The sequence below is a fragment of the Molothrus aeneus genome, chromosome 17 (assembly GCF_037042795.1).
Source record: "Molothrus aeneus isolate 106 chromosome 17, BPBGC_Maene_1.0, whole genome shotgun sequence".
NCBI lineage: Eukaryota > Metazoa > Chordata > Aves > Passeriformes > Icteridae > Molothrus > Molothrus aeneus.
The window spans coordinates 8,345,874-8,467,769 of NC_089662.1; the positions used below are offsets into that span (position 1 = coordinate 8,345,874).

The following is a 121,896-nucleotide window of genomic DNA, read 5'->3' on the forward strand; positions in this document are numbered from 1 at the left end:
ATTTACAGAAAGTGTGTGAGAAAGTTTGCTACAAGACTGTAAACATCCGAAGGCTTAGAAAATCTTAAAAAATCAGGGCGACAGAGCAACCTGGGTTAGTGGAAGGTATGGAAGGGGGGTGGAAGGGGGTGACCTTCCAGCCCAAGCCCTTCTGCGAACCTGTGATTTCACGATTCCATCCCGCAGAGTTCCACCTTCCCTGGTTCCGCCATCGGTGCCATTGTGATGCAGCGGCGGGCACCGAGCGCCGCGGTGCTGGCCCGTGTCACCGCCGTGTCACCGCTCCGCAGACGCCGCGGACACATCCGGCCGCACGGGCAGAGCAGAGCCGCTCTCCCCACGACGCCCAGTGTCACCGAGTCTGAGGCCTCCGAAGGTCCGGGGAACGGGCAGGGGGGGAAGCGGCTGGGAAGGAGATTAGCGGGATTCACTGCCATCGCTACCCACGGCTGGGGCGTGGGACGGGATGAGCTCTGAGGTTTTTCCAAGCCAAACGGTTCCGTGGGTTACGGAGGGGAGGGTACGGACGATTCCAGGGGGTGCCCTGGCTCGGCCGCGGCTCCCCAGGCCGAGGGGTCGCCGTGGCAACGGCCGCGACCTGCGGGGCCGGGCCGGGCCGGGCCAGGCCGCGGGGGGATCCGGCCGGGCCGCGCCGGGACCGGAGCGCCTGGACACAGATCCCGGGGGTGAATAGCAGCTGGATACAGCTCCCGGAGTGTGAATAGTACCTGGGCACTGCTCCCGGGGGTGCATAGCACCTGGACACAGCTCCTGGTGTGTGAACGGCACCTGGACACTGCTCCCGGTGTGTGAATAGTATCTGGACACTGCTCCCGGGCTCGGAACGGCACCTGGACGCTGCTCCCGGGCGTGAATAGCACCTGGACACTGTTCCCGAGGGTGAACAGCACCTGGACACTGCTCCCGGGGGTGAATAGTACCTGGACACTGCTCCCGGTGTCTGAACAGCAACAGGACACAGCTCCTGGAGTGTGAACAGCACCTGGACACAGCTCCCGGAATGTGACAAGGTGGGCCAGGGCCCGAGGGTGCAGCCCCTGGTGTCCCTGCAACCTCTCCAAAGCCCGGCCTGGGTGAACACAGAGCCCCTTCCCTGGGTGATGCAGCTCCTCCCGGCTGCAAACAGAACAGCAGGGAATACAGCCAGCCCTCCCTGGCAGGAGGAAAAAATAGGGATGTAAAAACACGGGGAAAAGCAAGGGAAAATAAGCACAATGACAGCTCGGTCTGTGGGCAAACACATTGCTCAGCAGAGCCAAATCCCTCAAAGAGTGGGGAATGTCACCTGGCACATGTGCTGGTCCTGCTGCTTCATACACGATGCCGGGAGCTGGCACGGCTTTGGTTTAGGTCGGGTTTTTTTTGTGGAAAGAAAAAAGTGAAAAGGAAATACAGATTGTTTTTCTTCAGTTGACAGCTCTCTTGGAAGATAAAGTTGCAAATGAATGACTTACTATAAACTGTGGTGCAGCTCAGGGCCAGACAGCTGAAAGGTTTACAAATGCTTGGAATTCCTATGAGGAAGTGTTATTAGCTGTGTTATGAATTTAGGGAAAATGAGGCCAAGAAAAATTGCTTTGTTAAGTACATTTCCCCATCTAGCTTCTACAGGTCATGTAAGAATTAAGAAATCCCAATTAGATCTTGGTTTCAGAATGCTATATTTATTTTGTTTTCAAATCAAGTATATTCAGCTTGTGAAAGCCACCTAAATATCCATCTGGGTTTTCATTACAGTATCACTGACAACAGGGACACAGGCATTTATTTAGCTAATTGCTGTTTGTGGTACATAAGCTGTGTGAGCCACAGGCACTTCAGCTAAAGCACAACACAGAAACACCTTCCACCTTGGCACAGATGGCACCATCAGCCTGGGCACATCTTTGCCAGTAAATGAAGTATAAAATCATCCCAGAATGGTTTGAGTTGGAAAGGACCTTGAAGCTCATTTCATTCCAATGCCCTGCCATGGGTTGGGACACCTTCCACTATCCCAGGTTGCTCCAAGCCCCATCCAACCTGGCCTTGAACAATTCCAGGGATGGGGCAGCCAGAGCTTCTCTGGGCAGTCTCTGCCAGAGCTTCACCACCCTCACAAGGGAGAATTTCTTCCCAGTATCCAATCTAATCCTGCCCTCTGTCAGTCTGAGGCCATTCCCCCTTGTCCTGTCAATCCAGACCCCTGTAAACAGCTAAGATTAAGCCAGCAGAAGTGGTGCTGCAAGAACCACTGCCTAAACACCCACACAGCAAACTGTTACCTGTTTAGAGGTGCTTTACATGTGTGTCATCCTCTTGCTGTACATTGCAGAAAATCCAAGTAGACCTCATGGTCTGAGATGATTCAAGCTAAATGCAAAGATAGGGAAAGCAGCACATCACAGAAAACACTGTCAGGTTACGACTGTCAATTCACTGGTGAAAGTAGAAGCACAAGGAAAATGCTGTCATTCCTCTTGGAAGCTGTCGTGAGGTGGCACTCGGTGTATTGTGTTGTTCTGCCTGCTGCATTCCAGCTCGTGTGGGGGCAGAGGGTTAATTTGAATCACCAATGTGATTATGTAGAACTGGCTGAGAAGATGGGCCTCAAACCTCAACAGCCTGGCAGATTACAAAGAGAGAAAAATAGACATCTCCAGAGAGGCAGAAGAATGGAAAGAAAGTGCTTACAGGAGTACAAAGGCAGCTAATTAGAATGAAACAAGATAATAAGATAGGGAGAAATTTTGGCAGAGTGTATCAGAGAATAGTTCCTGTCAGTGAATCTATTAAGTAGAGGTAGAACCTCTCAAGGGCGGGTAGAGGGAGACCAGTTGGAATACATATAAGTAGAGGATAGAAAACATTAGACACCAGACAAGTATAAAGGAAAATTCCTCTGAAACTACATCTAGTCTGACAGTTCTTTATAAGCTAAGCTTTAATTAAGAGAGAAGAGTCACAGCCATGATTGTACTCCCTCACAGCTGCTTTTCCTTTAGTTCTTAATGTTATTATTGTTGCTTTCCTACACAGCACCCAAGCTTTGGAAACATGGCTAAGGTTTTGCATGAGCCTGAAACCACTCCGGACAGTACCCCACCCAGAGAAGAACAGGATGACAATGCCAGCATGAAGCAGTACCTGAGAAACAAAAACCTTGTTCTGGATTTCCTGCGCTCTGACCTGAACCCCCACCACCTCCAGTACCACTGGAACAAAGTTCATCTTCTGAAGAAGTGTTACTTTTACTTGAAGTTTGAGCCCAGACACGTGTGCGTGAGAGACCAGAACAATATGATGATTTTTGCTGACATCTTGCAAATAGCAAACCCCTGCCAACTCCAGAAGATCAAGAAGGTGGGGAAAAAACAGACTGAAATCCAGCTGGCACTTTTAACAGAGCTGTTGGAACAGCTGGAACGAGGCCGGGAGGAGCTGAGCCGTTACGTACAGATCTGTGACGTAGATGATTTCCTCTCCCAGTGGGACTTGAATATAAAGAGAGTGCTCAAGCTCTCCATGTTTTTCAATAAGCTCATTTCCTTGGAAGAGCCAAGGAAGCTCCACGTCAAGCACAGTTTGGTGTCACAGATACACCTCGGAGGTGCTCTACACCCTCCCATTACTTTTTCTCTCTACACAAAGAAGCCGCCGATTTTTGATCGGATAGAGTCGTTTGCGTGCCAGACCTGGGCCCAGCTCAAGTGGTTCACTGAGAGTCAAGAGTCTCACCTGGAACGATGGCAGCTGGAGATCAAGCTGGTGACAGATGACAGTCAGACAGAACCAGGATACGGTCGGACCCAGGAAGTCATCTCCAACCCGTGTGTAATCAACCACCTGCTGCCTGGCAGGTTGTACGAGTTCAAAGTGAGGAGATCCGACACGCACACGCTCGTCTACTCACAGTGGCACGACTGCATTATATTGAAGACAAAAACTCACCCTGCTGAAGACACCAAGGAAGCCCCCAACCGCAGCCTTATGAGGCGGCTCACAAGACCGACTCCCTCAGTTTAATGGTTTAATGAAAAAGATGAATAAGAGTAATTAAAAAGAAATTGTTTAAACAGTTTGCTTTAAATCAAACTTGTTCTGTTTTCAACAGCAATTGTACAGGTGCCTTCCCAAAATCTCTCCAGGTTAGCAGTAGCCCATTTGAAATTTCTTGCCAAAAATAACATCTTTAAGCAGCATTTGGGATCAACAGTTTTGTCCCATTGCCAGAGGCAATGGTGGGAGCAGCCAGAACCAGAAAATCTTGCAGGGCACCTCTGAAGCAGAGCACAAGAGACAGAAGCATCTCTACCATCCAGTGCTTTCCATCCACTGAAGGATGATCAGTGTCAGCTTCTTCCAATGATGTTTTGGGTTTGTATTGTCCTTCTTCCAAAATACCTAAACTGAATTCTTAAACTCTTCAAATCACCCACCCAGACACATGTCCCTCACTGCTTTCTCTCACCCTCTACACCCTGTGCCATATAGGTACCTAAGCATGGTACCTCTATAGTGCATGAAAAGATCACTTTAATTTAAAAAAAGCCACCAACCAAAACCCAACAATAAATCCCCAAGCCTCCCAACAAACAGGGAAGGGTAATACATCAATATGTAAAAAATTATTCTCTGCCAAAAACCTGCAGTTAATGTTGATTTTCTTTTTTACCATTTGGTTCAGTCCAAACAGAGCTGTCCCCACACAGATTCTAGTCAAACCACCACATAAACAGATCTTTTAGTAATAAAATTTATTATTTAAATAAATTCAAATAATTTTTACAATTATGGCTTAAATATCAAAAAAGGAATGTTGAGATTCATTCTTATGAACAGTCAAAGCAGATAAAAATATTGGTATCCAAAAGGTCATTTGAGGTTTGCTGCGAGTCACAGACATACAAAAGATAAAAACCTGGCCCATTTCAAGTTCCTTAATTCAGACTTCATGACACTTGACATTTCATTTCTATTTTTAAAAACCCCACCGATTTATTGCAGTAAATTGATTGTCCTACACAGATCTGTCCAAATCCTCAAAAACAGTCCAGCCCCCCTGTTGCTGGGCTCACCACTGGCTGCCTGCACAGGTTCCCCTTGTTCAATTTGTGCTCAAGCTCTAGCTAGTGCTGAAGAAATTAAGTTAATGCTGTTGGATGAACTGACATTTGTGTCCTGCAGCCATGTGCTTTTGTCTTTGAGTGTGGAGAACACAAAGCCTGTGACTGGACAGATGCCCTGGGCACCACGCTGCCACGGTCTTCCTATTCGGATTACCAAAAGTTTGGTATTTTAAGAATATTGCTCGAACATAAAATTCTTCCTAAAGTAAATTCAAAACTCTGCATGCAAATGAAACCAGGCTAATTTGAACTTTTTTTCCTCTATTGATTTCTATGATTCACTCCATGAGCATAAGGACAAGAACATGATACTCAGCTACAGTCTATAAAAAGTTTAATTGCACTTTCTGCTATCCCTGACTATTGCATGACCAGCTCTCCAGGAACCTGCTGACAGCACCAGCAGCCCGAGGGCCCAGCCTGGCTGTACCTGCTGCTTGGGTGCATTTCCTAATCACCAGTTATAAAATACACCCTCAGAGGGAAAAAAATAACATGTATATTGTCCTGCAACACAGACCAAGCAAAATATTTCATTCTACCTCCACGGAGTAGAAATAAACACTTTTTTCCCTGCTAAGAACAAAGGGAGTTGCTTTATGAGGATTCTCTCTTGGCCAAACCCCCCCAAGAGCACTGACTAAGCCATAAATCTGGGGTGAGTCTCCTTGTTTGTGTTACATGTATGAAATAACCAGCACAAAACCCAGGGGAGAAACTCTTCACTTAAAGGAGATAATGAAAATGAGACCCACTGGTTCTAAAGGAACCAAGGTGGCATTGTTAAATGAAGCTGGCACCATGCTAAAGCAGTTATCCCAACAATTCCAGCATTTTTTGCAATTCTCCATAGCATCTTTGGAGCCAGATGATTTCATTTCAGTAGTCCACAGAATGATCCACAGACAATCTTATTTTGGAATTGCAATAATATTTGCTAATCAGGCTGGTGCAGAATCTTTTAAGATCCCACACAGGATGACTTCAAAGAGGAACAATTAATTTTACATCTTACCAACTTTTACCAAGCATCTTTAGAACCAGCAGGAGATACTTCCTATGGGTTTTTATCCTTCATGGAATTGCCAGCCATATGCCCACTATTTATGCTTCAGTAGGACAAGAGCAAGCCTGGGTGGTCTTTGGCATACAGCTCAAACCCCCCAAAGGCAGACTGCAGGAAGGTAGTTTAAACTAGGAAGAGAAAACAAAACCTCTCCTTAGGTTCTGGAGGCAAGTCTAACACAGAGTCATGAGAAGAAACACAGAGTTAAACAGAAACTTTTACAGACACAATGCTTTCCTATTGCCATTCCTCCACATGGGAAAGAGCCACGCTGGATTTCAGTTGCAAACAGGACAAAATTCCTCCTGCCATAACGCTGTGACATCACAGGGATTCACACCACAAGGAAAACTTGTGTGATTGCATCTCAGCTCCATCCCACATAAACACCCAAGGACAGCCAAGCATGTGGTTTGGGGAGAGCTGAGGCAGGCACTTCATACATTCAGAATTGAAATGAGATAAAAGACACCCTCCCTCAAAACTGTCATGCTTCCAAAAGCAGCTCCATGATTTTCAGAGGCACCATTCACCACAATACATCTCTACCAGCCACATGTCACTGGGTGAAAGCAGCCTCTCTGGTGAGCCACAGCTTCCAGCTCACAGCAGTTTGGCTACAGAAAATATAAAAATACATTATACACATACACTTCTTCACTGCTCTTAAAAACTCAGGCCATAAGGCTGTGAAACAAATTCACAGAGTTAAAAGTTAATAAATTAAAAGCAGCTTTCAAAAAAGTGGGGTAGGAAAGGGAGGGAGGATCAACAGGAGATTTCAAATAAAATTCTGAACAGTTTAAAATGGGCTGAAAAATCCCAAGGTTTCCTGGTAGGAGAGGTCCCCGCTTTTCGTTGCCTTTATGCTGGTGAGGACAACCTCCTTCCTACAAAGAACACATAAATCTATTTACAAAATCACCTTGGCCTTGCTACTGTGATATTTACACGCTCAGACAAAATCATTTTGGCTAGACAAAGAGTGGTGCATGCATCTCTCGTTGCTTTCCTCCTTCACTTTAAAAAAAAAAGTAAAAAGTGAAAAGTCTTAAAAATCTCCTGTCCTTGGATTTAAAATGAGAGGCAGTACTCAGAAGCTTTGGTCCTCCATGGCAAACAGCATCTTGCTGTGCTGCTCCACTGCGTGCAGTCATTCCCCCCCAATGAGCAGACCGAGCATTTGATCCCCAAAGTGCAACCCTGACAGCTGGAGTAAATATTTGGTCCCCCCAAACTGCAGCTGCAGTAGGATGAGGGCTCTGCTGAGCAGCTTGCTTACAAAAATAGTATCATCATCAGTAAAGTCACATGCCCATCATCTATTTCCAATGCCTTTTTGGTTTGCTATAATTGAAAGTTCCTGCCCAGGATTGCACTGATTAAAAACACCTCAAGATGCTGAAGCAGACGCTGAAGCTGAGTTGTCATGGGAAGCTCCCAGATCCCCCGCTGCATTTGGCTCCGTAGGTCACTGAATAATGGAAAGATTTCGTCCTTTCCAAGGCACACATAATGCAGTTCAGACAGAGAGGGCCCTTCCTCATCGGGAGAGGGCTGGGGTCCTCCTGACACGGATCTCCTGGGCTGTAGTGCAGCTGTTGTGGTGGTAGTAATGCTGGACCAGTCTCTTCCACAAAGGGTTGCACTCCAGGAGGTACCGGTTCCCTGTGGGCAGCAGGATGGGGACAGCAGGTGAGTGGCTAGAAGAGGCTTGGCTGATACCATTTTTGGCTATAACCTCTAGCTAAGAGGGCTGGGTCACTTGCAGGGGGATATCTGTGAAATCCCAGCTCCCTGTTCCATGCTGTCATATCTGTGAGCAGCTTCCCTACACATCACAGCCTACAGCTGCATGATTAGGAGCAAAATGAGCAGCCAGATTTTTGTTAGGACAGAGTTCTAGCATGAAATCAACAGAAACAACACAGTCCAAAACAAAGGGTGAGAAAAACTAACTATATTTGCTGTATTCAAGCTGGGAATGAACCCTGCTTTGCCTAGATTCCCCAGTTTCAAAATCCCAGACTAAAGAGCAGAAGAATAAAGCACGATCACTGGTTGTAATAGTTTGGATCACCATCCCTTTATCCAAGAATCCTATTCCCCTGAAGGCTTGTGCATGGTCCAAGGATACCAACCTATGATGCAGAGTCCTTCCTGAGCTCGTGTGATGCCAACATTGACCTGGTTTGGGTCAGTAACAAACCCCAGGTATTTCTTCTGCCAGCTCTTTGTGGGCTTCCTATCGATCTCAGACCGGGGGCAGGAGCGTACAGTTGACAGGATCACATATTTCCATTCACTTCCTAGAAAGTGGAAACAAACCAGATTTTCTTAGAAGGAAGCATCTGGCCATTTCTCTACCCCACAGGACACTCATTTCTCTACTGCTACCCTCTGGGTTTCTCCAGCTTTGGAGGCCTTTGGACTTCTGGTCATTGCTTTCCAAAGAGAACAAATGTCTTCTGGCAGTTCTCTAACACCCTTCTCAGATATAGAAGCACAGAATCACAGAATGGTTTTGTTTGGAAGGGACATTCTGTGTTCCAACTTCCCTGACATGGGCAGGGAACCTTTCACTAGAAATCTTCCACTAGAGATCCTTCACCTCCCTGCCTTCAGCAGCCTCACCCTGCCCAAGCACTCTGGAGGCTTTCAAAGGATTTACTATAATCACAAATCACCCAGAAATCTGGTCTTCCATGGCTGCAATGACCCTGGGGTAGCGTTTGCTCAAGGACTGTCTCTGTGAGCAGCTCCTCAGGAAGGCAGGAGGGGACAGGCCCAACCCTCCCGCTGCTGTCCCCTCACCTTGACTCTTTGTGATGGTGCAGACGGTCACCCCGCGGATGCCCTCCCTCTGCAGGCTCTTGTTGATCTCGGACACCTGGGCGCTGTAGGGGCTCAGGATGGCGATGCTGTCCGGCCGGATGGTGCCATCTAGTGTCAGCTGCTTGGCTATCCTCACCTGGAGACACCAGCGTCCTGCTCACCTGGGAGCGGGGCTGCAGGGAAGAGCCCCCCAGCGCCCCTCCCCGGGCCACCCATGGCACCTGCCTTGCAATCACCTTGCCCTACACCTGCCTCTGCCCAGGGGCGTCCTGGTGTGCTCCAGACCCGGGAGGCACCAGGCAGACACTGCTGATCTTTATCATCTTTATCATCCCTCCACAATTCCAGCACAACTCCCTCCCTTCTGCATCCCCAGCAATTCCCCAGGGCCCTGCTCACCGCCTGTGCCACTTCCTCCAGGTTAGCTTTGGAGTTCTCGTTTCCTTCCTCAGTGGAAATCATGAGGGAGTGCTCCTTCCCTTCCACGTGCCCGAAGATGATGGGGCAGCAGTTGTTGTCTCTGTGGTGGAGCACACTGGGTTTCCGAGTTAGCTGGGGACATGTTGTCAGCCGCTTTTCATAGAACTCCTGGGATGGGAACTCACAAATGCTCTTGTGCTGGCAGAGAAAAGGAGGGAAACTGAGGTGAACAAAACCCAATGAACTTCTCAGCCTGCAGCATCTTTCTGGGCAGGCTTCAAAACAGTGCCATTCTGCTGGAGCTGGCACTGGCATATTCCTACATATAATCCTATGTCTAGGAAGGGGAAGCACTAATGGAGACTATTTAATGCTTAAGGCAAGCCTGGATTTTCTGTGATGGAGAGAAGACAATCCACTGGAGGGCCTCACCATGCGGTACTGCGTGTCCAGCATCCAGGCCTGCTCCTGGTAGCGCTCAAAGAGAGACGTCTCCATGCCAAGGGTCTTGCAGACATCATTGTTAACCACCGGCCTCAGCTGTTTGTGATCCCCCAGCAAAACAACCTGGAAGGAAGAGCAGACACCTCAGCTGCGAGGTGGAGCCACTGCAAAGGCCATCAGCTCTTTGAAGGCTGTTTGCACACAGATATTTGGTGCTACTTATTTATGTTACATTTACAGCAACCTCAGCCAAAGACCACATTGGACGTGACATAAAGATGCTGTCCTGGATAATGTTTCCATCTGATGGGAGGAACAAAAAGAACCATAGAATTCTAGAGGCACAGAATAGTTTGGGTTGGAAGGAACCTTAAAGCTCATCTTGTTCCAACCCCATGCCATGGGCAGTGACCCCTTCCACTATCCCAGGTTGCCTCAAGTCCCATCCAACCTGTCCTTGAACATTTCCAAGGATGGGGCAGCCACAGCTTCTCTAGGCAAACTGTGTCAGAGACTCCCCACCCTCACAGGGAAGAATTTCTTCCCAATATCCAATCTAATTGTGTCCTCTATCAGTGTGAAGCCATTCCTCCTTGTCCAGTCACTCCATGCCCTTGTCCAAGGTCCCACTCCATTGCTCTTGGAGCTCCTTTAGGCACTGTAAGGGGCTCTAAGGTCTCTCTGGGCCCTTCTCTTCTCCAGGTTGAACAGCCCAAACTGTGTCGATGCTTCTTGTCATGTTAATACTTTGTACCTGGGCCAGAATATTTTTTTGGTGGCAGCGATACCCACCCCATAAAGAAGCACAAACCTTAAAATCCTAACAGGTCTTGTAAGAGCAGTGTGGTAAGGGATGGAAAGGGTTTGAGAGCCCTGAGCAGCTGTCCCAGAGACACGTCTTTGGCAGGGACATACCTTCTCAGCACGGCCGTGGCAGACCAAGGGGATGAGGGTCTCGGGCTCTGTGGACATGGCACACTCATCAATGATTATCTGCTTGACGTTGAGGTTCTCCAGGGCGCCAGCAGATGAGACAGAGCAGGTGCACAGGATGACATCGTGATGCGCCAGCTGATACGAACGACCTTGTGTCAACCAACCTTTGTACCTAGTGTTGATGCAGAAAACACCAGGTTATGCATAAGGGAAACACCTCCAGATTCCTCACGTGGGAACCAGGCAGAGGTTGTGCTTTCCCAAATTATTATGGCTTCACCTCCCTCCCCAGGATGAGCTGGTGTTCCCAGAAAAGGGCTTTGGATGGACATTGTAGGAAATTAACTTTGTCCTGAGCTCAACAGGGCAGGGGGTCCAGGTGAAGGATTCAAGGGTCACACGGGCAGAAGAGGAATTTTTGGTCCAGATGGACAACAGCACCAGTGCAAAAGTGATTCTGAGGCTCTGTGCTGTAGCTGAAACCTCAAGCTCATCGCTTTTTATCATTATTCTGAACACACAGTTTATTAATCTGTGCTTCAGAGGTGGCACACAGCCAAAGTCAGCCATCTCTCACCAGGGTCTCTTCCTACTCACTCCTTTGTTTCTTCTTCTGTGATCTCCTCTCCATTCCTCACCCGAGTGTCAAAGTGACAGATCCTTTGCCAGAAGGGGCTGGGCGCCCGCCGGATGCGATGGTGCAGGATTATTTCACTGAATAAAGAGTCAATATATAAATATTTTCCCTCAACACTGAGACCTGAGTAATTTCTTCTACAGTGAAGCAGACCACACCACCTGCTTACGTGGAGAAACCCCATTAGCTAAAAAACTCACAGCCAAACTTTCCCATCTTTGTAGACCAAATAATTCAACCTCGAGGACATAAAATTCAAGCACTTCCCTTTAGCAGCTGCAAGCAGGAATGAAGTCAGAGATGTTCAGGGCTGTTCCAAAAGGAGATGAAAACATCTAGAGACTTTTCAACTACCTAGATTTCCTGACTAGGTGCCACATTAGAGTGTACACACTCACTTAAAAAAATTAATTACAAATTAATTAGAAAGCAGGTTAATAGTGCTGCTCTGCAGTGGTGGAATGAAACTATTTGCTGTGGTTTGCTCAGCATTACTGATGCAGAAGCCACCTCTCCCCAGCACCCTAGGAGCCTGCAGGGCCATGCCATCCTACCTGAGCTCACGTTTTGGCTTTGCATCCCGTAGAGATTTACGGGAGATGTTCCGGTTGCTCCCCGGGTATGGGAATTCCATCGTCTCAATGGCCTCCCCATAAACCCTCAGTGGTTTCAGCTTCTTCATCTTCAGCAGCATCTCTGGAGAAGGAGGGCAGGTCTGCTCAGACAGCACCAGGCACTGGTGGTGCTCAGGCCTGTCTCTCCCTGTCCCTCTCTCATCATCCCATCTCCGGTCCTTGCCCTGCAGTGCAGGGTCTTCTGCAAGGACCAGCCCCACTTTGGGCCCCTCCACACCACGTTCTCCCTCCCACCAGTACTAGCCACTTCAGGGCCTTAAAAGATGATAGTTACCAGCAACAACATCAACAGACTTGTTGGATGGGCCACAGTACAAGATGCACTTTCTCTTCTTGTCCTTTTCCTCTTCCAAGTACGGTGTTTTGTCCTTCTCAACACTCTCCTCATTCAGTTTATGGAACCAGTAGACAATGTGAGTTCCAACAACGGTCTTCCCTGTGCCTAGAAAAAAAGGAATTTGCTGAGATCATTTTAACTACAACATTCATGCTCTGCACCTGCATCCAGCTGATCAGCCACGAAATAAAATCAAGAATGAAGGGGATTGCCTTGCACAGCTGTGGGTGATGCCAACCCATGCTCCCTTCTCCTGGCTCACCAAGGGTCCAATGGAAAGCAGCAGATCACCTCTCACCTGCCATTTACACCACAGCAGGTGTATTCTGTTGTCCCCTCTTACCTGGTGGGCCTTGGATGAGCATGAAGGATTTTTTTAGAGCATCCAGAACAGCCTGGTTCTGACTCTTGTTAAGTTTCCAGTTGCTGCCAGGGATATCAAAGGATTTTTGCTGCAGGATTTTGGATTTTGTCACTGTTAGAGCAAAGAGCCAAGAAAACAAATTTAAAGAAGGTTACTGAGGGCAGCACAGAAAGAGGGTGTAGCAGGTACCTAGTGATGGTGGTCCATTACAAGACCACCTAGAAATAATCCTTGTCCCATGCCAAGATGCTCTGCCCATGAACCACCTCTGTGAGTCCTGGGGATGACAATCTCAGCTGTGCCAGCCACCAGCAGGGCATCCCAAATTACATAGCAGCATCACCCCTATCACCCCTGCGGACAAGGGCCCACAGAAACTGCCAGGGCACCTCCCTGGCCAGAAGTAAATAGCCACAAGGTAACAAAGGTTAATATTTGCACTTACGTTTCTGAGGAGGTTCGTGGCCAAGGGCAATCCTTATAGCAAGGTCAGATGCATACTTGAGCCTCCAAATTGCTTTTTCTTTCCGTCTGACAGACAAGGAAAAATAGGAATGAATGGAATGTAGCATAAAATAGCAAAAGTTGTAATACAGCTTTGCTTAACTGCCTTACTTATTCTTTCTCTCTTCTTTGTTGTTGCATTAACTCCTTCCATAAAGAACTTAAACCACAAATAACATAAACTTATTCTGCTACTCTGCATCTGGGACCATTTCTCAACTGACTGAAAAGCTGAGCCCGCAAAGATGTTGAGAACAAGGAACACAACTCCTGTCCCAAGTCTGTTTTGTTATGGCCCACACCCTTTTATTGGATTAGCTTCCAATGTTTCCTAAAATTCACGATGCAAAAGGAAGCACATTCTGCCCTGAGAATGCTACAGCACTGTGGGTGCATAGCAGCCTGTGCTGTGTACAAGGAAGGGCAAACTAGACACCAGCTCTGATTTAAAAAGAGAAGAACTTTCTTTGCAGCAACAACAAAGGGGAATGATTTGGAAATCAGGGAACCCTTCCACTAAGCAAATCCCACTCCAGGGCTTCACTTGGCCTTTAAAACACATATTGCAGTAATATAAGAAGCAGATGCTCAGGGAAATTTCACCACCTTCCCCTATTTCCCCATTCTCAGGGACAGCCAGAAGAGCATGAGACACTCTGGAGAACAGACACGAGGGGTGCTGCCACCCCCCACAAAGACCCACAGCCCAACAGTATGGCCAGTCAGAGCAAGGATAAGAGCAGGTTTTTCAGGGGATCAGCCACAGCAGTGAGGAAAACCCATGGGGGTGCAGTAGAGGGGTCCTGTGGGAAGCCAGGTTAACCAGAGCACACTGCTGAGCCCACTTACATGTCCGGCAGCATCTTTGGAATGAGCTCCACCGTGAACCTTGCAGAATCCTGTGAAATCTCCACAGGGATGGTCTCCATAGACATATAGTGGATGTAAAAATTCACAGTCTGTTGACCAGTCCTGTCCAACTTCTCATCATCGTTGAACTCCTCCGTGACCCCGTGAGCCACCCAGGTGTAGGTATCGGGATCAACCACAAGTTTGTTCTCTGATTTGCCATTGTCAAGCAAAGACAGGTTCTGGAGGCCATGGCTGAGGCATTCCTCATCGCTCTGAGGGCTCTTGGGAAGCTTCAGTCCACCTAAACGAATGCACAGGTAACAGTGGAAGAAGTCCACTTCAATGGAGCAGTCCTCCAACCACTTCTTGTTCAGCACAAAGCTCCCTTGCAGCTGTCCTTTGTTCGTCCTTTGCTTTGCCCACTTTATTTTAATATCATGGAGGACAATTGAGTCATTCTCAGCCACGGCACACGACGCAGATTCCATGGCACTCATGGGCATCCACACCTTGTTGTACTCCGTCGTGTTCTTGTACTTATCCTTGGACTGCAGCGTGGCGTAGGCCGAGAAGCAGTCGATTGGCTTCTCCATGTGCTGCAGGCAGACCTCAAAGCCCGGTGTCACACACCACAGCTGCACGAAGGGCACCAGGAAGCCGCGGCTGACGTCGGTGGTGAGCTGGAACCACAACGCGTCGCCAGCACTCAGCTCCAGGGACAGCTCCATGTAGTGGGAGCAGGAGCTCTTCCTCACCCAGCCTATGTGCCGGTGGTAGAGGTCTTTGCTCTGCCGCAGGAGGGACGCGGCCCTGTCAAACTCCTCGTTCCTGATGGCCGTCAGCACCTCCTGCCACATCTGGGTGCGGAAGAGGGTGACACTCTTGTCACAGAGGGGTCCTTCCCGCAGGCTCTGCTCCTTTGTCTCTGCAGAGTACATCCTCCTCTTCCAGGTCAGCCTCATGCTGCTCCGCTGCTGGATGAACACAGGCTGCTCTATCAGCTGAAGGGACCTGTAGCTAATTCTCTGCGGATCTGGAAGACTCTCGTTGTTCAGGGGAAACAGGGCTTTAAAAAACCTGCTCATCTCTTCGATATCCACCACAAAGGCAATCTTCTGCAGGACTTGGTCCTTCAGCTGGCTGGCCATCTGCAGGGAGTGGGCTCTCTTCTCATACGTCATCGCTTGGCTATTCTTCCTGTTGAAGTCGTGACAGAGAAACTCAATGTCGTCCACGGAATAGATGAGGGGCTTCTTGCGGAGCACCGAGTGAAGGTGCCGCTGCACCACGACATCCACATACCGGCGGATGGGAGAGGAGGCCCAGGTGTAGGAGTCAACGTGCAGGGAGTAATGGCCTGCCTTCGACTGCACGGTGGAGTTGGAGCGACAGAAGTAGGAGCGGCTGAGCAGTCTCCTGAACTCCAGGACCACAGGGGCCAGCTTTGGGTGGATGTCATCAGTGACAACGAGGTCAAGCATCTTCTGGAAGTCACGGGCATTAGCAGCTGACTGCAGGTGCTCCCAGATGGGGCCCAGAAGACTGAACTCCACATTTTTAGGGGAGTCTTGAGCAGGAGGCATTTCTCCAAGGTGATGTAAGAGATGAATGGACAAAGGAATGATGTGGCTGTACTTGTTTTTCATGTGTGACAGCTGTGCAAGACTTGGCTCACACTGACACCGGAGAGGAGTGACATTTCTGGTCACCTCCTGGTTGGTGAGGAACTCAGCCACAAAACTATTGAACATGATCATTAACTCCTCTATCATCTGATGGGACCCCCTGTTACCTGGGGAACTTTCCTCATCCAGCCGGTCATAGAAACAGTCCTCCTGTAGCCGAGACTTCCGATGGATCCTGGAGAAGTGATAAGCCACAGCGATGCAGTCCTCCAGGGTATCAAAACGAAGGGCCTTTGCTGCTCCCCTGTAGCAATTCTTAATGCAGAGCTCTGCCTCTTCGTAGGACAGCTGCCTGTCCGAGCGGATCACGGAGATGGTGAAGATTCCCTTTAACATCTGATCAGTCTCCTTCTCTACGGTGACAAACAAGGAGATCACCCGTCGTTCTTTCTGCGGCAGGAGGCTGCAGACATCTTGGCTGATTTTGGGTGGGAACATGCACAGAGGCTCCTGCTTGGGAGCATAGAAGGTGACACCCCGCTTCTTTGCTTCCAGGTCCAAGGCACTGCCTTTGGGAATGATGCCAGCCACATCTGCAATGTGGATCCCAATCTCATAGTGACGCCCAAGATCCCTAACGCTGATGGCATCGTCCAAATCCCTGGCACCTTGGGGGTCAATTGTGAAGGTCATGTAATTCCGACAGTCCTTCCGAGCTTCCTTGGTGAGGTTTATGTTGCTGTTGGAGGTGTATTTGGCTGACTCTTTGGTGACAGCAGCTGGGTATTTGTTCTCCAAACCATACTCCAAGGCGAGGATCTTTAAGCCTTCTTCCAAAGTCAGTGCTGCCTGCAGTATCTCTGTTATTATCCCCAAAGGGTAGTAAAATCCTTCCCTCCAGGAGATGACCTGGACACAGAAGAACTGGCACCTCCTTGTCTCCTGGCTGATCTTCTCACAGCTGACCACTCTGTACTGCCCATTGACAAGCTTGCGGATGGGGATGACATTGGGTTTCTCCTTCAGCCCTGGGACGAATATTTTGGTGACAGTGGGATCGATGGGTATCATCACACGGGGATCAAACTCATCCATCATGCAGACGAAGGTCGGTTCTCTCTCAGCACGCTTCAGGATGCCCACCACCCTCCCCTGTGGGCGGTGGCTGCTGGCATCACCTGTGCTGTTCTGCAGGATTTCCACCAGCACCTCGTCCCCCGTGAAAGCTGTCCCACAGTTAACTCTGCCTTTGATCTGGATGTTCATGGCAGGGGAGTCATTGAGGGTGAAGGCAGAAGCTCTGTCAAAGCCCTCTTTGATCAGCTCACACCTCTTGTACATTTGGGGGTGCATATGCTGGTACTGCTGCATCATCTGAGAAGAGAAGCTGACATACTCCCGCTTGTCTTTCCACTGCTTTGAAGCCTCAGCCTTCACATTCAGCAGCCCTTCGTCAGACACTGTCACCAGCATGTTCTTGCTCTCATCTAAGAGCTCCTGGAGGATGGGATCATCAGCATTCATGCTCTCGTCCTCAGAGCTCGAGGAGTCTGCGTCGCTGTCCTCCTCATCCCCCTCCAGGCTCCTGCTCCAGCTCTCCTTGTCACACGCAGCCTGTTTGATCTGAGCCATTGTCAGGCTCTCCGGGAAGATGCTCCCCTTGTCAATGCACTGCTGGATGAACCGTTTCCACACCTTGCTGCACTGGCCGTGGGAGCACAAGGCCACGGCGTCCCCCACCACAGCCACCAGCGACTGAGCCCGGGTCATGATGGTGTTGAGCACTCTGGCCTCGTTGAAGAACTCGAGGTGGTGGGAGGCTGAGACGCGCAGGCTCTCGCTGGTGTGGACCGTGCTGATGATGATGACCCGAAACTCACGCCCTGCACCAGAGGGGACAAGGGAAAAGTCACTCATTGGATCCCAGCAGGGAAGACCTTGCCTAGCTGACACCTGTCTGTGTCACATGGACATGGACTGATGTAACCCTGCTTGGCTGAAACATGGGGGTCACCCCACGTGAGTAAAGCAGGGGGATCCTGAGATCCTCTGTGCATGAACCAGGATGGACATCACAGGCAGCACCACCCACACACCAGGGAGGGAAGCACAGCCTGGAGATGGGATAAAGGCAGAGCACTGCACCAGAGTAGCCCAGCATGCCCAGTGCCACCAGCAGCCCCTCCTTGCAAACAGAGGTAGAGTTTGCTGTGAATCTCAAATTCCCTGAGGAACTGAGGGTCTTGCAGGAAAAAGAGCAGTGATCATTTGCAAGGATCCCTCTCTCCCCTCAGGAAGAGCTCTGCTGATCACAAAACAAATAACAACCAACAAGAGGCATCCTAGTGATGTCAGAGCTGAGAAGAGGCTGCAAAGAAAGGGTGTGGAGATCACAAACACCCCCTGGGGTCAGTTATTCTCACCACGAGGAGTCCCAGCTGCACAATAAAAAATTAAAAAAAAAAAAAAAAAAAAGAAAACAAACACGGATGAGTCATAAATTAAGTCCTTGAGGATAAAACCAGCCTCTTGTCATCCAGAGCAGGAGACTCCTCCTCTAGTGAGCTGTTCTATGATTGGTACCCATCCTGGTTTCAATTCCCTTCTGTCACTAGCCTCCCTCACTGGTACTTAGGGCTTCACATGATTCACACATAGTCAAGTCTCTGGGATGGCACTTACAGGGTTTCTACCCTCCTACAAAGCAAAGTCCATATATTTGAAATGAGTAATCAGCTGGGCACAGATTTAATTCAGTGAGAAAGCTTATTCACGCAGGAAAAGACAAAATCAAAGCTCTGCCAACCAGAAGGATATGGAAATCAGCCAAAGGAGTTCCAGGCACTCCCTCCTAATTGGGGCTGTGGTGGTGGCAGAGGCACTGAGAGGGCAGGGGAGCTCTGCCTGGCAGCACCTCCCAGAGAGGTATTTTTCCACAACAATACCCAATATTTTGCATGTTAAAAAGAAGGAAAATGTAAAGATGTTGGAAACTCCTCTGCTAACGCCCCAGTGTCTCCTCCCCCTGCCTGTTACCCAGTGGCTGTAGTTGCTATGGACCCTCATGTCCACCAGCATGACTGCAAAAGCTGTGTATGACTCTCACACAGAAGACTTCAAAATGCAGCCAGGCATGAGGGACTATTGCACAAGACACAAACCTGGCAAATTTTCATAGTTTTCCACCACCACATCTTGTAGCTGCTTTTTCCTCAGCTCTTGTCTTGTTGCAGAAACCTGGTAAGAAAGAGGCACAACAGATCTCAGCTCAGAAACGCCACCCACCAAACACCAGAGTCCCTCATCCTGCCCAGCTGCAGGTTCCCCAAACTACTTGAAAGCAGCCACACATGTGGGCTGACTTCAGCCAGAGCTGCCACTGCCCTGGAATTAACCGGCCTAGAAGATGCTGATAGAAGTGTTTAACTAAGCCATCCCACCATCTCTGCTCCAACCACCCAGGACACTCTACCTAAATGGAGAGTGCTCAAAAAAACCCTGAAGGCACATGAGACCCCAGATTTCCTATTTTTACTAGCATAAATACAAATAAATAGATTAAAAGGGTCTTTCTTAGGGAGTCTTTAGTCAGCAGTGCAGACATAGCCCCCTCAGGTGGAATGCAGGATTCCTCTAGGTACCTGTGTCCCATGGGAGACCACACAGATCTTCTTCAGATCCCGGACATCCCACTCATCTGGCCACCTCTGATAGATCTCCTTCACTTTCTCAACCACTTGTATTATCTCAGAGATGTTTTGCCAAGAAATCATGGAGATATCCCTTTCAGCCACACCAGACACATGGCAGAACATGAGGGGATAAATTTCGGGGTGGGGTGGGATGTTCCCACTGGCTTGGATGGCATTGCCCTTGCCGACGTAGAAGTGCTTGGAGATGAACTCAATGATGCCGGCGGTGGAACGGTAATTCTCATTGAAGATGATCCTGCTCTTCTTGGCCACCTCATGCGTCTCCTTCTGGTAGAACTGAAAGAGCCGGTTCAAGAGGGTGTGATCAGCAGATTGCCCACCCCCAACACAGAACAGCTTCGGGGTTATCTGCATGTGGTCCCCAGCCAGGACAATGCGGGTCTCTAAAGTGGCGTAGGAGAGCGGAACCAAAGCTTCGCACTCCAGCATCTGCGCGGCCTCGTCGATCATGATGTGGGTGAAGTAGCCAGGGGGCACCTTCAGGTCCTTGGACAGCATGGAGGTGGTGATGATGATGCGGTGCTTGTCAATCTCGGCCTGCGTGGGGCGGCGGAAGGAGCGCTGGTCCGGCGAGAGGCAGCAGTACATCTGGGTGATGGGGTCCATGGTGCTGACGGGCCGGTCGGTGTACATGATCCGCAGGGGAACGGCCCAGGGGTGCCCCATGGTCACATAGCTGTGGAAATACTCCCGGATGTAAATATCAGCAGCGCTGGAGGGGAGCAAAAGGGAAAAGCATCAAGGAATCATCAGTGCTGTTCTTGAATTCTGCGACACAAAGTTCTCTCTCATCATTCTGCAACGCTCATGCAGTTTCTCTCCTGGCTCTGGTGACACCACACTTGTCACAGCAGACATTCACAACTGCACAAAGGAGCCGGTGCCTACGCAGCCACCAATTCCCAGCCTCTTTCAACAGCATGATTTAAAATAGGAGTTGGTATTTGAGACTACGACAACTCTTGACACTCTTATGGAAAAATGTGATGTGCCCCACAAAAGCTGTGGCCCTGATGCTGTGCAGGGGCTCAGCTCTCCTCTGACAGCAAAGCATCCCCATCCCCTGGTGAGACAAGACCTACAGGAGAAACTTCTGTGCAAGCAAATATCCTGGAACAGGCTAAGATTAGCAGTCACCATCTATTATGCATTAAAAACTGAAGCAGGCAGTAACAGCCTGCAGGATCAGATGTGGACACTCTTTTCAGTGTAACTGCTCTAATTTTAACAGTCTTGGCCTGGTTTCTCTGAGGGCAGATCCAATGGCATTCAGACCAGATCTGCATTTTCTCTTCCCCAAACTCTCCCTGGAAAAGTCAATAGATTGGCATGTATACAGAGCCAAACAGCCTTCAAGGGCAACTAGAGCACAACATTATCCCAGCATGGTCAGGCAGCAGCTTTCTACTTCTTGCAGTACACAGTAAAGGCTGGAGAGAACTCTCTCTCCAGCCACATTCCCATTTTATGATGAGGCAGGAATATGTGAAGTGCTCAAGGCCAGGATGGACAGGGCTTGGAGCAACCCAGTCTAGGGGAAGGGTTTGGAGCAGGACAAGTTGTAATGTCCTTTCTAACCCAAACCATTCAGGGATTCTATAAGTCTGCATTGGCTCTTCCACAGAGCCTTCCACCCATGCCAGGCTTCCTCCTAGCAGGAAGTAGAGCAGTTTAGGACAAATTCAACAAAAACTAATTTAATTTAAAAAGCAATTGAAGTGCACACTGAAAAAAGGGCAGCTCGACTCTGTCTCATACACCCGGACTCCCTTTCACCCCCTCAGTGAGCAATGCACCAGCTTGCCCACAGTTCTCACTGCCTCTTCCCTGCTAACCTGTTTGTGTGAGTGCAGATCAGCACACGTGTGTTGGGCTGCCTGAGGATCTCCAAGGTGGCCATGGCCAAGGTGAATGTCTTCCCTGTGCCGAAGGGCCCATAGATGAGCAGAGGTGGGACCTGCCGGCTGGTGGTTGGCTGGCCCGTGATGAAGGAGATGGCTTGTTTCTGCTTGCTGTTCCCTCTCTGTGGGGACCCAAGAGAGTAGGGGATGGAGCAACTGGCAACATCTGGCAGGACCAGCTTCTCATCCAACAGGCTGTCCACAGCTTTGTGCCAGTGCCGGAACAGCAGCTGGTCTATTTGGAACTGGATCTCCACCTTGTGGGAGGTGTCTGCCTTGAAGTTCAGCTCCGAGCAGCATCTGCTTGGTATCTGTAGCCAGATGGTCTTCTCCGTGGTGGCTTTATGTTCCACAAAAACTTCATAAACCCGATTGTCCACAGGCGGGTCAAGCGCCAGGAAGGCGGTGGGCACAGACCTGCTCAGCAGGTACCCCTCGTCCGTGTCTGGTGACAGGTTGTAAGGGGTAGGCACTTCAGCAAACAGCTCCCCAGAGAGAGCAAACTTCGCCCCCATGGAGAGGCTCTGCAGCATGGGGGTCAGCGAGATGAGCACACGCAGGTTGAGTCTGAAAGGAGGAAACACCCAAATGAAGAGCAGAGAAAGGATCTGGCAGTTGCTGGGCCCTCCTCCATGGAGAGGGGATTGCCACCTACACCCAGAGAGGGTCTGCCAGCCCCCCCAAGCACATACAGACAGAAACCATGCTCTAGCTAATCCACGGGCACAGGATGAGACCCAGCAAGCCATCCTTCTTGTTTCCAGTTTTCTGGGAAGGCACAACAAGACCCAACCCAGAATGAACAGAAGACCCCAGGAGCAGCATGGCCCCAAGGGTTAGCAACAGACTTGTGGTCCCCAGCGAAGAGGAACTCCAAAAGGGTTCACGCCTGGCACTTACTTGGCAATCAGAGCCTGCTCAGCTTCTTCCTCACGGAAGAGGAAACTGTGCATCCTCTCCCGATAGTTGAGCCGGGTGATGGGAACGACTTCCCTATTCTCACTTTGGTAATCCAGTGCCAGAGCAGGAGGTTTGTACTTTGCCAGCAGCACCACATCTTCTCCAGTCCTTGGCATGCTGGGAATGATGATGCGGTTGCCGCGATCCCAGCGCACAAAGTTGACAGGGCGGGCGCTCTCCCTGGTGCTGGGGACGTGCTGGGGGGCCTCCCGCCGGCCCACCCTGACCTTGAGCTTCTGCATGAGGACGGGGCGCTGGCCGAAGTCAAAGACCACCCACTGCTCGAAGATGCCCAGGATGCAGCTCTCCACGCTGACCTCCACCTGCGCGACGCGCGGCGAGGAGGACACGGTGGCCACGTGGTCCCCACAGAGGTACTGCAGGCCCCGGGAAAGCCCATTCCCCGAGAAGTAGAAGTTGATTCCAGGGTCCCGCTTCAGCAGGGCCACATGCTGCAGGTGCATCTGCCATTGAGGAGAAGACAGGGACACAGTGAGGGCAGCCCACGGGAAGAGCCCAGCAGCTGGTGAGGTGCTCCAGCAGCATTTCCTAGAAAAAGCTGCTAGAGGAACCAAACTCTGTGTCAGCCTCACCACAGCTTACTCCTCATGCAATCACACAACAATTACTCTAAGGTCTCAGAGAACCTCAGGTTTCAGTTTAATATCAACCAGTGTGTAGTAAATGGGAAATCTACTTTGGAGAAGACAGGCTCTTGCCTCCAATATCCACAAAATCATGGTCAGGAAAGCAGCTGAATGTTATTTGTGATGATACAGGGGAGGTGTTGAGAGCAGCCAGGTCTGCCCCAGGACCACTGCACAAGACAGGAGACACAGTGGCTGCATCCCCTGCACACAGCCCCTGTGCAGGCACCACCTGAGCAACTCCTGCGTACCCAGCACACGTTCTCATTAAAACATGCCCAAATCCCCATCCTTCTGCCCCTTGCAGAAATAATAATGAAACCCCCCCCAACCAAACAACACCCTGCAAAGGACTGAGCTAACCTTAGAGTGGACCTTGAACTGCCACTGGTATTTCTTCTTCCTGTCCTCCAGCTGCACATGCAGAGGCTGCTCACACACAACTTTGACACCCTCGATGTGCTCAGCCATCTGTGGGGAGTCATGAGAGGAGAAGGACTGAAGGCAGCATCCCAGGGACACAGCTCACAGCCCTCCACAGTGCCATCTTCATCCTTGCCTTTACGCTACATCCTCCCAAAAAGGATCAAGAGTACATCCTCATATTCCATCCTCACCCACTGCTGCTCCACGCAGCAGCCTTGGGAAGCAAGAGGACCCATGGCATAGCTCAGGTACCCCGAGCAGGCTCTCAGGTTGCTGGCTCCAAAGAGATGAAGGAAGGAGGATGCCACATCCCTTTTTGCATCCCCATTAGGAAGGTGAGCAGTGGGCTCCATTCCCAAGCTCTCACACCAAAGAATTCCTGCGATGTGTTGGACCAAAGCGCTCCCACCCTGTGCCCACCACTCACAATTAACACCTCGTTGGAGCACATCCGATACTCAGCAAGGAGCCGGTCCTGGTAGGACAAGAGCCCATCCTTCAGGGCTTGCTTCTTTTTCTTCACAGAAACCTTCACCCTCTGGATCCACTCCTGCAGCTCCTCTTTGGAATGAGCCTTGGTGCAGCTGTTCCCCATTTCACACACCTCCGCTCTGTCAGGAGAGAGGCGTTCCTGGTGGCATGGGGATCCTCAGGGAGCCGGCAGCTCCCTGCCGCCCCTGCCCTCTTCCCTGTTGGACGCCTTACCTGCTGCACAGTGAGAACTTGGTCAGCCCGAGTGGTGGTGCGCGGTGGACCCACTGCATGGAGCTGTCGGCCGAGAGCATCTGCACATGCTCGATGGAGGAGCAGTGGTTCTCAAAGCTCTCCTGCGAGCTGCAGGTCACCAGGCAGACGTGGCAGTAGAAGTACACGGGCTCAGGCGCTGCTGGCTTGCTGTTGGTGCTGCTGGTGCCCACGGCTGGCAGCAGGTCGGAGCGCTGCAATCCACGCTCCCTCTCGGCCTCCCACACGGCCATCTCCACGTCACTGTGGGCGTACTGGCAGCGCTGCGGGCCGTGCTTGCAGGGCTGGCCCCGGGACACGAACCGGCAGTAGGAGAGCGTCTCGATGAACTCGGGGCAGGGCCGGATGGCCGTGTACTGCTGCTTCTTCTGGCTGTCCAGCACCGCGTGCACCAGGAGCGGGTCCCAGGTGCGGTGGGACTCACAGAGCCACCCGCAGCCGCCCACCGTGATGCGCTGGGGGCGGCCAAAAAAGCATTGCTTGCAGATCTCCTGGAATTGCCCCCCGAACTCGCTGGTGATCTCGCTGGCAGCGCTGGCAGTGAGGTGGGGGGTGGCAGCGGGGTGGCCCCCCAGCTGTGCCTGCAGCACCGCCGCCTTCAGCCAGCGCCGCTCCAGCTGGTGCTCCCTCTCAAAGTTCCAGACCATGGCCTCCTCCGCGCTCCAGGCAAAGGTGCACTGGTTCTTGTGCCTGCTGCAGCCCAGCCCCATCACGTAGTACCTGCAGACAGCGTAGCGCGCCGGGTTGGGGAAGCCGGGCCGCCGGGACACCTTCCTCCATGCCTTGCTCCGGCGGCTGCGGCAGCGCGCCAGCAGGATCTCGTACATGCACTTGTGCTCCACCTCCTGAGGGTGGTAAGTGATCTCATTCTCCTTCACACTGCACTTGGAGCAGACCAGAAGCAGGTCCAGCTGCTGCTGGAGGCTGCCCAGTGGCACCTTTGGGCCGTTGGCTGTTGGCATCTTTGGCAGCAGCTTGAGCGGGGCGCAATTAATGGCAGGAAGATCTTAGAAGGTGATGCCGTGGGGAGGAGGTGTCATGGAGCGAGTGGCCTTGTCCTAGCTCACTGCATACCTGCTGGTCATTGGTGTGAGCTCATGAAGCCTGACAAAGGAACAAGGAACAAGTGACTTAGCAGGAAATATCAGACAGTCCCTGGCAGGTGCACACAGAGGCACTGGCACAGCCAGGAACCTCAACCAAGCAACCTTGGCCTCAGCACCCTCTCCCCCAGCTCTGTTCCCCCACCAGCCCAGGTCCCAGGGGAGTGTTTTGCTCAGGGATCAGGTTGCTGAGTGGTGCTGGTTCCTGGCAGGGCTCAGCCTGGTCCCCAATGTCCCTATAAACCACCAGCATTTTTACCATCCAAAGTGACAAAGCAGTAACTGCTCCAGAGGGCCCAGCACGGTCCCCACAGCAGCCACTGATCTCCCCAGACCAAGGAGACATGATCCAACTTCCTTCTCCTGCTGCCAACACCTGCCCCACCTTGGCTCCCTCCTGCCAACTTTCTCTTTCTTTATCCTGTTTTTCTTCCCCGAGCTGGCCAGGCAGCCCCGTGCCGAGCAGGAGGAACCCAGCTCCAGCCCCTCAGCCCATCCACCCCGTAGCACAAAAGATTAATTAGAATTAATTAATGAAGCAACCAGCCTCTTTGCTCCTGGGCTGCAGCACCCAAGGCCAGGAGATGGGCATGCTGGAACAGGGGCCGGCCGGCATCTCTCCAGCTGACAGCTCGGTAAACATCCGGCTGGGAGAGCTCGGCCCTAGCGGCGGGCAAGGCAACTCACGGCTCACTGCCCTTTCCAGCCACCAGCTCCGGTATTTGCCATCAGTCTCCTGGGTAACCAGGGGCCAGGAGCAGCCCTGGGAATGATGCTGCAGGGTTTGGTGGCTGGGCCACGTGGTCAGGGTGAAGGGAACATGCCAGGGCACATTTCTGGGCAGGGGGTGCTGCCAAGAAAAGCCACCGGCCTCGTGCTGAGCACCCAACTTGGGCTCCTGGCCAGCAGCCACCACAGACTGGCTCTCTGGCAATGTCAGGGAAGAGCAGGATTTACAGCTGAGGTCCAGTGGACAATGGAGCAGGAAGGCAAATCTTGCATTGCTTCTGCATTTTTAATTAAGTATCCTCTACTCTTTTCTGGGATAAACAGGGTGCTGGGCAAAGTGGGCAGGGAGTGCTGAGGCTGCTGGAGTTCCAGACAACAAATACAAAGCTGGAAGTGGTTGGAGCATCACCCACATTCCCAGCACACCCTTAGAGAGCTCCTCACGTCCCATCCCAGTGTCACAGCATCCACCTGCTGCTGAGCCATGAAGGAGCCATCTAATCCTACTTCTGTGTGTGCATCAGGTCAGACACGTGCTCGGTGGATAAACACCCGCTCAGTTTATCTCTCAAGGCCTGGCAGCAAGCCTGGCACTGGGCAGAGCTGCAGGTTTCCATTCTGGGAAGCTGTGGGATTCCGTGGCAGACTCCCACGCCAGCACTGGCTTGATTGGGGTCACTGGGCCACGCCACTGTGCCATGCCATGAGCTCTGCATCCAGAGCTGAATCACCCAGATTCAGCTCTCTGCCTTCGCTTCCAAACCTGTACTTGAAGCATTCAGTGCAGGCTGGCAGTGAAAGAAGAGCAGTGACCCCAAGCTGGCTGGGGCCAGCAGACAGCCAGGGTATTCCTGTCCTCCAGCTGAAACAAGGTCATGGTCATTGGAATAAAACTTTCTGTAGTCCAGGGGTCAGGAGCTCTTTGTTTGTTCTGGTTCTACTACAAAAAAAAAAAAAAAAAGAAAAAGAAAAATTGGAGACATAGCTGAGGCTCTGGTGCTGCCTGATTGCTGATTGATGCAGATAAAATGCTTTGCACTGAAACGAAATAATTTGGGAAAAATTGAAAATATGCACCTATGAAGAGAGGAGGGAGAGTGGAACAATCTGTCTCATGCCCAAGGGCATCAAGGGATGCGCCTCTGATTCCCAGCAAAGGCAGCACGGTGCTGGTGGGGTCTGCAGACCCCTTGGAGCTGCTCCGGGCTGGGAGCACCAGAAAAACCCCCAGACACCGGGAACCAGGCAGACTCTGGGGAGACACAGCCTGCTCCGAGGGCTGCAGTGCAGGAGGAAAAAAATCCTGCACCCTGTGGGGGCCAAAATCCCTCCCGTTTGAGCCTGGGGAGGCTGTTTGCTCCAAGGGAGCATTCCCACTCGGCTTTCCCCGGGAGATCAGGGGTGGGCTGGAGCTAAGCGGGACCCCAGGGCAGAGGCACGGCAGGTTCAGCTTGCCCCGGGAGCTCGGCGCAGGGCAGGGGGACACGGAGGGCGGCGTTGGCAGCGGGGCCGGGCTGTTCCCGAATCCGCGCCCGGGAACGCCCGGAGCGGGACACAGGTCACGCTCAGCCTTCCAGCTCCTCTGAGGCTGGCCAGGGCAGCCCGCTCCCAGTGGAACCGACTTCGGCGCTTTCGGGAACACTTCGGTATCCCTCCCTTTAGCAGTTCCACCTTCCTTCCTCCCCCTGGAAGTCTCCGCCTCTGGCCGAGCCCTCCTGGGAAAAGCACTCAGGGTTTGTGCGACATCCGTGCAACACCGTAACTGGTGAAAACTCCAGTAAACCTCAGCTACACGCGCGGGAGAGGACGAAACCTGATCGCTGGCACTCGGCTCCGTGCACAGGGAGCCGAACTTCCCGGTCCCGGCACATCCACGGCCGGAGAGCTCATTGGAGACGCGGTCCCGCAGCACCGCCGGTACCGACCCACCCGGCTAAACGCTTAAGAACTGCCTCTAAATCCCGAGCAGGACAGCCGGGGTGCCACTGGAATTCATGGGTAGGCAGGGCATCCCAGCTGGAAAAAGATAAGAGGGAATATTCCACCTTTAAAGGGGTCAATTTCCTTGCTGTTTATTTTTTTTAAGAAGGCGTTTGATTTTGAGCAAACTGCCAGAACATGCTCTGGGTCTGGAGGTGGAAGGGAAGAGGAAGTGCAAACCCCGCTCAAAGTCTCTGCACAGCCCTAGTGCTGACGCCAAATTAAAGCTTTTCTTTCTCTACAGAACTCTTGTACTAGGAAAGGAAAAAAGAAAAATTTTAAAAAGGGAAAAAAAAAAAAAAAGAAAATGCTAAGGGAACTTTTGCAATCCTCCAAGCTGGGGTGGAGGGAAGACACAAAGCACAAGGAAGCTCGGGGAGGTATGCCCCAAGACAGCTGTCCTATTGGGAATAAAACTGATGTCAACAGGGCAAAATCCAAATGCTTCAGGGCAGGTAAGAGCGGAAGGGGAGCAGTATTTACCAGCAAGCCACAGACCATGATTTACAAGCTGAATTTTGTATATTTCAAGAAAAAACAACCTTTTTCACACGGATCCTGAAAAGCTCAGCCTGGCATTTAAAGCCACTCACATCCTGCTGCTGGGTCACAAGTCACCATGACAGACAGAGGCTGGTTTATTGTACCCTCAGCCCCATCTGGGCAAGTTCTGCCTCTCTCCCAGGCACCAACACAGCCCCACACACCCTCTGCCCAGCTCTGATCCAGCCTTGCCACAAACCAAACCCAAACAGAGCAAGCACACCATGGCCTCGCTGATGGCATTTCCTCTGCACTCAGGAAAACGCTGTGGGTCAGGGCCAGGCCACGCTGTGTCCAAGCATCATCCCTGGCAGGCTCCTTTCAGGGCAGTGCTGTGGCCAGAGATAATCACATTTCCCTGGAAATGGCGAGGGGAAGCACGGCTGTGGTAGAGAAATGCTTATTGTGCCTCTGCATCCCGATGCTCTGCACCCATCCTGTCCCACCAGGAGGAAGGTGGCCCTTCTTTCCCTGAGCTCCTGGCTCCATTAATTATTGACAGAATGTTGGGCAACGCGCTACGCTGGAGTAAGCCAAGTGCCCCTCGATCAGAGCCAGGGATGTGGGTCAGATTGTTGGGAGTGGGATGGGGACAGGGGACCAGGTATGTGCCTCGGGGGGCTGCAGCCCCACATCCCAGTTACCGGACCTAGCCGAGCACTGGCCCTTGGAAGTTTTTCTACAGCTCCAAGCAGCACTCAGAGCAACAGTGCAAGAGCTTCCCAGCATCTCCAGCACCCCACCAGCGATCAGTGCAGCCGAGCTGGCCGGGAGCGTTTGGGAACGGTGGCAGAGGAGCTGCCGGGCAGATGCCGGCCAGTGCCACCCCACCACCCGCAGTCCCCCTGGCTGCACCGAAACCACACCCCTCTCCCTCCAGTGCAAAAACAGCCTCCAGAGTTCTTGGCGTCCCTCTTTCCCAGCCTTTTTCAACCAGACAGCTCCCTCCACATCCCGCCCAAGATTCGGCACTACCCGCCTGGCTGCTGCAGCGACCGCCGCGACACCACTGCCCGAGTGTGTGCAGGCAGAGCCTCCAGTGTGTGCAGAGCCCCGAGACACGTGGACCCCCGGATGCTGCGTTTGCTTTTATCCAACTGTAAGAAGTTCACCGGGAGCTCCCAGATGCCATTCCCGGAGTTCTGAGGCGGGAGCAGGGTTAGAATATCGAATATCGCTGTCGGGGATCGCTCACTGAAGGCAGCACTGTGCACCCCCAGAGTTCTCCCCACCCTCCAAACAGAGCTTTGCACCTCAAACCTGCACCCTGGCTCTGACCCTCCTCTGCCGAACGCATCCCATCCCAGCAGGGACGCTGCGAGCCGGGCGGGGGCTGAGCGGGATGCGCTCCCCGCACGCCCCGCAGCATCCCGCTCGCCTTGCAGCACCCCACGGCTCCGTGCGGGGCTACCGGGGGCACCCCCGCTCCTGCAGCCCCCCGGGGCGCTCCGCTGACCGCCCATCCCCGGAGCTCCCCCACCCCCGGAGCGCCCCCCGCCGCTCTCACCGCCGCCGCCGCGGTGCGGGGACCCGCGGGGACCCGGGGACTCGCCGCCGGCGGCAGTTTCGCTTCTCGGGCCTCCCTGCATTCAAACCGGGGCCGGACTTCGCGGAAATTGCATCACGGCGGCCCCGCCCCGCCCCGCCCGCCGGCACCGGGGGGAGCAGGAGCCGGCACGGCCACCGGGCGGGCACCGGGCGGGGGGGCTCGGCACCGGCACCGACGGGAGCCCCAGCCGGCACCGGGACCGCCAGTGGGAGGGGGGAGCCGGCACCGGACAAGAGGGACAGGCACCAGGGGGAAGGGGCACCAAGGGAGCGGGCACCGGCATTCAGGGCAGAAGAAGCCGGTACCGGTACCGGCAGCGGCAGCGGCGGGACAGCACCACCCGCCTGGCGCAGTGAATCCCCGGGACGGGCGCTCCTGGGGTACCAGCCTCACACCTCGGTCCCGTCCCACCCCCGCATCCCCGCGCACCGGGGGCCGAGGCACCCCCGGTCCTGTCCTGCCCCCCCCAGGTGCCGAGGGGCCGCTCCCGGGGGCGCTGCTCACCCGCAGATCGGGATTCCCCGCGCTCAGATTCGGTCCAGAGCCGGCAGCGGCGGCACCGGAGTTTAAAGTGAATATTGAGCAGCAGTCCCGGTCCTCAGCCCGGCGCCCCCGGCAGCCTCCTTTTTAAGGGGGCTCGGGGGGCGGGGGTGGGCTGCGGAGCGCTGCCCTCCTTTCTGTTCATCATCACTTTCGTTTTCCGTTCGGTTCCCCGCCTGGCGCGATGCACCCGCTGCAGAGCTCAGCCTCGAGCCAAAAAAAAACCTCAAACCCCAAATACACCCCTGGCAGCATCCTAATCTCATTTGCATCCTGTTTCGTGGGGCAGCACCGGCAGCCGGGGGGCAACACCCGCACCCCAGTTTGTGGGCACGCGTTACCACACAAGCACCATCAGCTGATGCCCGAGGAGTGGGGGCCCTCAGCACCAGGGCTGTGGAGCCCCTTCTCAGCCCCTTCTCACCCCACCAAGCCCATCCCACAAGAGCTTAGCACCTCATCCCAGCCCTCCCCCTGCGCGGTTTGGTGATGGGGCAAATTTGCGGGATAAAACACACAGAACCAAAAACTCTGCAACCCGATATGACCCCAAAACACGCGCACCCGAGCAAAATCCCAGGAAGCTCCCCTAACAGCGCCAGCCCCAGGAAACCACAACAGCAGCCGCACCTCACCAGCCTGGGCACAAGGCTTCAGAAAGCCCTGACCTGTAAAGCAGCTGCTGTGCCAAACACTGCGGTCAAGCCCCAGCATTCCCACTTAATGGAATTATCTTCATGCCAGAAGGCAGCTGCAAGCCCTGAAAACAACCAGGGAAAACGAACACACCTCCAGCTACAAGTGGCTGTAAAAAATGGCAGGCCCCAGAGGCAGAGTGTCCCTGCTGATGGGGACACTGTTCAATCCTTCCAGCCAGAGATGAGCACGTCCTTGGTGGTGCCACCTCAAGCAAAGCCAGCCTTAGTGACAAAAGAAATGTTTTTCCTCAAAGCAAATGGGAGGAGGAAACACAGAGCCAACCCGTGGGGCACGCAGGCACGGGAGCAGGAAGGAAGGAGGGGCAGACACTGGTATCTGGCACGTTTGTCAACACCAGTGGAAAGAGGAAGAGAAACGATGTTTTTGACTTTCCTGCTCTGTGCAGTCGCAGCCACTGGGTGCCTCAGAGGGACCTTTCATTTTGCTCCCATCCAGCAGCACCCTGGGGAGCCAAGGAAAGGGTTTTCCCACCAAGGAGAGGAGTGGGGCAGCCCAAGTCTGTGGGTGCTGAATGGACCTACCAGAGCAGAGGGCACTGGACGGATCCCAGCAGAGCACTGGGTGGCTGTGGAAACCAGGTATTCCTGGGCAGCAAAGCCACCAGGGCTGTGCAACAACACCGTGGTCACTGCTGGAGCCGTGGCAGGACAGCCACCTGCACAGAGCCACAGCTGCCAGGCTCTGCTGCACTCTGTGCTCTGCCAGCGAGGAGCAGTGGGTGGCTCAGCCTCACAGCAGGATCTGACCCCATGGAGCCCCTGTGCTCAGTGTTCCTGTCCAGGAAAGGGCTCCCCAGCTTTGTCCTTGCAGCTGCCATGGGAACTGTTAGGATTTGAGCAGCACCAATCCCATCCCTGCCTGGGAAGGAGTGACCAAGCAAAGCCCAGCCCTGGTTTCAGAGTGGTCCATAGTGATGGAGTCCATCCCCATTTGCTACTGCCTGGGGCAGGAATCATCCTCTCTGCAGCCCTGCCTCTAAACCATAGCAAAGGTCTCTGTGACAGCATCAGACAACAGTGAAAAACAAACAAAATACCTGGCACTGCTCCCCTGAGGTGCCCGAGCCAGGACAGGCAGTGCCCAGCTTACCCAGGCAGAACAGCCTTGGCACTGAGGCTTCACTCTGGGTTTACAGGTGGGATATCTGAAGGTTTCACTGATTTTACAGGTGGGACATCTGGAGGTTTCACTGATTTTACAGGTGGGATATTTTCCCTCCAGCCCTAGAAGCAAACAGCTTTCATTGTGTTACATAAGGCTTCCGGCCCTGCTCATCTCCCAGCAAGGAGCGGCGGAGCAGCGCACGGAGCAGCCGGCTCTGCCGTCCCTGCATCGCTGGCTGAGGGAGGAAGCCACGGCTGGAGCAGGGAGGAGGCAAAGCAGCGTCACCACATCCACAGCGTTAGGGCGGGGGAGAGCCGAAACCCAGGATCCGCAGATTTTAGACAAACGCCGAGCCGAAAGCCCTGAGTTTCGGTTTCCATTCCTGGGGTGACACGGCCGACAGTCACGGAGCGGTTTCCCCAGGAAACCATCGCTGCTGCTCCCCGCCCCAGCGCCAGACACGCTGCCCTTTGTGTGCTGCACCCCCTGCTCGCCCGAGCAACTTGCTGGGAGCTGGGAGAGCCTTCCCGCGAGGGTGCTGGAGCATCTCCTGTCCCGGTAACAGCCCTAACCTGCCCAGAGAGGCGCAGACAGTGAGGAATTGGGGATTTCTCACAGCCCCCACACCCTGGCACCACAGGCAGCTGCCGGGCAGGACCGCGGCAAAGCTCTGCTGGCTGTGCTGCCGGGAAGTGGGAGCCTCTGCTCTTCCCCAAACACCGCACTCTGCTCCCGTGGGTACCTGGAGGAGAAAATGCAAGTGGCTGAGGCTCCTTCACCGCACAATCCAGGGAAAAGCAGGGACGTGACTCATCTGCAGCCCTTACATAATTTTGTCTCTGGGTGCGAGTCCTCTACACCCGGCTGTGAGTGGAGCAGCGCTGGGCTCCCCACGGGAGGAAAGGGGAGCAGATCTCAGCCTGAGCACCCAAGGGGACCCCAGGAAGGCAGTGCCGGCAGCACCACGCTGCTAGAATGGGTGCTAAGAGCCCTAGCCTTACCCAGGGACCCCACAGAGCAGGTTGTCCCACTGGGATCCACAGCAATCTCCCAGTTTGGGGTGCACAACACCCACTGCAGCCTTGGGAGCCCCCAGTGAGGGGTGCAGCCCCCTGGGGGGCTCCCCCTGCAGAGCCCCAGGGCTCAGCGCTGTGGGGAGGGAGAGCTGATCCACAGGTGGGGTGTGCTCTCCAAGCAGTGCTTTACCACCCCTGCTGACACCAGGGCTGCCAGAGCAGGATCCGCTGCCAGGCTCGCATGGATGGGACTTCCCCCCGGCCAGGGAACGTCGCCAGATCGCCCACGGCCACATCCAGCCCAAGGCCACTCACCCAGACACTGATAATCTCTGCATGCAACTTGCTGCAGACAACTTCCCTTCTTTGCTTTTCCTTCTCAGCCCTCATCCTACCGCGAGTTGCTGACTCTGCGAGCCCCGGCTGCCCTCGGCCGGGCGGGGAAGCACCGCGGCACACTCGGAGCTGCACGGCCAGCCCAGGAGGGGAGCACTTCACCGGGGCATCCCTGAGCGTCCCAGGGGTCTCCCGAGGGAGGCAGGGCTGCCTCACCAGCACCCCTCTGAGTGGCTGCCCCGAGAGCTGCTGCAAAGGGAGGGGAGAATTGCACCAGCCCAAATCCGCCTGCCCAGCTTTTATTGCTTGGGGAGCTGTTTACATCCCAATAAGGGCTGCTTTGCAGGGCAGAGTACACCCACGCTGGGAATGCTTTGCCGGTGAGGTGATCTATGGTCTCCAGGGCAGGTAAAGGGGCACGGAGCCAGGGAAGAGCTGCTGCCTTCTGCTTGCTCTGCTCTGCCCTTGCTGCCCACACCAACACAGAGCTGACACAAATCCCACCCCACACTCCACTGCCACCTCTCAGATACCTATAAAGAGGAGCCAGGAGGTCTCTCCAGCTGCCCCCTTTCCACGTGAACATTCCCTCTCCCACAGCCCCTGGATAACCCAGATGAGTTTGGCCAAAGCAGAGATGGCTGGAGGAGTGTGCTCAGCCCACAGGTCTCCAGGGCTGGGCAAAGGCACCACGGCTTTCCAGCCCTGGCACTGCTGGGGAAAGGCATCCCTGTGCTGAGGGACATTCACTCACCATTGCAGCACAGGAAGGGGGGAATTCAGGCTGGAAACCCACCTCACGTGTGGCTCAGCACTGCTGCTCACGCTGGAGAGGCAAAAGGCAGCTCAGGGTGATCACAACCCTTTATATGTCCTCGCTCTGACACACTACTGCTGTCCCAAGTACAGAGATATGACGGTGATATCTTAGCAGCAGCCAGCTGGGAGGGAAAAACCTCTGATAAGGCAGGACTCCTCCTCATCAACTGCAGCCTCAGCTGAGTTTCAGCCAAAACGAAACAAAATCTAATGCTTCAGAGGAATAGATCTCTTTTCTTCCTGATTACGTGTCAAAACTCTCCTAACCACAGGTTGGGGACCAGTGGTTATCAGCACTGGGTGCAGCCAGTCCCAGCCGTGCCATGGACAATCAGACTTTGGAGCCACGTTTCAGGCTCCTTGCACACCCACGGCCAGAGGGAACACAGAGGACATGTACATTTATATTTAGTAAAGTGTGTTCCTGTCCTGCCTTAGCCCCGTTTCACAATCCCAGCTGTTATACCTGGACATAGAAAACACAATAAACCAGTAACATTCTTTCAAAAAAATATTTATTACTCAATAAAGTGACCTGTCGTTGCTGCTGTTGCCAGATGAAGTTTGGAAAACCCCAATGCTCCAAGCACCCGACTCCTGCCAGCCGGAGGCAGCGTGAGACACAGGCCCTGGCGTGGGGCCTGGTGAGAGCTGCAGTGAGTGGGGCGGCTGAAGGAGAACTGGGGGCTCGACCACCCCGTTACAGAACGGCTGCTTGAACCCAGCAGGGAGGGAATGGCAGTGTCCTGCTCCCGTGGGATGCTGGGGACAGCAGGGTCTGCCCTCGTGAGGAATGGCAGAGCACGGGCGTGGGGCTCAGCTCTGCACGCTCTGCAGCACAGCTCTGCCATGCAGAACGAGCTTCCCAACCAGGGCTTTGCTTAAAAATCACCGGTGGCTTAAAAAAATCCCAATAATGGATTTTTTTTTTATTTTGAGAAAACTAGAAAAAGACCCCAAATCCTCATAAGTCACAGCTCTTCTCAGCCTTCTGGGCTCCTATCTTGCTGCTTCTTCCCCAGTAGACCTGGGCAACCATGCCCACTGTCACAACAGCTCCCACTTGTTTCTGCCACCCAAAGCCAGTGTCACGCACAAACCCCAACCTCCCAGGGCCTGTGCCCATGCTGCCAGAGCCCTTCTTGGTGTCAATGATTGTACACATCCACAGAATTCCTGCTCTTGGCATCCCTCTCCACTCCTGCAGCCCCTAGGCATGGGGAGCAGCCAGCTCCCTGCACACCAGACCCCTTGGCAGCTTCCTTTTGCTACCACCTTCTCCCTGCTCCTGCCCACTCCTGCGATGGACACTGCTCCAGCTGTGCCAGCCAATGAGGCTGGGCTGATGACCCAGAGCAGGAAAACTACTCCAAGAGAACAGGGGAGGAAAGCTTTATAAAAAAATAAGCTCTTTTTTTTCTTCCCTCCTCCAAACAAGGCAGAGCATTTCTGCCTTTCCCTTCTCCAGGCATCCTTCCTCCCCCCTCCTTCCCTCTGACCTGAGCCTCCTCGCTCCCAACACGAGCCGCTCTGAGTCTCGTTAGCCCGTGCCCATCATGACACCGCTCCTCGTCCCACAGCGCAGCCAGAGAAGAGGCAGTTCCCCCCAGAGTGGCACGGCCAGCGTCCCTCCAGGCAAGTCCCCCCTCTCACTTCTGCTCCGCCTCGTCAGCCACCGCGGTCACCTCGATGGCGGCGGCAGCGTGCTCGTCCCCGGCGGCCTCGGCGGCCCCGGACGGGACAGTCACCACCGTGCTCCCACCGGGAGCTATTTGTGTCACATTCTGGATGGTCGTGCCAAGTCCTGGAAGGGTCAGGAGCTGGAAGGGGCTCACCACCTTCACCACCGTGCTGCCATCCTGGACCGCAGCCGTGCTCAGCACCGTCAGGTTGGAAGCGTCCGGGTGGATCTCCACGGTGCCGGGGAAGGTGGAGCCGGCAGAGGCCAGCACCGTGTACCCCCCCAGCAGAGGGGAGGCCGGGGAGCTGGCAGCGGGGGGCTGGGCTGGGCTCTTCCCCAGCACCGAAGGAGGGAGGGCCGAGACCACTTTGCCAAGAGGGAGATTGGCAATCTGGGACACTGGCACGCCGGGGGTGACAGTGAGCTGCGCTGGCTGGGACAGGACTTGGGAGGTGATGGCAGCTGGTCCGGAGGTGGCCCTGGTCAGCCTGGGGCGTTTCAGAGGCGTGGGAACAGAGACGGGTGTGAGGGTCATCAGGACGTTGTTGAGATGCTGTGATTTGTGCTTCAGCTCCTTCGCTCGCTTGCGGTGCTCGTCGCACTGCTGCTCCAGAGCTGGAGAGAGAAGAGCTCTGGCTCAGCTTGGATCCTGGACAAGCTTCCTAGAGGCCTGTGGCAATGCCTGGTGTGGCTGGTTTAACACCACCAGCTTTAATACAACCCCCACTTTCTCAGCCCAAAAGGAAGTGCACAGGCAGCAAGGTCTGGTGCCACACTGCTGTGTCCAGGGCATACCTGCCAAATCCCGTGTGTACTGCTCCCTCGAGCGATCCATCTGGCACTTGTGGCTGGCCAGGACCTTCTTGACCAGATCCAGCATCCCAAAGTTCTGGACCACGTTGTTGAGTAAAACAGCATCTTAAAAACAAGACACAGAATCTTTGAGGAAGCAAAATTCCCTGAGCAAACTATTTGTGGCTTGGCAAAAGCCACACAACAAACATGTCCAGCTGAGACAGCCAAAATCTGCGGGAGGGAAATGCAAGAGGCTGGGGAAGAGGAGAAGGCAGAAGCCATGAGAAAGGGCAAGAGGTCACTGGCCGTGTAAACAGTCCTCTCCTGCCTAGCATGGGTGATAAGAAATCTGCTGGCACAGTAGCTGCTTGCTGCATCATTATTCTAATGGCCTAAATTCCACCTCAATTCCCAAGCCAAGCATTTGTCCAGACCCAGAACCAGCAGAGAGAAAGCTCCAGGCACAGGGAGTTGGAGAACCGAGGTCACCTGAATTATCCCCAAGTGTAGCCTCATCAACCAGCCAGAAATGAGATTTTCTATGATGAGCTATGTCCCTATCATGCCATCCAGATACCCCTAAGGATAAAAACATCCACAAGCCCCTCTCCCAAGATGACTGACCACCCATGACCAGGACCTTACCCCCGAGCTGCAGTGGGGGATCCTGTGCTCGCTGCTGCAAACCCTTCATGGTCTCCACCAGCTCCTGGTGGAACTCATGGATGACTTCTTCCAGGAGACCACTGTCCTTCAGACCTTGCCAAAAAGCAAAGGTGTCATCTGGAGAAAGAGGAAGCAAGGGAGAGCCTCAAAATCCTCGGCAGGGTTTAATGGTAATCTGCTATGGGTTCCCTGTGGACACCCCTGCAGGGGTGCAGTCCTGCCGGGCTGGAGCAAGGCCCACCCAGAGCAGAGACAAAAAGGGAGGATATGCTCTCCCCACTCTGTCCCACACCAACAAGACACTTTGCTACAGCCAGTAGCACCAAGGAGAATGATTTCATGACCCTTCTGATAAGAATTTTTCCCCCACAGCCACATTTGGCCCTGGCTTTGATATGCTGGTGCTTGGAAACAACTTAATTGCAAGGCTGCACAGCCAGCCCGCACACCAGAGGGATGTAACACATTCCATCAGCACAGAAGGAATAATCCCAGTGGAGGCTCAGGTTCCTCTGGTAAGAGGGTCCTTCCTGCTCCTTCCCTGTTTGCCCACATCTCCTCCACCCAGTGAGCCCTGCGGGATGCCAAGCCATACCTCCAATGCTGGTGCTCCAATCGCTGGCATCCTCGCATGTTTCTATGGTTATTGTAGCCGGGGATCCGTTCACTGCAACCAATAGCAAAAAAGAAGAGAAAAAAATTCCCAGGTCCTGATTTTTCCCTGTATTTTCACAGGCTGTTTCCAAAGGAAGAACTCCCTTGCAGCATTTCTGTACTTCTCCTTTATATTGCAGAGGATCACATCTGTTTGAATGCAGATCTCAGTGCTGAATGGAGACACCCAAGTGGCTGCTGTGCCAGCTGTACTTATTTTCTTACATTAGAGTGCAATCCCCAGGGACTGCTTCTGCAACCTTTGCAGCACAGGAACACATGCGTGAGAGCAGCATTTCCCTCCTGTTCCCCCCTGGAAACACACCAGCACTTCTCAGGGCAAAAGTCAAACAGATTTAGAGTCTGATTTTTTTGGCAGCCCTTTTTACCCAGCCACCATTTGTCTGGAGGGTTTCTAAGGCCTTCAAGGGAAGAGCAGCCCCCCACTGCACAGGGATGCAGGGGGGATCCCTCCTTCCCTCCATCTCTGCCAAATCTCAGCAGTTTTGTTACCATAGAGCCAGGGAACAGGCATCATTCATGTCGTGTGCAGGAGCAGGATGGATGGGAATCTGGCCAGAGCCCACAGAGCTGTGCAGAGCCTTTGGAATGCTCAGTTGCAGCCATTAGATCTAGTCCCTCTGCTCCTTTACTCCACAGCTTTCAGGGCTCTGGTTATTTCAGCACAGCCCAGCAGCTGGCAAACATCTCCCATTAATGAGCTCATGTTTAACAGGGGTTCTTGGAGTGGGCTGGGTTGTGCATCAGCATCAGCTTCCCCACCACAATACCAGGATGTGGTGGATGGGTGCTCTGCAGAGTCACCCAAGGGACTTATCCTGTCCCAGAGGCATCACCAGGAGCTTGGGGTGTGGGGCACTTCCAGGGCTGTTCTTAATGCTCAGGAGCAAAAGGAGTTAAATACAGAATTATTTCAAAATTAAAACACTTTCCAATGAACCAATTACCTGTAATTATAGGTCAAATTAATAAAATCAGAGAATGGCTTGGGTTGGAAGGGACCTCAAAGCTCATCTCATTCCAACCCCCTGCCATGGGCAGGGACACCTTCCACTAGACCAGATTGCTCCAAGTGCTGTCCAATCTGGCCTGTGACACTTCCAGGGATGGGGCAGCCACAGGGCCCTTGGTTATGTGACACTCATGGGCTCTGGTGTGTCAAAGGCCCTGCTGAGGATGAGGAAGGGCTGCACGTACCATCAGCAGAGGCAGGAGTCAGAGGGATGTACTCTGTTGATGTCTGGCTGGTCAGGGACACTCTGGCTCCTGTCAGGTCAATTTTGGTGCTCCGGCAGGTGTTAGAACAGACCTTTGTGTGCTGATAAAAATCCAGCTCTCCTGAGTCCATAATCTTCCTGAAAGACAGGGAGCAAGCACAAGGACAGGCACATCAGCAACAGCTAAGAGCTCTGAGATTGCTCCTGGCAGCCTTCACCTCAAACTTCTGAGTCCCAAAACACCAGGAGAGCAGGCAGAGCCAATAGGAGCCCTTGCTGGGACTGACTAATTCATTTCTTGAGGAAGGAAGGGGAAGAGAGAGCCCCTAACTGGGGCCACCAGCACATCCCCTCTAAAGCTCCAGCTTCCAAAGGATCAGCTGGAGTCTCAGCTCAGGGTGAGACCACAGGGAGCTTCTTTCTTGCCTTTTTGACTCTATAGCTCAAAAGGAGACAGGACACAACCCTATTTAGAAACTAAAATAGGTCTCTCATCTCATTCAAAGGGAGTGCCAACACTGGAACACAGGATCTTCCAATCCAAGAACATTATCTCCAAAACATTCCCAGGCCTCGCTGGCCAACAACCACCTAAGCTTCCAGAGATGTGCTCCCATAGGACGCTGGGTTTGCCTTCAGACATTCCCCTGAAGTGTTTTTCCCCCTTGCAAAGCCCTGCCTTGACAAAGCCTAAACCTATTATGCAAAATTTATGTGGAGCAAAAGCTGCTTAAAAGGAATACAGGAGATGCCTGCATTGAAGTAGAATAATACAGGGAAAGGCAATGTCACCCTGTGAAAAGAGCACAAAACCACTGACAATTCCTGGGGAAAGAGGTGATTCTTTTTTAATCCTGTCCAAAGGCAGAGAAAGACTTTAATTAAATCACAGTTTCAGGCTGGTGTTCAGGAGGACCATAGAGGAATTGAATTACTGTAGTTAATACTAGAGAAGAGAAATGTTTGCAATAAAGAAGCTTTTTTTTTTTTTTTTTTTGCCAAGGACTTATTTAGAAGTGATGTCAAGCAGGAGTGCTGCAACCAGAGCATTGGTGATGACCAGACTGATTTCATTTGGTGACTCACGCTGAGAATCCACAGACAGCATGGCCCAACCACCAACAGCCATTAAAATTTCCAATGTCCCTACACCAGCTGGAAACTCAGTATGGTTCAAGGCCTGAAAAGGCTAGAGAAATATTTCTTGCCCCAAATTATTCCCCAGGCACAAGGACAGAACAAAGCCATTGGACTGACCACATTTGGGACCAGGCTGTCATTACAACAAACGTTTATAGTGGTTCATTTGCTCCCTCAGCAGCAAAACTGCCATTCCAAAGGTTGTGTTCCCCCCCACCACAATCCCCCAGCACTGTCCAGAGGCACAGAGGAAGGCACTGACCGGAGCATGATCCCGTTCATCCGGATCGCCCGCTTCCAATCCTTCAAGGTCGACTTGCCTGCCAGGTGGACAAACTCCTTGGGGCTGATGAGGTGATCGTGAAACTGCAAAAGGCAGGGGTGCAACATCAATGCCACGAGCCATAAACAAGCCAAGGGTGCCCTGTGAGCAGGGTTCAGCTGCAGCCTGCTGGCATTTCCCAGTGCCTGACAGTGTCTGCAGCCTCCATGTGCCACTGAGTGCCCCCAAAACAGGTGGTGCCAGGCACCCCCCACCCCAGAGAACACTGCCCAAGTTACAAAGATTAAAGCCAAACACTGCTGTCACCAATGGTTAGTTAACAGCTGCTCCAAGCCAAGGCTTCAGGGGTGTGTGAGTTTGCCCAGCTCAGGCAGGACAGCTGGGAAAACACCCATAGCTTGTGCAGAGTATCATTAACAGCAGGGAGCTGCTCACGCTCCCACTAACAATGCACTCAGTGAAAGCTGGGCTGCACTGCTGACATTTGGGTCCAGGGACACATTATGCCCCATAGGGGAGAAAGAAGCAGCCCATTTGGTCTTTGACCTCCTGCTCCCAAGCCCAACCATTGGTATCAGGGAACCTCTGGCCTCTCTGGCTGTGCACACCCACTGCTACTGCAAACCAGCTTCAGGGAGCTGGCACACACCGTGCCAACTCTTCCCTTTCTTTTATTGCCCTACACACCCAGCTGTGCCTGAACCCAACAGCAACCTGCAGGATCACAGAATTATAGAATCACTAAGGGTGGAGAAGTCCTCCAAGATCCTTGAGTCAAATCATGACCCAGTTTTCTTAAGAGCTGCCTTACAGCCCATCTCAAAGGATTTCCCAAATCCAGACCTCCTCTTTTCCATGGCCATGTTGACCAACATAGAGCAACTCACTGTTACTGCATGAGAAGCTGCATCTCAGAACAAGGACAAGGGCTTCAGTGCAGAGAGGACAGATTTTAGGAGGCAGCAGCATTTATCCTCTGCTGGGAAGGGCAAGGACTATCCTTTGGGAGCCCAAGGAGACTCTCCCTCAGCAGGGTATTGTTTAGGCTGTGTACAAATGCCAGCAATGACTCACTCGTGGCATGTTCCTGAATTCATGTAAATTTTAACCATGAGTTACCCAGGACACAGCAGCAACTCTTCAGTAGGACTTTCCAACTGAGCAGACACTGCAAGTGCCCAAATTTCTCAAATTTTCAATAACACATTAAATTGAGGGACCATCTCTCCAGCCAGAACTACACAATTTAGTCAGGACAAATAGCAGGTACCCAGCCCCAGGAAAATGTCATCCTTTCCTACCATGACATGGTTCAGATGCAAAGCAGCTGATCAAAGCTTATCACAACCAGGACAAGCCAGGTCAGCCTCAAAATGTGGGCAAGGGAAAAGCACAAATCCAGTGCTGGGCTCTCTGTCCTCACCTGCACACACTTCACATTGATTCCAGGGCACACAAACTTCCTCCAGATGAGGTTGGCTTTGCTGTCCCCGCAGGTGATGGGGTAGACAATCTCTGCCTCCAAACTGTCCTCATCTTCAGCCATCTTCACTTCTCACAGGGAGCAGAGGAAGGGACAGATCGAAGAGAAATATGAGCCACAGCTCCTGAGCCACACATGTAATGATAGTTTTGAAACTCAAAAATAAATTTTAGAAAGTAGATGATGCATGGTGGGGTGTGCTGGGGTTTGTGGTCACCACTCATTTGCACTTTGCTATGAAACTATCCAAACACCCAAATTTCTCAGGCAAAACAGCCCAGTAAGATTTATGCCAATCCAGCTGCAGCTGAGCACAGGGAATATGAGAAGTCATCCATTCTTGATAAAAGAGAATGATGTTATCTGGGTGGAGTCACCCTTGGTTTTAAAGTAAAACTGGTTTCAAGCCAACATTAGCCCAGCTGATCAGTCTTTGCTCCCTAAACTCACTTTCACTTGCAACCAAAGCCAGCAAGTTGCTGCAAAACTGACATCCTGTGGCAAGCTGGAATGGCAGGAGCCAGGGATGGCTGGACAGAGGGACACATCCCAGACCAGGAGAGGGCAGCAGCAGCCCAGCCAGCCACTGCCAGCTCCCTGCTGGTCACCGAGCCCCCCTGGAGGCTGGGACAGCATCCCCAAGAACCACAAGAGAACACCCCCGAGCCCCAGCAGCTCTGCACAACAGAGCTTGGAGTGTCCACAATGACACCAGCACAGGGCTGGGGCACACTGGGGTGCTGCAGCTGCCACCAAGGGGCTATGGAAAGAGCTGACCTACCTAGAACCGCTTCCTTCAGGTCTGTGGAGGCTGTGAAGGCAGCAGCAGCTGCAGCAGCTGCATTTTCAGTCTCCAGAGTGTCTTCGTTGATGTCACCGCTGGGAAGAGAGGCAGAGGCATTCTTAAGCCATGTGGCTGTGCCACCCCCACACCCGATGCCCTGTGGAGACACTGCCTCACAAGTCCCTTGGATCACATTTTCCCACAAGAGCTAAGAGTCAGCTCTGGGTTTGGGAGGCTCAGCTCCATTTTTTTCATGTGGAGATGAAGAACTCCACAGCAGGCAAGCCCCTGTCAGCAGCCTGGCCAGCTCTCTCTTGCCTCCCCTTTAATCCCAGCCCTGTGGATCTGCCTCCAGCCCAGCCCGTGCTGGAGAGCTGGCATGGAGAGATGCTGTCAGCACAGCCCCTTGCTCAGAAGTCACTGCCAGCCTTTGGAAGCTTTGCCTGAGATTTCCCCAGGAAAAACATGTGTGAAACATGCTGCTGCTGTCTGGGTAATGGACTGGCTGAATCCCCTGGTATGCAGGATGCTCCAGGGAGCAGGACCTCAAGGAGACACAAAGACACTATAAAGGAGTTGGACAAACCCCAAGAACAGAGATAACATAACATGAGTTAGAGACACTTGCAATACAATCTCTGAGCCTCTTAAAACTTGATATATCCATGACATTCATTAATAGCTGGCTATCCAGCTGCTTCCATTGTCCCCACGCTGAGATCTCCATCTTCTCTGAGTGCTTTGCCCATGGAGTCACAAAGTGGGTCCTGCACAGCACCCACCCCCTTGCTGTTCTCCCATCCCAGGTACAGGAATACAGAGCCCCAAACCCCTCCAAGGAGCTTCCCACACTCAGAGGGCACAGGCACTTCTGGCTGGCATGTGGGACATGCTCCTCACCCCCTTGGCTTTGGAGGTGAGGTCCCAAAGAGAGGGAGCCCACATTGGTGCCCTTACGGATCCACCTGTACCTCACAGCCAGTGCTCAGCAGGGACCATTCCTAATGGGTTTTCATACAAACACAGAATGGTTTGGGCTGAAAGGGCCTTAAAACTCATCTTGTTCCAAGCCCCACCCATGGGCAGGGACATCTTCCATTATCCCAGGTTGCTCCAAGCCCTGTCCAACCTGGCCTTGAACAATTCCAGGGATGGGGCAGCCACAGCTTCTCTGGACAGTCTGTGCCAGGGCCTCACCACCATCACAAGGAACAATTTCTTCCTAATATCTAATCTAAGTCTACCCTCCTTTTAAGATGTATGTTTGGTGGTGTCACTGAAGCTGCAGAAAGCTCAATCCACAGGGGCAGGGGGAGAAACACAATTAGCTTTTCACATACTTTGCCATATAAACTCCCTAGGAAGACTCCACAGAGAAAATAAACCTGAAACCTCCCTCACTTTGGTACCATGGATGAATTTAAAGACAGCCTAGTGACTCACTGGCAACCACATTTCTCACCCCCATGCCACCAAAGGACAAGGAAATTCAAGAGCAACTGGTTTTTCCATTCTGGGCTCCTAACACACAGCTCCAGGGTGGAACTGCAGCTTCAAAGCATCCCTCCCCTCAGCAGCTGCAGGGCAGGTCCCTGTGGGGAGCAGCACAGAGATAAGGAATGGTGTGGGCGGCAGCCCAGCCTCACCAGGTGAGTGGCTCAGATGCTGCTCCAGAGAGGGGAGACAGCTCCTGCTGTGACAGAAAGATGGACACAACTCTGCCTCTGCAGCTCACAGTGACCACCAGCCCAGAGCCCCGGCAGAGCATGGGGAGGGTAACATGCAAGGACTCAAAAAGGTAAACTCTGAGCCAAGGCATTTGCACACAGGTGATTGTTACACAAGTGGCAGTCTGACAGAAGAACAGAAGAATTCTAACCTGGGGTTTTTCATCAGTTTTCTGCTGGGTTCTTGCATTTCTCCAGGTGAAAGGCCAGCAGTGGCACTTCAGCAGGGTGCCAGAGGAAGCAACCCCTCCTGGCATGCAAAGCCCAGCATCCCACAGCCCTGACCTGCCTCCAGATCAAGAACCCCCACCAACTTACCCAGAAGAAACCCTCCAGCAGAAAAGTCAGCACCTTTCAGAGCTTCCTCCAGGACTCCACCACATTTGCACCATTCCAAAAAATGTGCAAAGATGACCAATAGGTGCAACTGGAAGGGGAAGAATAACCCAGCCCACGCCTTTAACCTCCAGAGGAAAACAAACAAACCAACTCCCAGCTTGTATGAAAAATTCAGGCAACTGAAGTCTGTGTCTGCCATGGACACGTGGGGGAGAGAAAACCACAAAAAAAGGCGAGTGTCTCCATGCTGTTTCTCCCATCCCATTCCAGGGAAACAGACTGAGGCATAGGCAAGGGAAAATACAAACACCTTCCAAGCCCCAGCAGCGCAGCCCCCCAGCTGGCCCTGCCTTTGCCAGTTGCCATGACGAAGGCAGGGGAGGATGGTTCTCATCTTCCTCCCCAGGAGGATCCATAAACCAGATGGGAGGAAGAGAAGAAAGCATGTGCAGATAACTCAGCGGGCTGGCGTCTCCTTTGTTTTCTGCTCCTGCCTTGCCTGGAAACTTGAGAGAGAAAAGTCTCCCCCAGAATCCTGTGCTGATCAGAAATACATGCACCTCATCAGAGCATCAAGCACAGATCCCCTCCTCTCACAGACCAAAGAGAAAAGCTTCTTGCTCATTATTATTTTCCCATTTCCCTCAGCCTTTTCCTTAAGAACACATGAACTAATTAAGCTCTTAACAATTGGTTGTACAGAGGGTTTTTTTTAATAGCAAACCCATACCCAAATGAGCACTAGAAAAAGGCACCAACCCCCAAGCTGAGTTTGGTTTAAGTGTCACACCAAGCAAACAGAAAGCTCCCCGTGTGAGCAGTGACTGAGCCAACACCAAGGGATCCCAGCCCGTGCCTGCAGCTGCTCTCCTGACACCAGCTGGGGCTGCAGAGGGAAATCAGAGGGAAAGGGAGAAAGAGCCAGCACCACTGTGGTATTGCCCCTGGAGGAGCAGAGCCTGGTGGGGGCAACTGTCCAAGGCCACAGAGAGACCATGGGTGGCTCGTGCTGCCACCCACCACCAGCCCCACTGCCCTGCTCAGTGAGGGGAGTCAGGCAGGTTTTACTCTGTGACACCAAAATTCACATCCTTTCCATTAACCCACTACCATCCCCAAGAATGGGGGAGCAAAGGGCCTGTCCAGGGGCTCTTCTCCAGAGAGATGCATGGAAAACCCTTCAGGGAATCCCTTCATCCATGCCAAGACATCTCTGCTCACAGCTGTGACTAAATGAGAGCATTCCTCTCTGTGCTGCATGGAGCTGTCCTGCTCCTGACCATACAGAGGACACTGGGAGGATGAGAAAAGGTTTCTCAAAGAAAAACAAGAAGAGAACGAAGAGTGAAAGGAAACCAACTGATTGAGCCAGCCTCTGCCATGATCCATTTTCCCAGGCAACACCACAATGATGCACACGGGTCTGTAGAGGCTCAGAGCCACATGACAACCAGGAACCATTCTGCATCCAAGAGCAGCCACATCCCAAGAGTCACATCTGGCTGCTTCTCCACTGAGGGAGACAAGGGAGTCTCCAAGGGACAGAAAACAAGAGGAGTAAAGCCCTTCTTCCCCACCACCACCATTCTTCTGGGAATTGAAGAGGTTTTGGAAACAAAGACCCAGGGTGTGGAGGAAGAGCAGGGCAGGTCCTGCCCATCCTAGCACCAACAGCTCTTGCCTCTGCCTGTCCTGCCCATTCTTTACCAAAATTTCATCTATTAATGGGCTTTACCTCAGTTGAAGCACCACAAGGGGAACGCCCCTGGACTGAGTGGTCACCTTCTGCCCTGCCCAAAGCCCCAGGGCACTGACACAAAGACATGTTTGAGAAAAGCAGACAAACACCTCGGGGAGGGCAATAAACAGCCATTCAACACCCACTTATTTCAGACAAGCCTGCCTGGATGCAGCTCCAGGTGTGAACTTGGATTTTCTGCCCACTGAAAGAACAAAACACACAACGGCTCTGGGCTCTGTTCCACCCAAAAACCATAGAGAAATAAAACAAAGAGTCCATTGCTATGTGGGCCTTCAAGGTAGGCTCTCAGGCCATGGCCAACCTGCCACTGAATAGACCAGACCTAAACAAACAGCAGCCCTGAATATAAAATTCCAACAAAAAAGGCAGAAATTGGGCAAAACAGCAGCACTTTAACAATCAGACCTGAACTTTTTTTTGAGCAGTGCCTCTCCATTCAGGGCAACCCTGTTTCAAAGACACCTCTCTCACTCCTATTGCTGGCAGTGGAGGTTCCTGCAGAGCTCAGCCAAAAACCAGCCGACCCCAAACCTCCTCATCCTTCAGGGAAGGAGAGCTCAGCTGCACCACCCTCAACGTGGTGAGGACAACCTTGTCTCTTGGAGTTCAGAGCTCAGCACAGCCATCATGAAATAAATAGCAGAAAAACACTGATTTAGCTACTGGTGTCCCGTTCCAACTGGATTTGTGTCCACTCAGAAAAAGGTATTTGGGGTCGGTCTTTTTTTCCCCACCTCAAAAGAGGGAAAGAGTGGAGCCTGTTCTGCCCAGAGCTGCAGAGCCCTGGTGTGGGAAGCCCTAACAAGGAGCTGGACACTCCATGGCCACTGCTGAGGTGCCCACAGCGAGCAGGGATGCAGGAGAAAGCACTGGGGGATAAATCCCATCTGGGAGGGTTTCCAGCACATCCCCTCAGCGTGCACCAGCCCCATCTCTTACCCGTGCTGGGACAGGTTGGTGGTGACCAGCACTGTCTTGACCTCCTCCATGGCAGCGCTGTCCACGGCACCGTCCGGCGTGGTCACCACCACCACCTCCTCCATGTGCACGCTGACGTCCGGCGTCGCCATGGCGGCCACCAGCTCAGTCACCAGCTGCTGGGGCAGAAATTTGGGAATGCCAGAGTCAAAAGGTGAGCTCGGTCACGGAAGGGTCCTGGGAGCAAGGAGAGAAGGGACTGCAGGGACCCCCAGGCTCCAAAGGGGATGAGTGAATCCCCAAGTGCTCCATCGCACGAGGGAGGATGAAGGGAAGCTCAACCCAACCCAACCCTTGGCAGGCTGGGTGAGAATGATGGGCATGGGTGGGACTGGGGTGCAGGAGGTGAAGGGCAGAGTGTGAAAGAGGTCCAAAAACAAAAATGTTCCTGGCATCCATCATGAACTCTGTGAAGATACTCAGTTTGAAGGTGCTTTTCTAAATGTACTTCAAACTATTTCACAATTTCACACTGTTGGAGGAGCTTGTCACTGTCTCCTCCACAGTAAAACAGGGATTCTTCCCTCCTCCAAAGTCACACACCAAGAAAAAAATCAAATTAAAAAAGCATGTCAAGCCCGCAGAAACAGTGACATCTGGAAACTATTTCAAAGTGTGCATTTCTAATAAATCAGCAATAGACGTAAGACAGCACTCCCTCTCCAGCTTTCTTGAAGCCCCTTTAGGGACTGAAAGGGACTCTCAGGTCTCCTCAAAGCCTTCTTTTCTCCACCTCTCTCAGCCTGTCTCTAGAGCAGAAGTGTCCAGCCCTCAGAGCATCTCCATGACCTCCTCTGGACTCGCTCCAGCAGCTCCACATGCCTCTGATGCTGGGAGCCCAGAGCTGGATGCAGCACTGCAGGTGAGGTCCCACCTGAGGAGAGCAGAGGGGGAGAATCCCCTCCTTTGCCCTGCTGCCCACAATGCTGGGGATCAGCCCATGCCCAGGTAAGGAGAAGTTGGTGCCTACAGAGCACCTCCTACAGCACTGGAGCAGCCCACACAGAGACAGGTAAGGGACCACCTCGTCCAGGTTTGGCTGTTCCAGGCTCAGACCCCCATGGAGAGCTCCAAGCAGTGGCACAGAGCACAGCAGAGATGCCACCTGGCTCCCACCACTTCCCCAGGCCACAGCCAGAGCAGAGCACTGACCCAGCATGGCTAGTGTGACTTCACAACCAAGTTCATGCCCTGCAGAAACACCTGCCTGACCCACAAGGACACCACGAGGTGCTCCTTACCTCCACAGAGCCACAGCGTTTATCCTATGGGCCCTCTGTCCAAGCCCAGCACAAAGTCACCAGCAGAACCACTTCACTTTTCACAGCAGCACCAATGCTCAGCTGCCCTCAGCTCAACCCCTCCAATTTTTGTTGTTACTCTATCCCTACCCTTGTCTTTCATTTTGGGGTAAAACCCCTCCCACTCAGTGATTAGCATCACTCACAACACTCCTGAGCTTCAGGATGCCCCAGACATCCTGCCCAGCATCACGGGACTGAACCCCACGTGTGCTGCTCAGACGCCTCTGGGCAGGAACCAGCACTGAATGGAGAAAAAGTGAGCTGGAAACATAAGTAATCAAAAAAGTGGCTAAAAACACACCAGCAATGGGGCTGTGGAAGGGGACAAGGGGCACCCCAGCTCTACCAGGACTCAGGGTGTCCATGCCTATCCCTCCTGGTGCACCTTTCAGGGTGCTGAGAGCATGTCAGGGGCTGGGGGAAAGATTTGGGGTGAAGTGAGGAAGAAAACATAAAAGGAAAAAAATCATAGCACAGCTGGGAGAGGAGACAGATTTTTGGGGTGCAGCATCAGGAGGGCAGAGAGACCAGATTACACTGTGTAACAGAGAGGGGGATGCAGAGAGGCGGCTTTAGGGGGGTTAAACAGAGCTGCACAGGGTGGGGGGGCCATGGGGTGCCAAGAGGGTGCCCAGAGGTACATGGACAGAGGAGATGGAGAGCAGCACAGACAGCACGGGCGGGGGGCTGCAGCTGCACGGGCTGGGGGGACACAAGCTGGGGGTGCACGGCTGGGGGGCAGAGCAGAGCGGCAGGGAAGCTGTGAGAGGATGGCGAGCGGCCCCAAGGAGGGGGGAAGAAGGCAGAGTGCGGCACAGGGGGAACAGAGAGGGGGTGCCCGGGGGGCTGCAGGGCTGGGGGAGGATGGGGGGCGGTTTGCAGAGAGGGGTGCCCGGGGGCGGAGGGCGCTGCACGTGGAGGCTGCCGGGGGGGGCTCCCGGGGGTGCCCCGGTGCCGAGGCGGGCGGGCGGGCAGAGGGTGCCCCCGGTGTCGCCGCGGTGTCCCCGTCCCCCCCCCCATTCCCTCGGTCCCCGTTGCGGGGCGGCGCGCGCGGGAGGGGGGGGGCGTTGCGGGGGGCCGAGAGGGGCGCGTGGGCGCGCTCCCGCTGGCAGGGAGGAGGAGGAGGAGGAGGAAGAGGAGGAGGAGGAGGCGGGGGGGCCGCGGGGCGGGCGGGCGGCCGGGCGCTGCCGCCGCCGCCGTAACGTCCTGACGCTCCGCAGGGACCCGGGCGGCGCGTGCGGCGGAGGCCCCGCGGCGGGCGAGGCCGCGCCCGGCGCTTACCTCGGGCCGGCGTCCCGCGGGCCCCGCTCGGGCTGCGGCGGCGGGCGCTGGGGCCGGGCGGCGGTGGGCGCGGGCAGGGCGGCGGCGGCAGGGCCGGGGGGAGCGGGGCTCCGCCGCGCGGCTCTGGGGCCCCGCGCAGGCGCACGGCCCGCACCGGCTACCGAGACTTATTTGGCGCGGGCGCCGCGGCCCGCGCTCCCCGTGAAATAGGGACCGGGCGGGCGCTCTGCGCCTGCGCCGCCGCCGGGCGGGGTGGGAGGGGGCGCGGCGCGCGCCGCCGGGGGGTCCCCGCGCGCGGGGTCCTGCGGGGGAATCCCCCCCGCCCCGTGTCCTCTGTACCCCCCGCGTCTCCCGTCTGTCCCCGGCCCGTGCCCTTCGCGTCCTCCTCCTGGTTCCCGGTACCGCCCCGTCCCCTGTGCGTGTGTCCCCTGTGCCCCGCATGCCCCCCGTGTCTCCTGTCTGCCCCCGTACCGTGTACCTGGCGTGTCTTCCTTTGCCCTCCTGCGTGCCCCCCGTGTCCCCCTCCAGGGTTCTGCAGGCTCCCCGTGTCCCCTGTATGTCCCCCCCCCGGGCTGTGTGCCCCGTGCGTGTCTCCCGACCGTGCCCTCCTATGTGCCCCCATGTCCCCTTCGTGTCCCCAGCTGGAGTCCTGCATGACACTTTTTCTCCTGCATGTCCCTTCCCCTGTCCCATGCATGCCCTCATGTCCCTTGCATGCCCCCATGTCCCTTGCATGTCCTTTTTCCAGGTCCTGCATGTCCTCTATGTCCTCTGTGTATCCTTTTCACGGGCTCTGCATCCCCCCGCCATGTCCCCTGCATGTTCCTCCTGGGCTGTGTGTCCCCCTCCATGTCCCCTGTGTGTGTCCCCAAGCCCTGTGTCCCTCTGTGGCTCTCCTGGGTTTTGTGAAAGCCCTCAGCTGTTCATGGCTGAACATTTCCTTGAATGCTTCCAGTGATGGGGCAGCCACAGCTTCTCTGGGCAAGCCTTCTCAAGCCCTGTGCCAGGGCTTCACCATCCTCACAGGGAAGAATTTATTTCCAATATCCCATCTAACCCTGCCCTCAGTCAGTGTGAAGCCGTTCCCCCTTGCTCTGTCACTCCAGGCCCTTGTCAAAGGCCTCCCTCCATCTCTCTTGGAGCCCCTTTAGGCACGGGAAGGGGCTTTAAGGTCTCCCCAGGGCCAGCATTTTAACATTTCCAGCATTTAAAAAGTGCCCATGAGCAGTTTGATTCAGGGGCTGTTTTCCTCCTTGAGCCATCCCAAGCTGCTGCTGGTCCTTACCAGCACTAACCCTCGAGCTGTGACTCTGCTCTCTGTGTTTCCCCAGCCACCAGAAGCTGTCACAAGTTTTGGTTAATTTCTGCCATTTCTGTGCCTGTGAGGCCCAGGGTTTAGGAGGCACTCAAGAATTTCTCAGGCAGGACTTTTAGCATGATTTTACCACATTGCACTTCTTCTGTGAGTAGGTGGTTAACACGTTCTGGGAACGGATGAGCGAGGCCAGAGGCCCCAAAAGTCGTGAATCCCTTTTGGAAGCACTGGCTGTGTTTCCATTCTGTCAGCTTTTCACAGCTACTGGGTGGGTGGCTTTTCCTGACAGGTGTTCAGGTGGCGTTTGGTCTGTTTAGTATTTTTTTACACAAATTTCTAATGATCCTGTCTGATGTATTTATGGTGGTTTATTTAATTATTTTTTTCCCCCAAGGCTCTTCCTCTTCTTTTTATTTTTTTTCTTGTCCCCTGCAAACCAACCCTGCCTGATAACCAGCTGCCACCTCTATTTCCCTCATGCTCCCCCTCACCAGTTTACCCCAGCTAATACCATTCAAGTGATATTCCACAAGGAATTGTATTTCTTTTCCTTCCCCGAGATAACCAGTGATAACCAGCCAGGTTAAATCACCCACCCAAATGGTGACTCCCTTTTCCATGGAAGTATATCTGTCTCTCTACCAATGCCACTGCTGCATCCTTTGGACTCCAGTGGGGTGGGACAGGACAGATAAAAGGTCCCTTTTTCCACTCAAACCATCTCCCTACAATGCCCAAGAACAGTGTCCTTATCAAGGTGGTAAGAAGGCAGCAAACCCCCAGTAATGCTGCCCTACTCCATTTTTCCCTCTTGGAAAGCAAAACCTGGCTTTTGCTGTCAGATCCCAGGACACAGGAAGGCCCCGGTGCTCCTCCTCACACAGAGGGTGGGATGATTTCACCTCCTGGCACCCAATCTGCTCCCTGCTCTGCCTCTTCATCAGTGGGCAGACCTGCTCCAGCCATGGTGCCAGTGAGGCTGTGAAACTGGGTGAGCTGCTATCTTTCAAACCAAATCACTCTGCAAAATTTCTGGGCTTTGCCTGCCCAGGTGAGCCTTTGCATTCACCTTGGCAGAGTCTCTGATCCCTTCCCTTACTCAGGCACAGGTCAAGCACGTAGTAGGGATCCCTCCCAGAGTTATGTAGGCATTTTGCTTTCTTGATTTGGTTTTGATTTTTTCCATTAGGAACTCTTGGTGTGGCATGGAGTGACAAGACAAGGGGCACTGACAGGGGGCAGGGTGAGATTGGATATTGGGGATAAATTCTTCCCTGTGAGGATGGGGGGACCCTGGCACAGGGTACCCAGAGAAGCTGTGGCTGCCCCATCCCTGGAGGTGCTCAAGGCTGGACAGGACTTGGAGCAGCCTGGGATACTGTAAGGTGCCCATGAGAGGAGGTTGGAACCAAACCATTCCTTGGTTCTATGATTCTGTGGGTGCTGGAGTGTGGTTCAAGCCTTCAGTATTGTGTCTTCAGCACTCAGCTCCACAGGGCTGCACAGGGGGCAGGGCTGGAAGGTGGTAGGAGCCTCTCCACAATTCCTTCCACTCCTCCTGCCCCATCCTGCCCCAGCAAATCCCACGCCTCTGTGGTTTTCTCCTTCAGATCACAAAAGGATGTCTCTTGAATTAACTAGTTAGGAGCTGACCATGCTTGGTCTCATCAATATATCTCAAATTGTCTGGCACCAAGGACCGTGCCTGTTTTCCTAAGACAAATGTAGGGGTTTACTTTGCTACATCCATGTTTTAGAAGAGCCTGGGTTAGTGGGCTGTATCAAATCTCAGAGGAAAAGGGAGCAATGCTGCGTTTGCAGTCAGGTTGTTATCTCCGGAATCAGGAAGGTCAAGCTGCAAAAATAGAATTCCTGTTTGTGCGGGCAGCAGCATCCTGAGGACACGTGGGGAAAGCATCAGGCATGGGCTGCTTGCCACTGCCACCACTGTGATGGCCCCAGCACTGTCCTGGCATTGTCCTCCTGGCACTCTCCTCCCCGCCCTTACAGAACACAGAATTAAAATCTAAATCCCTCCTGCCTTCCCTTCAGTTTGTCTCCTTGTGCACTGAGTGCTGCTGAGCTCTGTGCAAAGTCTCCCACACTGGTTATTCTGATGGGATCACAAGATGTGGGACAGCCCAGGAGGATGCTGCCATTTCAAAATCCCCTCAAGGACAGGGAGGACAGTGGCCAGTGACACTGGGCACCATTTGTGGTGGCAAAAGCCCTCCCCAAAAGGCAAGTGGGGGAACCTTTCCCCAGCAGTGGAGAAGCAGCCAGGCACCTCTCCCACGTGTCTTTGTGGATTCCCTGTTTTCAGCTGCAGCTTTTGGACATTTTTGTGTACCTGGCTCCAGGGATGGGATTGGGAGCGTGGGCCATGCAGGGTCTCATGGGTTGGGGTCCATCTCCCTGAGGACTGCAGCCCTGCTCCCTCCCACTCTGTCCAGCCCAGGCTGGATCCTTTCTCAGGAAAAGCTCATAAACAAAACATTGGATTTTTTAATAAAGAAGCTCATGTGGTTTCTAGGACTGCACTTGTATTTGTAACTGTTTTGTATCTTTTTCAATCTTCCTGTGTAGAGACTTTGCACACCCTCACTCCCAGCCACAGGGGTGGCAGCAGGATGCTCATTAAAGCATTTATTACATTGTCCCTCTGAGAATGGTGATAAAATGTCAATTTCTGTCTCTTTTATGTTGTGTGAAAAAGCAGTCACTGAGCATTCAGAGGATTAAGGTCTATTTTGTAAAATCTTTAGGTCAATTTTCTGTTTAATGTTGTTTATTGATATTCTCACAATACAAAGAGAAGCCTTGCAACTAAAACAACCCGGAGAGAGACGGACACATACGGTTTCATACCAACTTTATTTCTTTTTTTTTTCTTTATTTTTTTTCATGATCACTTCTTTTGCACAACAACAACCTCAAGTTGACAATGAAATGCACGTGGCAGACCAAAGGGAACCGGATAAGGCTCTGTTAGGGATGGAAAGTCTTTCCATGACACTGTGCCAGCTCCCCACCCAGCCCAAGGGATGTGACCCCAGCTGTGGCAGGAGGAGCACATCCTGCCCGGGGTGCTGAGCCCTGGGGTGACAGCTCAGCCCTGTGCCCACACTGTCATCTTCCAACCCTCTCCTGCAGCCATGGGCCGGGTGTTCCTCCCAGGGTGCACAGCTGCTTATCCCAACTCCATACTTTGGTACTTTCCATTTCAGAGCGCTTTAGAGACGTGGAGGCATCGGCTCTCCCGTGGTCCCCGTGGGGAGGGAGCATCTCTGTCCCCTTGTCAAAGGGTGTGGGAAACTGAGGCACGGGGGATGCCAAGCCAGGGATGCCCAGTTGTCCCCTGTGTCCCTGCACCCCGGGGACCACAGGGCACCCACACATAGGCATGGGCCAGCGCCCCTCTGCTGCTTTACTCAAAGACAACTGACTACAAAGGTGGAGTTTATTGGTCTTACTATGTCATCTCGTCCCTAGCATGGAGAGTAAGAAATCTCTAGCACCGTAAACAGCCATTCCCTGACTCATTTCAAGTGGTATCAGAGTGAATGTGCATATATTGTTTCCACGGATGCGTTTCTGTGCGCGTGTGCACGGCCGGGCGCACAGCCACTGCCAGGAGGACAGGAATGCCATGGGAGGGACAGAACAAACCCTGTGAGACAGGAGTGCAGAGCCAGGGCCAGAGAGTCGCGCTGGGCTAAGCTAAAGCAAGCAAGCTGAAGTTTACATTTGAAAGGGAGCAGCAACACCGACCTACCCCCGAGGTAGGATGCATGCAACTCCTCAGCTCCCACCGGCCCTGGAAGGTCAACTCAAAGGGAACCCCACAACTGCGTTAGAGCAAGATTTTTTAATGACTCCAAAATAATAAGAAGGAATAGGCTCAGTCCAGAAGCAGTCAGAGGGGCCAGCATCCTTGGAAGTGCCTATTACAGGCAGAGCTGAGCTCTGCTCTTTGGGATAATGTGGGCACAGAGCTGTAGTTTGGGCTGTTGTGCCTTTCCTACAGCTTCACCCATCTCCTGGCTGTTGGTGCCAGCTGGGAGCTCATTTTAGCTTCAGCTCCTCATTCTTGCCCAAATCAAAGGCTCTCCTCCAGGAGGGCTCTTGCAAGGCCTATGCATGCACATAATGATGTCACCCTCCTGGCTTTCATCCCTCACACTGCTGCCACACTTGAGGTCCAGGCAGGGTGGGTGCATGCCCTGAGGATGCTCCCCCTACAAGGCACATTCCCATGTCCTTATGATGCTGCTAAAATGGGGCTGGAAACTGTTGGTTCAGAGCTGATTCATAAACACTTTCAGGGATCAGTGGAGACCTCAAACCCCCCAGTAAGGAAGGAGACCCCGGGAACTGGGGGGGTTGCATGCCGTGTCCACATCCACGGTACATGGGAATGCTCCAGGAATGACACAGGCTGGGGCAGTAAGGATGTTAATAAGGATACTTAATTAGTCTCATTTGAGGCATGAAGTATGCAGCTGCACATAGCCAATAGCATGAAGGGATATGGGAAGGCATGGGATAACCATGATCCTGGCCCATGCCACGTGCTGCAGGTTGGGCACAGTGCTGCATGAGCTCCTGGCCACGATGGGTTTGGAGCAGTGGGTGCCCTCATCCAGCCAACACCGTGCAGCCAAACCAGTCACACATTTCCCTGATAGTGCCCAGTGGCACTGGACAAGCTCCTGAACATCCCTATCCATCCACCTGCACCAGGCAAACATGGCTCTGGGACACGTAAAGCCTCTGGCCCCACAGCTGAGGCGGTTTCCTTGGCACGACATGTCTCAGCAGCAGCTCCCTGACATTACCCATGCACAGCTCTCCCTGCTCCTCCCTGCAGGAGCTTCTCCTGCAGTAACACATTTCCCAGCCATATCCACCGTCCCTCACTGCACCAACCTGATGGAGAGGAGAAAAATTAGTTTCCCAGTGCTCACACCTGCATGAGCACCATCTGCCAGGCCATTCTGCACTTGCCATGGGAATTTTTGCCAGGAAAAGCTATTGCAAGAATGAGTCTCCACTTGAGACCCATCTGGGCTCCAGGGAGGGGGAAGAGAGTGACATAGGGCAGCACAAGGGACTGAGAGGGAAGATCCAGGCAGGAATTGAGCCTGGAGACTCAGGAGCTGTTTGGGAGGATGGCTCTGACCAGCACAACCTGTTACAGCTCTTTTCCAGCACATGCTAAACCTGACAGGTCCTCCAGCTTCTGCTGGGTTGCAGGGAACCACCTGGAACCTCCACAGATGGAGGTTTAGATCAACACTGAATTAGATGTACTAGAATTGAAGCATCACCTCTATTCTTCCTCTCAGCCCTTCCTTCTCCTCCCAGCACGAGGAGCAGCCGTCCCCACTCTCACTGCCCTGCCCGCAGGACTCGGCTGCCTCCAGCTCCCAATTCCATAATTTTCCAGCTGCTCTCTGCTGCAGCATCCCACTGGAACCCTGCCTTCACCTGGCCCAGCCTCCAACTCCTTCTGAGCCCCCAGGAGAGAGTGAAAATGGCCATTTCTCTTGTTTTCAACTCTTGCTCATGAGTACAACATTTCTGATAATAATAATCATAATAATCATAGTACTAAAAACAGTATTTACAACAAGCTCCAGGTCAGAATTACACACCAAGCAAACACTCAGCACCACAGAGAGTAGGACAGGGTTAATATCTCGCAGATACCTTCTCAGATCCCACCAACGTGGGACACAGACATTTGACAGTTTCAACCATTTCTTACACACAAAAATTTCATTTAAATTACTTTTTAAATTTTTTTTTAATCTTTTTAAAATTTCTCGTCACTATATGGATGAGGTGATGCTGGCGGTGATGCCGCGCTCTACACAAATGCTTATCTAAGACAGCTGCTACTATAAACTGATCATTAGCTACTGTTAAGAAATTCAACCCTCAGTTTCCTTCTTTGCCCTAAATCTAATTTTCTTTTGTCACTGACAGCACAGGAGCTTTCTAACAGCCCTATTGTCCCCCCCAGACCAGGAGGAGGGCTTTGGGAGTAAAGTAGCCCTTCCTTTTAGGAGCAGAGTCCCCTGACACCAAGCCATGGCCGTGGAGGGATCTCTCCTACATCCAGCTGGGAATTCAGTGGATATCAGAAGAGAGCCCCGGGATTTGGTCTCCAGCAATCTGCCCTGTGATGGCCCCAAAGAGCCACATCCATCACTGGAAAGAGGGAAGGATTCTTCTGTTCACTAAAAGGCAATTTCACAAGCATGCACCATCTTTGTTGGATTTGCTTTCCTAGCAGAGTGGAATCCTATCTGGTGGGAGCACTGGGGAGCCCACAGAGGACTGAGGGTCTCTCCCAGGGCTCCCACGGAGCTGGAAATGCAATCACCACCCACAGCTCTCCCAGGCAGAGCAGCCAAGGCCTCTCAGTCCCTGCTCAGCTGGGGAGAGGGCGGCTCAGTGGCCAACCAGAGCATCAGGCAGTGCCTGCTGTGACAGGGACTTGCTGTGATTCAGCTGCTTCCACATGGGTTCTCAAAAATCACCCAAAGATGAGGGCTGTGGTCACTGCCTACCTGGGCTGGCTCTGAAGGCAGCCAAAAGATGGGGGTTCTGCACACACTGCAACTCCTGAGCCATCCATCCTTCTCCTTCCTCTCTCCCACCATGGGCAAACAGGGGACTACTCCCTATTTTGCTTCACACACAGAAATTATCACTTATTTCCCATTTTTCTGAAACTGATATTTGGCTCAGAGCAAACACCAAGAGGAGGAAAAGCCCCAGTTAAGAAATCCGTATCTCTGTGACACTGATGGTTGAATTTATTAATATCTTAGTTTGGTTTTTTTTTCTTTACATCCGTTTAAGAAATTTTTTTCTTTTAAAAAAAGGACAAAACCCTCCAAAGAAGCTGTTTGATTGGCTGATCGACTGATTGATTCTCTATTTGATGTGAACTAGTTGCTATTCTGCTTAGAGGTCCCTATGATCTGTGAATCCCCACAAGCACTGACGAATAGGGATGCAGAGAGAAGCGTGTAGCTGGGGGACGAACACCGGGGAGGGGGGATGAAGAACCGAATGTTGCATCTAGACAAACAAAATAAAATGTGTTGGTTGGTCAACTGGTTGGTTTGTTAACAGGAATCAGGTGCTAGATGTGTAGAAAAGCCCTTTATCCAGAGATCTCCTCCCGCTGTTCCTTGTTCCTGCGGACCTCGGCCGCGTGCAGTTCCTGCAAAGACAGGAGAAATGACACCGGGCTAACACATCCTGCTCTTGTGATCAATATTTTCCTCCTGCACACAGGATTTGTATAAATAAAGAGACCAGTTTCTCATCCAAAACATCCTGAGGGCGGGGGGTTACACCTGCAAGGAGTGGAGGACCATCTGTGGGAGCTTGGAGGTGATGGAAACTCCAGCAAACACGCTCCTGGCTCCTCTCTCCTGCAAAACCCTTCAGCCACACAGCCCACGGCGGGCCTGACACGGTGGCTTTGGACTTGCCCTTATCAGGATTATCCAGGCTTTGTTCTCTACTGCCCTTGAAGGACATAACCCCCCTCCTCAAATTGCTCTGGAGCAGAGCTCCTCCTCAGCAACCACCACCAAGGAGACACCCTGTCCCTCGCACCCATCACACTGAGACCAGACCCCATTTTTCCATAAGGATCAGCACCCCCAGCCCCCAGCCCTGTCCCGGGGTCCCACTCGCCTTCTCGCGGAGCCGCTCCCTCAAGGCAGCGAGGTGTGCCTCACGGATCTCCCTGCTCAGCTCCATCTTGTAGTTGAGCTTCTCCTCGGCCAGGCGGCTGAAGTTGTTGTTCTCCTCCAGTGCCTTGTGCAGCACCTCCCGCTCGTGTTCCCGCTTCTCCGCCAGCTGCTTCAGCACCTGCGCCTCCTGGGTCTGCCAGGGCATGGGGTGAGGCCACCGAGAGGCTCTTCCAGCCTTCATCTCCCCAGAGAGCCTTTCTGGCTCCCTCCTCTGCTCAAACCACTCTGCCACCCCCCTCCCTCTCATAACACAATCTTCTTGCTTGAAGGATACTTTTGGTGCCTTTCTCCTGCTGCCATAGAGTTGTCTAGCTTGGAAAAGCCCTCTGAGATCATTGAGAACAGTTCCCCCAGCACTGGCCAGCTCACCACTAACCCATGTCCCCAAGTGTCTCGGTGATCACACGATGATGATGAGGATGGAGTTGAATTCCCTGCCTAAATCACACTGCAGAGCCACACCTCCATGATGCCTGTGTCTCACCTGACAATTTACAGTGGAATAACAAGTGTCAGAACACTTCCCAGCTGTTTTAGATTAATCCTGCTGAGCTTTAGGGTTTGGTGCAACTAGAAGCAGAAAAATCACTGCTTCTACAGGACATCTCCTTACCTTCCTCCTCTCTTCTGCAGCCTCCAGCCTCCTCTGCAGCTCCTCCAGGGACAGATCCTTCTTCTTGGGAGGGGAGGAAAGGATTGGGCTCTCAGGAGATAAATCTGAAGGGGACTTCAGGATCACTTCGAAGCTCTGGCCTGATGCCCTCTTATCCAGCTGCTTCACCTCCATATCTTTGTGGGGGAAAAAAACAGTGATTCTGTGAACCTGTGCCATTCAGGAGAGTGACCTGAGGTCATCAAGCTCCTCACACAGGAATTAGGATCTTGCCATGTCCCAATCTGGGTGATTTGGTTTCATCTCCAGAATTTCTTGATTAGTGATCACCTTCATTCCCTCCATGCAAATGCAATTAATTTAAAGTCATGGCACAATTACAGAAAGGTCACATTGCTGTTAATACCTTGTGTGTCACCCTTGCATGAAGCAGAGAGACTCTGACTCTGGCAATCTCCCACATTGCCTGTGGGAGAACAACCCAGACACTGCTGGAGCTCCTGTGGGAGCAGGTTACCTACCTCCATACTGGTAGATGGTGTTGGGATGGGGCTGGGTGTGGAAACAGGAGCAGATGAGGGAGAGCAGAGACAGCTCCTTCATTTTCTCCTTGTAGGCTGAAAAATATGAAATAGCAATGAGAGAGATTCTAATGGCAACAGCATCTCCTTTTCATGGAGAAATTAAGCAAGTACCCCGTCTGCAGCTATCAGACTCTATGGAGGCTTTTCCATGCTGCCAGGAAATCCCACTTGCAGCTACCAGACTCTGTGGAGACGTTTCCAGGCTGCCATAGCTTGCCACAAGGTCCCCAAGAAGTGTCTGATCTAGAGCAGCCTAAATTAGCTGCCAGTGCTGCAAATGTTATGGGAACACACAGAGCAGGGATTTAACACATCCAGGGGTTAAATTTCTGTGCAGGGTTTTCCCTCCAAAGAAGTTGGGAGTTGCAGCCTGTGTAGTTAAACATGTTGGAACAGTTGCTCCACCCTTTCTCTGGAAGTGGAATTTCCAGTCTCTGAGATAAATGATGCCCACTGACACCTGGAAACATTGCTCAATCCCTGGCCAGCTGGGAATATTTCCCAATTCAGCATTTCTGAGGTGAGGATGAAGAGGCAGGAGGAGGGCAGCAATGTGGAGAACAAAGGGGCATTTGAGTGATGAAACTGTTCAGGGGCTCTGGAACCAGGGGAAGAGCTGGACCCCAACTTCACAAGGTACCTCTTGGCCTGCAGCAGCAGGTCAGGGAGGATGTGGGTGGATTCTGCCACCACCATGGCCCACACAGGCAGAGGTTAGCACAGTCTGTGACCTGTCCTTCTGTAAAGGACAGCAAACACTCAATCCTTTCCAGCTCTGCTGCTGTGAGCCCTCCAGTTTGCTGATTGCTCCTGTGACTGGAGGATGCACCACAGCATCCAAGTGCTGCCCCAATACAGATTGCAGCAATCTCCTTCTGGGGCAATCTTCACCTGTATTTTTGGAGTTCAGCACATTTAAGACAGTGAACTGTTTGCACACTGCTGACAAAGAACCTCAGAATAGAAGGAGTTGAAGCCAGTGAGGTGCTCTGTCAGGCTGCCTTGTTCTTTATCACATCAGTGAAACCCTCGCAGCATCACTCCTATGAGCCAGGTCAGCAGCTGGGGCTCAGCACTGGGTGCTGCTGGTGAGGCTCTGTCCTGGGCTGGCTCCTTGGGTGGCACCCAGGCTCTTGGGACAGTGTCTTCATGGCTGCATATGCTGACAAACCTGCCCTGAGTGTCCTTGTGCTGCCCTTCTCCTGCCCCTGCCACAGGCACAGACATTCTGCTGTCCTGCCTTGGCTCTGCCCCTGGATTCCCCTCACATCCTGCTGCTTCTGGCCTTGGTTTGTCCCCTCTGTCCTCAGCTCCATTTCATGCTCCAGCCAGAGGCAACTCTGCAGCTCAGCTTCCAGTGCCACCTTCAGAGCAAGACCCTCCCCTGGGCCAGGACAGGGAAATCCCAGAACTCTGTGATCTGAAGAGAAATTAGACACAGAACAATTCTGAAAAAAGTAACATCCTGTGTATCACGTGCCCTTAGGAACATCTTTCAGGTATTCTCCTCTGCCTTTCCACAGCTAACTGAGTGGGAAAAAACCTATGCCATTTTCATGCTTGCATTGATTTTTCCTCCTAGGTAGAGAACTTCATCATGATTAGAACCCTTATTTTGCTAAACCACCATTCCTGAAGCTCAGATCTTGACTGAACACTTTTTTAGCTTGCTGCCCATTCTGATTTGAACCTCCTGCCCAGTCCTGCTGTTAAACGTAAACCAAATAGGAATAGTTTACACCAGCAGTGGCAGCCAGACATCTTTGATTTTCTTCTTAATGAAAAAAACCTCTGGAGAGCCTCTGAGAGGCCCAAAGTCGTGGCATGGAGCAGGAAGCTAATGCATCTCCTAATGTGCTGCCAAGAGCCCTGAGGAGGATCCCTGGGAATAGATGAGAGACATTATCATTTATTATCATTTAGACATTCTCATTTAATACAAACAAACCAGTCAACAAGGTCGTTGCTCAACCATTATGTCTGGTCCTGGGTGAAACCAAGGCATGAGGCAGATGTGCCACACCCCCGACCCCTTCATTTAATTCAATTTAATTGTCTGACAGAACTTGTCACAGAGCACAGTGCTTGGTGTTTCAGCACCGGCACTGTGTGATTCCATGCTGCATTCCCTGCCTTTCAGGAGCTTTGCCGGGCTGATTTCACAGCTGCCTCCATTCCATCGGGATCTCCCCTGTGCTGCTTTCCCTCCTGCAGAGCAAGCTGACCGTCCCTCTCTGCCAATTAGAATGAAGAGGAGCAGGAGGACAAAAGGCCAGGGCTGCGGCAGGGCTGTGCTCTGTGTCCTTCCCCCACCGGTCCGCAGATGCCATTAGCGGCACACGGGGCAGGGGGGGCGGCGGGGGAGGGTCCCGAGCAGCCCCCACTGCCGGGGGGGAGCGGGGAAAGCAGCGAGAAGGGGCAGCGAACCGAGCCCCCGGAGATGCCGGGGCTGCGCTGCCCGCCCGGAGCTGTCCCGGCAGGACCGGCACCGGACCCCGGCCGGAGCTGTCCCGGCACCGGACCCCGGACCCCGGCCGGAGCTGTCCCGGCAGGACCGGCACCGGACCCCGGCCGGAGCTGTCCCGGCAGGACCGGCACCGGACCCCGGCCGGAGCTGTCCCGGCAGGACCGGCACCGGACCCCGGCCGGAGCTGTCCCGGCACCGGCACCGGACCCCGCCCGGAGCTGTCCCGGCAGGACCGGCACCGGCACCGCCCGGAGCTGTCACGGCACCGGACCCCGGACCCCGGCCGGAGCTGTCCCTTCAGCACCTCCGCGGGGCCGGGCATGAAGAGGGGGAAGGATTGACTCCTGAAGAAATTATAGAATCGTAGGAGTTCAGAATCGTCACAGGTTTGTTGGGATTGGAAAAGCTCCCCAAGATCATCAGGTCCAAGAGTTTCCCCAGCACAGCCAAGCCCACCACTAAACCATGTCCCCAGATGTCCATCTACATGGCTTTTAAATCCATCCAGGGACGGTGACTCCACCTGGTCCCTGGGCATCCTGTGCCAGGGCTTGACAGCCATTTCGGTGAAAATGTCCAATCCTAATGTCCAATCTAAACCTCCTCTGGCACAACTTGAGCCACATCCTCTTGTCCTGACACTTGTTAATTGGGAGAGGAGGCTGAGCCCCACCTGGCTGCTGCCTCCTGTCAGGGAGTTGTGCAGAGTGAAAAGGTGCCCCCGAGCCTCCTTTTCTCCAGGCTGAGCCCCCCCAGCTCCCTCAGCCTCTCCTGGTGCTCCAGCCCCTTCCCCAGCTCTGTTCCCTTCTCTGATCACAGAGAACACACCTCTTGATGACATTCATGTCCTGAGGAGCCCCTGGCCCACGCCCTGAGAGCTGCATGGATCCCTGAAAGCCCCACACCTGTGCCCCCGAGCCAGCAGTGTCCCCCACACCTGTGGGACACAGGAGCAGCACACTGGTGGCTTTGTGCTCATGACACATCCTGTGACAAATAATTGTTTTATCAGGCTAAGACAATCCTGTGAGGAGAGGTACATCCTCTGATTCAGTGACTAAAATAAAGACCCATAACCTCTGTGATGCTACTCAGGAACCTGTGAAGATCAAACCTGAGATCTCCTGAAGCAAAACTTGGGCTCAATCACAGCTGCTTAAAACTCAGGGGTGAAAGCAGCCAACCTCAGCACTAGAATTTGCTTCAGAAGTATCTGCACTCCCATTTGCAATAGATTTAAGGTTTTGAGGACATATTTATGCCAGCGGACAAAACCCTTGAACCAGGAAAAGACATGTGGCTGGCCAGAATATGACATGGCCAAGGAGCTCCTGCTCAGAAAGGATGGGTCTAGTGCACAAATGAACATATCTTAAGAACAATTAGGGAATGCTGAACTTTTTACGTGAGCATCTATTAGCATTTTTGCTTCTGTTAACTTAGTAAAAATAAATTCAGCTTGCACTGAGCAAATATTTCATTTCTGTATAAATTAATCTGACTCAGGTCCTTGGGGACTTGATACCAAAGCATTGCTTCAGTCTCAGAGGTGTAGCAAGAACTCTGCCTTGCTGGTGGGCAGAGGATTAGGACAGGCTGCTCATTCAGGTGTGACTTAGTGACATTTTACTTCTCTTTTAAGGCAAACACTGCAATAGAAGGACAAATTCAGCAGCAAAATTCTTTCTCATTCATTTGTCTCAGCAGCAAATTCATTCACTCTGGTATGATCTTCATCACTGTGTCATGACATTTCACTGCTGTCATCAGAATTGGGGTGAAACGTTGCAAATACCTGAGTTGTGTAAACCAAAAAGTGAATAAACTGCAGAGGTTAGAGAATATATATCAGTGTCTCATCCTCTAAAGTGGAGTGAACTCACATTTTGTTGGCTTTAGAGGAATTTGAGCAGCGATTAAGCTACAATCCATAAAGGTGCAGTCAGTTCCTCAACCCTTATGAACATTTATGCCCTGCAATCAGCACTGATCCTGGTTTGCTTGTATTCCACCCCATACCCCATGAGCCAATCAATCTTTATTAGATTTTTTCACCAGGTGTCCTGATTCTTCACCAGGGCACCAGGAGGCTCAGGACGCTCCCAGCTCTCTCCAGCGACTCCTTTCCTGTGCTCCCTCTAGTGCTGCAGGGAACATCCTGCATTTCCGCGTCCCCTCTGCTGTGCACACCATCGATCCATGCTAAGTGTTTATCTCCAAGTCAAGCCCTGGAGACATTATCCAGCTGCTCCCCAAGTGCTGCTGGTGCCAGAGATGGAGGAACAGCTGGGAATGGAGTGGTGCAGGAGCAATGGGATTCATTTTCCTGCTCATGATGTGTCTGGATGGTGGGGCTTGAAACCTATTACTCATTAGAAAATTTGTTCTCTATTTCCTAAATACAAAAAGCTAAACTGCTGCCAGGTTTTGGGGTGGTATTTAATGGCATCCATCAAAATAGAGGGAAGCCATCTCAGCACAACACTGACACAGCATCAGTCACAGTGAAGCAGAGGAAGAGCAAGGTTAATTTATGTGAAATTTAAATGGATGAGACTGGATGTGCTCTGTCTGATAGCAGGGTCAGAGGAAGGTTATTACAAGAAAATAATTTGGTTTGTGAAGATAACTTTGGAGAAGTAAGAATTGCTTCCATAATGAATATTATCTCATGCAAAAATAAGAACAGGCCAATTATAAATGTAGTCAAAGCTTAAACAGAAGGTACAGAAGACAGAGAGACAGAACAGAGACCTCCAGCACTCCAGACCTCCAGAGACTGCAACGCCACACAAACAACAAAAGCAACCAGAATCCTCAACAAGCCTTGAGGGAACAGCAGGCTCCAAATATTCTCCCCTGCTATGAATCCTATCATAAAAATACTGGCCAGACCTTCAGTCTATGCACTTCCACCTTCCTGCTCCCCAGCTTCCACAAACAAGTCAGCAGCAGATCTTACAGAACCAGAAAACACTAATGGGTTTTTTGTTTGGTTTTTTGAGGGGTTTGGAGTTTTTGTTTTTTTGGTTTTTTTTTTTGCCAGCTCAGTAGTTGTAGCCCACACTGATGGTACAGGGACACCAGGAGATCCAGGCCCAGGAGTTACCATGGGCTCATGTGGAATCATCCATGAGAACAGGCAGATGTGAGGTTTACTCTGCCTTCTGTCAGACATCTGCTAAACTACTGCCCAGGAATGGTTTCCAATCACCCACCTCCTCCCCCCAGGTTTTATTGGCAGCTCATGAATGTCACAACAACCCAGGCTGTGCACAGCCAGTGCATCGGCAAATCACTGGAGCTGTAGCACTGGAACATGTGAGAAAATACCCAGGGAAATCTCCTCTTGCATGGGCTCAGCAACAGAGAAGGGCCCAAGCTGTGCAGCAGAGCCCTGGCTGGGGTTACTGTTGGAAGGAGAGAAGCATGGCCTGGGCTGCTTTATAATGCAGAGGAAGGAACCCAATGGAAGCAGCTAAGCCAGAGTGTTTGTGGATTTGAGGCAAACATGGGTTTGGATGGTGAGGTCTGGGTGAGACAAAGAGCTGTGAAAGAGCTGGGGAGCTGATGAGGCAGCAGCTCATGAGACAGTCAAAGACAGAACCCAGTGCCATGATGTGTCAGGTACAGATGTGCTCTGTGACCACAGACAGTCATTTGGTCTCTTTGGATCTTGGTTTCCTCCCCATTAACTGAGGATTATTGTACTTTCCCATTATATAGTGGTACTATTTGTATGAACAAATTCAGAGGGGATAAGATTCTCTAATAGGGCAATAATCATGTAGAGGTACCTTGAAATAATAAAAGGATTATTTGGAAATATGCTGAGCAGCTCTTCACCATTTGGGAGGTGCTGAAGTGCCACAGCACATGCACATGGTCTTTGGTTGCTCTCTGGTTCTTTTGTATTTTCTAAATCACAGCCCATTGGTTTAACTCCCCTCTGGAGGGGAGACTTTAATTTTTGAAACATAACTCACATCTGGAAGAGTAAAGCCCATGTCAGTAGGACAGCTGTGAGGGATTAGCCAGGCATGTTTTTCCAGTTAATTTAGGGGTATAGAAGTTTGAATGAGTTTCAGGTCCCTCCAAGGATTGTCATGAAGAATCATTGGCCTCATTCACCCCTCTGCTGCCCACACTGCTGTCACAATGGGCTTATCTGCAGCCTTCTGGTTGCCACATCAGACCACTAAATCTCAGCTTTTACTCAAAAGAAGGAAAATATGTTCATCTGACAAAACAGTGCCTTCACCAGATCTGATCCAACAATGACAGATTCCAGGAAAGGGCTCCTTTGAGATATCTGAAGCATCTTCCCTGAGTCTACATGGTGTCATGGTGCCATTAAACAAGATACTATTTATATTTTAGAAAGAACAAGTATTTGCTAACTATTTAGATCCCTTGTTTGGGTGCACTGGTGGGAAAAAAAAAAAAGCCTACAATAATAGGCTCTTTTGGCATGTGAAACTGAATTCCCAATAAAAGAACCATAATTTTTAAGGCCACATAGCCTTCTTCAACAGCCAAAGAAAAAGACAATAGTTATTTCTTGAGAGCACAGAGAGATGGAGAGCTTGACAGAAAGGACTCTGACTCTCCAGCGTGGGCAGTAGAAATGTCAGGATAGGGCAACACCATATGGTGTCCTTCAACACCACCCAGAAAAGGGATCAGGGCATAACCCAGAGCCACATGAAGTCCCTCAGCTCTCACATTTCAGTGCAGGACGGGAAAACCTTGAGCTCTGCCAAGGCCCATTTCCCATGCCCAGTCATGAGGCCAGCCTGGTGTTTCCTCTTGGCTCCACCCTCCCCAGACACGCCAATGTCGGAGACGGCCGGTGGGGATGTCACCTTCTGCATCATTTCAGAATCTCACGCCTCTTTATTCACCCCAACTGTGCGGGGAGTTCCGCAGCCCTGGGGAGCCCGGGCAGGCCGGTCCGAGGCGCACAAAAGCACAAAGCTTCGTGCGGATGCTGCGGGAGGAGGTGCGGGGGCTCTGCCCCGCCGGGGCTGCCCGGAGCGGGGCCGGCACCGCAGCCCCGCCGGCACTGAGCATGTGCCGCCCATCCCGCTCCCAAAACAGCCCCCGGGGCCGGGAAAAACCGCCCGAGGGCACAGCGGGCAAAGAGAGAGGGCAGGAGCGAGCCCTGCTTCTCTTGATGCCGAGGATTTGGTTGTTTGTTTAAACAAACCGAGCGGATCTTCCCGAGGGGGATGAGCCCCCGGGCAGCAGCCGCAGACTGCAGCTGCCCTGCCCTCGGCACGGATCGGCTTTTGCTGGGAATAAAGAAGGAAATAATGAAGAAAGCAAACAAGACTCATTCGTTAATTGAAGGATTCATAATTCTTTTTCTCCTGCTTTTCCAGGCTGCTCTCCACTGCTGCTGTACGAGCTGTGGGCGATGGGGAGATGGGGAGCTGCTCCTGCAAAGGCAGCTGGGCGAGGCTCAGCCCCGACCCTCCCTTGGCACACAGCGCCCTATTCTCTTCCCTCCTGCCACAGCACTGCTTTCCATGACTTCCTACTCCTTGAAATTGCTTCTCTGCTTGATCTGAGTCATAAGGAAGCCCCATTTCACGCTCCTTCATGATCTTAAGTCTCTTTGACAGTAAAACTGCATCTCTGGGAGAACGAGATGTGCTGTGGGCATGCAGTGGGCTGGGAGGGTGAGAATGCACCAACTGGAAATCGCATGTTCTGCCTACGTGTTTCATCCACCACCTCGTCCATCTCAAGTTCGATGCAACCTTGGTTTAGAGGGCTGGTAAGTCTGAGCCTTGCCTCCCACCCCCACTGTGCAAACCAGGTCCAATCCTGCTCGGCAGGGAAGGCAGGAGATGGGTGGCACCTCCCAGGAGTGCACTGCTGCAGACGTTCATTGAGACAGGGATACTCGCAGGAATATATACAATAGATGGAGGTTTTGTATCACAAACACATTTTTACAATGATGTTTTATGTCTTTAATTGCATGCAAAGCCCACTCAGGATCAGCTGTGCCCTTATACTCCCCCCCACATACACACCCCTCCATCCCTCATCCTTCTTTCCCCTGCATCTACTGGTCTTCTAAAAGGAGCAAGGAATAGAAAATGCATGGCAGGAAATCTCGGCAAAGGGCAGGGAAAGAAGCAAGAAGTGTTCCCTGGTTTCCTGCGGGCTGGTTCCCTGCCTGGGGGGCACAAAGCACTGCCTGCTCTTCCTTTTTGTCTGTCACTCCTGCTCAGCCCTCCAGGATCTCGCTTCCCCCTCCCAAGCCCCTCTTTGTAGGCTGCAGAATTCAGAGTCATTCCAAGAAAAAGAAAATCGGTTTTCTAAAAGAAAAAGACCCACTAAACCCACCCACTGTACATGGTACCATTTCAAGCTTCTCCTTCACCCACACTCCCAGTTTCAGCCACTTGAATCCCTCCTTCCCAATCAAAGGGGGCAAGATGGGTCTTTAGGAAGCTGGACCGAAGCAGCACAGCATCCTCGGCGTGCCATCCTGAAGGCAGACCCGAGCAGACTCCCGGGCAGCCGCGCTGTGATTCCCGGCACTGCTGCAGGAGGGAGGAAGGGCTTCCCTTGCAGCATCTCATTTCACCCAACGCCATCAGAGGACCGCTCCCCTGTAGCATCTTCGAACCAAGAAATGTGAGCTGTGCAAGAAATCTGGGGCTGGGAAGCCCGGAGAATACACAAAACCCCATCCAGGTTATTCTAATTGGCTTTGAGGGATTTTTTAGGGCATCACCCAATTAGGCAATACATGATCTTCACAAAATAAAATGTAATTTCTGATTTCCTTACATCCAGCTGCACCGTGTGCAATTTTTTCTCAGGGAAAAAAAACCAAACCTCTACGATGGTACAAAAATAATATTTAATTGGCACGTAGCAGCATCTTCTAATGGCACAATGAAATGGCAGCAATACTTTAAATTGGCAAGTTTATCACACGTGTATTCATATTAAAATAAAAAGCCCACCTGCTATCTTGCATCAGAGGGGTGTGTGTATGGGGGAGGAAGGGGAACAATGCTGCCATACCAGCTGCCTCCTCAGCACAGAACTCCCCCGAAACCCACGGGGAAAAAAAAACCCAAAAAAACCCCAAACCCAATCCAAACCTTCAGAATAATGATTAAAAAACCATATAAAACTTGATGATTTTAGAAGCGCATTGATGTCAAGCCCCCGAGAAGGCGCCTGTCCTACCTGAGACGGTGCTGGCCATGCTGCGGCGGGAGCGGAGCGGTGCTGCAGGAGCGGGAGGGAGCGCAGGAGCTGCGGAGGTGCTGCAATGCTGCGGGGAGGCAGGACTGACTCAGCTGGAGGGGGCTGCAGCCATCCGCGGCGGGGAGAGGCTGGAGCGCCCAGAGAAAGGCGAGGGGCGGAAAGAAAAAGAAGGGTCACTAGTTCAGAATATTAATGAGCGTATCAGGCCTCCTTTCCTGGGTGGCTTTGACGGCAGATCCCTCCCAGGCAAGCCTGCCTGCCAGGAACACAGCCCCACGGCGGGGGGGCGAGACACACCCAGCCGGGCGCTGGCAAAAGAGGATTTTTTTCCTCCTCTTCCTCCCTTTCTTGTCTGCTCGAGATGGGCTAAACTGCTTTTTCCCTTGCTGAAAGCAGAATTAAGCAAAATACTTGATTTTTTTTTCTTTTTCTTTTTTTTTTTTTTTTTTTTAAACCAGCCATTCCAAGGCAGCCTCACCTGCAGGGCCAGGTCGGGGGTTTGGCTTGACTGGGCTGAGGTGTGAAACCCATACCCCAAACCTTGCAGCAGCTTCAGGCAAACAGCAAAGGGAGGAGGGATCCCAGCAGGTTTTTAGGTATGGGATTAGTTCTTTTTTTTTTTTTTTTGCACCAGTACTGAGGCTCTAAAGGAGCTGCAGTTTGAAGTGGAAACTGCTGTAAAAGTAGAGGAGAAAGAGCAGAATGGAGCCTTTTGATTTCAGTGAGAATTCTCTGGGTTTCTCCCCCACCCTAGGCATCAGGACCTCTTTTCTTATAATTTTCTGTCTGTTTTCTGTAATTTCTATCATTTCCATTTTTGGCTATTGCCAGGGGCCAATGCTTCTGTGCTTTTAGAGCACCACACACACACTTGGGAGCAAGGAATCCTCCCAAACCCACACATCTCCTGGCACGCTGCAATGCAGACACTCCCAAACAATTCCAGCTGCTGCAGAGAACCACAGGTTGTTGGAATACCTGCCAGTGCTCTGGCTTGCTCAGGGGTAGAAGCCACAGTAAATTCATTTAGAAACACCAGGATTTTTCTACTTTCCTAATTTTCGCCCAATCTCCCAGTGTCATAACACCGTCATAGAAGAAAAGAAAAATAGAGAAAAAGTCTAACTCAGAATAAAATTAACACTATCCACACATTTTCAAAATTTGTTTGCAAGTTTTTTTTTTAATGACCTTTAACTGCTCCCTGTTCTGTCCAAGGCTTGTTTTGTAGTTCCAGCTCTCTCTGCTTTCTCCTTGGATTGAACCTCCAGGATTTGACAGGTTATCTTGTGTTTCAAAACCACCTTTGCCATGATCAGAGGAAGGCAGCCATGCCAGGCACCTGACTGCTGGAGTGATTTCCCCCTTCTGCTCAGGATGAACTCTGCCTTTGATATTCCCAGCAGTTCCGAGAGGGTCTGGCTACCTCTCACAACATTCTGGATCTTTTGGCATCAATCCAGCACACATTTTATTCCTTTCATTGAGGAAAGGGTGTGGAATGATTTAAAGGTGCCATGGCCGTGTGTTCCACTGGAATGCACTGTGTGAGAAACTGGGAACAAATTATTTGGAGGGTCAAGGTGGAAAGATGTTTGTTATTTCCCAGCATGAAATGGACTGAAAGGCTCTGGACTATCAGGATTAAAAGAGATCAAATAATTGGGGGGAAAAGACTCAGAAAGACAACAAATGGCAACTCAATCCTCCTCTATCTGAAAAGGGGTAAATAACCTTCATGCCAGCCACAGGACTTTCACAGATGGCCCTTGAGACTCTTTTGTCCCATTCCTGAAGGTTATTGCTCCTCTAGCAGCATCTGGATCTCATCTGGAAAGAGAGATCCTACCTGGGCAGCCTCTGAACAAACATGGCCATTTTTCACTTTGCATTCTGCATAGCACCCATGCTCCCCTTGCTGGGGTCCTGGTGTGGTTCAGCCACTTCCCCACAGAGGTTAAGGACCATCTTTCACAAGGTTTTTATTTTGTATGTGGTCTTTCTTTTTCTTGAAAAACATTTTATCCAAATCTTAAAACCCAGAAATAAGTGAGAAGTGGAGATGGGCTGGTTCCTCCTGGCTGGACTATCACCCAACTCTCTGTGCTGCTCAGTTTTGAAATCCTCCCTCTCCACACTCTGGCTTTGTAAGAACTAAGGGTTTTTCCTAGGCAGAAAAACACCAAGATGACAATCCAGTGTGAGACCAACACCTTTATTTATCATGTCTTCATCCCAACAGACACTGCAGCTTCACTAAACCTCCACAACACGAATATATATTTTTCTAAGGTTACAGCACATTTCCTCTGTTGTGTTTTTAGAGGAGGCAGCCTGCAGCCCTGGTCAGGTGAGGTCACTGGTGCAGAGGAGCAGCTCCAGGAGCTGCGGGTGCTGACTCATGGCTGCTGCTGGGCACCTGCTGACTCACAGCCCGCTCCTGCCTCGGGCCGGGCACCTCCCAGCTCCCCTCTCCCTGCAGGTGACACTGCTTCTATCAGCAGCACTGAGATAAGGAAAAATAATCTCCTTTGGTACGCTATTGGTACTGCTCCTCCGTGTGGAAAAGATGCATTTACAGGAAATAACAACAACAGAGTATTCCATGTATTTATGAGGAGTTTTAAATTTATTTTTTCTTCCCTAAAGTTAACCCACACTCTCATTTCACCATCTTTACAAAGTAATTCCTTTTGCAGCTTCATCATGTGTGACTGATATCACAGTAAAGAGTTCACAGTCAGAAACATGAGCAAAACCAGCTGTTAAATTCTGTGTGGAGAACATAAAGTTCCACGGGAATAACTCAGCGTTCTCCAGCTCATTCCCTGCAATTAAAGACAGTTTATGATCCAGGGCAGTTCAGCTCAAGAATTTAAAGGCTGGCCACCAAAACAGCAACACCCATGAGCTCCCCTGACCCAACACCATGACACAGGAGGCACCACGAGTTTGGGAACAGAACAGACCACACAATGCTTAACTTACATAGTTTAAGGTTTGCTCCTTTTAACATCAGAACCATTCTGCACACAAACAAGCTGTGCAGCTGGCCAGGAGTAAAGCATTCTAATGCTACAATAAAAGAAGCCACATCCTGTTCTACATCTATGCAGTGACAGCATGAGACACAGCAATAAACCACAGAGATGAGTACAAAGTACTTTCTTCCTGCCTTCTCTGTCATCTAGCTGCATGAAACACAATTTTACAAAATTTGGGGATTCAAGTAAGCCATGCCTATGCGTTTATTAAAACCAGATTCTTACAAAAGTGGGTAATCCATCAATCCAGAGCAGCTCACGAGTCACACGGCCTGAGCACCTGGAATGCCAAAGCCGTTCCTGGATGCGCCTGGATGCACTGGCAGGGGACTGAAGGGTGGGAGCACCGTGCTGCAGAGAAGCCGGGAACAAAGGCGCGGCACATTCACCCCTAACAAAAGAGACCCGTCAGAATTCATTACCGTTCCTATCGCAGGAGCTCAGCATAAAGCCACAGAACCCTCCCACCTCAAACGCCGAGGGTTTCACAAAGAAACCCGCCGCGTTCTGCCCTCTCCAGCGAGCGGCAGAGCTCAGCACAAAGCACAGCGGGGCCCGGGACACGAACCCTGCCCAAGGGCAGCGCTTGTTGCACGTCCTGAGCCCTTCAAAAGCGGACAAACGCCACTCCCGGGGGGTCCTGCCGCGGGGGACCCCTACAGGGCTGGGAGGCCTTGGAAATGCAGCTTTTGGCGAGCGAACAGCCGACATTCCGCCTCTCCGGGGCCCAAGCTCGGCCTCCGCCCCGGGGGAAGCGGCCGCGGAACCGTCCGGCTGAACCATAGGGCCTGTCTGGGGAGCGGAACCGGCTTCCCTCAGACCTGGCAGCGCTCAAACCCCACCGGGCTTGCGCCGCTCCTGCCCGGGGCCTCTCACGAGCCCCCACGCGCCCCGCTCGCTCCCCGACAGCCCGGCCCGGACTCCACCGGAATCCCCCGGCCCGGGCCCGCCATGGCCGCCGCCTTCCCCGCCCGTTACCGGGGCAACGCCGCCGCTCTCGCGAGAGCGCGCGCAGGAAGTGACGTATGGAACGTGTGAGTGTGACACGTGACAGCGGCGCGGGGATTCCGAACGGACCAGGCGGAGGGGAGGGAGCGCTGGGACACGGGGGTACGGGGTACGGGAACTCCGGAGCACAGGGATCTTGGGACCGCCGGGAGCGCAGGGCTGAGGGGACACGGGGACACGGGGACACGGGGACATGGGAGCCCTGGATCACAGGGCTCTCGGACCGCGGGAACACGAGCCGGAGGGGGCGGTGGGGACCAGGAGTCCGGGACCGGGACCGGGACCGTGTCCCGAGTGTCCATGAGCCTCCTGCGTAGCCGTTGGTACCGGCCCGTCCCTGAGCGCCGTGACCCAATTGCTCCCTCCTGTGCCGCAGGGACCGACAGGAGAGGAGGAGGGAGGCTGTTTACACGGGCCTGGCGTGGCTGGACCAAGGGGAACGCTGCAGCCTGACTGGGGGCAGGGGTGGCTGTGATACTGGGAAGAAATTCTTCCCTCTGAGGATGGTGACAGCGCTGCACAGGGTGCTCAGAGAAGCTGTGGCTGTCCCATCCCTGGGAGTGTTCAAGGCTAGGTTGGATGGGGCTTGGAGCAGCCTGGGATAGTGGAAGGTGTCCCTGCCCATGGCAGGGGTTGAAGGAGGTGAATTCCAAGTCTCTTTCAGCCCTATCTTGGCACGTTGTCACCACCACAGCAGGGTCAGCATGGTCTGCCCTTCCTTGCAGGCACCTCAGGGAAGGAGCCATGCCCAGGATCACTCTAAATGGGATCACAGTGGACTTTCCCTTCCAGCCCTACCCGTGCCAGGAAGCCTATATGGCCAAGGTGCTGGAATGCCTGCAAAAGGTGAGTGAGTGTCCAGCTGTGTGTCATTTCTAACTGTACAAAATGGTTTCTCTAAGAAGAGGCTGTCACAATTCAAGTTTTCTTTATGTGCTTTGTAGGCTGCCTTTCCAAATCTTCTCTGACCTTTTACTTGTATTTTTATTTTACTCTGTGGTAATGAAAATCATTGCTGGCAGGTGGCATCCAGTAGAAATATAGATGGCTGTTCCTGCCTAAATTGGGAAAAGGAAGAAAGGCTGCTTGTATTTATGTAGTCTGTCCTTGGCTGGCTGGGTCTGACTACAGAATCATGAATGGTTTGGGCTGGGAGGGACATTAAAGTTCACCTTGTTCCACCCCCTGCCATGAGCAGGGACACCTTCCCTGAGACCAGGGTGCTCCAAACCCCATCCAACCTGGCCATGGGCACTTCCAGGGATGGCGCAGTCACAGCTTCTCTAGACACCCTGTGCCAGGGCCTCCTCACCCTCACAGGGAACAATTTCTTTCTATTCTCCAATATAAACCTACACTCTCTCAGTAGGAATCCATTCTTCCTTGTCCTGTTACTACAGGTTCTTGTAAAAAGTCCCTTTCCATGTTTCTTGTAGCCTCCTTCAGAAACTGCAAGGCCCCAGTTAGGTCATCTTGGAGTCTGTTCTCCAGGCTGAACAATCTTAATTGTCCCAGCCTTTCCTCATGGGAGGGATTTTATCTTGTCTTGTTAATATCTGGACTATTTGTATAATTTTCCATTTGCTGTGCGAGAGGAGAATTTTACTGAATGAATGTCAAAATAATAAAATTGTTTTTTTCACAGTAATTACCTTTTTTTTCTGGACACATCTTTGTGGGAACCAAAAGATTGTTCTGAGGGACCAAACAAGCTTGTTGTGGGAGCTTTGGCTTTCCACCATAAGCTCTGAATCACAGTACCTGCTTGGTGCCTCCTCTCATTGAACTCAAAGTGTTGTGAGCTCATGATATAAATTTGTCTCGTACACTTGAGCACAGCTGCTGCTTTTTTTTCCAATTTTTAGTATTGCCACACACTTAAAAATTGTAACATCCTGTAGGTTGAGGAGTTCCAAGTACTGACAAAGTTCTGTGCCTAAACTGGCATGGAATAAAACCTTAATCCTAAGGGAAACCATCACTCTGTTAACTGGGAGCCACTTTCTGGGCTGGTTTTTCAATAACTTCTCATACTTTGTATTTTATGCTGAAATGTGACACACACCAATGGCTCTAAGAGTGGAGAATTGAATTCCTGTGCTAAATAAATGTGATGGCTGGCTCTGGGTTTTTGATTGAACTTCATTAAGTTAATTAGAGAGAGACCTACAGGTTGATTAGACCTCATGGGTGGGTGTTCCTTGGTGGGGCTGCCAGCTGGTGTTTGCTCCTTGGCAGAGGACATGCAGAGCTGCACCAAGACCTGTCCTGCTGAACCCCTAAATCCCTCTCTTATTTCTCTCCACCAAAGAAGGTGAATGGCATTTTGGAGAGCCCCACAGGCACAGGGAAGACCCTGTGCCTGCTGTGTTCCACCCTGGCCTGGAGGGAGCACTTCAAGGACACCATCTCAGCCCGGAAAATCGCGCAGCGCATGAATGGGGTGGAGCTCTTTCCTGACAGACCTGTGTCCTCCTGGGGCACTGCTGCCACAGATGGAGATGTCCCAAGTGAGTACCACCACCTCTGCACTCAGGGATGGTAGTCAACATGTGCTTTTATCTCTCTTTTATAATAAATATACAATTATAAAAGTTGCAGAGCTTTTAGAAGTTGTTGAGCAGATGGAACACAGTTTCACCATTTCATACATTTTCAAGGTGTTTTATGTAGTTTGAATTTTTCTTGGAGCTCATTTAGTTTTTTAGTTTCTTAGAAGCTTGTTAAATGACAGCATTTCCTGCTGTCTCTACAAGACAAACTGTTACCATAGTACCAGCTGGGGAAGGAGGCTAAGAATATCCCTAGTTCTCCTTTCTATGCTTATAATGTCTTTCTGCTTTTTTTTTTTTTTTTGTCTTCCATTTGGCAGCTTATTACACTGACATTCCAAAAATAATTTATGCCTCTAGGACTCACTCCCAGCTTACACAGGTCATTAATGAGCTAAAGAACACAGTGTACAGGTGAGTATGATTTAGGGTAGTGTCCTTATTCAAAGAAAAGGTGGAGAAATCCCTCTGGTGTAGTTATTGTGTGAACTTCTGTGGATGAATGCATAAAAGAAGATATCTAGAGAAATGTAGTTCCTTTAATGTGCATGTTTAGAGCCTGATTTTCTTTGTTGATGGGCTTGGTTTATTTTAATACTTCACAGCTTCTCTCCTTCAGTAATAGAATTTTCTGAATTTAGTCTGGTTTTGGTTTTTTACTTGACACATTAACTTATTAAATTACTATTTTAAATTTCCCCTATTTATATTTTTCTGGGCGTATTTTTTAAGGCAGTGAGAAGCCATTACCCAGTTGAACTCCTTAAGCTGATGTAAATCTATTAAGAACTTCTGTTATACCAGTGCCTGTCACAGTTTTCAGCTGTTCACATGCCAGTGTGTGGCTGAGCTCTTTGGACAGGCATGGTCATTTGTTTATGTAGCTCTTGGAAAGATACAACCTTATTCTAAGCAAAAAAGCCCAAACCATGGTGAATGTTTGTAGTGAACCAATTCTGTCCTAACCTTGCTCTGAACATCACAACCAGCTGGGAAAAGCTTGTAATGGATGACAGGCCCCAGCTGCCTGGGCTGAGCTGTCATAACAGAACCTAGATTTTGTGGTGGATGGTGTAAATTGCTGCTTGTGACTTCTTGCTGTGAACTGCTGCTGCTTATTAACACCCACTGCTGCCAGCAGAGATGCAGTGCCTCCAAGTCCAGTAACACACACAGCAGTTACAGACAGACTAATTGACTTGTTCTGGCTCTGACCCTTGCTTTGGGCTCATCTGTTTCTCCTGATCTTTCACTTTTGAGATATTGAATCTAAGCTTGTACAACTCTGTTCTCTCTTGCCTTCCTTATTTTTAATGTCAGTTTTGTGTATCCAGGCCAAAGGTTTGTGTGCTGGGGTCCAGGGAGCAGCTCTGCATCAACCCTGAAGTGAAGCGACAGGAGAGCAACCACATGCAGGTGAGATCAGAGCCTGGAGAGGATGTTCAGGGAGAACATGGAGGCTTTTGTGTCATTTCTGTGCCATTCTTCACCCTTACATTGTTTAGCTACAAGAGGCTGCAGGGAAACACAGTAGTTGTAAATGTGTTTTTAGGAATGTTTAGCTTCCAGTTTTGTGAGTGCAAAATGTAATTCTGAGTCTCTGGTGACATTTTCTATTCAAAGAAAGATGTCACTGTGTAGAACATGACAGTTAATAATTTGTAGTTTCTGATCTGCTATTTATGAGTTTGTCAAGAGCAATAATAATTTCAAAACATTGCTTCAGTTATTGATTTAGCTGTTATTTTTACAATATCAAAGATTACTGTTTTGAAAAGTATTAATGGTAAAATATAACACATTTTTCTCTGAGCATGTGAGTGTTCTGTGCTGCAAAAAAAGAGCCTAACTTGGAAGGTGAGCAGGACATGTGGTTTTAAAGCTGAAGAACTTTGATTAGCATTTATTCATTAGCTGGGGTTAGAACTGATTCACTCCTTAACATGCTTTCAGTACCTGACAAGCTGTGCTACTCTGGGCTGAAATAGTCTTTGTTTTACAGATCTACATGTGCAGAATGAAAGTGATGGCTCGTGCTTGTCATTTCTATAACAATGTGGAAGGTGAGTGTGGCTCACCTTCACTTCCCCTGGATGCAAAGCCCTGGTTTTTGGAGAGGGAGGGATTTGCTAGGCAGGTGGAGAGGTTTGGAAGAGTTGGCAAAATCCACCTGTGTTTTTCTCTGTTACTGTCTTTCAAGAGTGAAATATCAGTGGGTGAGTTTGATGATCAGGGTAACAACAAATCTTTGTGTGATGCCTTCACCTAAGCTGGTGGTTTTAATGTCATCTTTTACAGAAAAGAGTACAGAGAAAGAAGTGATTGAATCAATCATGGATATTGAAGACTTGGTTAAAAATGGAAACAAACACAGGTGAGTGGTCCCCTCAGACCTTTCTCCCCCTGACTTGTGAAAATAATGAAAATTGTTTCTCTGTTCACTTTTATTAATCCATTTGTGTATCAGAGTGCATGAATGTTGAATGCCCTCTTAATATTTCTGCAAGCATTATAGTCTGTACTGTTTTCTTTTTTTAAACAGAGCTTGTCCTTATTATCTCTCTCGAAGCCTGAAGCAGCAAGCAGACATTATTTTTATGCCTTACAACTATTTACTAGACTCAAAGGTAACATGTAACTTTGATTTTAAATACAGTTTTCTTCTGTTTGTTTTATGTTGGCTTTTCGTGGATAAACAGTGAAGAGTGATGCCTGGCAAGTGGATGCATTATGTATGATTCAAAACTGACCAAACCCCAGTTCAGTTCAGGACCATAGAGGATGCCATTTGGGAGTTTTCTCTGTAATTTCTTTCCCATGATTAAAAAAAAAAAATTGAGAATTTTCTATATTTGTAGAATTAGCTTTGCAGAATGTGGTGCCATTTTTAGGTGATATTCACCTCCTGGACACAAATCTTCAGTCTCACACTGCAGTATTTTTGCATACAGTCTGAGGTGTTTTTGTTTCTGCAGCTGTTGCATGATTTTCAGAATAATGAAGTTTTCAGTAGAAACTGGACATTTCTCTTGGAAATAATTTCTGGTTTTGTGTACAAACAGTTGTAATAAGCTGTTTGTATTTTATGGATAAGAAGTGAAACCTTTGAAAACTCTGTTGAGGAAACAAATGTGCTGACATCTTCATGCAACTTGGAGAGATTAATGAATTATAGTAAAAGCCAGATTGTACCCCACTGCTGCAGGAGGACTGAAAGTTTAATAAATTAAAAAACAAATTTAAAAGATCCCTTAAGCCCTATCAGCAGAGAAGCCTGGAGGAGGTGTGTCCAGAATATCCACTTGCAAAGGCAGCACAAGCATCAAATTGTAAACACAAGGCAAATCCTCTGCTTTACACCCCACTTCTCCCAGATCTCTATTGCCAAAAATGACGCAAAGTGACTCAAATTAATAGGTAAACTTTCTTAAATTAGGTAAACTAATCCCAATATGGCACACCTGTTTTTTTTTTCCTTTATTACAAATTGTAACTTCTCTAAACATTTACATGATACATTTTAGCACCTTCATTTCCAGAGAAAATGATTCTGTGGTTTCTGTAGCAGGCACAGCCATTACTTGCTGTTTTCTCAAAGGAAAAAACCAACCCAACATAAAAATACATGAAAACCCAAAAGCATCTCATCATCCACTTTCTCAGCCAATCAGATCCATATTTCTCAGTGGCCTTTTTGTCCATTTCCTTGTTCTGATTTTGTCTTTAGAGCAGGAAATCACACAACTTGGACCTGAAGGGGACTGTGGTGATACTCGATGAAGCTCACAATGTGGTGAGTTGTTCTGGTCCGTTACCATTTTCAATCTGCACCCAAAGAGTAAAACAAACAGCCTGTAAAATCTGTACTCAGGTGTATGTTGCTAATACTCATTATCATGAACATTTCTTGTTTCTGTGACAGTTAAACTTCTGTAGTTGAGTTAACAGTCCTTTGACACTGCTGATTTTTTTACGAGGTGATGATTTCTTTCTAAAGGGTACATCTCCAGATTTATGAGGTGTTTCTTTTCTTGAAGACTTTTAAGAAAACACTGTGTAAGAAATGATGGAAGACCCACTCTTGAAGCTCAGCTGCATCAGCTCTGCCAAGTGCAGTAGATTGCAAACAGGCCTCTTGTAATATTTCCAAGTCCTCACTCATAGAGGAAAACAAGAAAAAATAATTAATGCTGCTGTAGTTCTTCCTTTTTGCTGGCTTGAAGCTGCATCTCTTTTCCTAAATAATGAAATGCAAAGGAACATTTGAAATATGTCCCTTTCTCTGCCACACGAAGCCACAGTCTCCCAGTGGGATTTCTGCTGAACAGCTGTGGTTTGTTGTGTGAGTGCCTGGTGTCCTTTCAATAAACAGCCACCCATGTCTGCTCTGCTTCACTAGAGAGCCTTGCATTGCTGCATCCAGGGTTTGCTCCTTTCCTCAGAACATGTCCTTCTGTTGAAAAAATGTGTGGAAATCCTGTCACAGTTGTTTGGGGTTTGGATTTGTTTTTCCCTTTGTAGTGTGCAGGAAGTACTAATTGATGCCTGCATGCAGAAATTAGCCAGAACAGCTTCTCATTTTGCAATAGTTATCTGATGGTGCTGTCTCTTCCAGATTAATATGTGGAAATTTAGGGATTATCCTGAAATAAAATTAATTTCTTTCTGATTAGATTGTTTACACATGCAGCTTGCTCAGCACTTATTTTCTTTATAACTTATTTCTTTATAGCTATTACAGTCAAATATTTGTGTAGGTTAGACCTTATTATTTATCATCAATCATCAGGGGAAAATTCTTTTTGTGAAAGAAAATTTCTTGTAAAGCAATATGTGATTTAATTTTCAAAGTCAGAGAAAGTTTGGTCAAACTTACTAATCCTGAGTGTTTAAACCATTACTATGTTTTAAAAAGAAAGTAGAGAAACAGCTTTTTTGAAGAACAAACCAACTGTCTAAGTAAAAGAATTTCCTGCTTGAACATCAGACAATTACTGTCTGTACTCTCTAGAATGTTGATAATGTGGAAGAGGCAAAATTAGTTCTGCATTTCAGAAAGAATGTTTTTTACGAATAGTCCAAGTCTTCAGGTGTTTACAAAATATCCTCTGGCCTGAGCTGGAGATCAAAGATAAAATCAGACCTGGTTGTCTGGACTTCATCATGTCTGAAACTGCCTGAACAAACAGGACACAGAGTGGTCAGATATTTCTTCCATTCCTTCTATTTTAGGAGAAGTTGTGTGAAGAGTCCTCTTCTTTTGACTTGACTCCCTATGATCTGGCTTCAGCAATGGATGCAATAAATGTTGTCCTGGAGGAACAAGCCAAAGTGGTTCAACAGAATGAAATCAATGCTGAATTCAACATGGAGTTGGCCACTTCAGGTGTGTTGGCAGTGACACATCACTGTTTCTCTGGGATTATAAAGTGCCACTACCAAGAACTGGAAAACAACTTTAGGGAAATTTATGCTCCTGTTAATAAGTAAATTGTTGTTAATTAGTAATTGTTGCCAGACACTGGAAGATTTGATCAAACTAATGTGACATGAGGGGGTATGAAAGAGAACAGTGAGGGGACCACTAGAAATATCTTTCCATGTACACAATTCTAACCTTCATAGCCATAATTTCTGGAAAGGCATAAAGAAACTGGGAATGAAAAAGGGGTGAAACAACCTCTTTGAAGTCTTTACTTTTTTCAACAGGACTGAACATGGAGCTGGAAGATATAGCAAAGATCAAGAGTAAGTGTATTTTTGTGGTGTTGAAAATCGTTGTTGGAACAGTTTGAAAAGGTCAGGAATTACAAATCAAGCTCACGTAGCATTGCCGTATGTGTAACTTAAGTGTCAATGAATGTCTCAGTTATAAGTTATCTGGCTTTTCCCAAGAACTTTTTGGGATGTTTAGTTAGTTTTTTCCCAAGAAGAGAGATTTGGCAGATGAATGTGTCTTTTCCTTCATTGTTAGAAGTTCCCATGTTTTCTAACCTTATCAGTGTGCTGGAATTGCATCAGTTGCATAATTCTGCTGTCAGAACCTGAAGTTAACATCAAGAGCTTGAGATATCTCATGTATACAAAGGATTTTCAAGAACAACTTTCCCTGTCTGTGACGAGTTTAACATTTAGCTGCTGACTTCAGCTTCATTAGAAATTGAGGTCATGGAAGTTCTTGGAGTTGAATATGAATATTTAAACGTGGTATCCAGGAAATTGGTTTTGATAATTTTGGTTCGTTTACAGAGTTGAGAGAACAGCTGGGCTGCTGTCTTTTGAAGCAGCCTTTGTAATAAAGTACATTTGAAAAAGTGACTTAGATGTGTCCCAGGCATGACTTTCTGTGCACCCTAACTTTTTCCTCTTAATTTTCCTAAAGAAATTCTTCTTCAGCTTGAAAGTGCTATTGATGCAGTGGAGCTGCCAGCAAATGGTAATGGAGTCACCAAAGAGGGAAGGTAAATTTCTCCTCATTAATGTGTTTAAATGTTAAAAAGAACAGCAAATTGGACCTAGGGCAGCTGTTGGGGTCATATCTCTATTCTAGTTCCTGGGAATAGTATTTATTCAAGGTTTTCATTTTCCTGAAATCCCCTCTCTGTAGTAATCATTATTTTTGGAGGAATTCCCTTTTTTAGTGTTTCAAGAGTGGAAAATCCTCTGCTTGGGTTTCCTGAACTGGAAGAAGCTGTGCTTCTTTCAATTTTGTGTCATGATTTAAGCTGAGGTACCAGTGATGTGTCTGAGGTTACCTCTGAGCTCTGGAAGTCCATTTCTAAACTGGTGCCTGTTCTACATGGTAAAAAAAATCATGAAAATTGCATGCCAATCTGCTTCTAAATTAGTAATGGATTGTATGCTGGGGAGGAATCAGGGAAAAAGGGAATGACATGGTCTGTGTGCTTTCTGCCATGGCAGTATTGTGCACTGTCTTTATAAGCAAGTACTTAATTTTATTCTTGGAAATTTTTCATTCTCATGGAGACAGAAACATGTTTTGCTACATGATGATGAAATTGTTCTTCTGAAAGAGTAACATTATTGTGCCTATTTGGTTCTTTACAGTATTTCCCAATTCTGCTTTTTCTTTATAAATTGCAGCTACATCTTTGATCTGTTTGCAGAAGCCCAAATAACACTGCAGACCAAATCCTCCCTCTTGGAGTCACTGGAGCAGATTTTACAGTTTCTTTCAGGCCGTAAGTGCATGAACTTTTAAACTTAGGCTTTCCTCTTTAGTCTAAGAAACTGGAAATTTGTGTTGTTAAGGGAGACAATCAAGTGATAAAGCCTCTGTAAGCTAAAATCTGTCCTTAAAGACTTGTGTCTTCTTATTAAGATGTGCAGGGTCCTCTGCTGGGAAACATATTTTATATCTGTTCATGTAACTGAACTGATGCTGAGATCCACCTTGTGTCAAAACAGGAGTGTATGGGTCCATCCAGGCACATAGAGGACTTTTGCACAGACACTATTTTTCTCCAAAACCACATGGATTGTTGTGTGAAGCTTGCTGACATTTTGCTGATGGTACTTTTAGTGTCTTGAGTTCTTCCTTGGTCCTGGAGTTAAAAAACAGGAAGGTGGAGAATCATATAAAATTATTTTTCCCCCCTTGATTTAACAAGCTTTTGTTATAATGTCTGTCAGCATCTTATTCTTAAATTGCTCTTCTGTAAAGAAAATTTTTCAACTTCTGCATGTGTAGTCTTGTGTTACTTTCTCCAGGTACTGGGATATTTGTCAATACCTCTGGATTGCATAAGGTCTCAGATATTATCCAGGTAAATATTTAATGCTGCTTCTATACATAAAGAAGGATAGAAGAGTTTAAAAGATGTGTAAAGATATTGCATCGATTTTATTCTTGTTGGGATGTACACTTGTGCAATGGTGCAAGTTTATAGTCTTTTAGGAAAAAGCTGCTGCCTGATGGGATGGATTAATCTGATTTTTACCCAGGTTGTTCTTTTGTAATTCTGGGCTCCCTTTTTGGAGATGCTGGATTAAAATTTTGGCTGGGCTTAGCATCCACCAGGTGGAGCTGGGTCATTGAACTTGCTTGCAGCAGTGTTGGGGAATATGAGATCATCTCATGAAATAACAAGAGAGACTAAGGAAAAAAGCAAACAAAAGATAATTCAACAGTATTTTTTTTCATTTAGTTATTAACTTACAAGATGTCTAAAACAAAAATCTTTTCAGTTCCATAGGAACTGAATGTGACACTTGTGGGTATCCACATAATGCTGTCTGTCATCTCCCTGTTGTACACTTCCAAAACTTTGATTATGAATATCCCAAGCCCCATAAAATTCAGAGGTGCAGTGGGCCAGTTGTCTGATACATGTGTGCAAAAAGGCACCAGAGATTAACACCTTGTGTAAAACTGAAAATGAAAACTTTATTCAAACCTTGCAGACCTGTATGATAAAGACAAGTCACCTGGGTGTTTTTTGACTGGTCCTGGCAGGTTTGCAGCACTGAACTCTGAATGCATGGGTGTTTGTGGGAGTGCATTCACAGTGGCATACACAGGATTCTTTTTTTCTAGCAGTGGTTTAACAAAACCTTTGTGTGTGTTCCAGTACAGTAGTAGTGATTTATGTACACTGGTACCAAATGGTTTGTACTGGGAGAGGTTGCTGTTCTGAGGGAGGGCCAGGTGAGCCTAATTTAAATTGGTTTCTCAGGGTTTCAATGCTGAGAGATGAGAAAACTCAGAAGTAGAAACCAGGCCCCCTGATCTCAGAGGACTGGGAATAATTGTCTGTGTGTGCTCTTTTGGGTTGTGGATAGATAAAAAAGGAGATTTGACTTTGGAGGAGAAAGCTCAGATCCTTTTTCTGCTGTTGAGCACATGCATGTGGACAGTGCAAAGGATCTGCCAGGGACAGTTTGTCATCTTGAGATAGGAAGGACATGGACAGAGTTTGCTTCTTGCAGAGCCTTGAGTCTTCATTTAACACTAGCTTGTTGTAATTAATAGTAATTGTTTTTCTTCCTTTTCAAACAACACTTACCAAAATGCCTTTTGTGCGCTATATCTTTGGCTATTTTTCAGAAGTAAATATTTCCAGGAATTGTGTGGGGTTTTTTTTAATTGCTGGGGAACATCTTGTAACTAGCTGATACTCTTATGAGCGTGAGTAATTCCTATCAATGTCTGGAGAAATTTTGTTTAGGAAAAGTAACAGAGTTGTAAATATTTGAGAACCACAGCTGTTTTCACTGAAGTTGCACTGGGATGCTTTATGTTTGAAAGAGCATCGTCTGTAGTCATGAGACATCACATGCAGGAAAGGGGGGAAAAGCATAACTCTGATAGAAGCTTTTAATTTAATATATGGACAATTAGATATGATTACAACTTGATTATTTTTCTAAGCAGTGTTATTAGCAGAGGGACCACAGATGAAATTTTAAGCTGAAGGAACTCAAAAAGCTCTTCTATGCTTGTTTGTGACTGATCTCCTTAGAGTGTTTTTTTTAATCCACAGTCAGAGTCATGAACAGTGTGAATAATAACATTGTCATTTATGTAGTTTGAGTATGTTTAGATACTGACTTGAAGTTTTTGGAACAGTGAGAGCACATGTGGGGAGCAGAAATTGCCTGGACGAACCACATTTATTCAAGATTCTTTGTCTTATTTGATAACAGGAGTAAGGAAAGAAATTTAAGGTTATTGCAGCAGTAACGTTTGTGGAGACACTTCTCAGTGTGGGGATTTTACCAAAAGGATGTATGTGTATGTATGTATTAAAAATAAAGTGGCCAGCAGGACCAGGGAGGTCATTGTCCCTCTGGTCTGGGCAATGGTGAGGCTTCACCTTGAGTCCTGCGTCCAGTTCTGAGCCCCTCATGACAAGAAGGACATGGAGGGGCTAGAGCATGTCCAGGGAAGGGAACAGAGCTGGGGGAGGAGCTGGAGCACCAGGAGAGGCTGAGGGGGCTCAGCCTGGAGGAAAGGAGGCTCAGGGGGGACCTTCTCACCCTCACAAGTCCCTGACAGGAGGGAGCAGCCAGGTGGGGGTCAGGCTCTGCTCCCAGGGAACAGGGGACAGGGTGAGAGGAAATGACCTCATGCAGTGTCAGGGGAGGTTCAGGTTGGACATCAGGAAGAATTTCTACATGGAAAGGGTTGTCAGGCATTGGAAGGGCCTGCCCAGGGGGATGGTGGAGTTCCCATCCCTGGAGGTATTTGTGGAACGCCTGGATGTGGCACTCAGTGCTCAGGCCTGGGTGATCAGTCACAGCTTGGACTCAACCATCTCAGAGGTAATTTCTAACCTAAATAATTCTGTGATTCTGTTTCCCTGCATTTTGCAGACAGTGTTCAGCATGGATCCCCCAGAAGGAGTCACAACAGGGTTCCTGCCACGTCAGGCAATTTCTAAATATTATAAGGTATGGGAGCTTTTGTGTGCTGTGTTTTTCCTCACAGCATTTAATGTCTGTACTTTGTGTATCTCAGACTTGGAGGGATGTGGATAGTACAGTACATGATGTTGATTACAGGGAGGAAAAAAGAGAACACAACAAAAAAAAACCCACCAAAGGAGTGGTATTTAATTTAGATTCTGAAGAAAACCACAATTTTAAAATGAATTTGTAAATTAAATTTTGAAAGTGCAGCAAATGGAAATGTCAGAAAATTTTGAAATTAATATGAAACAATAATCAAGGTGTTCTTCCAGTACTGTATTTTTAGTTTAGCCCACTGCTAAGTAAATGCAGCAGAACCACTGAACCTCCACCCTGAAGTTGTTTTAATTTGTTTAAAGTTTGGAATTTATGGGATGTGTTGTTATGATGAATTTTAGGAACAGATCTTTTTCTAGATGTCACATTTAGACTTTATACTATTTTTGTTGCCAAATGAAGCAAATCTTTCCACCATGATAGTGTTCTACATTTAATCTGTGTGGTTTATGCTGGTGGAAATACCCAAATAATTGGGTTCTTGGTCTCTGCTTGGGTCAGCCCATGAAAAGCTGCTCCCATCATCTGATTCAAAAATGACTGGTTGGATGGTGATGCACTTTTTTGCTCATGGTTATGAAATATTGGAAGCAAAATAGAAAAGAGACAGAAAATTATATAACCTTAGTAAAACTGTAAAAGTGGCAATAATTGCATTAATTACTCTTAATGTAGGCCAGGGTTTTTTTGAGGGATGAAGTTCAAGTTCATTTCTGCAGCCATTGCTAGAAATGTTTGTTACTTTCCTTCAGGTACATATTCATGTGGATAATGGTAATCAAAAAAAGAAACAAAGGACAGATCTCTGGAACTCATCATCTTCAAAAAGACAAGGTACAGGACTGTTCTTGGGGAGGTTCATGCAAAATCTGCATTGAATACTCCTCAACTGCTCCTTTCTGATCCAAATAGAAGAAAGCAAGTGCAGCTCCATTGTGGATACAATGAGCTGGAGACAACCTTTTCACTTTTATAGTTATTTCTGAAAGGGAGGTGATAGGTGCCATCTCAAAATAAGAATTTCTTGTACCATTGTGTTTTGTGCACTGCTGGAGTTCTTTTAGGGCAATGATTCTGGTGGAAGATCATCTCCATCATGGAATTGTTGTATTGGTGTAGAGAAAATCTTCAGAGCAGCCAAGAATGGGGAATTCTCCTCCAACCCTCAGGTTGATACTGAGGTTCATGACAGGTTCTGTTCTCATACCAGCTGCATTTCTCTGGACAACTGTGTTGAGTTAAACACAGAACTGGTGTTGAATGACGCTGTAACTGCCTTTGGCAAGAAGGGGGTTCAGTTACAGTTATGATGGCAAAAATGTTTGTCAGAGGCGGTATTCTGTTCCACTCTCTGTTGAAATTATTTACATTGTGGAGGTGTTACAGTATGTTTACTCATTTTTGGAGCTCTGTAGAGAAGTTTCATGTGATGTACCACAGATCTTGTCCAGATCATGTGAATTCTTAGGCAGAAAATGCCTTGCCCAGGGGCATGTTTACCTTTTCTGGGATCACTTGCTTTGCGAAAATTCCTACTTTGAGCAACTCTCAGGGTGTGTTGTCAGTTCTTGATAGTTTCAGCTTCAGCCATACTTTCCAGTCTTCTCTCTTGTCAATCTCACCCCCACCTCTTTTGTTCCTTATGCTCTGCAGATCCCAGTATCTGGAATTACTTCAATATAACTGTTCTTCAGAACCATATATTTAGAAGAAAAGAAACTTGGCCTCTGAATCAAAGGCTTATCCTAATGCTCCTATAAAGCAGCACCAAGCTTGGCTTTGTTGGACTGCAGCATTCATTCTTTCTGATATTTTAATTTATTTTTTTAATAATTAAGTTGAAATTTTCAATTGGAGAAGGCAGATACAGATCCCTTTACCTAAGCCTTCTTAACAGAACACTCTTCAGGGACTTTTGTAAATAACTTTGTCTCATAACTATCTGCTTAATTACTCAGTTAAGTGCTCATGAGTGTGTAATTATCTGTTTCATGGAAGTCCTTCTTTTAAGGGCAAAAGTAACATTTTTCAAAGAATGAATTTTCAATAATTTACTGGGTTTGCACATAATAGCCCCTTAAATGCTGCCATTAAATTAGAGCTGTTTAATAATCTCTAAATGCTGCTTTCTGAGATATTCCTCAATTGGAGTTTTAAGATGCAGGAATAATTCTGAGTGAATTTGGTTAAAGATGGGTGCAGGAAGAGGCTAATACAAACATTTTTAGGTGAATTGCACAATTTGGAGGATTTATACACAGAAATACAAAGCAGTGAGAGAATTCTGTGATTCAGTAGATGGATTCTGATATATCTGTTTTTCAAATAAGAATAGTATTTGCAAGTACCTGTGTAACACACCTGAGTATGCTGACATTTGTGCTTTATGTAAGCCTAGCAGAGGCCAGACATGTTAAATGGAGTCTCTGGTTTCCTGTAGTGATAGAGCAAATGGTATAGAAATAATTCAAGCATTTAAGAATAGCTGTTTTCCATGGATTTTGTGGAAATTATCCACTCAAACATCATTCTCTACAAAGTAGTTGGTGAGGACAAGGGGCATAGCTTGGGGTAGCTGATGAGATTCCTGCCTGAGTCATCTGGGAACAGATGCTGTTTATGTCAACAATATTGGACTGCTGCAGTTTAACATTTGTTCTAAATCATCATGTTGTAGACTATTAGCAAGCCAATTCTCCTTGCCTTAGCTGTCCTTGTACCAGGAATGGAAAAAGAGACCAGCTTTGTTTAATGCCCAGCACTTCCTGCTGGTGAATGGGACCTTGAAAATGGATTTGTTGTTGGTAAGCTTAAAGACATAATTGCAGCACACCAGGCTAAAAATGTACAGCAGCCCCAACTTGTCCAGGAACTGGGAACTGATGCCTGGCAGTTGTGATGCTAGGTTACAAAATGTGTTTCCAGCTGAGCACTGGAGGAGCAGACATGAGGGGCTGGTGTCCTTTTCCAGGCCATCCCATATCAGCCCAGTTTGGTTTTGTGCTGGGATTTCTTGGGTTCCTGGCTGAGTGACTTTGTTCTTATCTGTAGATACTCACTGGCTTGTCCAAACTAATTTGCACCAATTGTTAGTGTGAGTCAGAAAGATAGGGAATTTGCTGAATTTTGGAATGTGAGTCTTCTAGAATTTGGGTATGGTCTGGATGGGTCTATCTGAATGACATGGAAGGGTAAAACTTTTAGCTAAATGTTCACTTGTAATTCTAAGCAGTGAGTGACTCACTGGGCAAGTCTTAATGGGGATTTCCTGAAAACAGTAGCTTTTTCTTTTGTAAATGAAGGCTTTGATTGACTTGTGTAAAATTCAAAGCAATGCACGTGATACTTAGGTGGGAGATATTTATTTTTATTACTGAAACTAATCATGAAAAGCAGAAACAGAAACTAAAGGTGACGTTTTATTTGGCTGCCCTTGTTCTTGACATGGATATTGTTTTCATTCCCTTGTGCCTGTGTCTCTGACAAGCTGATGCAGTTTTCAGCAAGCTTGAGCTGAGCAATGAAGGAAATTACTGATGTGATTTATTTCTTTTTCTTAATATTCTTTCTGTTGATGACTTAAATATTTTCAGAGTCACACACATATGTGTGTGCATATATATATATATATATATATATATATATGTATATATATGTATATATATGTATATATATGTATATATATGTATGTATATGTATCACCACATCCCACCAAAGATTTGAGCAGAAATTGAAATGTTTGGGAGTTGACTCTAGGGAAAGTGGGAAGTTTAGGTGAAAGATTTATAGCCTATATAGTTGCACTGGAAATTCCTCATAGAGAAGGGGTTCTTTTTTCAAGCCAGTGCAAGGCTGGACATACTTTTTTGTTAGATTATGAGGAAGCGGTGATATTTTCATTACAAGTCATTAAATCTGGGAAGAACCAAAGCAGGACATACCATACATCTGGAATTTTGAGTTTGGATGCTGTCTGGTTTACTCTCAGAAGTTCAGGTGCAATGTGCCATATGCTGGTCATAGTCTAGTTTTTCCACTTTGATTTCTTCATGTTTTCTCTTTATTTAATGCAGGGAAGACTTTAAGCTATTGGTGTTTCAGCCCTGGGTACAGCATGCACGAGCTCGTTCGACAGGGAGTCAGGACAATCATCCTCACCAGTGGGACACTCTCCCCCCTCTCATCATTTACAATGGAAATGCAGATGTGAGTACCTGGGTTTGGGACACTGCCATTCCTGAAAAATGCACAATCTGCTCTCGTGGATTTAGGTTTTATCTCAGGATTTTAAAGTCCTCTGTTTGCCCAGAGAAGCTGTGGCTGCCCCATCCCTGGAAGTGTCCAAGGCCAAGCTGGATGGGGCTTGGAGCAGCCTGGGATAGTGGAAGGTGTCCCTGCCCATGGCAGGGGGTGGAATGAGATGAGCTTTAAGGTTTCTTCTTACCAAACCACTCTATGATTCTGTGGTTCTGGAACTGGTAGGGAATCATATAATGGGTATGACTAGGATCTTCTTCTTTTTTTCTCCAGCCCTTTTCCTGTTTACCTGGAGAATCCTCATGTAATTGATAAACACCAGCTCTGGGTTGGGATCATTCCAAAGGGACCTGATGGAGCTGTGCTTACTTCCACCTATGAAAGAAGGTAATGAACTTCCATGTGGAATCCTGCTTTGAATGTTGAGTTCCAACATTTGGTTCTGTTAACAGGAGTATGCTAGTTAAGCAAGGGATCTCTAGTGGTTTTCTTGGATAAATGCTGAATAACAGCACCCTCTAACCACTGCTGTTGAAGGTCTGGAGGGGATCAGGTACCAAGGCACTGATAGTCCTTGATGGCCCTTACCAGCCTCAGCTGGGACTGCACCCACAGCCATCCCCCAGGAGCTTCACTGAGCCCTATCCTTTTTTTTTTTTTTTTGTTTGTTTGCTGAAGGCTTAATTGACTTGAAACATGACTGGCCTTTGCAATAGCTATTTTTATATTTAAAGCTTGTCACCATGCCCAGCCTCTCTTTCACCTCTGGGTTTCCTTCTTAAGGAAAACATGTCCAAAGATTTGTCAAGCTTTTCATCATCATTTTTCTTGCTTGTCTGGTCTTCCATCACTTTGTCTCTTTCTATCTGTTGTTCAGAGTTGGCAGTGCTTCTGCTGCCAGCAAAGGCCAGATATTCCATAGAACTGCAAAGGGACTCAGCAATTGTAATGGATTTTTACAGAGAAGTCATAATCTGGAAAACCCTCAGACTGCATTTCTCATTTTCAGAAGCTTTAGTGTGCTATTTCAGTGTATTTCTCTTGAAGATGCTGTCTTTTAAAGAAGGAGGGTTGGGGATTCCACCCCTCTAGGGCTTTTAGAACATGGGGATTTTTTGAAGGAAAGGGATTTGCTGTGTTCACTCTGTTTTGACAACATCTCTCTGTTGATACTGGCTTTTCTATGTCCTGTAAAAGTATATATGTTAGGTTTTTTCCCTGCATATATAAATTTTCTGGGAAAACAGTACACAAAACTACAGGGCACTGAAAAAAACAGAGCATAAAGGCATGAGAGAACAGGGGAGTTCTCAGTCAGGTGTGGAAGAACATAAATAGTCCTGCTCTCTGGAGAGCAGAACTTCTTCAGCCAAAGACAAAGTGATTTATTGAATACTAACCATAGTAACCAAACTGCAGCAATACCACACCTAATTGTAACGTTAGTCAGGCTTGGCAGACTTCCTGGCAGAACTCACGTGTGTTGCTACTCACATGGATACCTGTGCATTTTGAAATATTGAAGCTTAGATCATCTTCAGAGCTATCAATAAGAATATTTCATAGTATTAATAAAATGTAGTCCAGGTATTATTAATTCTTGCCCTTGGTGTTGGTGCTTGCCACAGAAGGGAGAGCATCTGGGAGTCTGGAAATGTTATTTTAGATGAATGTCAAAGGAAGTCAGTGTGGATGAAAAACATAGAAACAAATGCAATGGTGTTATTTGATTTTTCTTTTTTGTAGGTTTTCAGAGGATTATTTATCTTCTCTGGGGAAAACAATTGGTAAGTGAAGTGTGTGGGTTTCAGAAATGGGTTCATGCCCAGGATATTTGGAAATTTAGAAAGGACAATGCTAAAGAAGATACAGTAAGAGAAAGGTAAAGGATTGCAGTGCATAGCTTGCTGCTGTCAGGTTTTCTGTGTTTCTGCTTGCTCATGGCAACTGGCTGCTGCAATAGCACACTAAATGGAGTCCCTGGCTTCATATTTCCAAGTCTGGACTTCATTTTTAATGTCAGGAGTTTGTGTTTGGGTCAAAAATGTGGTTCCTAAATACAATCAGAAAGTGGCTTAAACTAGGAAATCAATAGCCAGAGATGATGCAACCAAGGATGAGCAGAGCAATTGAGAATCACAGAAAAAATCAGTGCAATTTTTTGTGATATTTTAAATTGTGTCAAGCCTGCCTGAAGACAGCATTTATTGTTTTGGTAATGTTTTATAATAGAATTACAAAGTCATAACACATAAGGACAGAATAAAAGATCATCTGTGTAGCTTGGCTAACATGATTGAAAAGAATCTGTTAAATCTAGAAATGCTTGAAGGATGTGGAGGAGAAATGAAATCTAGTTTGGCTTCTGTGTTAAAACTTACACCTTGACAAGATTATCAAATTATTTTAAGAAATTGAACAACTTCTAATACACAATCATTCATGTCAAGAAAGTAGAAAATATTTTGGAAGGAGGCCACACTGTTGTTTTTCCTCTGCAGTCCATGTTCTCCATCCCAGGATGAAAATGCCCCTCAGCTGCACACTTGTCTTCTCTCCCTGCAGGCAACCTCGTGCGAGTTGTGCCACATGGGCTGTTGGTGTTCTTCCCATCCTATCCTGTCATGGATAAGAGCCTGGAATATTGGAGAGTATGTTCATTGCTCTGCCTCTGTTACGTGGTTTGGTTACTTGCATCAGGCAGCTTGTAGTTATTCCATTTAACTATGCTAATTTAAAACTTTCTAGTGGAAGTGGTTGCTGCTCATGGCAGGGAGTTGGAACTAAATTATTATTAAGGTCCCTTTCAACCCAAAATGTTCTGGGATGCTATGAAAAATTCTTTGTTAATAAGTAAATTATAAAATCTGGAAGGTAAAATCTCAGGTAAGGCTTCTTTTATTTTGATCACAATATACTGAAGTGCAGTGCTGTAGAAACCAAACCCAAAAAAATCTTAATATATTATTCCATCTGATGCCACATTTTATTTAGTCATTACATCCTTTATTAAACCTCTGAATTAGAATTGGTCTCTGTTTCAATACTTGGGAGGGAAAAATACCAATATGAGCATTTCTCCTTTATTTTTAATTTGTAACCATTGCAGCTGTAACTCCTGGTATTTCTGTGCTCATGAGTTGAATGTCCCTGGTGAGATTTGCTAGAACAGTTCTGGTTTAAATGCTGCTTGAAAAGGCAGGGGCAGAGGTTTCATGCTGTGGAGTGGGACTGGGAGGTGAGTGCTGCAACTCTCCCATCTGCCTGACGTCTGAGGTGCACCAACTGCAAGGAATCACTGCTAATGCTCTCAGGGGGTGGCATGTTTCTGTTCCCATCTCTTCCTGTGTTTGGCAGGAGACGAGCAGGCTGTGGTGAAGAAGTGTTTCTGTTCTTGTGGTGTGAGCTCACTTGGCATTTCTGACCTGCTCCTTCTCTTTCCAACAGGAGCATGATTTTGCCAAAAGAATAGAAGAAGTGAAGCCGATGTTTGTGGAACCCAGGAATAAAGGAAGCTTTTCAGAGGTTGATTATTTGCATTACATACCTCTATCATTTTCAGAAATTGTTTATTTTTAATGACCTTCTCTCAGGTGTGTTTGGTGTGAAACACCCCAGTTTTTGGTCTAGGGTGAAAGTAAAACTCTGACTGCTACTTTGAAGTGTAGTTTTCCTGTTCATCCTTCCTTTCCTCTCTTGTCTGGCCATGCAGGGTTCAGTCTTCATTCAAATCTGCTGACGTAAAGCAGCCAATATACACAAGTGCTGAGTAATCAATCTGGTGGAAAGCTGTCACTTCAGTAGTCAGCATTTGTGAATGTTCTGCAGGACTTTTCCTCCCAGCTCATCCTGCTTTAAGAGTTGTTTAAGAGTTGTACAGTGTCATGCTATTTATAGCCATTCTGTTTGCTTCTTGGAATAATGAATATGTATAATTGCTTTCCTGTTTTGTCTATTTTACTTAACAATCTGCAGAAACACAGGATGGTCCATCTCATCAGAAGTACCTGAATTTTTTTATGCTTACTCAGATGTGTTCTGGATTTCACAGTGATATGAGAATTTTACTGAGAAAATAGCTTCTCACACTTGCAATTAGTTAAAAGTAAAGACAGTTATACTAAGCCAAATTAATCACAATTTAGATCTTAGTGTACAAAGATCTTAGTACAGGATAATACCATTCTTGCTCTTAAACTTGTTTATATTTTAGGTTATTGATGCCTACTATGATAAAGTTGCCTGTCCTAAGTCCAATGGAGCTGCTTTTTTGGCAGTGTGTCGGGGCAAGGTAATGTAACTGAGAATTCGTTTCATCTGAGATCATATTATGTAATTGATAGGAAAAAACTTCCTTTTGGATTTAAATACATTTCTTATTATTTGACTGTAATTATATGCAGGGAAAAAATAAGTGCTCTGAAGCATTTTCAAAATTAGGTCACATTTCTGTATGATTCACTCCTATTTTATTGGAGGGATGCATTTTGATTTCTCTGAAGTGGACGAGCATCATACTTGCATTTCATGTTGGCTACTCACTGAAAACATAACCCATTAGATGAGAGCAGCTGTTCTGGAGAACTGTAATGGATCAAGTTAAAACAACACTGCTGCAAACCAAACATAATGCTTAGCCTTAAAACACTTGCTTTATTAACTTCCTGTTCTGTGGATGCATTTGATGGCCTTGCCTTTGCATCTTCCAGTGCTGGTAAATTGACTTATGTTTATCAGTGGAAATATTGGTGAAATTACTCTTAGAGCCTTTTTGCTGCTGTTTACTGTATACCAGAAGAAGATACAACTTCTTTTGCAACTTTGGTCCCAGTTTTCAAAGAGGCTGTTGGAGTGAAGAAAAGACATGGCTCTCTCAAGTACTGTTGCTGAGATTTGGATAATTGATTCAGCTGAAAAACAAAACAGCTTTTTTTTTCCCTTGATTTTTTTTACAGTATGTTCAACTTTATTCATTTCACTAAGTGATTTACCAGCACAGTGAGCATGTACAAGGCACATGAGTGACAGATACTTGATGGAATGTCAACAGCACAGCTGCTGGGCATGGCACTATGGTCTGGTGAACCTGATGGCTTTATGTTATTGCTTTGAAGTGATTCTGTTAATTTTTACTGTCAGAGAAGATTTGCTATGTTGTTATGTCTTGTCAACAACTGAGGGTGTGGAAGGTTTAAACAAAGGTGTTGACATGTTCTCAATACAGCTGATCTTATCCAGGAACAGGACAGCTATTAATAGGGTTGGCTGAGCTGTGCTTTGGCAGAGGAAAAAGCCAAGTATAAACTCCCGGTAATAAAAGAAAAAAAAAATCTAGTTGAAATTATTCATTGACACTATTGATTAACTACACCAGGCCAGGGAGTTAATTGAATGGAGAGAAAGGTCCAACAACTGCTGAATTGCTCTGAAATGTCACTGCAAACTCCATTGAGGATGGAAAACTCTGTCCCTGCAGGCCAGTGAAGGCTTGGACTTTGCAGACATAAATGGACGAGGAGTCATCATTACTGGGCTTCCATTTCCCCCTCGTATGGAGCCTAGAGTTGTTTTAAAGATGCAATTCCTGGATGAGATGAGGAAAAGTGGTGCAGGTGGACAGGTAAGACTGGGCAGCTTCTCACTCTTGGCTATTTGCATGTTCTTGTCATTGGTTCTCTCTCTTGTCCCAGTGGGTTCTGGGTTTTGTTATCCTCTCAGTCTCGTGGGACCATGCATATCAGAAATTCAAACAGCTTGGGAATTTGTTACAAATCCAGCCACCTTTTTTAAACAGTGTTGAGGGTTCCATGTTCTGTAACAGTCTTAAATGTAGGCCCTAATAAAGGTTGTAATTAAAGTTTACAAAATCTTTGTATGTGTGTTATCCATCTCTTGTTCTGAGGGACGTTTTTCATCCGGAGAGTGGATGGGCAGGAAGAATGGCCTGTGCTGGCAATTTTGGGAATGATTGTTTTGTACGTGTGGTGGTGTGTGTTGGGGTGTTTGGGTTTGGTACTCTATTGCTTCAGGCACAAGAGTGAATGACATTACAATTTAGTCTGATCTACAGTCTTAAAGAATATGGAGTCTGTTGTACTGCCAGGGCTCTGAGTGCACCATACAGGAAATAGCCTCTCCAGCTGGACATTGGTACTTGAATTTTCTGTGCTCTGGAAATCAGGTGTGACTTTTGAGTCCACCTGTCTTTGGTTTTCCTCAGCTCTTTGAGACTTGTCAGTATATCTGGTTGATATTATCCAACATCTGTGCTTCACTTTTTATTTCTTTAGGAAAAAAATAATGGTTGTACAGCACAGAGAATACATTTTACCTGGTAAATAATGTTAATTCTTCTTCCTACCTCTTGCAGTATCTGTCTGGGCGTGAGTGGTACAGTCAGCAAGCGTCCCGGGCTGTCAACCAGGCCATCGGCCGGGTCATCAGGCACCGCCAGGACTACGGGGCCATCTTCCTGTGTGACCACAGGTAAACCCTGGCTCACTGAATCCCTGAATATTTGGGGTTGGAAGGAAACTTAAAGCTCATCTCATTCCAACCCCCTGCCAAGGGCAGAGACACCTGCCCCAAGCCCTGAAGCCCTATCCAACCTGGCCTTGAGCACTTCCAGGTTTGGGGCATCAACAACATCAACAGCTTTATATCCCAGCATAGGTGCTGGTATTTTGAATATAAGCGTGCTGATGTTGCTCTTTGGAAAAGGCTACTGTTCATAATAATAAAATTAATTTATATAACAGGTTATATAATATTGCACTACTTCAGGAAACTAACTGGATTGTTATCTTCTGCTCCCCATCCATGTAGTCTTGGAGCTGCAGAAGGAGATCAATGGTTTTAATGGAAAATAAACCAATTTTTGGAATTCATGTTTGTAATACCATGGGAAATTATGTGACAACAATTTATGGTCTTGGATTTTCTCCATCTTTCATTTGAGATGGCAGTCATCAGCACTGCAGTGTTTTGAGAGAAGAAGAATGGAAATGAGGACAGATTGTGTTACTGAAACAATACTATTTATAGTAATATCCTATATTAACAGTACACTGCATTAATATCTGTTTCTGTTGTCCTATTTATATTATAGGCAACAGGAGTTTATTTGGTAGTACGTGGAATCAGCAAAGCCCTTTCTCCTGAGTGAAGGCATCACCCCATTATATTTACTGCACTGTTATGACTTTGTGTTGCTGCTCCTCTCTTGTCCTTTTGGATAGTGTCTTGGTTTGAAAAGCCAGGTGTCAGCTAAGGAAGGCAGGAGCCTCCCTTGAAATGGAAAATGTAAACCCCCTCCTTCCAAGTTATAATTTTGAAATTAAGGGGCTCTCAGGCAAAGATATGGGAGTAGAAAAAACAGTTCTTTATTAGGAAAATAAAAATGTAGCAATACAAAACAACAGTGACAGAGTCAGAATACAACCTGGCACTGTGTGGGTCAGGGTGGTGGCAGCACTCCCATTAAATGGTGGCTGCAGTGCTCTTGTAGTGACGGATGTGGTTCTGGTGGAGCACTGACTCTGTAGAAGGGTAGAGTTTTCCTCTAAAGGTCCAGTGGTGGTGCAGATGGGCCTGGTCTTCCTCTGGGAATCCAGTGGGAAAGGGTTGCCTGTGGTGTTCCAAATCGCAGATTATATCCAGGTAGGAATGCTTGGCTCCTCCCCCTGGGCAGAGCATCTCCCAGTGGGATGATGTCATTTTATCAGCCATGCAGTGAGACTCAATGGCCCATTAACAAAAGATATCTCCCTGGAGGGAGGCTGGGTGGAAGAGATAAAAGAAAACTGCTCCACATGGCTTTAACACAAGATAACTGTCCCACTTAATTCTAACAGGTGGCAATAGAATACACAACCCGGCCTCATCTTGCATTGCAACCTAAGACAGATAGTGATCTAGGGTTCTTTTAATTAATTTAGCCCAACCTGGCAAATAATTCTCAGGTTTTCCCATCCTGCCCAGGTTCACAACTTGTGATGTCAGGGGCAAACTGCCCTCGTGGGTCCGACCCTACGTGAACGTTTTTGACAACTTCGGGCACGCAGTCAGAAGTGTCTCCGTCTTCTTTCGTGTTGCTCAAGAAAGGGTAAGTGTCTTTTCAAAAACCCCCAAAATGAACAACCACTTTCCTGAATAGTGTTGGAAACTGGGAATGCTAAGCTAGGTGGGAGATGTGAGAGAATCACAGATGGTCTCAAATTGGAAGGGATGCTTAAGGATCACTGAATCCAGCTCTCTGCTCCTCACGAGCCTGCCCAACATGGGGTCACTTGTCACTTCTAAACACTGGAAGATTTACTGGAAGGAGGTATGTCTCATCTTTCTCATGAGTGATCTGGGACAGGATGTTGTTCTTATGCTGGGCAACTCATTAGGTTACATCACCGAAATAACTTCCTCTTCCAGCTCCTCCTAAATAAACATGTATTTATTGGCTGGTATGCAAATCCTGGAACTGATATTGGCATCCAGAGGCTTTCTGTCTCAGGGAGAGGTTATGTGTGTGGAAGAATCATACCCCAAAATTTAAATTGAAGCTGACTAGTAATAAAGAGTAATACAAATCATCAGTTGTTATTGCAGTTCAACACTGGGTCATCTTTACTAAAATAGCTTCTCCATTAGCATTAGGAAGCTGATGTTGTCTGTAATAGTTCCTTGATTAAAAAAGTAATATTGTAAAAAGGCTTCCTAATTCACTGGAGAAAATCATAGCAAGGAATGGGCTGGAAGCCAGAATGGGAAATTCTTTGCTTCCAAAACAGAGGTTAAGATTAAAATAAGCACTTAAAAATTTCATTTACAGACTTGAACAGCTTCCTGGAAGATGCTTTAGCCAACTACAAGGCTAAATTAGTTGTTCAGGCTGATTAGTTTCATATGAATGATGCTGTAAGACTTGATGATCTTTTCTGATTATGAGTGACAGTTTCATGGTAAATCAAAAACACAACCCGATGTGCTTTGTCAGAAGGAGCTGTTTTTGCAGGCATAGCATTAGGAACTGATTTTCTTTAGCAGGTCCTGATCCTTTTTCTGCTACCAGGTCACTTAGAGTGCACTTACTGCACTTCAGCTGTGTCACTGGGGAGCTGTTTGATCCTTTTTATCAAAAGCCCATAAACCCAGAGTGTGTAACAGTCTTTCTGCCAAAGGTTATTTGGGGAAAAGAAGATGTCTTTGGATTGTTGCTGAGATTTTTAGTCACAGATGGAGTGGAAAAGTGGCCTTTGCCTGTTGTAACACTTTGTAAACTGCTTGCAGATGCCCCCACCCCTGCCTCAGTGCCCTCCTGGACATGCTGGTTCCCTAAGTGAAAGCAATGCAGCACCATCTACTTCATCTGAGCAGGTCCTCTCCTTGCAAAAAGCTAAAAACCTGGATGATCATGTTCCAAGTTTGAAGAGGAAAAGGAAAGGTAATGTTTGGGTCCTCACAGATGCACCTTTCTGTTTTAAGCTGAACCATGACAAGGAGGATCAAGAGGCTAGAAACTGAAATGGGAGAGAAAGCAAGGAGAGCTCAAGGAGACTGATGTAAAAATCTGGTCAGAAGGGACACAGTTAAGCATTAGAAAATGGAGGAAACCAGTTGCAATTGAAAAGAAAATTGCAGAGAAAAGAGGCAGATGGGGCTGGCAAAATTGTCCCACAGAGAAGGAGGAGTTTTTGGTAGAGTATCACAGATAATTTGGAAAATAAGACCTGGAAGTCTCTTTCTGCCTAGCACTGGCTTCCATATGTCCTTATTCCATCCTGTTGTATAGATGACTCTTACTCAGTAATCTAAGAAAACAAAAAGAACATGGGAACAAAGCAATATTTAAAATTTTGTGGGTAGAATGCTAAAGAATAAAGCTAAACAATAAAGCATTTTTCATGTCAGATATTCTTTCAGCGCTCTAGACTGCTTGCTGGTTTGGAATAGAGCAGTGAAGTTTGTTTAAAGCTGTGGTTCCTAATCAGTTATGAGTGAGGGTGAATTCACATTGCCTTTAAGCCAGTTGTTACAGATAAGTAAGGCTTTAAAAAGCCCGGTAACAGCCAGTGTAATTGCTGGTTATTGTTAAAAGGGATTACTTTGGCCACCACTTTTTTCCCCCTCTCAGTTTCCAACTGTGCACTTTTTGCTCCTTTACTGATTTGAGTCCATCTTTTGTGCAGTTGCAGAGTGAGCAGCTGAGCTTTGCTGAACCAGTTTATTTACCTTTCATACACTTGACTGCCAGATCCATCTCACAGAATGGGCTGGAATGTATGAGTGGAGGTGAAGGGAGGAAACTGCATTTCCTGTTTAATAGAGATTTTCAGTTGCATTGCATCAGCTGTAACGTCAAACTCCGGTGTAGTCATACTGATCATAATATATTCCCATTCTTATCAAGATAGTGACTTTCCTCAGTAACTGACTGCTGGAGTGATTCCACAAAGTAGTGGAAATACGTTTTGAAGGTAATGCCTTACAGAAATATCTAGCTGATACTAATTTGACAAAATTCTTATATTTGAAACCTGGATTCTGATTAGTGAGAATATGTAATTTGGGACCTTGGTGACTATGTCTTATGGGTATTGATACTATAAGAATTGTAGGCTTTAAAAAACTTGCTCTGTTTAAAAGTAATAAATCATGGTTTGTACCAAAATCTCTTAAAAATTCTGGAACTCAGTTTTGGGAAAATCCATAAATCTAAAATTGAACACAGCTGCTGCAGTAAGACTTTTTCCTAATAAAGCCTCTGATTGGCCTTATCATAAAGCAGAGCAATAGGGCTCAGGAGCTCAGTCCTGGGTAGGGACTGGGTAGGGTGCCCGAAGCTCGCTCATGCCAAGACCGCAGGGCTACCATCTAGCAAGCATGGTGATTATCAGCTCTATAGTGATTGCAAGCTCTCAAGATTTCAGCTCTGCTTGCTTGGTAGTGGTGCCCTGGGCTTGAGGCTGCTGCAGAGAGAGGGGAGAAGGAGAAGGCGCAGGCTGTTCCACAGAGATGGCTTTATTTGGGGAGGTCCGTGAAGGGTCTCTGCTCTTCTTCTTTCTCCCCTAATGGGGTACAGTATGCTTCTTTTATAGGGTTGGAAAGGATCCAAGCTTGACCAATGGTAAGGGGTTAACATGACATTGTCTTATAGGGTTACAGAGATAGGTTAAGGGCGGAGGACAGGGAAACAGGAATTTTCTTTTGCTGTTTCAGCATTCCTATTGTTCAGATTCTCCATGGTGCTTTTCCCAAACTTATGGGGTTTACTACATTTTCCCATTGATCCTAAGCCATTTTGGGGTTAAGTGACTTGAGGAAAAGTTTGAGAGCAGACTGCCAGGTTGTGGTAACAAATGCTTCAGCAATCTTGGAAGTGATGTATAAAAGCAGTCTTCTTACTAAATTGTATAATGTAATTTTGCAAGAGGTAGAAGATTATTTAATTCATCAACACATATTTGTGTGTTGCTTTGTAAGATGGGAAGATATCACTAAATTAAAGAAAATGTCGGAGAGAATGTGGAGTGTGAATTTGTCTCCTGTGTTGTGTTATGATGGCAGTAAATGGAGATGGAGCACCCAGCTTGTGTGTGGAATATGAACAAGAGTTTGTCTCACCCCGAAGAAAATGTGTTGGGCTCTTGGATGCCTTGGAGCGCAGTGAGAAGAGCAGTGAAGATGCAGAGGAGGAAACTGATTTGCAAGGAGAGGAAAAGGTAATGGCAAAATTCTTCCTTATAAGTAAAAATTACAAGCTCTAAAGCAAAATGGTTTTGGCATCCAGAGAACCAGCTCAATCCTCTGTTGAGAAAAGCTCACTGTAATCAGCACCAGTAACTGCAGGTTCGCATAACTAAATTAATCAAAGGGTTTCCTTGCCACTTTCAAGTAGATGATCGACAAGTATGTGCTTGTTCTGTGCTCCAAGGCTGCTGACCAGAGATTCCTGGAAGTTAACCACACTTTCTGAGGAGCAAGGAGCTCTCAGAGAAGGGATTTGTAAATACACAACTTGTCCTGGGTGGACTCTGTGTCAACACTTGGTATGAGACCAGATATTCAAAAAAGAGTGGGAGAGGGTTTAGAAATTGCATTTACAGATGAAAATCTTTGATTTGCCCCAGCGAAAGAATGTTCTGACTTGTGGAGTATTTTATCTGAATCAAAAATCTTCTATCACAAGATCAACAAAGCTGCTTCTGTGCTGTTAATTGTCTTTCCTCTTGGATTGCTATTTTTGATACATCAGTGATTAAGATGTGTTCTTGCTTTCCCAAAATCCCTGTTTGCAGTCATTGGAGAGGTGACTGCCTTTACTTGGCTGGAGGATTTTTACTGTTGGCTTGCAGACCCATTTAGCAATGCCTATTGCAGCATTCTTAAGTACTTTGCTCAGGGGAAGAATGCCTGAGGTAAAATGTGTAAATGTAGGAGTGTCTGGGGGATATCTGAGTAGGCCCAAGGCAAGGACATGGATGGAGACACGTACAGAACAGAGGGAATGTACAAAGGGCAGCAAATATTTAACTTGTGTGCAACCAAGCGGGAAATGGGCTCTGTCACCCAATGGCCATGGCATTGACACCAAAACCTATTCTTTGGAAAGCCTGGCACATTTCCAGGGACTTTGGTAACTCAGGTGCAGAATATTCTTAACACAGCTGCAGTGCTTTTGGCAGAGCTCAGCATTTCCTGGAGTTAAGTAAGCTGATAAGCCCAATAGCTTGACAGTTGCTCAGGTCCACTTCCTATTTGTGTATTTGGCCTATTTGTGTATTTGGCATGGCTGCTTGTCTGAGGCTCATGGAGAGCTCTGGGGTCACCCTGTGCTGCTTCCAAATTGATGACCTGATCCCAGCAGTCTGGTGAGTGTAGTTCTGAGACAGGCAGTGGCTCTCAGGCAGCCAGCTTTCACTCTGAGTCCAGCACTGAGCATTGGATTTGGACTGAGGATGGGGTTGGTGTCATTTCCTGTCTTCACCATTCAGCATAGTATCTGTGTTATCATTTTTCCTTTAATCAAAATTACACTGCACTCTTGATCCCTAAATAATGAAAGTTTAACTGCTCTCATTCTGAAAGAATTTGCTTTGCCATCTCAAAAATTCACAATACAAGTAATAATTTCTCAATCTCTTCAAGTAATAACAGTTCCCCGTAGTCAGATTTCTTTGTGAGTTATACTCATGTCTAGGAATCCTTTTTTCTGCTGAATCATGCTTTTCAATGCGCTGCCTGTACACAGCACAGGACTAAGAAGATGGTTTTGATAATTTTTCTGATTTACTGTATGTATCATAAATATTTTACTTGCTGCTTATATTCCAATTCTTCACTCCTTTATGTAAAGAGAATTCCAGGCAGGAAAGTGAAAGGGAGTGTGACCCACTGGTTACACACAGTCTGTGTACACTCTCAGGCTGCCCTGGAACAGTCTGCTATGAGTCCAGCTTTTCTTAGCCAGGAATTTGCACCCTCAAGACCAACTTTGTCTTTCATTTCTTATAGTTTGGTCTCTGTGAGTTGTCCAGTAAATTTTTACCCTCTAGAAACAGGTATGTGCCCAGGCTCTGTTAAAATAATTTAGGTTGACTTGTTTCACTTCCTTGAATGGTATCACAAACTGGGTTACCAGGTTTTACTGCAGGAAATACCTAAATTAAATGGGCAACAACTCTGAAAAGCATTTTTTGTACCTTACTTACTTTCTTTTAATCTTCACAGGCACATCGTCTGTCCACGCTTTCCCTTCAGTATGAGAAGAGATTAACAGATGAACAGAAAGGAGGAAGGAAGAAAATAAAGCTAGTCAGCAATACAGTATGTGTTTCCCTGTTGTCTGTGCCATCCCTTTGCTTTATAGATTGCTTTAATTTGAATTGGAAATTTCCAGGCAGACAGATAAGTGATGCTAGAACAAGTGTTTTTTCTCCAAATTGTAAATATTTATCTGTGCACATCTGAAAGCTATTTGTTGTGCTCTTTCCCAAATCAGGACATCCCAGACCAAATCAAGGTCCACGTAGGGTGGTAGGTGAAAAGAATTGTTTTCTGACACTGATTGCTTTGTGAACAATTTGACCGGGGTGGTGGGTGGTTTCACTCTTTTTGATAAAAATGGAATAGTTCAGTTGGCAGGGACCTACAATGAACAGCAAGTCCAGCTGCTGTGGTAGAGCCTCGAATGGTTGTAATGACCAGTTTGGGGGAAGGGATCACATATTACCCCCATGAGGTGGATCATGGTTGTGCGTTAGCTCTGCAGCTGTGCATTAATGTTTTGTCCTGTCTCCAAACCCAGTTAACTCATTATGCAGCTAATTGCTTAAGTCACAATAAATTCAGGAGAATTCCCTGGGTGATGTGAGTGCCAGTAGTTGTCCAAGGTGCTGTCCTGACTGGATATTCCCTGTCTGACAATCTGCCAAGCACCTGGCTAACGAAACTGATCCCAAAGCCAATAATATGCACGAGAAGATAGAAGGAAGAGAACAGGTTCATGCAAAAGGTTGTGTTTGGAGTTTGTTGCTATCTGATGTCATGATGAGTCAGCTCAGCCTCCAGCTTTGGCATAGATGTCATTTTGTTAACCCTTCTCCTAAGAATAGAATTGTGCAATGATACTTGGCTGCCTTCTCTAGGAATTTTTCTTGAAGTTATCTGTTTTGGCAGTTGTCAAGATGAATTATGGGGGTGACTGCCACAACTACAGCCCGTTAGGTGGAAACATCCATGCTTTAGTGGAGAGAGTGATGCCGCTCGCTGGGCCATTGGACTGGATGACTTTAGAGGACTTTTCCAACCACAGCTGTTCTGTGATTCCTTTCATTATCCTGTGTGCTGTTGGCATTGTAAACTAAATTGCTCCACCTGAAATTAACCCCTCATGTGCTGCTTTTGACTAATGAGGGGCGTTTCTTGCCTTGCAGCAGGAGCGCAGAACGGAGCCGGCGGAGCCCAAGAAGGCGCGGGCCACGTTTTACATTGCCACAGTGAAGGACACCCTGAGCCAGCAGAACTATGAGCTCTTCTCCAAGGCTCTGCAGCAGTACAAGAAGACAGATGACTTCCACGCCATGCTGTCCCAGATGAGCTCCCTCTTTGTAGAGGATGAAAAAAAGCACGTCTTGCTGCGAGGTACTTTCAGAATGTTTGTGCATCCCTGGTGTATTTGTAGATGTGACTTTCATCTTTTAAACAGGCTTGAGTACTTCAGAAATGTTTTAGATGTGAAGTACAACTTAATTAAGATGTTTCATCACTTTATATTCCCAGATAAAACAGAAGATTTTCATCAACCTGATCATCATGTGTTAGCTCCTATCTTGACTTGAAGAAAATCATATTCTGTGGAAGTTTGTGTTATTTTAAGCCTTATCTAAAAGTACAGTGACTTATTCCTGGTACTTTGGAGATCAAAAGTGTGATTGTGTGAGTTGGAGAGATGCTTTCATAAGAGTTCTGTGCTAAAGCAGTAAATAGAATATAGAGAGAAATTTTCTGTTTAGATAATTGTGAGTATAAAACAAAGGATCTGGGCAAACGTGGATACTTACTGCACTGGCAGGTTTTATATTGCCTTTTAACAACTGTACTGATAGGAACCAAATTCCCACCAAGATTTCTTCCGGTTTAACAGTAGTTTCTGTGTAATTTTCATAGTTATGCATTTATTTATAGTTTCAGGGAAATTCTAAGGTTAAAGAATGGGAAGCTCAGTCACTTGGTTTCCCAATTCCCTATGATCTACATAAGTAAGAAAATATTTGATCATCAAATCAAGGTCTAAATCTAGTTTTGAAAACTGTCAGGCACCTGAAACCTAAAGTTGTTTTAATGTTTAGGGTTCTGGTTGGCCAGCATTTTGTGGGGAGTAAGTAACATGAGGTGTTAAGTTAACAGTTCATCAGTTATTTGAAGTATCAGCCTAGCAGTTACTTGGATCTCATGGTTTCTGAGGCACCTCAAGGGCTGTTTCACTGAGAGGTGAGTTACTTCATATTTACCTTGAAAAAATGAGGTTTTACCTCCTGGTGATAATATTGCTCAACGTTTACACAATAGCTGACTTTGTGTAATTTGTAAGTGTGCTTATTGTATAAATATTAGATGAAAGAATTTAGATTTTAATTTATTTAGTTGCACCTTTTTATCTAACCTTGAAGTTCCGCTCTTGTAGCTTTCGGTAGCGTTTATTGCCTGTTATGGATTGATTTTTTTTTTCCTTTCTTTCTTTCCCCCCCCCCCTTTTCCCTCTCTCTGATGCAAGATTTTTACCAGTTTGTTCGACCCCAGCATAAAAAGCAGTTTGATGAAGCGTGCTGCAATCTGACTGGATTGGGCTGTGGCTACAAACCTGAGCACAGCCTCCCACGGGAGGAGAGGGAGATCCTGGCCAAGAGAATGGGTGAGAGCTTGGTTCAGTTGTAGCATTTGAAGGACAAATGTCCTTGTTCACCCAGTCATAGAGCAGGATGTGAGATGTAGAAATGCAAGGAAGTTCAATTTAATCAATGCTGAGCTAAGTTTCTGCTCTCCATGATCCTCTTGCCTTCCCTTGAGCTGTGCAGATGCCTGAGCATTGGTTACTGCAGAGTTGATAACGATGTCATTTTGTTTCAAAAGGGGATTTTACTGATCTGCTTAAATCATTTACTCTGGGGAATTAAATATTAAATGACCTTGTGTGTGTCTTCTTTGCTGCCCACATAGTGCCAGCAGAATTGTGAATAGAGGATGATTGTGTCCTTACAGAATTTGTCAAATCTATGAAATCCTGGAGCAGTAAAGTTCTGAAAAAGTGGGGTGTTAGCTCATCATCAGAGAAATAAATCTGTGTGGAATCCCAGACTGGTTTGGGTTGAAAGGGACTTTAAAACTCATCCAGTTTCACCCCCTGCCATGGGCAGGGACACCTTCCACTATCCCAGGTTGCTCCAAGCCCCATCCAGCCTGGCCTTGGACACTTCCAGGGATGGGGCAGCCACAGCTTCTGTGGGTTGCTCAGATGTTTTCAGCACGGGATGGCATACATTGAAATGCACCATTCCATGTTCCTTCTTCCCTAAATTCACTGTTAATGGACTGGTTTTGTTTAACAGAAGAAAAACAGAGCCAGCAGAAAAGTACATTCTCTGAGGCCTCATGTGCTCAGCTGAACCCTAGGCTCCACCTGAACCAAGGAGGATCCCACTTGACAACAGGACTCAATAGTGCAGGTATCCTCCCATGTTTAATAAAAACCAGTCTATTGTGTTTTATTTCATCACTGACTGGAAGTTCTCCTGGGGCAAACCAGTGTTCTTAATGCTTGCCTAGCACAGTGGCTCCCCCTCTGTAGGTGGGAAGGGTGATAATTCAGAATTTTCAGTAAGGATTGTGCAAGACAAAACACAATAGTCAATAAAATAAATCAAGTTGCATGTGAAAGAAACCAGCTGAATCCAGATACTTGGACTAGAGGCTGAGCTGGGAAAAGTGGAGGTTGAGCACAGGTCTGCTGGGCTTCCTGTTTGTCCAGGGTCCATGAAAGGGAGCCATTTAAGGAGTGTGAGTTAAGATTACATCAGTATGAATTCAGGTATGTAGAAACTGTTTCATTTTGTTCTTGGTGTAATGTGTACACTCCCTCTATGGACAGCCTGGCTTTTTCTGCAGAAACAGAGAGTACTAAGTGTAATCTCTGTGTGCATCCCTCTAATCTCACTCTATCCAGTATTTACCTTCAAGCTCATGGGCTCATTTATTTAATTATGGGTTTTCCTGAGAACAGCTGGGAATTTTTTGTGTTTCTCACAAGGAAATGAGTAGGATCATTGGACAGCTTAGAAGTCTTTCTTTAGAGGACAAAGAATAGTCAAATGCTAATCCTTTATTTAAAAAAACAAGCCAGTTTCCTGGAAGGCTTTAAATACTTCTAATACGTTAAGCTATACTATTTCTTTTTATTTGTTTTTCCATTTTCTTTTCTATTTTGAGGATATTTGAATAAAGCAGAATCTTTAGTAATTATCTTGTCCTGAAATCATTAGAATGGTTTCACAGAAACTTGTTTCCACAAAAAGTAACTGAGAAAATAATAGGAGTAAATGGATGTGTTATTTCTATGCCTCCTTGAGAAGAGAATGCCTCTGTGGAAATATAAGAAAGCTCTAGGATATGCAATAAATACTGCTTATAAAGTGCACACCCAATTTTTTCACTTCCACCAAATTGAATGAAGCCTGTGTTTTGAAACCTACTTATCATTATTATCAAATAAAGGACTTTTAAAGATCCAGATACCAAGCTATGTGGGAGGTTAATTTAAATAAATTTCTTATCATATCCCTCATCCATATTTGCATGCCTGTGATATGCAAACCAAAATATTTTTCTCTGAAACATAGCAGAAATCAGAGAATAATATTGTAAATAAAATTCACTTGGCATTTAGCAGAATGTTCCGAGCTGCTTCTATCTTTTGCAGACCTCCTGCATGACTCTTGTGCTCTCTTGAGTGCTGTTTCAGGTCAGATAGTATTTTTTGACATCATTTTCCTGTTAGGAAACACACACCCCACTCCTTGTCTGCTCTTATTATTAAGGGGTGAGAAATCTGAACTTTAAAGTTACCTATTTCAGGCCAGCAGAGTTGGTTTACCCATCTGTTTACCCTCATTCCCTCGTGACCTTCTGACACATTTCTCCATTTAAAACTATCAAGGAGCTCCAGAAGATGCTAAAAGTGATCCCCAGAATAAATTTGTTCTGCTGCCATTTCCAGAAGCAGGTCTGGCCATGCTGGGCAGGTGGGGTTGGTTTCACCACTTTGAAATAGTTCAGGAATTCCCTCCAAATGTGAGAAGTGGATATAATGGAGTGACCTGTTTGTTCCTCAAGCCCTGCTCACGCGTTCTTTGTCTCCCAGGGCAGAATGCCAGTGCAGCTCCAAGGAAAGAGGCTGAAAAGGCTCCAGGCTCCAGGAGAGAGCATCACCAGGCCCTCAGGACTGCCTATCTCAGTGATGTGCAGAGGGCTTTGGATAAAAGCAGCTACAGCCAGTTCTATGAGGCTCTGCTGGCTTACAAGAAGACGGATAATTACGATGCCATGGTGTCAGTGATAGCAGCCCTCACCACCGAGAGGCCACAGGACTTTCATCTCCTACAAAGTAAGGGGTTTTTCTAAAAATCATTCTTATTTATTTGAAAGGAAAGTGTGGGTGCTGTGGTCTCATGTGAGGTCTCACCTTTTAGTTTAGCTACCCAGATCAGCAGAGCAGCTGGAACAGTGGGTTCAGTGAATGCCATTCAGACAGCAAAACATGAAAAGGTTCTGAAATGTTATCTCTGTCTGCTCTGGTAGAAATTGTCCATTAAAAACATTACACAACATCTCAGTAATTCCAGTCCTAACCTTCGTCCCACCTGTTTTTTCTCCTCAATTACTACAACTGCTGTTTAGAAAGGGCAGTGCTGACTATTGAACTGACCCAATTTTATTCCCATGACCAGTGATTGCTGTACTGGTGCTAAGTTCTTAGATCACTTCCAGGTTTCAGGATAAGCAGTTAGGCTTTTGATTTACTATTCTTCTACAGAGCTTCAGCTGAAAATATTTCTGGAGCTGTGATATAATTTATTTTGTTGGAAGTGGTTTGTTTTGTTTTATTTTCCTTTCATGGGTTTAGTGATGGAAGAGTTTAGGGAGCTACAGGTTTTTCAAATTTGAAATTGGACTTAATTGTTTGAAAGAAGAAGAGGCATTATATGCTGATCCTGACTGCCTGAATGGTGATATTTTGTGTGATGTGACACCTCAGTTCCACCTTCTCCCACCTCTCTGAGGTGACTCTTCACTGGAAATGATGCATTCGTTTTATCCTGGGAAATGCTGATGCAATTTTGTTTGTTGTCTTTAGCAGATAACAATAAATATTCCGCTGGCCTTGAATAGGTACTGTAGTCTGCAAGTTGTGAGAGAATACCCTTATCCTGGTGTGTTAAGTAATTGTTAAGTTAGATTAGTCTTGGCAAAGTGGAGAGTGGGAGAAAATGAGCTGTGTGAGTCATAACCTCCCCCTGAGCACTCTTTCACAGTCACTGTCTCTGCTGAGCAAATGTTTTGACCTCAGAAGACCTTGAGGTGGAATTGTCTGTGCTTGGCAGTAAGTCATAATCGGGGTTTTTTAGAATTTCTGTACGTGTGTTGTGAATCCTTGTCAACCAAACAAGAATTTCTGTATGTGTGTTGTGAATCCTTGTCAACCAAACAGTAACAAGAAATTTCCTTCCTGAGGGTCTCTGGATATTGTGTTCTTAGATCACTTCTCAGGTGAAGTGCTGGGGTGTGTGTTTATTCTGAGCTGTAGAGAGTGGAAGAATTTCAATACAAATTGGGATTATTTTCAATACTAAATACTCATCTGCCTTCTGGCAAGGAAAGCCCCGTAATTATAAAAATCACAAAAGCATCAAGTGTTTCACCAAGCTGAATATACTCTGAGGAATCTGACTGATATTATTCAGCTTCCAAAGAATTTCTCCCCTCCAAAGCAACGAGTTTTCCATGGTCAGGCACTGATTTTCTTATGCATTTGACTGTATTTTCCTATGCACTTGACTGCATTTTCTTTTGGCCAGGGTTTTACATGTTTGTGCGTCCTCACCACAAAGAGCAGTTCAGAGAGCTGTGCAAGGGTTTGACTGGAATGGTCTGTGGTGATGGAGAGAAGCAACTGCACCAGCTGGAGCAAAGTGAAGGGAAACCCCAGAGCATGGAGAGCTGCACAAAAGGAATCAGCCACATACAAGGTAGGGAATGAACAGTTGTCACAAGTTTAGAATCTCACTTATTATTATGATGGGTAGGGCTCAACAGCCTCACAATCATAGAATCATAGGCTGGCTTGAGTTGGAAGAGACCTTAAACCTCATCCAGTTCCACCCCCTGCCATGGGCAGGGACACCTTACATAGACCAGGTTGCTCTGAGCCCTGTCCAACCTGGCCTTGAACATTTCCAGGAATGGAGCAGCCACAGCTTCTTTGGGCACTCTGTGCCAAGGCCTCACCACCCTCACAGGGAAGAATTTCCCCCTAATCTCTAATCTAAACCTGCTCTCCTTTAGTTTAAGGCCATTTGCCTTTGTCCTATCACTCCCCACCCCTGTGAAAAGTCCCTCTCCTGGGCTAGGGCCTCCTGCCTGAGGCCTGTCAAGGAGAATCATTGGTTATCTCTACTTTGGGTTAAAAAAAACACAGTCAAACAGGAGTAAGATAAAAGGTAACATGAGATGGAGAAGTGCAAGGAAATAAGAAAGAAATTAGTTATAGTTCTGCCATGTTTAAACTGTGAAGTGTGTTAAGGGTGATGGCAGAATTTTTATGTCTAAGTGGGATGGGAGCAGGAGTGGATCAAGGCCCATTCTGTAGGAAGAAATGCCATGGAACTATTTCAATATAAAGGGTCTCTTTCATCAATATTGAATGTATTAGTATCTATCAAAAACATCTGTTGCCAAGCACTATGGCATAAAAACCCAGTTCTTTAAATTAGTTTTTCTTCTTATACAATGACAACTGTATGAATTTACTGCTGACTTTGTTTTGTATGATAGGTTCATACAGGTTCATACACCGGTTTTCTCTTTTTCTCCCCAGACGCAGCCCCTTCTAAGAGTGGGGCACCAGAAAAAATTCAGAGTAAGATTTCCTCCTTCTGCTTCAGCCAGAAAAGTGAACTCGAGTTGCCAAAGACTGAAGTGTCCAAAGAAACCAATAATGTGAGAGCACCCACAGACTCTGGAGTTGTGCCCATCTTTCCCCTAGAGATGGAACCAGAGTGTGGTAGGTACAGGAGAGAGTTGGGATGTAATTTTCTGGTTCTTGGGAATAAAGATAAATTACAGAAATGAAACTGATGGTGTATGAAACCACTGATTCCTGCCTGTGTTTGCTCAGGTGCAGTGTGATTGATGTGGTTTGCTGAGGAGAATCTGTACTTTCTGTGCATTGCATGTGCTCTCAAAGTTCTTCATTGTCTTCATCACAATGCTTTAGTAGTTTCCTGAGAACTTTAGGGATTTTTTTCTCGACAACTTCCTTGTAAAGGAAGGATGTAACCCGAGTTCCTACTGGGACCTGAAGCATCAAGAGACTGTGAGGTCACTTGAAAGAAATAATGTGGCTGGGCACTGTTGAGGTAGTTCATTACACTCATGGTCATTGTTTTCTGGACTGCACTGGAAGTGTGGATACATGAGAATTTCGCAGGTGATTACAGGAATTTAGTCATTTCCTCCCTCTTTTTCTCTCTCCTCACCCTCCCCTCTGTTCTAGGAAGATTCCACTGCTCTAACTGCAAATCTGAGGATGATGTGCCTTTTAAATGCCCATTTTGTGACCTCACTTGCTGCAAAACGTGCTGGAAGCAGTTCTTAAAGGTTTTCCTTTTTATTGGTTTGGTTTATCCAAAACTGCTGGGGAATTTTGTGCTTTTCAGGAGAATGATGTGAACAAACCTGGAATCAGAATTCTTCTGTTTCCAGGAAGAACACCCAAATGCCAATGGAAGATTTACCACTTGATCCATTGTTTCCCATGGTTTGCAATATGATTGGAGGCAGATCTCTGCCCTAAGCTGGGGATTTTACACTTTGGCATCTTTCCGAGCTGCCTCCACATGTTTTCTGGTCTAAAACTACAAAGGCAATAAGCTGTGGAGTCAACTTTAAAAACACTGTTGTTTTTTTAATATTTTAATGTTTATTTTAAATTTTTTTTCTTTCTCAGTTTCATAATTTTCCCCATCAAAATCCTGCTGTAAAGCTCTGCTATGAGAACGAGGCAAACAAGGAACAGGCTCCCCAGGAAAGTGATTGAGTCACCATTCTTGGAGAGATTATGATGTGTAGATGTGGTACTTAGTGGCATAGTTAAGAGATAAACTCAGCAGTGCTGGGTCAACCATTGGACTCTGTCACCTTTTGGGTCTTTCCCAACCAAACAATTCTGTGAATCTGTAATTCTGAATTCCTGCTCAAAGATCTCCAGTCTCTTGGTTTTCCCAGCTGAGTAAATTGAAATTCTTTAGGTAAGATATAGCTGGTCCCAGGGTGCCTGGGTTTGGGAGCATCTTACCAGCATTTAATTCAGCAGCCAGATGTTAAAAGACTTTCAAAACCAGAATAATGCAAGAGTTCAGGGGTTTCTAAACATTCATATGTGATGAGAAAGCTGCTGATCAGTGGAGCTCAGGAATATCCAAAAACAGTGCAGAAGGATAAGAAACTTCTTCAGCTTGTCAATCTATAAGCAAGTACAAAATAATCTGTTAGTCCAAGTTCCAGAGAAAGATATTTTCCTCGGGAAGACATTGAATTGTAAGGTGAGCACAGAAAACATTGGACTGACATCCAAATAAAATATAGCAGCCAAGACAGAGTTGGTCCAAGAGGAATATAAAATAAGCACAAGATCAGGGTGGTTTGGGTTGGAAGGGACATTAAAGCTCATCTCATTCCAACCCCCTGCAATGAGCAGGGACCCTGTCACTATCCCAGGCTGGCCAAAGCCCCCTCCAGCCTGGCCTTGGGCACTTCCAGGGATGGGGCAGCCACAGCTTCTCTGGGCACCCTGGGCCAGGGCCTCACCACCCACACAGGGAAGAATTTCTTCCCAATATCCCCTCTAACCCTGCTCTCTTTTAAGGCTTCTCCCCCTTGTCCTGTCACTCTGGGTCCTTGTCCAAAGCCCCTCCTGAGGAGGGGACATAGGGAGGTGCTGAGCTCTTCTCCCTGGGATTTAATGTCAGGATTCGTGGGAGCTGTCCAAAGCTTTTGTCAGTGAGGTTCAGACTGGATATCAGGAGACATTTCAATACCAAGAGGTTGGTCAAACACTGGAAGAGGCTTCCTAGAGAGGCCTCAATGCTCTTTAACATTACAGTGCCATAACTTCTGTACAACCCTTAAATAGGTCAGGCACTTGGATTATAGGATCACTATAGGTCCCTTCCAACTGGAAGTGTTCTTTCTCTTCTATTTAGATATCCCATGCATCCCATTTCCATGTTTGAGGAAATGAGTCATGGGTCATTTGCTAATAATTATTTCCATATTTGCTACTTACTGAATAATCTTATTAATTATTTTGATATTTGACACTTACCTGATTAATCTTACTTACAGACACACCTGTAGTGATTAATGTTCTCAGTGTACTAGGAGTGTTAAGTGGCTCATGATGTGATTCAGGTGTTGTTTGGTTAATGAAAAATCAAATACAGTCATAGAATAATTTATGTTGGAAGAGACCTTAAAGACCATCAACCCAGCACCACCAGTGTGTTCACCTTAAACCACGTCCTGAGGTGCCATAGCCACATGTTTTTTGAACACTCCAGGGATGGTGATTCCACCACTTCCCTGGGCAGCCTGTTCCAGTGCTTTACTTCCCTTTCCATGGGGAAATTCCTCCTGTTGTCCAAACCTCCCTTCTCCCCTTGTAGTTTAGGATGTGACTTGTGCTGATGCAGAGATGCTTCTCCAGTGATGAGGCAGAGGTGTGCTGGTCATGCAGCTGGGAGGGAAACATGGGATTGCAAACAGGAAGATGATCCTGTGTTTCTCTGAAAGCAGTCCCAGAGGAGCCATGTCCCACCACATCCATCCCCACTCATGCCCAGCGAGGTTGGACACTCAACCCCATCCATGTGTTTGGGACAGGGATACCTTTACCAGCAGGAAATGAGCAACCATGTCCCAGCTCTTAACTCTTATCAGATGGGACTGGGCTTTGTCACTCTGACAGGGCTGCGTTTAGAACTCCTGTTTTTCTTTCCTAATAACTTACTCACTGTTTTTTCAGCTCAAAAGCCCTTTGGTGCATATTGTCCCACCAAGGAAGTGACTCAGAGCATCATTCACAACACAGGGTTTGCAAATTGTCATCTTGTCCAATCTGTTATTTTAGCAAAACACTGCTGGGGAGAGGTGGTGAATAATTTTGGAAGCTTTTAGAAGCTTTTGGAGGAGCAGAGCAGATGGAATTCCCTGCAGCCAGAGGGGGATTAGGGGGATTAGTGCTGGAGCATGTTGGGTGATTCAGTGTGTTAAGGGGAAGCCGTACAGAGACTGGACCAGGATGTGCTTGTGTGGTTTTCCCCTCCAGAGGTTCTGTTGCTGTTTCCAGGTGTTTAAATGCATTTATTCATGCAGGTCTTCCAAGAAGACTGAGTTATTTTCATTTGGACTATCTGTAATATGGGGAAATAATCAAAGATTTCACAATTAAATGTTACACTTAAAATTGCCTTTGGTAAAGCACCGGCTGTTGGGAGATAAACTGACCTTTCCTCTCCCCTTCAGTTTTTGATATTTCAGTTCATGTCACCAGAGCCAAAATCCTACTGCCTGAGCCTGCTCTGCAGTCTGCACCTTTTCTTGCAATGGCTCCCCACTGCCAGAGGTTAGATGTGATATTGGCAAGAAATTCTTCCCTGTGAGGCCCTGGCCCAGGGTGCCCAGAGAAGCTGTGGCTGCCCCATCCCTGGAAGTGTTCAAGGCCAGGCTGGACAGGGTTTGGCATCCAACCTGGTAGAGTAGAAGGTGTCCCTGCCCATGGCAGGGCTTTGGAACTGGATGAGCTTTAATGTCCCTTCCAACCCAAACCACCCTGTGATTCTAATGAGGAACTTCCACACTTCAGGGAAGGCTGTGCAGTGCCACTGATATAGCTGACCATCTTTTTAGGCCTCCTGAGCAGGCAATCTTCTCCCAAAAAAATTTTTTTTAAAAGAAAACCAATTTGCTATCTCCCTTTTGAAATAAACAGACCAGCTATGAGAAGAACAGTTTGGATTCATCTGCAAGTCAAATTACTTTAAAATTGATGATTAGTGAAGAAGCAAACTGAAACCTGAGTGGAGAAATGATGCCTCATGCATCTTCATGTCTCATGCTGCTAATGAGAAAGGTGTGGGGTGCTATGAAGAAATAAATTTACTTGGTTCCCCTACAAAACTCTTTGCAATGACCATGTGTGTCATCCATGTCCAGGTACGTCAAGGAGACATTTCCTTGTCATCTGTGCAAGAGGAAGCAGGAATTCAGGGAACTCAGGCAGTTGACAGGATTTTACCTACAGGTGCAGCTGTACTTCACAAGAGCTCTTGCAGCTCCACATTTCCTCGTTCCTGTATTTCAGTCCCCCAGATGTGTCATAGCTGGGACATGTGCTGTAAATTCTGGTGCCACTTTGCATGGTGCCACAAAGCCTCCTCTCCTTTTTATTACTGCCAAGGAAATAATTGACTGTGTGGTAACAGGAAGATTGCAAACAGCAGATACCATCTCAGGGACTGACTGGTGGCTGCTGTGGCTTGTAGTTCATGTTGGCCAAAATGTGGTAGAGATACTTAATATCAGAGTGGTTTGGGTTGGAAGAGACATTGAAGCTGATCTGCCACGGGCAGGGACACCTTCCTTTAGACCAGGCTGCCCCAAGCCCCATCCAACCTGGCCCTGAACACTTCCAGGGCTGGGGCAGCCACAGATCCTCTGGGAAAGCTGTGCCAGGGCCTCTCAGCACCCTCTGAGTACAAATTTCTTCCTAAAATTCAATCTAATGCTTCCCTGTTTCAGTTTAAAACCATTGCCCCTTATCACTATTTGCCCACATCAAAACTCCCTCCATTTGTGGCATTTCCTCCCCAATAAATACATTCCCTGTGTGTTTTGTCTGTTGGTTTCTACAGGTGGTGAAGAAGTGCCCCAAGTGCCGCAGTAATGTGAAGAGGCAGCGATTAACCCAAGTTTTCTTCTGGTCCTGATGGCACCCCCAGAAAGGGCAGGAAGCCCTTGGTGGCAGCAGAAGGCAGTGGCTGTGCTCTGGCTCTTGCTGAGTAGGAGCAGGATGGAGGCTCCTTTAAATCCCTGTGATCCTTGGCTCTGGATTATGAGCCGAGCATTTTCCAACAAAGGTGGTCAATTCTGAAAGGTCTCACTGCAGGAGACAAAGCAGAATTATTATTGTCCTCTGTTAGAACTAAGAAAGTTAATTTTTTACTTATTTTATCCCCTCAATTCTCCTGTGGCCACTCTTAGGCTGAAATTTTATATCCTGGAGGCTGCTGTCATTTTATGGCCCCTTCAGGTAATACCAGATCATGGAAAAACCCCAGGAATGCTCCTACAATGGAACTGAGCTGGCTGAGGATGCCAGACTACCCATCCCTACCCCACTGGTGTTCCTGGAAGAGGTGATTCACATTCACTCTCTTTGGCAGCAGCCATTGTCTCCAATAGCAGAAGATACTGAAAGGATCATTTTTCACAGACAAATTCCACTGGTGGATGCTGAGCAGAAGCTGCTCCTCACCTGTTGTGCATCCCAAAGCCTTGATTCCATCATCCATGGTGGGATTTTTTGGAATATGCTTCTAAGGAGGCTTTATTCTTCACTCAGTGCTGGTATTTCCATGTGCCTGTGTTACCTGATTTGCTGTCCAAAAAGAAGGATCTCAATGTTTTAAAACTTTTAAATTAATCAGGTTAGATGGGTTAAAAAAAATTCTTTAATATTTCCACTCTCTGTGAGTAGTGGATATAAGTGGTTAACCTAAGAAATTGTATCAATTTTAAATCTTCTGTAGCTGCTGTTAATTAGACTGTAAAAAATAAAATAAAACCATTTTGTCTAAATTTGATTTGGTAAGATTAAAAAAACAGGAATTAAAAAAAAAACAAAAACCACCAGCTATAAAGACATTGACTCTTGAGTCCTAATGGCCCTGGTAGGAGCAAGTGGAAAGGTTGTACTGTGTAGGTAGTTTTCATATCAATGGAATTTGGAAAATTTTATGTAATAAAATGTTATTCTTAATAAAATTGAAAAGTGAGCTGCATTTTAACAAAGTTTCCAATTTCTCCTGGTTATATAATTCAAACCCAGTGTTCCTTCAAATCTCAGAGTTGCTGGCGTGAAATGGAAACTTTTGTACTTCACTGACAATTAACAAAGGCTTTGGCAGGAATTGAGGTAGCTCTGGGCTATCATATTCTGTCTTGTTTAACTTTGTGGATGAATATTACCTTCTAGTCATGTATCTATTCAGTGCAGCAAAGCAGGAATAAATAATGCAGATAAAGTCCGGGATGTCTCAAATATAAGTGGGGGAAATGACAGAAAAGTGTTATATAAATACAGCTGTGTTGTAGAAATGAACAGAAGAATATTTGGAGTGAGGCTGGGGGCAGTGAGCAGTAAAATGCCATTTTTTGGTGGGTAGCTCAGTGCCTGCTCTCCTGGGCAGGTCGGTCCCAGGAAGCTGCAGCTGACTGCTTGTGCCACTGGAGGGAAGCCACAGCCCAGCCCTGAGCGCGCTCGGGGCCGGCGACACCGCGGCTCGGGCCGGGTTTGCCGATGGGAATTGTCTGCCGTGAGCTGCAGAAACGCTGCCAGACCCAGCAAGACAGAAGGAAATACTTGAGAAGCGTTGTGGGGTTGAATCACCCCACACGCTTGGAAAGGGGTTGGCAGGGACAAATATGATGATGCTGCTTTTCCCCCCTGTCAGCTAAAGTAGTTTTAAAGCTGTGCCTTTTCCTGGAGTTGTTTTGGTCTGAAGACTGTTCCATCCTGGGGATGCTCTGTTCTGAGACAGGGCAGAGGAACAATGCTGAGAATATCTGAGAGTCTTCAAGAGATTCACAGAATGGTTGGGGTTGGAAGGGACCTCTGGGGATCACCCACTGCAACCCCCCTGCCAAGGAAGGGTCACCTGGAGCAGGAGACAAGGGAATGCATCCAGGTGGGTTTGGAATGTCCAGAGGAGACTCCACACCTTCCCTGGGCAGCTGTTCCTGTGTTCTGCCACCTCCATGGGAAGCTCTTCTCCATGTTGAGGTGAAAGTTCTTGAGTTTTAGTTTATGGCTGTTGCTCCTTGTCCTGTTGCTGAGCACCATAAAAAGAGTCTGGCACCCTTTGGAGATATTTATGTGCATTGATGAGATCCCCTCTGAGCCTTCTCCAGGCTCAGCTGTGTCTCCTCATCAGAGATGCTCCAGGCCCTCCATCATCTCTGTGGCCTCTGCTGGATCCTCTCCATCTCCTTGTCTTTCTTACACAGAGGGGAAAACTTGCTGAGGGTTTTTCTCTCCTTTCATCCAGAACATTCCATTCCTTTGACCAGGGAACTCCATTTCTTCATCTCTTACTCTTCAGCAGAGGGGTTGCCTTGCTCAAGAAGTTTGCAGTCGCTGCCCTTCACCAGCTGAACCCTCCAGCCAAGCTCTGAAACACACCCGTGTCCCACCAGCCAATCTGCCAGGGCACATGGCTTTGGATTGGATGGGTTTGGGTTGGTGCTGATTCCTGGTGCACTGGGAATTGCTCTGCAGTGGATCTGGGAATCAATCCCTGCTGTTGGTGACTGGGGCAGGACAGATGGATGCTAACAAGGCCTGGAGATGGGAGAACTGGATGAGCTTTGGGTCCCTCTCAACCCAAACCCTGCTGTGATCCCATGAGACCTTGAAGAAGAGGGTCCCCAGCAGTCAGGACTGTTCTGTCATCTAGAAACTTGTTAAATTTACAGGAAGGAAAGACAGGGCCAGTTAATTAATTATAAAGAACAGAAAGTGAGAAAACTGTTTCAGAAAAATCTGTATTGCTTTAGGTGCTTATCGGAATTTATGCAAATTATTTCATGATTGGGGGGACAAAAACCTATCCTGGACACTCCTTGCAAATGACACATGGCTTACAGATCATGAAGGAAGTAGATACTAATTTTTTGATTGCCCTCGCCTTGCAGTGCTATGACTAGACCTGGATCAT

The 121,896-nt window shown here is 48.3% G+C and overlaps 5 protein-coding genes and 1 long non-coding RNA gene across 9 annotated transcripts; 2 read left to right on the plus strand and 4 right to left on the minus strand.

Moving 5' to 3' along the window:
- Positions 1-972: 972 nt before the first annotated feature.
- On the plus strand, positions 973-4,026 carry FNDC11 (fibronectin type III domain containing 11). Its single transcript, XM_066561869.1, has 2 exons — positions 973-1,031; positions 3,040-4,026. Exon 2 carries the CDS (start codon positions 3,058-3,060, stop codon positions 4,024-4,026), a length of 969 nt encoding a protein of 322 aa, XP_066417966.1. The 5' UTR covers positions 973-1,031; positions 3,040-3,057.
- Positions 4,027-7,311: 3,285 nt separating this feature from the next.
- On the minus strand, positions 7,312-24,423 carry HELZ2 (helicase with zinc finger 2). The gene is made up of 19 exons (XM_066561479.1): positions 24,137-24,423; positions 23,859-24,042; positions 23,369-23,476; positions 22,299-22,822; positions 21,333-21,965; positions 19,426-20,209; positions 18,946-19,021; positions 14,157-17,667; positions 13,249-13,334; positions 12,783-12,914; positions 12,377-12,544; positions 12,022-12,163; positions 11,428-11,544; positions 10,810-11,002; positions 9,883-10,017; positions 9,430-9,648; positions 9,010-9,166; positions 8,337-8,504; positions 7,312-7,863 (listed from the first exon to the last, which is right to left on the minus strand). The coding sequence occupies exons 1-19, from the start codon at positions 24,406-24,408 to the stop codon at positions 7,739-7,741; spliced, it is 7,734 nt and encodes a 2,577-aa protein (XP_066417576.1). The 5' UTR covers positions 24,409-24,423; the 3' UTR covers positions 7,312-7,738.
- A 10,689-nt stretch (positions 24,424-35,112) lies between these two features.
- On the minus strand, positions 35,113-50,781 carry GMEB2 (glucocorticoid modulatory element binding protein 2). Of its 2 annotated transcripts, none has more exons than XM_066561478.1 (10): positions 50,730-50,781; positions 48,106-48,263; positions 43,336-43,433; positions 42,495-42,622; positions 41,051-41,154; positions 39,629-39,786; positions 38,352-38,423; positions 37,736-37,873; positions 37,091-37,213; positions 35,113-36,910 (listed from the first exon to the last, which is right to left on the minus strand). In XM_066561478.1, the coding sequence occupies exons 2-10, from the start codon at positions 48,234-48,236 to the stop codon at positions 36,264-36,266; spliced, it is 1,599 nt and encodes a 532-aa protein (XP_066417575.1). In that variant the 5' UTR covers positions 48,237-48,263; positions 50,730-50,781; the 3' UTR covers positions 35,113-36,263. The 2 variants fall into 2 exon arrangements, with proteins under 2 accessions (XP_066417575.1, XP_066417574.1); XM_066561477.1 differs by having other exon boundaries at positions 48,106-48,260; positions 50,730-50,769.
- Positions 50,782-54,782: 4,001 nt separating this feature from the next.
- On the minus strand, positions 54,783-71,291 carry STMN3 (stathmin 3). Of its 3 annotated transcripts, none has more exons than XM_066561673.1 (5): positions 70,708-70,856; positions 60,960-61,055; positions 60,439-60,614; positions 59,767-59,958; positions 54,783-59,284 (listed from the first exon to the last, which is right to left on the minus strand). In XM_066561673.1, the coding sequence occupies exons 1-5, from the start codon at positions 70,724-70,726 to the stop codon at positions 59,225-59,227; spliced, it is 543 nt and encodes a 180-aa protein (XP_066417770.1). In that variant the 5' UTR covers positions 70,727-70,856; the 3' UTR covers positions 54,783-59,224. The 3 variants fall into 3 exon arrangements, with proteins under 3 accessions (XP_066417770.1, XP_066417769.1, XP_066417768.1); XM_066561672.1 differs by lacking the exon at positions 54,783-59,284 and adding an exon at positions 71,207-71,291 and having other exon boundaries at positions 59,674-59,958; XM_066561671.1 differs by lacking the exon at positions 54,783-59,284 and having other exon boundaries at positions 59,674-59,958; positions 70,708-70,994.
- A 1,636-nt stretch (positions 71,292-72,927) lies between these two features.
- LOC136563961 (uncharacterized) lies at positions 72,928-74,587 on the minus strand. Its single transcript, XR_010784668.1, has 2 exons — positions 73,998-74,587; positions 72,928-73,556 (listed from the first exon to the last, which is right to left on the minus strand). It is a non-coding gene; the product is annotated as an uncharacterized lncRNA (long non-coding RNA).
- Positions 74,588-75,524: 937 nt separating this feature from the next.
- Positions 75,525-119,439, plus strand: RTEL1 (regulator of telomere elongation helicase 1). The gene is made up of 35 exons (XM_066561446.1): positions 75,525-75,626; positions 77,092-77,290; positions 77,653-77,746; positions 78,667-78,748; positions 79,335-79,395; positions 79,631-79,706; positions 79,875-79,959; positions 81,060-81,125; positions 82,565-82,718; positions 83,042-83,080; positions 83,715-83,793; positions 84,437-84,534; positions 85,064-85,119; positions 87,668-87,745; positions 88,573-88,654; positions 91,894-92,026; positions 92,351-92,464; positions 93,824-93,864; positions 94,643-94,728; positions 95,525-95,602; positions 96,291-96,368; positions 97,554-97,697; positions 98,448-98,563; positions 100,058-100,181; positions 101,360-101,513; positions 103,637-103,791; positions 105,800-105,895; positions 107,005-107,212; positions 108,345-108,482; positions 109,177-109,293; positions 110,985-111,227; positions 112,699-112,869; positions 113,718-113,903; positions 114,396-114,499; positions 118,813-119,439. The coding sequence occupies exons 1-35, from the start codon at positions 75,525-75,527 to the stop codon at positions 118,885-118,887; spliced, it is 3,912 nt and encodes a 1,303-aa protein (XP_066417543.1). The 3' UTR covers positions 118,888-119,439.
- Positions 119,440-121,896: the final 2,457 nt, after the last annotated feature.

Bases quoted from the DNA above. Each gene is read 5' to 3' on its own strand.
- HELZ2 (XM_066561479.1), bottom strand. From the start codon at position 24,408: ATGGCCGTGTGGGAGGCCGAGAGGGAGCGTGGATTGCAGCGCTCCGAC. The intron at 9,167-9,429 runs GTGAGCAGGGCC...TGGTGTCTCCAG, and splicing joins TGGAGGAAGTGGCACAGGCG to GTGAGGATAGCCAAGCAGCT. The intron at 7,864-8,336 runs GTTGGTATCCTT...TGCTGCCCACAG, and splicing joins GGAAGGACTCTGCATCATAG to GGAACCGGTACCTCCTGGAG.
- GMEB2 (XM_066561478.1), bottom strand. From the start codon at position 48,236: ATGGCGACGCCGGACGTCAGCGTGCACATGGAGGAGGTGGTGGTGGTG. The intron at 43,434-48,105 runs GTAAGAGATGGG...CTCTCTTCCCAG, and splicing joins ACCAACCTGTCCCAGCACGG to CGGTGACATCAACGAAGACA. The intron at 37,874-38,351 runs GTATGGCTTGGC...CTCTTTCTCCAG, and splicing joins TTGGAGCACCAGCATTGGAG to ATGACACCTTTGCTTTTTGG.
- FNDC11 (XM_066561869.1), top strand. From the start codon at position 3,058: ATGGCTAAGGTTTTGCATGAGCCTGAAACCACTCCGGACAGTACCCCA.
- STMN3 (XM_066561672.1), bottom strand. The intron at 60,615-60,959 runs GTAGGTAACCTG...TCCCCCACAAAG, and splicing joins CACCATCTACCAGTATGGAG to ATATGGAGGTGAAGCAGCTG. The intron at 59,959-60,438 runs GTAAGGAGATGT...ATGCCCTGGCAG, and splicing joins CTGCAGAAGAGAGGAGGAAG to ACCCAGGAGGCGCAGGTGCT.
- RTEL1 (XM_066561446.1), top strand. From the start codon at position 75,525: ATGCCCAGGATCACTCTAAATGGGATCACAGTGGACTTTCCCTTCCAG. The intron at 87,746-88,572 runs GTATGGGAGCTT...ACTTTCCTTCAG, and splicing joins CAATTTCTAAATATTATAAG to GTACATATTCATGTGGATAA. The intron at 92,027-92,350 runs GTGAGTACCTGG...TTTTTTCTCCAG, and splicing joins TTTACAATGGAAATGCAGAT to CCCTTTTCCTGTTTACCTGG.